Raw genomic sequence first — 144,179 nt, forward strand, 5'->3', positions numbered from 1 at the left:
CTGGAGGGTGAACAAAAAGGGAATCGGAAACTGCTGAAGGGTTGCAAAGATGGAAAGAGTCAGTGTGCCACTTCTTCCCCCACCTGGAGACCAGTGTGTCTGAGTCAGTCTCAGACTGGGAAATTTCCCTGGTGGGGAAATGGCAAATTTATCACCAAGCTGTGAACAACTGCTGTGCACAGCACAAGGAAGAAAGCCATTTCAGCTGCTTGATGGTGTTTTGGTTTGTTGGTGGTTTTTTTTTTTACTATGACTTCAAGTAGAATAGGTCTTGGATGCCAGTGATGGATTGTGACCTTTTGGAACTTCAAGACATAAGATGTAAGGCAGTGGATCCCTGACCCAACTAGAACAAGAAAAGTGGAGTCTGTAAAGCCCAGGAGCCAGCTGTCTGCATTTACCAGCTTAGATCTCTCATTTTGGCTTTTTGTTGTTGTTGCCATCAGATCACAAAACCATGAACAGAAAGTTTAGAAGGATGCTGCACGGGGAGGTGGTGGAGTCCCCGTCCCTGAAGCTGTTCAAGAGGGGATTGGATGTGGCACTTGGAGCCATGGTTTAGTTGTCAGGAGGTGTTCGGTATTAGGTAGTATGTTGGACTTGATGGTCTCTGAGGTCTTGTCCAACCTGGTTGATTCTATGATTCTTCAGGATTTTCTTAGTGCCTACATTCATACATGTTCCTCAACCTCTCAAAAACCAGATACTGTTGGAGGGAGCCTCCATAACCTTCTCTATGAACATATTTAATGCTTATAAAGGACTTATCATAAATAAAACATTTACAAAGGACATTGCAGCCATTATCACCATTTCACAAATGGAGAACATGAGGTAAAATGACTTCCTCTAGCAGGGGCAAACTGGAGCCAGATATTCCATGTTCCTGCCAGATCACATTGCTGAATACATCCTGGAAGAGATAACTTTCTGGTAATCTTTAGGGCAAGCTAAGGATATTCTGTTAGGAAAAAGGCTGGATAAATAGGACAAGTGAAAAGGATTAAGATTTTAAATCCTCTAATTCTAATGCCTGAGAACTGGGGTTTTTTTCTGTTATATTCTCAAACTGGTTTAAGTCAATTTGTTATGTTTTTTTGAGCCTGCTTATTAATGAAATAGAATTTGTGTGATTGTGCTGACATTCCTGCCAACAGCCTTTGAATCTGCTAGTTAATTTAAACCAAATACAGAAAAGGAGTAGAAGTTTCAAAGGTAATTACATTCCCATAGATCTTAAGACTGGTCCCAGATAGGGCAGAGCTGGAACCAGATTAGTTCTGTCACTCAAACAAAGACCCTGTCAGATATGGCAGCACAACAGAACTTTACAGAAGAAAAGATGAGAAGAACATTTTTTTAAAACTGTATTTTGTGTTCATTAATCTTGAATTTCCTGTTGTTCACTGGATGCATGAGTTTGTATTTCAGTGTACTGGGCAAGGAGAATGGTGACAGCCTGTCTCAAGGTGTTGCAGGCTCTCAGTTCAAAACTCATGTTTCAAAGCATGTTGAAATCCATGTAGGTGAGCAGCAGTAAAAATAATGGCTGTTAGCTGGGCTTCTGGCTGATTATTATCACAAAACCACTAATTAATAAAATGAAAATAATTCATTAATCATATTATAAAATACCAAATAAATAATGTTTTAAAGCTTCTGCTTTTTGGTAGTTACAAGACAGCTGTCTTGGTTTGAGCTAGGAAAAAATGTAATTCTCTGTCGTGAGTTTGCTTTTTGGCTCAGTCTCTCATGTAGTGTCTGTCACTCTTCTAGTGGCTGGTCTAGCCCTAACCCTTGACAAGAACTTACTACCAACATTTCACAAGTTTTACCCCATTACCCTCAAAACTGCTGTGACATATCAGGAATGTCCTTCAATACCTCATCAATGTTTTGTCTAATGTGACCAAGAGTTCCCCAAATGACATCTTTCAGAAATGACCGATATTGCTATGCCAGATCTCTCTTGCTATTTCCGTAAACTAGATTCAACCAAGAAAGTCCAATGTTACACTTGTGGAACAAAAGCCGAACTTCCTTGGATATTAAGGAGTAGATCTGTTGAAGCTGAAATATTTGTAGGCCTATAGACAAAAATAAACCACCTCTGAATGTCAGTAGAATCCAACACATAGTCTCACATAATGGTGCATTTTGTAACAAATGCTCCATACAGTTTCTCCTATAGCTCCCGTCAATTATCATACAGCAAAATCATTCCCACCACAGCTATTTTTAGTGCTCCAGACTGTTTTCTATTACCTCTGTTATAAATTGCCCATTGCCCTTGAAGCTACATATTTAAATAAATGGAATAAGTTGGTGAAACATGCCTAGTCCTAAATGTTGATATACATCATTCTGACATTTGCATTTATCCAGGAACAATAACAACACAAACATCCCTGAAAACACTGCAAAAAGAGGATGACAGTTCAGTTATCATATAATTATTCACAAATTAAAGCAAGGGCTTGTTAAGCACAATTTTCTGTTAGAAATTAGGGAGACCTTATTGTGGGCTTTCAGTACTCAAAGGGGCCTATAAGAAAGATGGGGACAGACTTTTTAGCAGAGCCTGTTGTGATAGAACAAGGGGTGGTGGTTTGAAACTGAAAGAGGGAATATTTAGAATAGAGAGAAGGAAGACATTTTTACACTGAAGGTGGTGAAACATTGGCCCAGGTTTCCAAGTGAGGTGGTAGATGTCCCATCCCTGGAAACATTCCAAGTCATGTTTAACAGGGCTCTGAGCAACCTGATCTAGTTGAAGATGTCCCTGCTGACTGCAGAGGGGTTGGACTAGATGACCTTTAAAGGTCCCTTTCAACCCAAAACATTCCATAATTCTATGAAATGGTATAGCAGAGTTTCCTGACACAGATGAAGTTACCAGAACTGGTTTCAGATCCACATACACAAGAGAAATATAAACAACTAGTGATCTTTTTGTATAAATGATTACTCATACAGGGTTAATATTCAGAACTCAGATTCTGAATTCCACTTAACCATTTGACTATAAATAAACATGAAGTATATATAGATAAACTCTCAAGCTGTGACACACTTTTCTTAGGCCATTAATGCTGTGGCTTAAGTACAATCTTGGTATCTGAAATTCAAATGGCATGTGTAAAGTTTTCTCTTCAGAAATGCTCCAGGTTTTGTTTTCTACTTCAGCTCCTCTATGAGTCTATTCCTTGTGTTGGCAACAAATTTTGTACTTGCTTGCTTTGGAGGAGAGCAAGTATACTAAAATCCCACCACCCGGTTAGCACAACCAACACAATAGACTACTAGGAAGATTACAAATCCCTTGCCACCTGAATAACAAGCTACCAGGCTAAACTCAGGGCTGGATTGCCATTTCTTCATCAAATTCTCTCAAATGCCTAACCAACTTTTTTTTTTTCCACTCACAGAGCTGGAACATTCAGAGGAATTTGTAACTTTTACAGGGTTTTCTACATGCAGTGGATAGCCAGATAAAAAACTGCAGCTACTGCCACCTAGAAGTGTTGAGGTCTTTCTGGGCATGACAATTCTCTTGACCACCCTTGAGGGGTTGTGCGGTGTGTCACAGGTGGTTTGTCTTTACTCCAGGATGTCACTCAGCTCCACTCATTCACATTTTTTTCAAGTGATAAAAACCCTCAAGTTTACCAACATTGAAGTTTAATAAGCAGAATTAAGTTTTCAGAGCTTATAACCTGCACTAGACTTCCTCTAACAGACTAACAACTTTCAAAGATATTAAGAACATTCAAGCAGAAGCTGAATTACTGACTGTGATTGCTTGCCACTGCCAATTTGAGGACATTCACAAATTAGTAGAATGTAAAAGGCAATTTCAGCCAGTGGAAGAATGAAGCAACATTTGTCAGCCCTTGGTACAATGCTGATAGCTCAGTCCTTCAGGAATTCAAACCAAACAGGTTGAACTACAAGAACAGTTACAAGCCAGTTTGGAGGAAAATGTCTGTAATAATATTTACTTCAATAGTTGTTTTAAAATCACCTCATTCTTTTAGAATATAGAACCATTTTCTTTCACTGCTTGTTTTCTACCTGTGGTCTACACCTTAGTCTACATCTTAGTCTATGTACAGCCCAGAAGAACTGAGTATATTATGAAAAATAGCAATTTATATGCAAATCGCCTGCTTTTTCCATGTAAGTCAATGGCAATATTAATGTATGCAGGCAAGGAAGATTTTCACAAACAGGACAGTATTCTATAGCTGTATGTACATAAAGCCCACTGGCAAATTGCAATTTCTATTTTCCTCTCTTCCCATATTGTTTATCTGTAAAAATAAATAGATCTAAACTATAAATGTCCCACATCCAGATTGAATAGAAGCATTCAGAAATAGGGTGAAACTTAACAATACAGGCAAAGAATGGTGTTACCTGGATTTCCTTTCATTTTTGCAGGAATGAAAACTCAAATCTCCTGTGCAGCTTCACAAATTCCACCTTATACACACACACATTGTTCAAAGCCAGGATGGACGGGGCCTTGAGCAATTTGGAATTTGTTTGATTGGTTGATGGGTTGGACGCGGTGATCTTGAAGGTCTCTTCCAACCTGGTTTATTCTATGTATTCTATGAATTGTCCCTACCCATGGCAAAGAGCCTGGAACTAGTTTCTTTCAACCCAAACCATTGTATAATTCTATATTCCAGAAACACAAAAGCTACCAAATTGAGGTTATTGGCCCAACAGCTTCACAGTATATAAAAGCAGATTGACAGGCATAACTTCAAATCCTGCTCATTGTTTAACTGGTACCTTTTCTATCTCAGTTGTATTACTTTAAGACGTTTTAGAAGTCTTTTTTCTACCTACTTTTGTGGTCTGGAATCAGACTGGATGGCAGCGGATCACAGGTTTGTCGGAATCCAAAATAAATTTAGAATTTCTGTGGAAATCTTGTGAAACCATGACTTTTTCAAAGCCAAGGACGCTCACAGTCCAATATTGTCCTCCGAGCCTGGGGTTATGTGCTTCAGTATGTTTTGCTATACAGACACAGACAAGCTATTTGCTGTTTAGACAGTTGTCGTACCAAGGCAAACAGTGGGATACAGATGCAATGGGATGTTCATAGACTGAAGGAAAAAAACAACCACATGCTTTGCAGAAAGCACATTTTAATAGTACTTGGTCCTGAAGTGAAGTCATAGAGATTTTCTTTGTCTATAGACTAGTCTTCCAGAGGAAGTGCCAGAAAATTAGTTGCCTAGTGGCATTTAAAGCTCTGCTAGACAAATGGCTAGGAAATTCTCTACAGGAAATTATCCTGTATTGACAAGGGAATGAACTGTATTACATTACAGGGTAGACGCTGCTCACACTTACTCTGGATTAACACTAGTGTTGCCGAGATAAAAATATGACCCCAAGGGCCATTTCCATCTCACTGTCTCATGATCCGTTTTCTTGGAGCAGAGCTTTAAGGTTAGGAATATAGTGAGTTATCTGAAAGAGAAGCTGCTAGAGACAATGAAGAAAGTTCTTATTCAAACACATGAATCTTTACTAAAAACAGACAAGGAGAAATTACTGTCAAGCTAGTTGCTTTATAATATGCTCCATTGTCTCTCAGAAATAAAGACTCTACTTTTCTACACTCCAGCATCTGCAATTTAGCCATTACTGTATTGTACTTGTTGGAATGGCAGTTTAAGGTTCTAAATTTGTTAATTTTTTTATTTTTTTTCTTTATCAAGGGGAAACAAACTTTCTCTTTCTCACGTCCTTATTCCTTTTATCATAAATTGTTCCATTTCACTGTAACTCCAGCGGTTTTCCTTTCACTCCCTAGAAATTACCCTATTGCTGTGCTGCCGGGCTGGCAAGGTTATCTCGTTCTGCCATCTAGTGAACCATGCGCAGAATGACATGTTCCTTACTAAATGGCCAGGCATCGGTAGAGCGAGTAACCAGTGTGATGATGTCTTTAAAATCTTCATCTCCTATACATTTGGTCTTTTATAAAGCCTACAAATAAAAGGTTCCATCATGCTGTAGATTAATGTATGTTTTCCCTAAACAGCTAAACCTATTATTGTAATTTACCATTTGATTTACAAGAGGGTTTACAGCCTTCATCTTGTGACAGGTAGTAATTTAAGCATTACCCACCAACGTATTACAGCAAATGGTTTGATGCAGGCACAAGTGCCTCCTTTCAATAGGTATACTCCTGTGATGGGTACTTGTGGATAAACGTTCTGTTGTGGCAAGGTAATTAAATTGTCAATATGATGCTTCGATATTTACCAGGCTACGCTGATGTTAACAAGAAATGCTTTCTCTCTTTGAGGGTAGCACCCCAAAGTAAAAAATATGTGCTGCACCCAACCTAGCCTCCCTTTTGGTTAGCAATGCAGATTTTGGACCGGATGGCCACTGGTTTTATTGTGTTAAATGACTGTGCTATACACACAACCAACTAATAAATATTTCTTGATACACTCACGGTCTGATCCAAAGCCCACTGCAGTCAATGAAAAAAAGATTTAATGGCCTTAAACTGGCTTTGGTCCAGGTCTTTATTCTCTAAAATAATTCTTAATTGAAAATTAAAAGCTGCAAGCAAAAAAACAATCAGGTGGGAGAGGGGGAGAGCAAATATTACCCATCAGAGTGTTACTCAGGCACATGTTAGGATTAGGTTGGAATTAAAACCCTGTGAAAAAGATCATCACTCAAAGAAAGCAAATACTAACACAGTGAAATATGCAGTTTGTGCTTCTACTGAAAAAAGAAACAGTCCTTGAAACAACACAAAGAATCTAAGAAATCACCACAAATAAAGCAAAAATAGTTGCAAAAGGACGTCAGGCTGTATAGCTTCTAGAACGGAATTAACTTGCATAGAAGGGACGTGGGTTTGGCTAATATCAGCAATTTCATTGTGATGTTTGTGTGGGAATTCCAGAAACACAGCAGGCAATGTCTGAGTGCACACACAGACACACACCAGGAAAAAACCCTCCAACTGATCACTTCAGTCTTTCATTATTACTGTTTGTTTGGACGATGGAGGGGAAATAAACAATAGTCCCAAATCAAAAGATGTGATCATTTTAAGAGCTGCATTGCCATGTTAGCATAATGCCTCTGGGGTCTGCCATGAGCTTTTGTTCACTGATAGAATTAGTTCACTTGAAGGTGTTTGTTGCCATGAAAGAGATTTTATTAGCAAAATTTGATTTTCTCTGCTGAATGGCATAAAAGAGGCTTTATTTACATGTATATACATAAATATATATCTCCCCAAGTCAAAAGAGACAGAATGAACACAGAAGTAAAAAAAAAAGTGTGCTTGAAAATATACATCTAAACTACTTCCAGAAATATAATATCCTTAAACTGACTGCCACAGTTCAGTACCCTGCAAAAACAAACCAAACCCAGAAGCAGGCATCCATTTACCCTGCAGGAAAGTGCCCTGCATTATGCCTTACTTGCAGGCAATTCAGAAAAGCAAGTTTAACCTCAAATCATCTTCCACGTAGCTCTGCTCCTTGTAATCATGTAATATACAGCCATGAGTAAAAATCACTGACACTGTGGAACAGGCAGCTGCAGCCACTAATGTGTTGGGCTCCTTTCCTTCTCCATTTTGAGTGTTTTTACTTCTATTTCTTCCTCACATATTCATTTAAAATGACACCCAAGGCAGATCCCATTGCAGATTTTCCTGCATCAAACAGTGCTAGCTGACTCAAATAAAAAATTATTTTACCCTTCTTAAAAAAAAAAAAAAAAAAAAAAGGACAAAAGAACCCTCAACAAACAAACAGTTTCTATAATCATATCCCAGATACACTTCTCTATCTGTTTTTCCACTAATAAGTGCTGAACTTATTGGCCAGTTTACAATTTGACAAAAAGTAGAAATCCAAATAATGTTAATTTATTAAAATTACATCAAAAATAGGTAAAATTAGGACAGATGCATTTAGTGTTATGCAGCAAAAAAAGACTACAAAGGGGATTGTCACTTGCCATTAGATACCAGGTACTCTACCTCAATGCTCTCATACAGCACATAAATCTAGACAAAATCAAGTTTCATCAATGCTACAGTTCACAGGGACTGTTTGGCCTGCACTCTTACTTGTGTTAACAACTCTTTCACGCTTTGGGAATACCATTTTATTCCATGGCAACACTTGGGATCCAGCTGGCTGAGCCACACACGGGCAGGCACAATGGCACGGAAGCACGCCTGCAGGCTTAGGCACAAGAACTAGAAAACCAACAAAAAACATCAGTAACCAACAGCTGTGACTTAAGACACTCCAGTTGACTCTAGGAGCCTGGTAAAAGGAACACAGCAGTATTAGATGCAGACAGGCTTTTTCCAGGAATGAATATCTGCTTGCTTGAAAGACAAGACGCCGAACACAGAACTTTGCAACAAAACTAGAAGACACTCCTGAAGTTCCAAATCACTGGGATTTTTCCTCAAAGTTTAATTAATGGATAGAGAGGCTGGCCATCAGTATCAGAACAAGACAAACATAGATTCAGACATTTTCCAACACCTTATATGATACAACTAGCATCATAATCATGGAATAGCTTAAGTTGAAAGAGACCTTAAAATTCATCAAATCCAGCAATTAACCCAACCCTGCCAAGTCATCACTCAACCATATCATTAACAATGCTTTCAAATCCCTACAGGGATGGCAACTACATCACTTCCCTGGGCAGTCTGTTCCATGGCTTGACAACACTTCTGGGGAAGAAGCTGCTCCTAATGTCCTACCTAAACCTCCCCAGGCACAACTTGAGGCTGTCTCCCCTTGTTCTGCCACTTGTTACTTTGGAAAAGAGCAACCCCCACCTTGCTACAACCTCCTTTCAGGGAGCTGCAGAAGGTCTCCCCTGAGCCTCCTCTTCTCCAGGCTAAACAACCTCAGTCCCCTTAGCCACTCCTCAGATGACTTGTGTTCTAGACCATTCTCCAAGCTTTGTTGCCTTTCTTTGGATATCCTCCAGCAACATCTATGCTAGTTTTCATTATCTGAAGAAAGAGTTTGCTAATGAGTCTCCCACTTAGCCGGCTTCTTGCCTGATCCTGCTTTCAGTGAAACCAACAGCCTCATGCTTTTACATCAGGGGAGCAATGAGTTTCAGCTCTAAGACAGTGAAAGTAACACAGCATGAATGCAGTCCTTGCACCATCAGTGAGATGATGGCTGGTTTGCAGAGGCAGTGTGGGCATGAACAGAGGAGATTTTCTGCAGGGAGAAAGAGATGAGAAACTTCATGCCTTGTCTCACACAAGCCATGAAATTAAAAGCCAATCTGACAAAATCAACTGGATAAAGCTTTGTCTATCAGCAGGTATTTAAAATATGAAATGATATCATTCAGGTATTTATTAATGCACTGAGGATTTGCTTTGTTTCCACACAATTTGCTGATGAGTCTCTGGTCTATTCAGATCAAGGCATTTAATTTTCTGGAATTTAGCCATTTGTTTCAAGTTTATGGAACTCAAGGGAAATTCTGGGTGTACTGAATTCACTGATAAAACTCTCTCATACCTCGAACTATCAAACAAAGAAAGAAGAAAAGCAGCTTGATAGGACAAATAAATCTAACAAAAAAAAATATTTTTGCATATATGCAAATGTTCAAACACATTCGTGGAAAAATCTATCCTCTTCCAGAACTCTCTCATCAGGTAGAAATTAAAATGTATTCATTTTACCACTCACCCTTCACTTTCAGCAGATGCAGTTGTGCCAAAAAAACATGTTCTCACCTTTCAAGAATCTAAGTTGTCTGATAATACTAGAGCAGAAACTGGAATTTAAATTTAAGCATTACAATTCCTTCCCAAATTCTGGCCAGAATCCAACCTACCAATTTCTCAATATGAAACTGGAGGATCAAAAAACAGAAGAGGGACAGAAGGAAACATGAACAAAGGGCAAGAGAGAAACGTCTGTCTTCTCTGTTCTCCAAAGTTTAACATCATGTAATGTCACCACCATGCTGAGATGAAATTTGGCATAAATAGTGCAACTTTATCAACCACTTCCTAAAAATCACAATGTATTTTCTCTATCTCAGTATTCATATGTCTTTCTTTGAGTTAAACCAACACTAATTCTGTTCAGTGGTTTGACTTTTCAGCTCAGTCTCAGTGACAGCGCTTTCTGAAGTTCACAGCATGTTCTCATACACAGGAGCTGCTTTGAGCAGTGATAATGCTGATGGTTAGAGTTCCTACCAAGGACTGGGGTGCAGAAAGGCTTTTGCTTAGACTTGTTCCTGTGCAGAACAAAAACCTGTGTATCAGTTCGGGATGCAGTAAGTAACAGGTGCACCTTCCCTGAGCAAAGGAGTGGAACAGGACAAGTGACCCTAACCTGACCAACAAGGGATTCCATTCCATGGATGTCAAGTTCAGTATAAAGCAATCACTATGGTCAAGCCTCTTCCCCAATGGCTAGTGTCTGAGGAGGACTCTCCATTCTGCCTTTGATCCTGATCTATGAGGTCCTGAATCCAGTTCCAGAATATAGCTCCTGAATCTGGTTCCTGTTGGCCACTGAGTCCAGTATGGGACTTCCCCAGCGCCTGCCCACAGTGACAGAATTGCCATCAGAAGTTGAATTCACTATGGGTTTGTATCTATTGTAGCTATTCAATTTTGTTTTTATTTTCACTAAACATGGGTTTAGCTATCTTTTCAAACCCATCAGTCTCTCTCCCTAATTGCCTTTCTCCTCCCTTTAGGAATAAGGAGGGAGGTTCATAAAGAACATCTGTCGCTCATTTAGTGGCTAGTTCATCCCTAACCCTTGACCACATCAAAAAGTGAAAATACATGGAGGTTATGCTTAGGGACCCCATCACACATCACGTAAGTTCTGTTGCATACATTGTATTAGTATTGCTTTTTACTTCCTTATATTGCATTTCTTACAAATAAGTTAGAAAATATTCAATTATTTTATAGTTGGGACCAGGATACTATGATTAGACAGGCTTACAAATTCAACTGCACCTTCTGAGCTGTTGGTTTTTTCCTACCACTGTCATCATTATCAGCAACAGCAAAATACCTTCCCAAAATCCCTGGATCACATATCCTCGAGAAACATCCCAGGCTAATTTCAGGGCAACATGACACAAATCAATGCATGTATAGAGATAGAAGAAATTAATATGTCTGGCATACCTGGTGATTAAAGTAAAATCAGTGTTAATCACAATCTATTTAAGGAGGGGGGAACAGGGAGAAAAACATCTCAATTTTAGCTGAGCACAAATGCTGGGATCTATTTCTTCTCATGCTCTCAGAACACAAGATTAGTCAGAGTTGATACCAGTGAGCGAAGAAGGAATTTTATTTCTTACAGACCCTGTAGCAAGAGGGCACACCTGCAGTCCTGGGACGTCTGTAAAAGAGGCTGCTATAGGGTATGTTAGAGGCTTCTGGATACAGTGCTGTATCTATCCCAACTTGCTGGGACCAAAAGCCTGTGTCTTGAACGAAACCATGTTCATATGTCAATGAATTTTGGAAAATGGAAACGGAAACTGGAAAAAGCTTGCAATTACTACTTCAGGACAACACCTCCTGAAGTGACAGTCAAAGTTCAGAATTCAAGAAGCAATTTGATCAGCAGCTTGCAAGGACAACAGAGAGAACCCTGCACAGACAAGGCTCCCAATATAGGGAAACTGATGGGGTTTAGCCTAAACCAAACAGCTGGCAACTTCTCCACTGAATATTTTTGCTTCGGGAAAAACAATCAAAACCAAGGAATCAAAAGAAAACACAACGGTGCAAGTTCTCCTTTAGTTATTATTTCAGGAGCCAATATAAACAATTTTAATAGGGCTTCTGAAGAAAGAAGGAGTAGTCTTGAAGTTATAAAATCCATGACATTTCTCACCTGCTTGAAGGGTATGTTTTTTGCTACAGAGTTTTTTAAAAGACAGGGACATGAGGCCCTTCTGATCTCATCAGTCACAAGCTGCTATCCACTGTACATTCTCCACTGATTGTATCTTCAATTTTGTTTTTGTTTAAACCCTTCTGTTACCACATTAACTACAGCTTCAGACAGCTTCTTGGCCCAGGCTCTAAGGCTTTTGCAGGGTCAGGGCAAAGCAGTAGAGCTCTTTATGATTTCATGACAGACCACAAAGAACACTGCACAGCTACCCGCTGGTTCTGTTTACACATTCCTTTAAAAACGCAGAACAGCTCCAGTCTTCTCTGCTGGCTGTGCTGCTGAAGGTGTGGCTGGATCAGCCCACAGAGGCCATGAAACCAAACCCAGACCCCTGAAGTGCTCTTTCTCATGCCAGCAGAAAGGACTGTCAAAACCAATACAAAACAGAATTACAAATCCTGTACACCAGCAGTACAATACAGGGTTGCAGAATACACGTGTTCTGAATGCTTATGCTAATATTCTATAACTCCAAATAAAAAAATAAGGTGATGGTTGGATCCACTGACACCAGTACAGGCTTTTGCACGGACTTCAAGGACAGGCTTTCACAAAATCAGTCACAGAATCAGAGAATGGTTTGGGTTGGAAGGGACTTTTAAAGGTCATCTAGCCCAACATCCCCCCACCTACAGTCAACAAGGACATCTTCAACTAAAGCAGATCACTCAGAGCCCTATCCAACCTGTCCTGGAATGGTTCCAGGGATCAGGCTTTTACCACCTCTTTGAGCAACCTGTGTCAGTGTTTTACTATCCTCTGTGTAAAATATCTTTTCCTTATTTCTACTCTGAATTTCCTCTCGTTCAGTTTAAAACCATTGCCCCTTGTCCTGTCACAACAGGCCCTGCTAAAATGATTGACCCCATCTTTCTTAGAAATCATCTTCAAGTACTGAAAGACTTCAATAAGGCCTCCCTGCAGCCTTCTCCTCCCCAGGCTGAACACCACCAACTTTCTCATGCTCTCCTTACAATGGAGCAGTTCCAGCCCCCACATCATTTTTGTGGCCTACTCTGGACTGGCTCCAATTGTTCCATGTGTTCCCTGTGCTGAGGACTCCAGAGCTGGGCACAGCACTGCAGGTGAGGTTTCATCAGAGTGGAACAGAGGGGCAGAATCACCTCTCTTGACCTGCTACCCACACTTGGGCAGTATTACTTTAGTTTATCAATGTAAAAAGATATACTATAGGGAATCAATACCACAGAAGATTTAAAGCAGCAGTAAATTTAGAAAGTATAGTAGAGCGATGTATCATGTCCTTCCTGATCTGTCAACATGTTGCTGGGTTTGCTTATTGGAGTGGCCAATAGGTCTTTCAGGTTAGGACTGAGCTCCTCACAGCCTGTTGCACAGCTCAAGAACAGCTAATGGCAGCAGAAATGGCCTCCTCACTCTTAATGAGAACAACAAAATGTCACTGAAACACCGTGACAGAAAACTGCCACTGCAACATGGAAGAGAAACAGCAGTAAATGTCACTCAGAAGAGCAACCAGAATGAAAAATGAGTCATATCTGAGGATGCTCATGAGGTCTGGCTGCTACAGTAACTGCTGTGAGGAACTTAAATGGAAGAACCTTGTTCTCTGCTCTTTTATTCTACTGATGGGTTGCCTTTTCTAAATGGATGGTAGATTTCCGTTGTTCCCCATCCTACACAGCCCTGAGGGCTTTCTGCTAAGCTGATTCTAGCAGTGCTTTTTTCTGATCTAGCCATTTGTCCAAGAGGGAGCAGAGTGAAGAGGATGAATCACACCCTCAATATGTAGAAAGGAAGAACTGGGAGAAACATGGTTATAAATCAGCTGCTGGAAGAGAGGGCTGAGGCAGGACAAAACACAAGATCAAAGGTACATACTGCTTAAGCAGCACTGGAAGGCTTGTCTGCTCAAAAGGTCTCTGTACCTGGATAGCCTGCAAGTCAACACTGTAGAGGAACTAGGAAACCACCAAGAAATAATCTACTAATAGAAGATTAAACAGCCTTTCACATACTGCAAAGACTTTCATTGTTGCAACATGTTCTAATACTTTAAAGGGCCACGAGGATGATCAGAGGCCTGGAGCACCTCTCCTGTGAGGACAGGCTAAGAGAGTTGGGGATTGTTAAGTTTGGAGAGGAGAAGAGAAGGCTCCTAGGAGACCTTATTGTGGACTTTCAATATCTGAAGGGGGCCTACAAGAAAGCTGGTGAAGGACTTTTTAGGGTGTCAGGTAGTGCTAGGACTGGGGGGAATGGATGCAGTCTAGAGAAGGGTAGTGAGACACTGGAACAGGTTGCCAAGGGAGGAAGCCCCATCCCTGGATCTTTTCAAGGCACCGCTGGATGTGGCTCTGGGCAACCTGATCTAGTGTGAGGTGTCCCTGCCCATGGCAGGGGGATTGGCAATAGATGATCCTTGAGGTCACTTCCAACCCTGCCCATTCTGTGATTCTGTGAAATTCAGTTGTAATAAAATACCCACTTAGTGAAACTTGGCTGAGTGATTGGGGGGGGGGGGAAGAAACAAACAAAAACCACCAAGAAAACAAACAATCAAGCAAACAAAAAAACCAGAAGTATTTTATACATGTCTTTTGAAGGTACAGTCTGAGAAACAACACAATTCAACCATGCCTAGGCTGACAAGAATCTGTTATGGAAGATTATCCCTTAAGAATCTGATCTTAAGAAGTAGGGGTAGTGTGTACATAAATTAAAAACATAGAAGTAGAATAGAATAGAATAGAATAAACCAGGTTGGAAGAGACCTTCAAGATCATCGTGTCCAACCTATCATCCAACACCACCTAATCAACTAAAGTATGTTATTATTGGAATAAAAGGCCATCCAGAGATCCAAAAAGTTATGTAGAACCCATTTTATGAAGTCAGTGTACTAACAAATACAAACATCAGCAGAAAGAGTCACTGGGCAATTTATGGAGGGAGAAAGAAACATCAAAACCTAGAGAGAAGGAAATGGGATTTGCCTGATGTGGAACTAAGCAAAATAATGTTGTCCTTCTACTCCCATACCTTATTCTCTGTGTTTCACAGATATGCCTGTGGCTGAAAATACCTTGAATTGACTTCTAATAATAACAAAAAATATAATTGGTGTTTTTTCACCTTAGAATTTGAGAATGTTTGCAGCTGGAAGGGACCTTCAAAGGTCATCTAGTACAACTCCCCTGCAGTCAGGGGGGACATCTTCAACTAAATAAGGTTGCTCACAGGCCCATACAATCTGACCTGGAATGTTTCCAGGGATGGGGCTTTTACCACCTCTCTGGGCAACCTGTGCCAGTGTCTCAGCACACTCAGTGCAAAACATGTCTTCCTTCTATTTAGCTTGAATCTCCCCTCTTCTAGTTTAAAACCTTCACCTCTTGCCCTGTCACAACAGGCCCTACTAAAATAGATTGTCTCCACTTTTGAACCTTCAAAGGCAAAGAACAGGCAAAATGTTATTCTTGTATTTAAACTCTCCACCACTTGAAACAATATTCTGCAACATTTCACAACTGTTAATACCACTTTGGTTGTTTGCGTTCTAAGAATTTTCTGTGAGAGGTCACATTAATGACTGCAGAGCATTGATTTATTTTGTGTTCCAGGAATGAATTGGGTGGGGGGTGTCTTGCCAGTATTTAAATGTTCCTTTTGTGTTTTGTGGGTTTTGCCTCCTTCATTTCAGGGGATCATTTGAATCTGGAATGTCATCAGCTTTGTGTGTTTAAAGATGTAATTCAAATTAAACTTTTGCAAAAGTAAATGTTAACTTTCACAATAGCTATGAACTAGAATATGAGACACAAGGGGAAAAAAGAATGTAAACAGATAAAACTAAAAGATCACCTCACCTCAAGCATTTTTGGAAAATGTGGCCATCTGTACACTTTGCTTCTCTTCACTTCATACCTTTCCCCACATGGTCAGCTCATTGCAGTCAGCTTTTGCTTTCTGTGGTTTTGTCCAAGTGGTTCCAAGGTGACAGTTACCCAGCATTGGGCATCACCTTAATTTGATCCAGCTCTTTTCCTACACTCTTGGAGATGATTTCTCTTCTTTTGACTATTTCATGGCTGACAGTTCAGAATACAGAGGCAGGATGATAAAGTGGCTAGGAGCTCAAACTTGCAGAGAAAGAATCATCAGAAGATCACAACACGCTCAAGCAACGGAGCTATGAGTAATCATCTGTACAACATCAAAAGATGCTTAGAGGCCACACACAGTTTTGACAAAAACCAACCAACCAGCTTTTTCTTCAATGACTCTCTGAGTTGTTCTCCCTTGAAAGAATTTTTTGAGGGAAAATTTGTCAGTGTACTAATACTCAAAAGAGGAAAAGCTACAGCATCTGGCTGTACCTCATAGTTAAGACTGTTTCACTAGAACCCTTCCATTGAAAATCAATAGAAATTAATACACAATTTTTTCATTTGCCTTGTTCTGTGTGACTGCTATTTGTTAAGCTGCAGTAAAATACAGTGAATAAACACCCACAGGACACAAGCTGCCTATGAATAATTTCCATTTTTTTCATTCACTTGATGCCTCTGCCACCTATTGTGTTAGTGTCAACTTTGAGTTTAAAGGGACCTTACAGATCATCTGGTTCCAACCCCCTGCCATGAACAGGGACACTTGCTAGACCAGGTTGTTCAAAGCCCCATCCAATCTGGCTTTGAACACTCCAAAGCTTGGAGGTTCCACAGTTTCTCTGAGCAACCTGTTCCAGCACCTCACCATCCTCATGGGGAAGAATTTCTTGAAAGGCAATAATGAAACATCAGAATTCTTCATTTCTTTGTTTTATTTCACTTGAAAGAATATCTGTATGGAGTCCATCTCCCCAATGCACAAGCATCAACAGGCCTCAAGATAAGGGGAAAAAATAATTCTGTTTGCATACTGAGATAGTGCTTCCCCTTCTGACAACAGCAAGTCACCTGCTGTCTAGGCGATTGTGCATATCCTCTTGTACTGATAAATCAGAATGGTGTCATTTTAAATAATGTTCACATTTATTTTTAGCAATAATTCATCTTCTTTCATGTAATTCTCTAGGCTCTAATGGAAGGTATTACCAGCCATGTTGTACTCTTGAGATATGACCAGCCACCTTCTTCCTTATGGCCAAAACAAGCTGAATATATCTGTAGGAGAATCCTGCTCTCCTCTGGAATCTGCAGATGTCTCTGCAGAAAGCTTACTGGGAACTAGGATGCATCACACAGACTTGCAATATCCCACTCATGAACATTTTTGTCTCCAGAAACAAAGTGTCAGGCCGGTAAAGAGTAGAGCAAGAATGACTGACCCATACTCCTGGCATAAATCTTCCGGCATCTCTAATGCCTGTGGTTCTACACCCAGCTTTTCAAGCTCTTTACCCCAACAGAAGGATAGGAAAGAAGTAAAATACTTCTGTCCACCTACCTACCCATTCATAGTGGCAGGAGAGGTGAATATGGCCCAACTTTACTGGCCTATATTTAGGTGCAGTCAAGCACTGTGTAGGAACTGGCTATGGAATACTGAAACACTCTACCAAATGAGAATGCCACAGAGAGAAGCAAGCAAAAAACCCTAGCTTTTAAATATATTACCTTTTCCCAAGAACCATCGAGATTCTTCATAGAGAATCTCTCCACAGAGAAACCACAAGGCAGTTCACTTCAACCATGCTACCCCACAGTCAGGCTACAACTGAAAACCAGTATCAAGCCTGACCAAAATGCAGCTGTGTTTAGGGGGGAGTTTGGCAAGGGGCTGGGGGGAGAATCCTTCCCAGAAATGGATATAATTAATATTGATGCAACACCTCCATTATTAAAGGATCCAGCAGTTGACCTGTGCTGTGTAGTCACAGTTATTTCTTGACAAGTATGGATTAACTGCAGCACACAGCATTTTGCCCCTAATGTCATGCTGGCATTTTAGACCCCCACAAGGTATGGCTGAAGCTCTGGAATAATCCATCAAGTAACACATCCATCAGATACATATTGTTGCTCATCTCCAATAAAATGAATCCACCTTCAAACAAGCATTTTCTTTACTGCACTCATCAGTCTTTGTGCAGTTATACACACAAAAGAAAATATGAGAGTAATAGCAAGCCCTAGAAGATCAAACAGATATATTTTACAGTAACCTCCAGAAGAGATGAGCTTTTGATGGAACAAAGAATCAGCCTAGGGCCTGTGTAAAAGATACAAGTCAAGTCATGACTGTCCCTTCACTGTACTCATGAAGTCAAATTTATGAGCTGAAGGTTAGAACTTTAATGGGTGTGAAAGAAGTACCTTATCATGACCCTCAAGGCAACCAGAGGTCAGATGCATGGAAGCCTTTGAAAATTTTACTGATAGTTTTGTGCCAAATGAGTTTCCAGCTTCCTCTTTTGACAGCACAAGCCGGTCAGCATAAAACATCTTTGTCCACCAGTGGAAAACAGCCTGTTTGAAATTTATTTCAGTAGTCTTAGGAACCTCAGATTGTTGGGTTTTTTCCTTCTTTTTAAATATCCACACAAAGAACTAGAAGTTGTTTCAACCTTTATTGGACAGTGAGTATAAACTAAAGAGACCAGTTGACCCAGCCCTTTCAGTAGCCCTTAAGAAAATCAACTCAGTAGCTTTAAGGAACAGTTTTCTTTTCATCAGGAGAGCAAAAAAAAAAAAAAAAAAAAAAGTATTTTAAAAAAACCCACACACCTAAAATTTTTCCACACAGTAGAAAATACTCTGTAAAAAAAAAATATTTTCCTTCCTTCTGCAATTTTCCCAGTAGACATCCCAATCTCTTTTAGAAATTACTCTGCTCTGGGGGATCAGCAGGTACACCTTCCCAGTGGGGTCCATTCCTTCCCTTCTTTAATGACTCATTAGTAACATGCATTCCTACACATCAGCCTGTCCCTATGGCAAATAAGCCAAAATGTAAATGTTAAGGTCGGTCATATTTACATGTCACCACTTATGCTAATAGCAATCCCAGTACCTTGCTCTTTAAGCAATGTCATCAATCATCTTGAACGTGATTAAGCAGGAAAGTGAGCAAACGGCTCACAAGGTGATCTCCCCTACTTCTCAGCCAATTAGTGCTGCATTGTACTCCATCTGCTTGGAGAAATGCTTCCTATTGAGTATTCCTCACCTCCCCTCTACACACCAAGAAGTAAACATGAAGAGCACCATTTTGTCATTATTCTTGATAGCACAGACACACACCTCCAGCAAGCTGCAGTTCCCCGAGCGTGTGCTTTCCCAGATGTAGTCCAGATGCCTCCTAAATGCATATGGCAGGAAATTCTTTGCAATCTTTTCTGTTTCCCGTATATTATTGGTTTATAATTGCTGCTATCCATCATAATTTTTTTAGCTACTGACTACTGCCCTGCTTTGCAGGTGTGTAGAAGAAACACAGGCCTACCACATGAGCTAGTTTAACATCTATCTTGGTGGGAAGCAGTGTAACTAGTCTTCAGTGTTAGCTTAAAGCCTTACTGGCAGAATCTAACCTAACCAGGATGAAGATAGTATTGCACAGAGTCCAGGACAGAGATACATTGTTCCTGACAATTAGGTTGTTTTCATGATAACTGAATTCGACTGTTGCCTGGCTGGAGTTGTGTTAACCCAAAGCTCAAGTACACTGTGTGACAGGGAATAAATGCACAACAAAATATTACTCCACTGATACACACTCTAGCTCTATGAAACCTCATGTGTTTGCAGTGCAACACAGAGATTTAATTCTTGTCCCCAGCAGCAGTCTGTGTCCTAATTTATCTCAAGCCCATTTGCTTCTCAAGGACTAATCTGATCCTTCTAACATTTCACAGAATCACAGAATGGTAGGAGTTGGAAAGAACTTCTGGAGATTGTTAGAAGAATGTCTCACCAGGTCATCCTAAAGTTCTCAGTAACCGACACTGATAAGCATAAAAGGGCAGCCCCAGTAAAAGCATCACAGAGAAATATTCAGAAAAGAATTAACAGGAATAAAGAATAAGGCATCAATCTATCTCTGCTGTTTTATTTTGTATAAAATCCTAAATGAGGTCCAACACATAGCACTAGCTTCCTCTCTTTGAAAACACAAATAGATGATAAGGACTTGGAGTGTTTGAGTCCTAGCTCCTTTTCCCCCCCACCACTGAACTGAGGCTCAGCACTGTATTGACTTGTAATTGTGTCAGTGTTCCCCTTTCATATCCTTCTCAGTCAAGAAGATCAGATAAAAACTGGGACTACCATTAACCTTGCCAGGACCTTTAATCTTTCATGACCACAAAAGTTTGCATGACTAGTGAAAGATGTATAGATTATTAATCAGAACGTCTGGGACATCTCCTCCCATCAGGTCAGCAAGGACAACTGCTCAGCACTGATCTTCTCATCTATTTCAGTAATTTTACAGGCAGTTTTCTGAAGTCACAGAAGATGTGACAATGCCAGACTTTTTTCATTTGGAAAGAAGATTTAGAATGTATTAAAGTAAAACTTCTATACTTTCTAATTAAAGCATAATATTAAGAACTGTACCAAAACCAGATCACCTTCACTGACATATCTCACAGTACTTCCATAATTCACATCATGCATCTCCCTGGAGCACAATTTTTTTTGCCATGCTTATTCTGGACCAACATCCTGCATTTGTTGATCACCAGCTTCAGTTTCCAGGTAAAATGATCAAAGTCTATTTGAGTCAGCAATGTTTAATAAAGTAGCATGGAGTTACATTTGTGCCTTTTTTACATGGATTCCTTTAACGACCATTAATCTAGGAAAATGAAAATAGATTAAAATACCATCTTACTCTATAGAAAATCAAGCCCAGAAAGCCTCAGAGAGTCTTCAGTAGAGACAGTCAACACCTTAGGCTTCCTGCTAGTAATCCACATGGTGTGTGTGTGCTTATGCAGAGGTGAAGAGGAAGCAGCTCTGAACCACACAGCTCTTAGCAGACCAGAGTAAATACATGTCATAGATATGAACAGAATTTTTAGGAATATACTTTAAAAAACCCACATTTTCTTGGAAGAGAACTCTGACAGTAGGTTTGACTTTTTTGGTGTTTTATTATTCACACCCTAAATTTTGCTTTTAAAATGCAATACCTCTACAGCTCTGCTGTCTGCCAGAGCAAAACCTGTAGGAAACAGACATTTATAAATGATCAATGTCACATGCTCCTGTTTTTATTGGTATTGATTAGTTTCAGCAACCACATAGGATGGCTTCAGAACTCAAAAAAGATCAGTTACTCTGGCAAAACAATGCTCATGAATTATAAAGAGAAATAAATGTGCATTGATTGCAAATCTTGATGTATTGTGTATGCATTGTGGTACAATGAATTTGCTCTGTGTTGAGTTAATACAGTAAGATTTTTCCCTTTGGGGATCAAATGGCAAGAGTGAGCAACATCCTGCACCTACCATGCAGTAAACAATAATGAAGTCAGCCAGTAGTCATTCACTTACCAGTACATATCCCTTATGCTTGCTGTTTTACACTGTAAAACAGGACATGCTGCACGGCAGTCATCCAACAAGAGTATACCCTCCTTCTTCCTCCAGTAGAAAATGTTGCAAAATAGGCCAAAGCTCAAATACTGGGTCAGGTTTTGGGGCCATCACTATAAGAAGAGAATTGAAGTGCTGGAGCAGGTCTATAGAAGATGGTGAAGGGTGTGGAGAACAAGTCCTGTGAGGACCAGTTGAGGGAATTGGGGTTATTTAGTCTGGAAAAAAGGGAGGCTTAGGGAAGACCTTCTCACTCTCTATAACTACCTGAAAAAAGCTTGTAATGAGGTAGGGGTCAGTCTGTTCTCCCAATTAAACAAGTGACATGATGAGAGGAAAGGGCCTGAAGGAGTGGTTCTGACCAGTCAGAAAGAGCACTTAATTTTAACCTTGACTAGCTTCCACTATTAAATCCTAGCCAGGGGCACATACAAAATCACAGCCTTAAACTTCTCCAAGCCAAAACAAGTAAAGAGACTGGCAGTTGTCACAAGCATTTCTCACAGGCTAAGGCTTTCTAAGGGGAGGACATAACCAAGGAATAGAGAAAAGGCTATGATGATTATCACTGTCCCTTAGCATAGTCCCAGTCCCTTGTGCTGAATCTAACTAATCTCCTTAAAGCTGTACAGAAGAGATCACTATTGGCTTCATCTTCTGAGGATGCTATATCTCATGACCTGGGAAGTTCACATTATCTAATCTAAGTTAACTGATTTTAGTGCTAGAATTAAGAGCTTAACTCTTCCCAAGCTGTTCATTAAGCCTACAGAGCTGTTTCAGGGTGCCTGAACACAGAAGTACACAAAATTCTACACCTATACAGAACAGAACCACAGAATGGTTTGGGTCAAAAGGACATTTAAGTGTCTAGCCCCTGCAGTCAGCAGGGACATCTTCAACTAGATCAAGTTGCTCAGAACCCCATCAAATCTCACCTGGAAAGTTTCCAAGAATGGGGCACTGACCACCTCTCTGGGCAACCTATTAATAGGTAGGCTCCCGATTCAGGCCCTGAAGTGAGACAGAAATACGCACATTCATCCAAGGTAATATGCACAAAATGGCCTGCAAAATCACCCTGGACAATCTCAGAAGAAAAGCCAGCTTCTCAAAAGGGTGAATCACAGCTTTGTTAGGAGATTTGTCCTGCCATACTGGTGTCACTTAGTTTCCTTCAAGCCACACTGTAATGTTTACCAGCCTAGTTGTGAATGCCTTTGTTTTTTGATGATCTCTTTGGAACTTTTACTAATGCTCCAAGTGCTCTTAGTTCTGTTATTTGCTTGGCAAATCTCCCATCTATCAGCTGACACATTCTTTAATTCAGCTGCACATTCTCTCATCATTCATCAGTCCATTCACACACTCTTCTATCTGTCCTCACATTCTCTCACTCTCTTCTTCTCACTTGCTGTTGTGTCACTTCCCTCAGTTTTAGAAAGCTCTGCCGCCTGTCTCCTGTGGGCTCTCCCAGAGTATCCAACAGTGTGTCATTGTACTCCACTTTGCAGTCAAAATTACCATGACACAATTCACAGATAATCATACCTGCAAATCCAAGTATGTTTTACACATTCAGTGGTCCTGATCCTGATTTCATTCACTTCACAGTAAATTAAAGCAATCCTACTGGGAATACACAGGTGTAAAATTAGTTCAAGTAAGATGAAAAAGAACTCCTGTTTTCTACCAATAACATGAGTATTAAAGGGCTAAAGAGGAAGTTGGATAAGTCAAAATCCAGCAACTGATCTGAGAATGAAAGACTGTGGAAAATTGGAGAATCATTGTTTTCTTAGCTGACGTGTCATAAAAACCCCACTCCCTGAGCTCATGTTATTTAGTCCCAGAGACTGTAATACAACGGAATATGTTTGCTGAGTAAAAAAGACATGAGAAAAACACATTTAAAACTTGTACAAAATCCAGTACAAATACAACCAACTCCCTCTCAAGGTTCACACACAAGCACCCATACTAATGGAAATAACAGGCAGCAGCAGTACTCACAACAATCAGGAGAATCCACAGAAACAAGGCAAAACCAGAAGCAATATGAACAACTTCAGTTACCTACATAGGCTTTGCTCTGTCAGCAGTGAGGGAGGGCATGAAAAGTGGGGCAGATTCTCCCCACACATAAACACAGATAAGAGTTCTTGAAGGTGAGTTAATGAGCTTGGCATTCACAAGATCCAAGAGACTAGGTGAAGATATAATTTGGACTGAGGAGTAAGCTCTAAAATGGGCCAATCTAATAGTCTTCAGCAGAGAGAGTCACTGAATTCTGTTTGTACTGATAATATCAACCGGGGACAAGATTATTCACTGAGAAAGCACAAAGAAAGGAGAGGTTCTGTGTGCCACCCTTGGAAAGAAAGGAGGAAGAAAGATTTTTTTAAGGGGCAGTTAGAGATATAGATGGGAGTGCAAGCAAACATGGAACAAATGGGACTGGTGGGAAGAGAAAATCCAAGGGGAAAGAGAACGTAATGCCTACACCCAGAAAGCAACAACATATAGGAGAAGGACCGAGAGGTGAAAAACACTACACAGTCTTAGTCTAAGAAGAAGGAAAAATAAGACAGAAAGACACTGAGAAGCTCTTCAGTTCCAGTTCTGCAATACAAGAAAACAAAGATTTCTCATTAAAAAGCCACGGAAAATACCACAAAGTCTTGGGGAAGGGGGAAAAAAAAAAAAAAAAAGGAGATGTATCTAGAGGTTAAGGAAAGAAAATTATTAATGGACATTGCAGATCAAACACTGAGCATAACGTCATCCAGAAGGTCTTTCTTCTCTTTCTTCTTCTGTTTTACTTAGGTCAATAGAGTCACTGAATTGCATAGAATTTGGTGACACAGAAGAACGAAAGTAAAGTGTTTCTTTCATATAAAGAATAGGAAAAACAGAAACCCACTAACACCAGAAGAAGTAAATGACAAAAATCCAGACCACAGACTATGAGACTTGACAAAAACCATTCAAGCAGCCAGCCATTATCACAAAAGAAGAAATAGCATGGATTTGTTTCCACAAATAGCTACCACATCTTGGAGAGCTTGAAGTGCATTGAAGTGGAACCCAGTGGAGGCCACAGAGAGGAAAAGAGGGCAGCAGAGGTTATTTGAACCCAGGAATACATGTATTAACTGAGATACAGTCATGTTGAGCAAATGTTTTGGAGGTAATGGAGTACAGATTTAGAGATCAAGGAAGAAGAAAGGGGCAAATGAGTTCAAAGAGACCTCATTGACTCTGCCATTCATTCTTGACCTCTAAAATACTTGCTGTTTATGATGAAAGCAGTGGCACAGGCTTTGCCATAGCCTTGTTAATTAACTAATTATCTAAGGCCACAATCATAATGAGAGCTACACAAACAGCATTCAGAACATACTGTCATTCCCTAGATCAAGTTACAGCCAAGGAAAACTACATTCCTGGTTTATTTTCTCCCTTTCAGCCTTCTACAGAATTATGATGATGTGTTAATGGCTTAAAAGTACCTTTAGCGAGTTGGTACAACGCTCAGCTTTCACTGATAATCAGCAATTTGAAGGAGCCCGTAATAATGCTTTAGTTTCAGTTCCAAGTGGCTGAAGGCCTTTCTCCTCTCCAGAGCATTCATATGGTTTTGATTCGGTTGCATTCTCCAGAGGAGACTACCAGTAGTTTGCAGGGATGGGGGTGATGGGGTTTAAAAGTGTCATTTACATTTCTGAGGGGGAGTTTTTTAGACTGGCCTAATGCAGATCAACATTTGAACAACAGAAATGACCAGGTTTGAAAGTAACTGTAACTACTCAGGAAGGAAAAAACAAACCCCTCTGTTATCAATGGATATCTCTGTGTCAAACGGCCACAATTGTGCAGGAATGTCTAAAGAAAGCAAACTTGAGGCTGAATAAGGGATATGAATATTAAAAGTATTGCAAATTGCATCATTTATCATTAACTTTCAGTGTAGAAGGACATTGAGACACTTGAACGTGTCCAGAGAAGGGCAACGAGGCTGGTGAGTGGCCTCGAGCACAAGCCCCACGAGGAGAGGCTGAGCAAGCTGGGATTGTTTAGCCTGGAGAAGAGGAGGCTCAGGGGAGACCTTATTGCTGTCTACAACTACCTGAAGGGAGGTTGTAGACAGGTAGGGGTCAGCCTCTTCTCCCAGGCAACCAGCACCAGAACAAGAGGACACAGTCTCAAGCTGCACCAGGGGAAGTTTTGGCTCAAGGTGAGGAGAAAGTTCTTCACTGAGAGAGCTGTTAGCCACTGGAATGTGCTGCCCAGGAAGGTGGTGGAGTCACCATCCCTGGAGATGTTCAAGAGGAGATTGGACATGGCACTTGGTGCCATGGTTTAGTCATGAGGTCTGTGGTGACAGGTTGGACTTGATCTTTGAGGTCTCTTCCAATCTTGGTGATTCTGTGTTATATCCCGATTATGGAATAAGTAGAAATAAAAGTATTGCCAATACAGTGATGGGCATAACCACAGATACCAAGAGGTTTCTAAAGGATGAAACAACTGGAGCTACCCACATCACTTGCTCCAGGACTGCTCTTCCACACTGCCAGGTAAAAGCTGTAGGAGGGCCCATGGGGCTCTCATTTCACCATGAGCTTCCTACCATCTCAGTCACCATAGAAGCAGTACAACAGACACTTAGCCATGTCATCATTGGCTTCTGCATAACAGCAGCAAGGTGGAAACTTAAACTGGGAACAAACAAATGCACACTGAAAGCATGGAGAAATAGCTTTAAAACCTATTGAGAGTTGATTGAAGTTTTTTGCACTCCATAAAACAATTAAATGAGTTAAACTAGGCATAGAAGCATGGATCAATCTTCTACCAGCAGGGCAAAGGTGGGAAGGGGTAGGCAGTGAAGAACATGCCTGTTTAAACTCCTCTATTGACATCCTAGTTGACTTGCCCTCCAGCCAGTTCCTAACCCAATGCAGTGTGCTCCCGTCCAAGCCACGGGCTGACAGCTTGGCCAGGAGTTTGCTGCGGGGGACGGTGTCAAAGGCCTTGCTGAGGTCCAGGTAGATTACATCCACAGCCTGCCCCACATCCACCAGGCAGTCACCTGATCATAGAAGGAGATCAGGTTGGTCAGGCAGGACCTGCCCTTCCTGAATCCATGCTGGCTGGGCCTGATCCCTTGGCCATCCTGTAAGTGCTGTGTGATTGCACTCAGGATGACCTGTTACATGATCTTGTCTGGCACTGAGGTCAGGCTGACAGGCCTGGAATTCCCTGGCTCATCCAACCGGCCCTTCCTGTGGATGGGCACCACGTTGGCCAGCTTCCAGTCATCTGGGACCTCTCCAGTGAGCCAGGACTGATGAAAAATGATGGAGAGTGGCTTAGCCAGCTCATCTGCCAGCTCCCTCAGCACCGTAGGATGGATCCCATCTGGTCCCATGGACCTGTGGGGATCCAAGCGGCTGAGGATAGCTCCAATCAATCATGGAACATAGGGAAACTGTGCAGCTCCCTGGCTCTTTCTGCCAGCTCTGCAGGCCAGCTGTCTGGTAGACGTTCTTTCCTGCTAGTAAAAATTGAGGTAAAGAAGGTGTTAAGTACCTCTGCCTTTTCCTCATCCTTTGATACAACGTTTCCCTCCATGTCAACCAAGGAGTGGAGGTTGTCCGTGCCCTTCCTCTTGCTATTAATGTATTTATAGAAGGACTTTTTGTTGTCCTTCACAGCAGAGGCCAGTTTAAGCTCCAAATGTGCTTTTGCCTCCCTAATTTTCTTCCTACATGATCTAGCAATGTCCTTAAACATTCTGGGGGTTGCCTCACCTTTCTTCCAAAGGTGATACACCCTCTTTTTATCCCTTAGCTCTATTAAATGTTCATTACCCATCCAGGCTGGCCGTCTGCCCCGGCGGCTCATCTTCCGGCACATTGGCACAGCCCGTTCCTGTGTCTTCAACAGTTCTTCCTTGAAGCAGGTCCAGCTCTCCTGGACCCCTTTATTATTAAGGGCTTTATCCCAAGGATAAAGTTCCTTGAGTAACCTGAAGTCTGCCCTCCGGCAGTCCAGAGTGGAGGTCTTCTTGCTACCCCTCTTAGCTTGACCAAATACTGAAAATTCAATTATCTCATGGTCGCTGGCCCCTAAACAGCCTCCGACCACCACATCACCCACCAGCCCTTCCCTGTTGGTGAAGAGGAGGTCAAGCACAGCCTTACCCCTGGTCGGCTCATGCAGCACCTGGGATAAGAAACTGTCCTCCATACACTCTAAGAACCTCCTAGACTGCCTCCTCTCTGCTGTGTTGAGATCCTAGCAGATATCAGGTAGGTTGAAGTTGCCCATGAGAACAAGGTCAGGCAATGATGCAGGAAACAGTTACAACACATCCCTTATGATGAGAATGAAAACATAAATAAGGAAACGAAAAAGCCCATGTCTAAAATAAAACTAGCAGTTGCTGCCACAGAGACTATATGAGGCAGAATGAGAACTGCATTTCAGCAAAACTGCAAATGCTCCTACAGCCAGACAAGGAAAGCCACCTCCTTTGCTCAGTGGGATATTAAAATTTATAGCTGTACTTCTTATTTTTAGATAGTTCTTTGAATGCATAGCTTCTGGCTTCCTTAATTTCTTTTGTATGTAATATGTTTGGATTTCTCCCCCCTTTTTTTTTTTTTTTTTCAAAAGAGCTGAACAGTCATAAATCAGTCCAGGCTGTGGAGGTCTTAAAAAAATGCAACAGTTAAAACTGTAACATTCATAAATACTTTTATTACCCTTTCCAGGCTTGTGGAATGGTTTGACATTCATGTCTCTAACTTGGCACAGTAACCAGCATAATTCTGGACGTGAGCAAGCACACTAACACCATCTCATTTCAGGCTGTGTAAGCAAGCAGAAGAGCTTATGCACGCTCCTTCTGTGCAGCAAGTGTTGTTAGTGCTATAAAGTGTGTATGACATAAAGCAGGGAAGGAATCCCATACTCATTTTTCATAGAGAAGAATCACAATTGTTAAAGACTGATTTGTATTGCTGACAGACACGTATTACACACCTACGGGCAATCTGGTTGTTGCTTCCAAAGGGTACAGGCATGCTGGGGAACCTTGCTGAGTGAGTGCTAATAAACCTCTGGAAGAGACATCATCACGGTTCTCCTAATGAGCTGGCAGATGATCTTTCAGTTCCACCAAGCAAAGAAATTAAAATGAGTCCAAGTACAGAAGTTGGGATCCATATCCAAAGAGCCAAGCAGGGGGCAGAAGGAATAACTAGTTGTCTCAAGTTGTAGCATCATAACTGATGGGTCTGGTTTAGCTGTGAATGATGATCTGAATCACTGTAATACACAGGATTTGCAAGTCATCATGGAATCATAGAAGGGTTTGGGTTGGAATAGACCTTAAAGACGATCATCTAATTCCAATTGCCATGGGTAGGTACACCCCCCAGGGTTTCTCAAAGCCCATCCAACCCATCTCTGAACATTTCCAGGGTTAGAGCCTCTATAACTTTCCAGGGCACCCTCAGAGAACTGGTACTAACCTCTCGTAGGAAATGTCAAGCATTGGTTTTATCCACATCTTCTTTACTACTAAAAAGACATCAGTGTGCTGGAGTGGGTCCAGAGAAGGGCAACAAAGCCAGTGAATAGTCCAGAGCATGAGTCCTGTGAGAAGTGGATGAAGGAACTAGGAGTGTTTAGTCTGGAAAAGAGGAGGCTCAAGGGAGACCCTCTCACTCTCAACTATCTGAAAGCAGACTGGACGTGGGGATTGATCTCTTCTCCCAAGTAACAAGAAACAGAGGAAACAGCCTCAAGTTGTACCAGGGGAAATTTAGGTTGGACATTGGGGAAAATTTCTTCACTGAAAGAATGGTCAAGCCCTGGAACTGACTTCTGGTTGAATCATCATCATCTGTAAGGGATGTAAGAGGCACAGTTGTGGTGCTGAGGGATGTGGTTTAGCAGCAGACTTACTAGTATTAGGTTCGTTATTGGACTTGATATCTTAAAGGTCTTGTCCAGACTAAACAAATGTAAGATCCTAATAAATGTTAGGGTTTAGACATAAAGCAGGCTCATGTCACAAAACCACATCTAGTTCTAATCCTTATTTTAGGCTATACAACTCCCATTTTATTGCTTCTAAGCCAACCATCTCTCACATTTTCAGTCAAGTTTGTTTGGTTCAAAACAATGCTTTGCAGTTCTGAGAAATATCTGAAAGGAGCTACATTCACACATATGATGCAAGATGGGTTGGATATTTGAAGACAGAGGGAGTGCAAGGATGAGATCTAGGAAACAAAGCTAAAATTAGCTGAGAACCCCAAACACTGCACACAACATTTAGTGAAACAACTGCCAAGTGCAAAATATAGGAATTAAACGTAACACATACATTGCCATCAGTTACCCCTTTAAATCAAAAGGTTTGAAGATCTGAGTCTGAATATGATTGCAGCTGCAATTCATGAGTCAAGTCAGTGCTAGTGTTTTGAATCAGTCCTAATAACACCAATTTAAGTTACTTCCATGACACTCAGGCACCAAAGAAGTCTTGAGATTTTGTTATGAGGTGGCTCAATCAAGTACAGAAGACTTCCTTGATTTAGAACTTACGCAGATTTCCCCCAAATTAAGATTTACTACTGCAAATGTTAATTGCAAATACCACTGAGGAGGGATAATAGAATTCTAAGTACCTTGAGAACGCTTTTGCAATATATCATATTAAGGCTCCTATGACACAAATGGATTTAGTACATATAAGACATTCTATAAAAGAATGATACAGAATCAGAAGAAAAGAAAAAAAGTCAGATTACAGTTCCCAGTCTTCGCTGCATTTGCAATTCATGACAAATATGTTCACTGCCAAGCTGTCATTTTATATTAGAACTTAATTTTCCTGCTATCGATCCTCTCTCTGTTTATTCTTTTTCTCATTCTTCAGCTGCCAGGATTTTGGAGGATCAACAACAACCAAAACTACAATAAAGAACCTGAAGTCCCAAATAAATTTTGTACACATCCATTCCACACCCATCAGCCAGAATGATTTCTACAGTCTCAGGCAAACTTTCATTAAAGCTGCCTTGCATTTGAATAACAAGTCACTGTTTAAAGAGGAAAGAGTAAAAGAGGCATCTTGCTTTCATGGTGAAGAGGAAGCTAAAATCAAACAAAGGTACTTCACAGCGTAGGTGTATGTAATGTAGCAGTTTCTATACAGATTATGCCCTGTTTCTGAAAACAAAACCAGACAGGGAGAGAAATATAGCCCACAAACCAGGTGTTAGATTTCAGTAAAGACTTAATGCAATACATAAACAGTAAAGGAAAATGAATTGCAAGAGGCACAATTTCCCCCAGCACATTCAAGTACATTCCATGCTCATTAAGGGGTCTGGTCACTATGGGCATGCTAAGTAAAAGAGCCATACATAGACTCTTACATCAGCCTTTTCAAGCACATTGTTCTTTCACTAAGATTTACTGCATTTGCACTTCTCCAAGCTGTTTTTGGCTGAGAGATAGCATGGGAAAAGGTAGACCAAAGAAAGTGTAAGCCCAGAGTGTACAGTATCTTTGTGGCCCACAGTGATGGGACCCCCTCTCCTGGAGAAATAGACACATGTTCCCAGCTATGTAAATTCAAGAACAGGAAACCAGTGATATTCCTGGGGTCTGAAGCCAAATGACCACAGCAAATCTTCATGTAATGACAGCAACTAGGAATGTTTTCCCTTGATATACACAAGATTGTTGCCAGGACTGGTAAAGACAATGTTAGACGCAGTAATATTCAGAACAATCATTCATATTTAGATGATTAACACTGTCAGGCTCTATTAAAATCACACTGGAGAAGAAGAATCTCTAGATTAAATCAGTCATTAAATGAATTTACCCTGATTCAGATATTCCACAGGAAGGATACCACTCAGGATTAACTCCCTCCATTTTAAACTACATTACTTTGAATCTGACAGACATCACCCTTCAGATGGCTAGCTCCTAAAGTTAAAAAATAAAAAAGCTTAGACTAAAACACAAAGTCATTTTGTTTAGCTAGAAGTCCAGGTCCTAGACATTTCTTCTTCCCACCTCTGACATGGTTTCACATCTTTATGGTTTATCATAATTCTCACTGATCCATTCTTGTTTGTTTGGAACATCATCTGCTAAATGTATACAAGTTAAGGCTGTGAAACTTCCTAATGGGATGTCCGCAACAAGCAACATGAAATTAATAATCAAGAAGTTACTGGCCGTGGATGGATCACCTTTTAAAAGCAGGCAAATAGAGCAGGAATTTGTGGTACCAGTGACTAAGTGTGGCAGAACATAAGTTTCTGGCGGATTAACAGCTTTCAAAAATGAAAGAGCTCTGCGAGTACAGGGCTCCCAGATGAGCAGCTTGACCTCCAATACAGTGCATTTCTATTGGCAATAATCTCTTACATGATACCAGAGAACATACATCCAGGAGACTAATTTTTACACGCTGAGGCAATCAGCTGCTATGCAAAAAAGTGGGCCAGCTCCCAGTGAAGTTTCTGATCTGGACACTGCTGATTTGTATCTTAATTAGATGCAAAAAGGACCAGGAGGAAGAAGAGTCACAGCTTAGTTTTGTCGCTGATGTGACTTTTGAATTTCATTTGACATTGGTAACTTATTTCTCTTGTTTGGAGAGCTTCTAAGCACAGCCTCACAGTGCTGACAAGTTTTTTATAAAATTGAAATGATCAAACTCCAGGTACCTCTCTTGGTCTGCAGCCCAATTTAGAAGCAGTCAGCAAAGGAACAGAACAGTAGCACGCTGCTCAGGCTGTATCTGATCAAAGGCGAACTATTCCTCAAGCTTAAGGAGCATTCAGCCAGTTTACCTCAAGGCAGGACTGAATAGCAAGGGAAAGGCACTGCAGCCCCTGGGAAGTCCTTGCAGCCCACGGAAAGTCTGCAGAGACAATTTCTAAGATGTATCAAGCACAAAGGCTCTCAGTGCCCAAGGCAAACTGGAAAATATTCCCTCCCTCCAGTTACTTGAACACTAAATCATCACCTGTGGGCTGAAGCTGTCATTTCACACTGAGTAGCATCATACGGTGTCAGAAGTTCTACTCAGATCATTTAATCTCCCCCTTCTCACCCCAACACACACAGCAGTTTCTTACACAGGCATTAACAGAATAGTGAATTACTTTAAGGAAGGAGTAAGATTTACATTAATATATAACATATATTAAAGTCTTGATTAAACTCAGCATCTGCCTTCCAGTCACTTCAATCAATTCTACACTGAATTACAGTTTGGGGTTTACATAAAAATATGAAAAAATAAAATGCTGAGAACTTTATATTTTTTTTTTGTCTAAGTGCTAGCCTCAGAATGAAAGTCTTGGTCCAAACCCAGTAAGAATGGATCTTAATGATTACAATACTGCTCATGAAAGAACCAGAATGGCAAGATTAATACAACTACTTCAAAGCTGCTCCTGCATTGTAGACTTTAAAGCATCAAAGCGGCACTAGGGGAAATAGCTGAGGTTCTGGTGAAGATCAGACAGACAAGACTTTCTTCTTCCACTATCCAGTCAAAGCACATTGACCATTACCTTTTGGTAAAAGGCCATCTCTCAGAGCACACATACTGTCACTATGGTATCTCATGTAGCAGTCTCATGACTAAAAATACAATTACTTACATTATGCAAGTTGGATTAATGGCAAACCAATAGAGTAAACCACTATCAGTCTGGGGCTGCAGGAAATTAATTGACTTACACACAAGAATGACATAGAATGCTATAGGTTGGAAGAGATCTTTAAAGGTTGTCTAGTCCAACTCCCCTGAAGTCAGCAGGGCCACCTTCAACTACAGCAGGTTGCTCAGAGCCCCATCCAACCTGATACAGGATGTTTCCAGGGATGGGGCATCTGCCACCTCTCTGGGCATCCCAGGGCAGTGCTTCACCACCCTCACTGGAAAAAAATTCTTCCTTATCTCTAGTCTGAATCTCCCCTCTTTCAGTTTAAAACCATCATCTCATGTCCTGTGTGTAACAGGGCAACAGGCCCTGCTAAAAAGTCTGTCCCCTTTCTTATAGGCCACTTTAAATAGTGAACACCCACAACAAGGTCTTCACAAAGCCTTCTCTTCTCCAGGCTGAAAAAACCCAACTCTCTCAGTGTGTCCTCACAGCAGAGGGGTTCCAGCCCTCAGGTAATTTACATGGCCTCCTGTGGACCCACTCCAACAGACCCATCTCCCTCTTTTGCTGATGACCCCAGAACTGGACACAGCTCTGTAGAGGGGTCTCACTAGACAAGACAATTTTGCAACAAAGACATCCTTTTAGAGCTCATACACACCTGACTAGCAAATAGAAATCAGCAATCACTCCTAAATGAATAGCATGGATTCTCCATTCAATTAACAAGAGCATTTTGCAGACCTACTTTTACAAGGAGCGTTGACTTAAGCTACAGGACACTGGACTGACGTACACATACACTGATCAGATGAATAGTGTATTTATCTTTTAGCGTAACACAGTTGATGGGTTGGACGCGACGATCTTGAAGGTCTCTTCCAACCTGGTTTATTCTATGTAATTCTATGTTGATAAAAATCTATTTTCAAATAGTATTTAGTTTCTGATGTGTATTTTATCCCCAAGAATCTTAAAAAGAGGCTTTGAAAAATGCAACAAAGCACTGTATAAATTATATACATTCTATTACTTACCTCTAAGGTGAGCTCTAGCACCTGTTTGACACCAAGCAGTGCAGCTACACAGCAGGCCACAGCTTGAAGCAGAACAGCTTGCTATATTAAAACTGCAGATGCAGTTCAGAGCCAATATAATTGCAGAGTCTGGAATTCCATCAGAAGAACAAGGTTAAAATTCCTTTCACTACTTCTTGCAAAAGTTTGTAGAACTTTAATTACTAAAAAGGTTTCTCTGTAGCCACTCATTTTGAATTGACATGTCCTCACTCAACTGGCAGTTTCAGTGGTCAGTAAAATCACAAAGGAATCATATTCTCAGCCAGAGTTTCCTGACAGGCATTGCCTGTTGGAATGAGTTCAGGATTTTCCGTTGGGTGCAGGTGAGCCTTTTCAAAGCTTGGTTCACAGCTGGGAAGGGGCAACACTCATTTGCCTGTACTGTTAGCATCCATCAGGTAGATGGCATCTATCATTTTTTAATGCAAATACCTTGGTGCCACTTCCAGCAAGATTGGTTTGAAATTGCTTCTTCTCTCGACACCAAGAAAGCAGATTGACATGTCAAAAAAGTAATTTCGAAGGGGCACTTTCCACTAGGTCAGGTTGGACAAATTTAGCAACAGCTTTCACACTCTTCATGCCTTTGCCTTTTGAGTGACCACTATCTTATCATTATTTGTCCTTAACCAAACCACAGTAGGAGAAAGGACACCATTTTGTTGTCAAATGTACTTTCTTCACACATTCCCCACACAAAGATGCCTGCTTCCCGGCAGGGCCAAATGCCCGACGTGGTGCTGACGGCAATAGGCCACCAGAGGGCGGTGTGGGCCTGCCTCACCTGGCTGAGGAGGGAGTTGTCATTTCTTCCTCCCTCCCTCTTCTCGTTTCACCTCAGGACTTCTAAGATTGCACTTGCAGGGTCAGAGTACAAGCCAGGAGCAGTGGTGACAGCAGAGGTGACAACAGAGGTGGCAGAGGCAGCAGTGTTCTTTTCCCACCCCTGCCTTGCCCCAGTGGTGCCTGCCATCTTCTCTCAGCTCTGCCAGAGAGCTATCTCATGAGGCAAGAACCTCACACCCGTGCCTCAGGGACCCACACAATTATCAGAGAATGACAGAAACTAAAAGGACAGTGGGAAATAAAATGGATTTCAACTGTGTCCAGCAGAAGCATAGCAATAGAACTGCATCCTCACTGCTGGCGAGCATGGAGGGTTAGCTCCCCAGCAGCTGCTACAGACTGTAACTTTAATGGCTACAGCAGAGGGTCACACCTGTGGCATGGAAAACCGCCCTGCCAAGGAGCTGTCAAGGACAGAGAAATGAGGTTCTCTCTCATGCCACGTGCTTCCAGGATTTGAAACATTTTTATCTCCTAGCAGGATATTGGCCCAACAGACAGAAGTTAAGATCCACATCCCAACAGAGCACTTTACAAAAAATAAGGATGGCAAGCAGTCAGTCCTTCACAAAAAGGCAAGATTCAGTCAAAGCCTGTGGCTTCACACAGGTAACAGGACACACGGATACTGCTGTGACAATTAGCTCCCCTTCTGTGCCAGTCAGAATAAGCACTGGCAGAAGCTGCACAGATGCATGACAAGCCCTTACAGTTAATGAGACCCTGTCTATCTCCACGTGTTTAAGCTGGCTGCCTTTCTCCTTATAACCACCACAGGCATACCTGCCTGATCCCAGTCCTCTGTTAAAAGCAGAGGTATTTTTATCACTCTTCAGCAAGATGATGCATTTCAGCATTCTTTCTTACCAAAACCATAATTACCTTATTGCAGAGTGAAGGAGAGGTTAATAATTAACAATTTAAACTTTCCATAAACCTACTGAACTGTGAGGTCACATCTAAAGGCTTAGGAACACAGCTGAGTACACAGACATTGCTGACAAATGTCATCTTTTACATAGTAATGGACATCATCTAAGCCCTATGGAAGAGGTTTTAAGCAAAAAAGATACCTTTCTGGCACCTGAGATAGGAATAAGAACATACTCAAGTGGACATTATTTTTGCCCACTTGACAGCAAGTAACACCAGTATCCACTAATTATCCTTCTGTTCCCTGAACTACGCATATGTGGATGTAGCAGAAAAGCACTTCAGCCTGTTAATTACAAAGGTGTTTGGGTTTGCTGGTTTGGTTTCAAATTAAAGAAGCACTTAAATTGTCAAAATCCTGTTGCAACTATCACTGTCAAATGAGACCAGGTCCAAAAGGAGAAAAATTAGGAATTAGAGGGCCACTATCAGTTCATCGGAATCAGTCTCAGTTCCTTCCGCTGTTGCTCAGTGCTTTTGGAGCAGAGAGACTTTACGAAGGAAGAAACAGTTTTAGCAGTATTACAGTTAACTATCCCATCACCTAAATCTGCAGAATCCCTCTTCAGGTAACTCTGGTTTTGATGACAAAATTGTTTGGAGCTGACAAATTCAGTAGCCCTACAGAAGCAAGGCTGCTGCAGCTCTGCTTTCAAAAGTCCAGCCAGTGGCTGGAAAGCCTTCAATCTACCCAGCAGCTGGTCACAAACCCTTTAATCTTCAAGCTGCCTCTTACACTTGTTCATACATGCCAGCACTCATGCATACACACTATGGATACCTCTGAAACTGGGCTTTGACATTCATTTGGTCCTGCAGCTGGTCCTGGATCCTCAGTCTCCTGACGTAGAATGCTCAAAATAGCTGCTTGTTCATACCTGCTCCAGGATAGAAAAATGCCAGAATTTGCAAGAGACCACATTTTCTATTTCTGTTACCTGTTTTTCTTATCTCATGTGTCCTGTTTTGCAAAGACCTTCAACAGCAACAACCTCAGCTCACAAGATTTTTTTTCCTCCCCACAACTGTATTTTTTTCCCTTCTACCATAAAGGCTATTCTTAGAATGAGATCTGGACTGCTTTACATTTCAAATGCCATCACTCTTTTTTCACCATTCTTTTTTACTTTCATCAGAAGAAAACTTTTTAATGATTATTTTTGTTAGGAATCCTAAAGGAATAAGCTTAAGAGGAGTACTAAATCACTTTTGAAAATGGCTGCCCAAGACTTTTGGGAAAAAAAAAAAGGGCTTAATGGTATTTATTTTCAGTCTCAAGGAACTTGGCAAAGTTCAGAGTCTGTCACATGTCAACCACTTAAGTACCAACACAGTATGCACACGTGGCATAGGTCCCTTTATGTAGAAAAGGGAAAGCAACCAAATCACAAGGCAAACTCAAGACCAAACATCAAACCAACAGAGATTATAAAAATGCTCTGCTTCACAGTCCCATACAATATAGCCATCATGAACTTCAAAAGCTGCTCTGCTGAAAAGAGTAGAATGGAATTTGATACAGAGGACAGCAAAGCTGTAGCAACCTGGAGAATATACCTGTGTGTGGCAACACAAATGACTTTCTTCAAAAGAGCCATCACAGTTGTCATCATTATTCCTACTTCATTCCATAAGGTTTTGATCATATTCTGTAAATAAACAATCATTCTCTTAAACGATGGAGAAGGAGGTCTGTTTTTTGGACTGCAGGGTGAAATCTATCTACAACTTACCTGGCTTCAACTGTTTAACTCTAGTTTTCTACCGTGTTGCAATTTCAGCACAAAGCTGTTGACCGCTTCCCCCCCTCCCCCGGTTTAATTCACGGATTAAGATTCCTTTTCCCTTTTTTTTCTGGTACAACAGAAAACCGCCACGAGAGGGCATCCGACTTCTTTCCTCCAGTCTCTTGCTCTCAGTATTTTCAAAGAATCTTTCTGTAGTATTTTGCACTCAAACATTTTGCATTTAGATGCCTTCTCATACACTTCCAGATACAAAATTAGAACACAACAGCTGAAACCAAGGTGTTTGGCATTCATAATGTTGAAGAGAGCATTGGAAACTAAAGCCATTATACCTACCAGAACTGAAACAAAGGGGAGGCTGTACATCAGCACTGCACTGAAAAATAAGCTGATTTTGATAAGGAAAAAAAATACTATGAGACCTCAAAATGTTTACACATCACACAAACAAAATGTGCCACTCCTACCTCAATTTCAAGACAAAGCCAGTATCTCCAACAGCATTTCTTGAAGTGGAAGCTTTTAATTTCCATTCTATCATTTAGCTAAACTGTGCAGCTGCACAAGTCAGTGTTTCCCAAGTTGGTTGGTCTAACTCATCAGTCAATCTCTATAGAAAGAGTATTAATCCATTTCACAGTAACTGGATTCACACCAGTTCCTCTTCCAATTAAGTAACTGATTTATTACCTTAGTCCATATAGAAATCCACTCACAAATTAAAATTGCATCATAAATCAGGTCAAACTTCAAAGCCTAATAATTATTCACATTTGATAATGCCATTTGCTTATCTGTTTGTCACCACAGCCAAGTCAGAGGTTTGCAAGAAAGATCTCAGCTCTGCAACACTTGAAGTTCTTCCAGTAGCACCAGAAATACATCCGTTCTTTCAGTACTGCAGATTCTCTGAGTATGTGGGGGGTGAGTTACCTTATTGACTTGATAATGTCCAGGCAGTGACCCTCAGACACATAGGTAAGCAGGTGCTAGCAACTCGGTAAATCAGTTCTTGTTCACACTCACTGCTACAGAAAAAAGGAACATTCGTGGCATTAGGACAAAAATATGAAAAGTACCTTTTGCTATAACTGATCTGCATCTTCAGCCATCTAAATGATAGGAAGAGTCTGACCCTCCTGTTCCTTTGAAAATCTTGCTCCAGATTTTCCTTAAACACCCCAGTCCAGATTTCTTACCACCGCCCCGATCATAGTGGAAAGCTATTGTGGGTGAAACAGCTACTGTGCTTTTTGTTACACGCAGTACAAGAGAGATGAAGGTAGTGGAGATCCCCACCATGACAATTAAGTGACCAGAGTGTCTTTTGTATGAGGGTGGGCTGAGAGAGCTGGGGCTGTTTAGTCCAGAGAAGAGGCAGCTAAGGAGTTATCTCACGAGTGTGTACAAATATCTGAAGGGAGGTTGTAAATAACAGGGATCTTTGCAGCACTGCCCAGTAACAAGACAAGCAGCAGTGAGCACAAAATGAGACACAGGAGGTTCCACTTGAATATAAAGGAATGTTGCTGGCTTTTTACTGCAAGGGTGACTGAGGTGACAGGTTGTGAAGAGAGGAAATACTGCTCTTGAAGATATTCAAAAGCTGTCTGGACAGCAGAGACACTGAAGTATCATAAAAGTATTATTCTTGTTGGAGCTCTGGAGCAGTTTCATTAACAATGAAGTATACATCTGCTTAGATTAGAATAAACCAGGTTGGAAGAGACCTTCAAGATCATCGTGTCCAACCTATCATCCAACACCACCTAATCAACTAAACCATGCAAAAGTAAGCAAACCGTAAGGATACACTGTAAGATCTGTATTTCCCCTAGAAAGAGGAAAAGTTACTTGCCTGTTAGTTTTCATATTGACTTCTTTTATTCTTCAGAGGAAAGACAAAAGTCTGCAGGAAGAGCAACAACTGGAAACAGTCAAAATACTGTAGGTGCCTTTTCATTCTACTACACGCCCTGGCCCCGGCTGTACTGACTCTTACAAACTGGATGCCACAAGAAGAACTAATACAGACAAGACTTCAACAATACTAAGTGCACTCCTCCTTTCATCTTGTTCCATTCCCATATGGCTGCACCTCTTTCTTACACATTTATCCACCCAAGTGTTACATTCAGCATGTGGTCCTCTATTTACACACTGTATGTTTGTTCTTTTTAAGTTGCCCGGCACCACAGTAACTTTCTTGAAAAACATTATGTTGATGATCATCCCTTTATTCAGAGACCATGTGGTAAGCAGTGACAGCTGTGGGGGAGTGCTTGGTATGAACAAGGCTGGCAAGAGCATGAAGTATTCCTCCATACACTCTTCTACTCTTCTTAAACACAATGTAAGTTTACAGGTAACAATGAAGGAAAGGCAGAGAGAAGATAAATAAGGAAGGAAATACCAGTTCTTGTACTTCTCTAAGCATAAAGAGAACTCTGGTTAAAGGGTAGTAATACTTCATGTTTACTATCACCATTATCAAGAACATTCTTCAACACAACAGTTACCAAGATTAGACATTCAGAAAGAACAAACCTGGGACAGTTCTAGGATTTTATGACATCCTGGGCAACATGAGGAACAGCAGCTACTAACGGAATTTGTTATTTTTGCATCTGTGTCCTGGCATGACTTAGAACAGAACTAATTCTGTTCAGTGATGTGACTTTTCAGCTCAGTATTACTCACAGTCTGAAGTTCACAGCATGTTCTCAGACACAGGCTGCTTCTAGCAGTGATAATGCTGATGACTGGGGTTACTACTGAGGGTCAGGTTGCAGAAAGGCTCCTGTTTGACTTTGCTTCTGTGCAGAACAAGGTCACTGCTAAATCCTGTGTACCAAGTTGTGGTGCAGCAAGCAAGAGGCAGTACTTGCTGGGGAGGAGCAGACAGGACAGCTAACCCTAAATGGACCAACAAGGGATTCCATTCCGTGGGTGTCACAGTCAGTATAAAGCTGAGGAATAACCAGGGTCAAGCCTCTTCTTCAGTGGCTGGTGTCAGAGGAGGACATTGACCCTTCTGCCTTCAATCCAAGGCTCTCATGCTAACTTGTTATACATGACACAGACAGTAAAGCTGGTTTAGTTTCTTTCCCAACACATCAGCCATTGGGAAGGAAGAGGGGTTCATAGAGACCATGTTCCACTTGTTTAGTGGCTGGCTCAGCCCTAACCCTTGACACTCTGTCTCACTCTTTCTCTTGATGTATGACTGTACAGACAAACACATTTCTGGGCATTAGACTTAACTGATTTACCCCAAGTCAGCTTGATACTTCAAGCACAGCAGAGTCCATAAAATCTGTGCACTCTGGCTTTTCTACAAATATGTTAAGCTACTTCTATTAATGTCTGGGGTCTCAATGCTTTTCGAAGCCAAACAAATGAGAAATCTGTCCAAATCCACATCTCCAACTCAAAGCTGCATCTCCAAACTTTTAAAACAAAGGGCATCTTTTTGAAGAAGAAAATCAAAACAAACTAGTTCTGTGGTCTATCTTCAAAAGATACAAGGTAAGATGGTATTCCTAGTACAGGCTTTTGGAGACACCAGAAGTGGCATTTGCAGGTGCTATGAAGGGTTCACATTTTCTAACTTGAAACACCAGGGATATGCCCTTGATAATATTTTCAGCAACATTCCTGCAAATGGTCACCAAACAGTAAAGCTCCAACAGATTTTGTTATTGCAAACAGCAAAAGAAGTCAGAAAAAATGTAACACAGGATTATACAAAGAGTCCCCAAATTTTATTTGAACAAACGTTTTCAAATGCACCATTGAAAACAGTGTGGAATGCCAATAGTCAGAGAACTTAGGCTGAGTTATGTTTTCTTTGATGAACTAGCACCATTGAATCACAAGTCACAGACTAAATAATTCCTAGAGGTGTAAAAAACCTTCATCATTACAAAATTCCTAGTTCTATTAAAAAATTAGTTTTCAATTTACTCCTTCTAAAGAGATGAAAGCAGTTTGAAGTTCTCATATCTACACGTCAAGTCACCATAAAAGACAGTTTACTCTTAAGACTAAACATCCTGATCAAGGGGAAAAAATGTCTAAAAATGAGCTTCACAAGTCTTGACTAACTAAAGAAGTAAGAAAGATCTACTGTGTTATAAATACACACAGTACAGTATGTACAGGTCTGATCTTACAAAAGAAGAGCTCCCTAGGCCATAAAAATACTAACTCAGCTACAAAATTCTCTTAGTGTTTAGTCAAGCTGTCTCAAGCAATCACTATATCAAACTCCTAAAACACTGATTTGTTCACAGCACAGCAGCCTGAACATGTTCACAAAGGGAAAGAGCCAACACTTCACCATAAAACTGATTTCTAATCCTAACTTCTCACTCAGGTTTAGTAGCAACATTAGTGTTTGCTACCTACTGTCATGTCACAAGATTTTATGTATTTCTGGACTGTGTCTGAACTATTCAAAGTGCTGAAAGTGCAATTAAAGAAGAGGGGTTTGTATCCATTTTCCAGTACACCCTTCTCTGGCACTGGCAACAATAGCCAGGCATTTATAGGTCTGTGAGGTTAAAAAGGCACAGGATCATTTGGACATGCTCAGGAAGTAAGCATACATGCACTTTGCTTCAAAGACCTGCCCCTAAACCCTAAAATGCTTCTGAGTAGGGAGCTTCTAGAATTCCTCACAAACAGTTTAATGCAGATACCTGGAATTCATAAAGACCTTGATACAAACTGCTTACAATGAGTGTGAGACAGTGGTGGGGAGGGAAAGAATGGGTTTGGTTTCAAACTTCCGGCATCCAAGTATTGCTCTGAAATACAGAGAAACAAAAGTCTCTGCTCTCTCAATTTTCATCAAGCAACACCCAGATTACAGTAGCCCATGGATTTATCATTACAGGTAACACAGCATCTGTGAGCACACACACAGAGATACTCCCTCAGTTCTTCTATTGGAGATCAGCAGCAGCCTGAATGAAAATAAAACTATTTGAAGACTGTTGCAAGCAATATCCTTTTGTACTTAAAATTCCCAGTACTGTGCCTCAACCAGAATACAGACTTCAACTGATAACACAAGTTAACACCACTTCCTTTTCACCTTTCTTCTCTACAGTGGTCTTCTGTGACACGCATCATAGTAACTAGTGCTGTTAAAAATTAAGAACATATCCCTCTTGACAAAGCTGACAAATTTTTCTAGTGGGCACATTGGCTTGCTGGAACGTTTATAATAGTCCTTGCAAAAGGAGGTCTGGAATGTGACATCGGCGCCATTATACAGGATGCGGATGAAGTGTTCTTTGGGTCTCTTCCCATCCTGCCACAGCTCAAAAACTAACCTGGCAGCAAATCTAGGAAATCTGGCCTCTGTGATGCCCAAGGCACTAAGAACAGGTGACAATGTGACGTCATGTGCAGAGTAAAGGACAAATATTTCCTCTTTTTTGCCTTCTGCAATGCGTTGCAGCCGATTGACAGTCTGGTTGAGGAGAGGATGAGTAGCCAACAGTGCATACAAGAAATAAAGTTTCTTTTCTTGTCTTTCTCTCTCATCCTCCAACTGATGTCTTTTGATGACTTGGAAGTGTTCCATAGCAATGCAGCCAGTTTTGGTACACGGAAAACTGACGTTGTGGCAAAAATAGCACAAGAGAGAATCTATTGGGTTCGAAGCTCTCAACTGCCTGGTGGGAATGCCCACAATCTTGGCCATATCCACGTAGATTTTCTCCAAATCACTGTTTTTCACCCGTAAACTGTACTGTCTGCGCTGCTCCTCTTCTAGGTAGTGGTTTCGCATAGGACAGTCACAGCTTCCAGAGCAGAAAATGGTGCTCCACTGATGCCTCATATTAATTTTCTTCCAGTCAAAATCTGGCAAAAAACTGTAGAGCAGCGCCAACGCGCTCTGCAGGGTTCGGCTTTTCCCCGTTGTCTCCAAGTAGAGCTGCTTTGCTGTCCAGTCACTCAGCAGCAGTTTATGCTTATTTATATAAATTTCCCTCAATAGTTGTCCATTTCTCAAGTGCTGCACTACCCCTGAAAGAGAATTTTTAAAGAAATTACCACACATGACTATACTCTTCTTAGGTCTGGAGAAATAAAAAAGCCACAGCTAACAGTCTTACTGATAAATTAACAGTTGGTTGAAAAGTTATCAACTTCAAAACTGAACTTCACCTGTGCTTGCCTATTAGGAAACTGAAAGAAATACATGATACCTGCTATTCTTCAGTATCTCTTCAATTCTGGGAGCTAATTTGAGATACAAGAAGCATCTGAGGGAACTGAGGTTGCTCAGCCTGGAGAAACACAGGCTGAAGGGAGACCTTCTCACTCTCTGCAACTATCTGAAAGGATGCTGTAGCAAGGTGGGGGTCAATGTGTTCTGCCAAGTAACAGGCAACAGCACAAAGGAAACAGCCTCAAGTTGTGTCAGAGGAAGTTTAGGTTGAATATTAGGAAAAAATTCTTCCTTACAGTGTTTGTCAAGCCCTGGCACAGGCTGCCAAAGGAAGTGGTAGAATCACCAGTCCTGGAGAGAGTTAAGAGATGTGGAAATGTGATGTTGAGGGACACTGAGTTAACAGCTGGACTTGATGATGTTAAAGATCTCTTCCAACCAAAATAACTCTATGATACAGAAAGCAAAAGCTGGTTCAATAAAACCTCTTAAAAACCTTGGTCGTTTAATAGTTGTTCTTTGTACTACAGACACAGACTGATTGGATCTAACATGACTATAAAAGTAAGACAGGAATTAAAATGGATCCAGAGTGCACACCAGGCAGGTTTTCAGGCAAGCAGTGAATGCCATGGTCCCTGTACATTTATGGCAGCCAGTAAAACTGCCAGCAGTCAGAAAATGAATACACAGAATGTAAATTAGTGTGTGAACTCACAAAACAGCATGGTGAGGTGTAGTAATTACACAGAACTTCTTCTCTATCTTCCTTCAGGAAGTATTCAAAGTGCATGGTAACTTTTACATTAAGATTCTGCTTTTATCCAGCTGAAAAGGTAGAAGATGTATGTTCTTCTGTGCATGCCAAAACCTCCACCCCCAAATCCACCTTGCTTGTGCTATCTTCTTGTAGCAGCAAAACAACATGCATGAATCCTTTATGCACTAGAACATCTACAGAAGTTGCCACAGGCAACAGGAATCACAAATACCCGCTCAGTTACAAGCTGTGTGCAGTGATGGAGTCAGTTTCACACACAATGTGCTGTTAGGAGTTTCTTGGTAGCCTAACAAGATTTCTCCTGATGTTACTTAGCAAGATTTTATGATGGCCTAACACAAATATTTCTTCTGACGGGATCCCAAAACATACAAGGATTTGACAAGCAAGAGTTAAGACTAAACAATAGAGGAGTTTCCTGGAAAGGCTGTTGGCAAGACGAAAATGACACTGACTTCCCAAATCTTCAATACTGCTTTCATTTTTTCTTAGCCAGTCTCCAAAGCCACTGAATACCCAGAGCCACCATGACATGTTCTTTCAGTAATTAGTATTTAAGATTAGAAGAACAGCACAGGTAAAAGCAAGAACTGGGAATAAAATGGAACAGATTAGTGTTAGAATTTGAACAGAAAAGGATTATTCATGGGAATTTTCCAATTAATGAATGTTGAAAGAAAGTAAAAATCCATATGACTAACTCTTTCACAACCACATTTCTAACCTGTTGTGCAACAGTACATTTCCACATTTCAGGGAAAGCACTGGTGTATTTTCCTTTTTGATGCACTGGCATAAATGCATAGAGAAAAGTAAGTGCAAACACCCACACAGATTTCAGTTCATAGCAGTTCAGGTGGTGGTTATGCATGGAGAACACAAACAATGCCAAGCACTCTGGAATCTCTGAAAATCTGTTTCTTACAAATTGGCAACTTGTTTCTATGCATCTGTCTTCCTTATCTTTCACTCCGCTACTTCTGTTGTCTTACATTTGGTTCCCCTCGTGTTCTCTACTGCCTGCTTACAGCAGTCTCGGATCTTTTCCAAAATGGCCTTTTATCACCGCTCTGGGTCCAGCACTACTTCCAGTTTCCCTCTCCAATCCCAAACTCTTTGTCTCTAATATTTCCAATACCCCAGCACCACAATAGTCCCTGCCTCTCTGCACACTTCCTTTTACACAGTCAAATCCCTGATGACATTTCCCAGTTATGTCCCATCTCCCCCATCCTTTGGGTGCAGATAAACTGAACAATACATTCGCTAGCAGAGGTCACAACCCTTCTCTCAGTGCTCTGGACCTGTTCCAGCAGCTCAGTGTCTTTTATAATGACCAACATTATAAATGCTTTTTTTATAGGAAGCTTTTATTTAAATATAAATAAAAACAGAAGATCCCTTCTTGTAGACTGTATTCAATGCAGCAAAAGCAAACAAAGAGCTGCCATGGAAACTCACCTGTCTGTGTAAGCTCTCCCATTTCACACAAGGAATGACTAGGGTAACGTGGCAGGCTGCTCAGGGAACCATCCAGTTGGGCTGCAGAGCCTTTGGACATATGTTTAATGAAAGCTTCAAGCTGAGGATGAGAAGGTTTCCTAGAGAGACAAAGCAAAATGTGAAAACTTCCAAAGGCATATGGGAAAACGGCTCAAGACAGTCAAATATTCCAAGTAAGTCAGCTCAGAAATTTCATGGTGTGACATTATTTGCCATTCAGACAACATCTGCTCTTACTCAGGACTTTTAAAAACATGCAACGAAATCGAACTACTTCCTAACTATCAAAGAGCCATAGGGAAATCAATGTCTTGTCATCTTGAAATTATGCTGCTTCTCAGTAGGTCACTTTGTAAGATACTTCTGGGTTTTAATACAATCACTAATAGGGTAGTGAATTTGACAACACCGGCAAAAGCACTAACAATCTAAAGGGGTTAAATTAACCAAGATTTTAAGTAGATCTTGAAGGACACCCTCAAGTTTTATCATGTACAATGCTGACTAGACTCTCAGCCTTTACTTCTAATTACTTTGGGCCTCAGATGAAATAGTATATGTAGCCTCAGTTAAACAGTGCCTGGAAAGTAGTATCCAGTGGCCCCATTAAAACTGAAAGTCATTGTTTTGAGTATTGTATTATTACCCAGGAAAAAACAGTCCACCACTGGACACCAAACAGAAGAAATACCCTAATGATGCAAGCCATGGTTACAACTGGCAAAGAGACACAACATGTGTCAGAAACATGCATCACTGTTATAGGGATTTTTTGTTAAATGCCAGCATTCAACAAGCGTCACACAATCACCTCTCTACTTCTGTACAGAAGCTTTGATAACTCAGCTCTGCCCCAGATGGGTCTTGTTGTAATAGGGCTTGCAGGCTGAATACAGTGAATAGTTTGTTGCTCAAAACCAACCAAAAAAGATTGTATATCTTAAAAAAAAGATAAATTTGCTCATATAACTTCTGTAGAAGTCTGAGCTTTGTGTTTATTCTATATTTCCACTTCCCTAGAGCCACAAAGCTCAGGATACAAAAAACCTTCCGCAGCAGCAATGACCACAAGAGGGAGCGATAACACCGAGGTACGAAGGAGTGCCTGGACTCCCAAGTTGAGTAGGACAAACACACAAAACAGCCGACTGAGGAACTCTCTTAAATGTCAGAAAACACCGCCTGCAGAGCTGTGTTCACAGCGTGCCCGTACAGGAGGTCACTGTACAGGCGTGCCTCAGTCAATAGAGGGGGAGTTCATTGTCATAGAATTTCATAAAGCTTGAACTGAATGTGGCCTAGTATAGGCGAACCTGCTCTGGCAGGGGGGTTGGACTAGATGTTTTGAGGTCCCTTCCAACCCCTAACATTCTGTAATTAAAACAAAAAATCTCGGGATGAAAATGTTGTGATAAACTATAGTACAACTGCCAGTTAAAAAAAAATGCAAAACCAAAATGGTATTTTCATTTTTACAAATTGAAAGTACAACCAGTTAATTTATGACATGAAATTCCTAACTTCTGTACATTGCAATTTTAACAACGTAAATGAAGATCAACATTTAACCAGTAGAGGTACACAGAAAAGGCTTTGTTCCTTCCTAAAGCAATGGAGGCTTCCTGTAACCAAACTCTGTACAGTTCACTGTTTTCACAGCTCAGCAGTGCAATCTGAAAATGGAAGAATTAAGTGAAGAAAATTATATTAAATCCACTAGCAAATAGCTTTTTAAGCTTATTACAGGACATAGCAGGGTGAGCGACCAATTTTCTAAACTCTGCACTTTAAAAAAACCTCTAAACACAAATCAACTGTCAATCACAATCTTCTTTAAACCCTCTTGTCCTGGTCTCAGCTAGAACAGCACTAATTCTGTTCAGTTATTTTACTCTTCAGCTCAGTCTCTTCACAGTGATGACACTTTCTGAAGTTCATAGCGTGTCGTCACAGACAGATGCTGCCTCTAGCAGTGACAACACAGACGGCTGGTGTTTGCTAGCAAGGATTGGGGTGCACACCAAGGTCACTACTAAATCTATTGTACTATGTTGGGGAGCTCTAAGTAAAAGGTGGCACCTGAGGGAAGGAGCAGACAGGACAGGTGACCCAGAACTGACCATCAAGGTACTCCATTCCATACACATCATATTCAATATAAAAAGCTGAGGTATCAGAAGGGTCAAGCTCCTCTTTCTCCTTCTTTTCCCCTTCTTCAGTGCCTGGTATATGAGAACTCTGTCCATTCTGCCTTTGATCCTGATCCATGAGCTCCTGAATCCAGTTTCCATCTACCACAGAGTCCAGTCTGTGACTTCCCCAGTTCATGTCCATGACACCAGTGGCGACGGTGATGTCATCAGGGGTCAAGTTCAACATTAGTTGGCATATATTAATATCTATTTTGTTTTATTGTTGTTACTTTCATTAAAGCTGATTTAGCTTTGTTTCCCAACCCATCAGTCTCTCTACCTAATTCCCTTCTCTTCCCGTTGGGAAGTTTCCTACAGAGTGTGCGTCACTGGTTTCTTAGCCAGCCGAGCCCTAACTCTTAACACCTGTTTATTTCATTAGCAAGTTCTGCAGACAGCTGTGCAAAAAGAACTACAAGAACTGCAGTGCCTTTTCTGTTGCTTTTGCTGCCTTGCTTACAAAACCATGAATTCTAACAGGATCAAACCTGTACCAATAAAACCATCAAGCAATCACTTGGGGGAAGGAAGAAAGGAAAGTATTTATCAGTGCTTTGCAAAAGATTTACCTAAAAAATGATGGACAAGGTAAAGATCCAAGAAAAAAATAACAAAATGCATGATAAATGATCAAGTTATGTAACAGTGTATGAAAAAAAAGCTTTTTGCATACATATACAGATGCAAGCTACTCAGCTTTGAGCCATATTATTTTTAAAGCTAGCACAAGTCAAGCACATGCTTACAGAAGTGAATGATGAAATATGACTGCTAGACATATTTCTGAACATAAATTCAAAGATTATTGCTTGTTAAATATGTTCCAGGGGAAGATAAAACTAAAAATCAAACAACAGCAACAAGAGCCTCTCTGCCTGAAGGAGACAGACATTAAGATACTTCCCTCCTGAATGAATCCTCCTGTAACCAAATTCTGAACATTCCAGCAATTGTCCTGTTTAACCCCATAAAGCTGAGGCAATAAAAACTGATTTTTCTCAACAACAAAACTGACAGCACCACACAGGCTACCAGCTAACAAATTATTCTCCCTCCCCACCCCACCGTTCCTCTTTTCTTCAGAATATGAATCCTCCTGTTGAATTGGCCAATTTACAGATGCCGCAGGAGATGGAGTATCTAGGCAACACCGCTCAGACTGCTGGGGCTGGTTGAGCAGGAAGCAAAGAAAATTACTCAGTTGTGTAGTTGAAAAGACTGAAATAGCCTTAAAATTTTACTTCCATAAAAGTTAACAGGCAATAAAAATGAGATAAAAAGATATTCTTCTGTAATTTGCCGCTAAGCTGCAAAACTCAGGAAATGTATTAATAACATAAATATTTCAAATTCTGTCTGCATGGCTTCTCACCTAACACCATCAGCAGGAGCCATACTTCCTCTTCAAGATTAAAAATGGGAAATCAGTATCTTAATTTTTAATGCTTGATAATTTGCTAATTTTCTTTTTGTAAAATAGGTTTTATCAGTAACAAAACCGAGGGTGCTTTTCCCTCAGACAATTAATTCAGCTTATTGTTTTTGCTATTTACAAACTAAACACTGGGATAACAGATTCTAGATTTAATAGCGTGGTTTTCACACACTAGCATTAATGTGGATCAATGCTTAAATCCTTAGTCAACATTTAAATGTCTTATTTATAAAGGTCTTAAAACGCTTTAATACTGAAATGTCATCTCCTATGCCTACACCCTAAGCAGCGTAAAGGGGAAGAAACCACACAGTGCTACTCTATAAGCTATTTGTGTATTGCTGCAAGCAACTGAGCTGACAACCTTCAGTAACAATTTCCTTCTTCCTTGAGGAGTTTAGATACAAAATCTGCAGAGGTATTTGAATATATATATATATATATATATATATTTTTTTTTTTTACAAGAAACAAAGACTAACTTGCTGGTTGCTCCAAATTAGCTCAGCAAAGTGAGAAATACAGTACCAGAGTGGGCACGTGCACATGATACCTCAGAAAATCTCCTGAGAGATTTTGGATGGCTTGACTGTAAGGGCACAAAATATTGTGTCAGAAACATGCAAGCAAATACATTTATTGTATCTATTACCTACACACACAGATATGAAATAAAACTCATGCAGCTTAGCACTAAATTCAAACATGTTATATAGAAAAGCCTCAAGTTCTGCACAGCAACACAGAAACTTCAATATAGGACATTTTTGCACCTCACCCCCATGTCACTAAGTGAATCTAAGACTTCAAGGTTGGAGTTTCAGAGGTGCTATGGGAGGCCTTGGGGCTTTCTGCCCCTGAAAAAAGTGATGCTCAGGCTCTTTGAGTGCATGAAAGCCTCTTTTGGTAAGAGGTTGGAGCATTGAGCTAATTGCCTTTGTAATAACAACATCAACAATAACAATAGAAAGAATCACAGCATGAAGACCTAATAGTTAATTCAGAGAGCAAAAAGAAAACTATCCTTGCTTCTCAGGACTACTTGTTTTGGGACCATACAGGAACATAATGCTATTGATTCATTCTACTTTTGAAAGAATTTCTTAAGAGCCAAAACTGTTTTTATTAAAGAATTAAAACATAAATAGAAATCAGATCTACAGAGTTTTGTTCCTTCTCTAGACCTAAGATGCAAATCAGCCCAAACAAAGCTAATTTTGGTTAAAATTCCCCACCCCTCCATCCTTTTGTTTAGTCATATAAGGACTGCTTTTTACCAGAATTCATTGCTCAATTGGAACAGGCTGTGATTCCTTTAACAGTCTTTCCTATCTAAGCTATTGGACCACTGAACTATTGTCTTATTTCTCCTCCTCGTGCTGTAAAACGAAGTACAGTGTAAGCCACATTTCTTCCACCAACCTGACAGTGAACAAACCGCAGCGCTGAACCTGTCCTCTGACTCATTAAACCAAATATTCTTTTGAACCACCTACAAATTTGGGACTGGGACAGTCTATAAAGTTGATCTAATTAAGATGCAGTACAGAATTTATGAAACAATTTACACTTTCATAAAAATTCAAGGGTGGCATCAATAATGTACTTTCACCATAACATGCAAAGCTATAGACACAAAAAATATGTTGGTCAAGGTTATGATTGAAAGAGAAATTGCAACAGAAGAACTACTTTAATTATTGAGATCAATTACTAAGAGTCATTTATTTAACAGTTCAAACTGAATAATTAATCAAGCAGAAAACTATGGCAGATCATGGATGCTTCACAGAATTCAGAAGGATTAGAATTTTTATTTATCTGTTACTGCACAGTGATGTCCTCGCACAGCTCTCAAGTTTTGCAGGAGATCTATATCCCTCAGGAATGAACTTTTGGAGGTTGATATAGACACAAATGAGATACTGACTTTTTTTAATTATTTTTTTTTTCCACTTCCCAAACAGCTTTATCTATGCACATGTCACTTTCATTAGAAAATGCAGAATTTGCAAAAGCCAAGAGGACCAGCCTTCTCACAAGGAGCTGCAGAACCCTCAAAGTGACACTCAGTGAGTAAATGTGACCATGCCAGGCAGACATCAAGCATTTCACAAATTAACTGTGCCTTTCAGTAACCATATCAAACCAGATGCTGTCTGCTAACTACACCAAAAGCAAGTCCCTTTTCTCTTGAAAAAGTAAAACAATTATTCTATAACTTCAACTAAAAACAAAATGTGTTTTCCATGAAGTCCAAGTAGATAAAAAAGTGTTAGATCAAAGGACTACACTGTTTCCTCTTTAGAAGGAGCCACTAAAATCAACAACAGATTACAAGAGTCTAAACACCCTTGTTTAGACCCTTAAGACAGCATCAGTACTGTTGGGACTTGCTCATAAAGCTCTTCCAGCTTTTACATTTCTATAGCAAACTCTATGGTGATTCAGTCTACTTCAATGCTCTGAGTCATTAAAGTCAGAGACGACCTCAGCCGAGGATCGTGTTTTGACCTCACTCCAAGTCAAAGCTACACCTCCTTTAGTGCACAGGACAATAATTGGCCCCTCTCACACTTTTCCTTCTTATTTCTTGGTCAGTTTCCATTCATGCATACAGAACTTAAAAATTCAAATATTTGTCACTAAGCTTCTTATGATTAACATCAACACCTCTCAAAATGCCTCAGAGCATATGCCAATTAACCCAGCATATTAGCAAATTATAGCAGCCTTCTGAAATTATTTTAGCATCTTGCAAAATGCATTTCTTCTGTCTCACATACCAACTGAGTGAAGAAACACTGCATATGATTTTGCTTTTGACACTATAGATGCACAACACAAAGGGAAAAAGAAATGGGAGATTAATTAATTTCTCACACACACACACATAAGCAAACACTAAAATGAAAGGATTTTCATAACATCATTCAATTAATTTTTTTGGAGGGGGAAAAAAAAACCCAAACAAGCCATTGTTGAGTTCCCTTTGGAAATTTGCATCCAGAACAATGAAAATAATAATATTAATTGAAGCTTTAGATGGAAGAAATCTCAAATGCATTTAATCCATTTGCTTATATTCACTCCAAATGTCTATGTCACAATCCATAATTCACAATACTGAATCGTGACCTCAAGGCTGTTTTGCATACCCATTAGAGGTCCATGGGGCTGTAGCATAATCTGCTTAATTAATGAATTCCATCAGCTGAGTGCCAAGTCAAATAAAGAACAGACTGAGTATGAGCAGCATACTGATCTGAAACAGAAGTCCAGAAAGCTTAAACAAGCCAGACTTTCGATCAGATATCTCAGCTTAATTACACAGCAGCAAGAAACCCTCTATTCAAAGGCAGCAATTATACACCTTGTAATATTCTCAACGTAAATACATTTACAATCAAGCACCACATTTACATCACAAAAAGCCAGAAGCAGCAAATAGCTTCCTGATGTTAAAGTAATAAACGTTCCACCCAAATAATGGCAGAAACAGTAACAATTCCAGCTTTATTCAGAAAGGTCAGCTTCAACACATCTGGACAGCATGGCACAGAGCCAACTCCTTTAACCTTCCTGCTGCCCTTTCCAAGCTGGCCAGAAGCTTCTATTTTACATGAACTTTTGTTCTCTAGGAGACAAGGTCTTTTTGGTTCTCCACTCATTTTTAGTGGCTGTGAATAGTAGTTAGTGGATATATCATCTATACATTATGTTCTAACGCTTCATACATCAGTAACAGTCAAGGGTATCTACAAATCCCGACACTATGCCCTCTTAACTGCTTGTCATGGTCAGTCTGTAGCACTGTCAAAAGCTGCACTACTTTGTTGCCTTTTATGGACAGTTTTCTCTGCCTACAGGGCCCCTACATTGTATTCCTTATCTAAAACTGAAGTGAAAATAGCTGTAAAAACTCTGACAAATCCAAAACTAAGGTCTTGTGTGGCACTATAATATTTAGAAATACAGCTATTCACAACTTGCAGTTGACATCTTTGCAATAAAGTTTCCTCACACACATTCCAAGGTGACTGATACTGAGCAAGATCAGGAGAACAGAGCCTTTAAGAACTCCAGAAGGAATCGGCATCTATTTCTTTACACAGTATTTCATGCAGGTCATTAAAAGTGTTATCATCCCTATTAGCAAATGATTCATTTTTCATCTTGTTAAAGAAATTCATTGCCTACGCAACTCCATGGCAGAGATAGCTGGGGTTTGGTCTCCTGTCTGCAGTCTCAGGGGCGTGCATCTAATTTTAGAAAGGCAGCTGGTGTGCAGCAGGCACAGAACACTGCTGGGGATGGGCATCTCTCAAAGAAGTCAAACTTCTCTTGGAGGATGTTAGGTAAGACCATTGAATGCCACTGCTTGACAAACCAAGCTGATCATAGATTTTACAGGTATTGGATGAAGCCATACTTAGTTTCAACTATTCTTTCATACTACTTCAGCATAACTTAGTAACATTACAGCTGTGCAATATTACTGCTGCCAGAAACTGACAAGCAGATATGAAAATGGGTCCATTTTCTCAAACAGAATTGCAATAGGCCAGCTAATCACAAACCTGTAAAGGTACCATAATCCATCTATCTTCTTCAGAGAGAATCTTTTGTTAAAAGCCGACTGAGGAAAAACTGAAAGGACAGGTAATTTCAAACAAAGGTAAAATCATAAATGCTACTGATGACTAGAAGCTACTAAAATGTTAAAGGAATACAGCTCAATAATCTACCAAAACAAGAAATGTATATTTGATTTAGAGGACACAGTCTCAAGCTGTGCCAGGGGAGGTTTAGGCTGAAGGTGAGGAGAAAGTTCTTCCCAGAAAGAGTAATCGGCCATTGGAATGTGCTGCCCAGGGAGGTGGTGGAGTCCCCGACCCTGGTGGTGTTCAAGAGGATTGGATGTGGCATTTGGAGTCATGGTTCAGTTGTCATGAGGTATTGTGTGATAGGTTGGACTTGATGATCTTTGAGGTCTTTTCCAACCTTATTGATTCTATGTATATAAGTGAGAAATGCACTTTCAGTATGATGTTAACACTTGCAGCATGGCAGAGTAAAGTCAATTCTGAGTAATTCTACACCACAAAAGAAATGTCATTTCCTTAAAGACAGAAGAGATTACATGCTATATTTATGGTATATCTACACTGCTTTGTATGCCTCCTGCCCCGAGTAATGTATGCAAGTATACAGAGAAGACGCGTACCCCAGTCCCTGAAATCACCACTGACACTGCTGAGTGGGCAGCAGCATGAAGGTGTAAATTTGCCCAGAGGTTTTCATAACACACCTGATAGAAAAATATCAATAAAAACTTTTACCTGTAAGAATTCAGCATGTTCACTGGGAAGTCCTCAATTTGAAAAATAATACAAAATAAACAAAAAAGAGAAATAAAAAGACAAAAAAAAAAATCCCACAAAAAGAAACCACAAACCCAACACCACAGATCCTACTTCAAAGGAGCAAAATAAATGTATACAAGCAGAGACGAAGTATGGTGATATGGTGGTTTACATTATCAGTTTATTTCTACTGCCCGACATCACAACTAATCTTTATCAATGAGCAAAGTGCAAGCAAGAAAGGTTCTTCCATGAGGAAAAGAAGAAATTCAAACCCTATCTACAGTTCAGACTGTTTCAGGTGTGAAGGCAAGTATGGCCAAACTACAACGACATGATGTTAGGCAGAAGCACACCACACTGAAACAGAAACGGAAATAATGCTCTAATAGCAGTCAGACACAAATATCTCACAGACAATTTTAAACAGCGAGTAGGAACTACTCAATGGCGGTTTTCAAGTAACAAATTTTTGTTCAACTTCTAAGACTTAAATGGACACCCCCCATTTTTTCCCCTGAACTTTGATACTCTGGTAACCTGTATTTCTGAAGAGTAAAAAAAAATTAAAATCTAAACCACCAATCTTAGTTTTCTTAGTGATGAGCTCAGACCTTTTTGTTTTCACACAACAGGAAGGATGCTCAGCTGAAATGGAAGAGACGTACTCAAAAACTGTACTTACATTCTGAAAAATGTGTAAAAGAAGAATGTTACCCTAAAGGTTCAATTTAGTAGATTTTGCTTTTTTAATATACCAAGAATTTCTTCTGGCCTGCACGGGCAAAGGACCCTGTTTCAAAGGAACTCCCTTACGCCACTGATACAGGAGTTGCTTTTCAAATCCTTGACAACACACACAAAGATTAGAAGTCACAATGTAGTTCAAGCTGTGCAAATTGTTTTCTGAAGAGGAACAAAATACTTATCAGGCAAAACACTCACTCAGGAATGATAAGAGCCAAGAATTTTACCTGCTAGGCACCAACATACAGTCGATGTCAGGTCTCTTTGTCTTGGGAATGGCATATAGCGGATACCTATCACCATGTCGAATCAACACTTGAACTGACACAAGCTTAAAATAATGAGGTGCATGACCTAAAGTGGAGAAAGAAGAAAAAAAAAGAGTGGGGGAAAAAAAAAAAACAACAACATTTTAAAAGTTAAGTAAATGTCATCTAAATGCTTCTTCTTGCACATGTAATTAGCTTGATAGCTTTGGCATTGCAATGAAAGAAAACCCCAATTAGAAATGATACTTATTGTCCCCAAAACATTTCACCTTTATTTTGCAATATAACTTATGCAAGACTCAATTTCTTAGCACATGCTTCATAGTACATCTAAATCCAACAGCTGTACAAGTATTGAATTCTGCCAACACAATAAGATTATCCCACTTCAATGACACGTCTTCCAGACCTCTGTCATAATGAGGAATTTTGCAGCATGTCCAATTTGGAGCTTTTTGATAGACCAGTCTGTAATTTATTTTACACGCATTAGTGGGATGTTCTAAGAAGGGAGATCGTTCAGACTAACTTGCTGCTGCAGTCACTATAGGGAAAAGAAAGCAAATGTGCCTTCCAGCTGACTATTCCTAATGGTTTGGGACATGGTTTAGTGGTGACCTGCAACGCTAGGTTAACAGTTGGACTCAATGATCTTAAGTCTTTACAACCTAATTGATTCTATAATTCAGCAGCCAGATGGTGTTTGCTGTGCCTTCTCCAAGCACCAAAGAACTGACAGTGCAGTTACTGTTTTCAGTGACAGCACACAGAAACAAGCATGTGAAGTGTTGTTGACATTGACCAAGCTTACCTTCCATGCTGCGTTCAGCAATGCTGGGAATATTGCAGTAAACACGAGCTTCATAAATGGGATCTATTGCAGGAGGCTCAGTCAGGAAATCAGGCATTATTCTCTTTCGGCTCTTAGGATTCAACCCATCTTCCCTGATGGGGTTTACCGGAATTAAATGCACTGAAAGGCAGAAAATACACATCGAATTCCTTTAGGAGGGTTTAAGGACATACAGGATTATAACTCTTTTCTTTTAAAATAATCGTGCACAAAGGCTATGGTTTCTATGAAAGGATGCCACTCTACATGATAGATCTTTGCTGTGAATTTTTCATGATTCACATAGTTCAGAAGGCAACCCCATATAGCTCTTTTGCATAGTCAGTGCTAAGAGTCCAGGAATGCATCTGGACGTAGAACTCTGATAGCCTTTTGCTATCTTCTTGAGGCTGCTTTTTCTGTCAGTCTCTCATGAAACTCTAAGAACATGAGTAGGAAGGAAAGGGCTATAAGAAGCCCAGTTGTCCCTCATCACTTTAGCTTGAAAACTGGTGTTGAAGGACTTCAGCAAAAGAAACAAGACAGCTGTGATGATGGGACTGCAAACCACTGGGAAAACAAAATAGTCAAGATTGAAGGGGCTGAATGGCCCATCATTTCCCTTATGAATCCTCACTCCTACACAACTACCTCAGCAGCAAGAAATACACTGACTTATCTAAAGTAAATAAACGCAAAATATTTGTTGAAATGAAACCAAGAGTACCATGAAAACTGTCAAACACAAAGAAATGGAACTAAAGCTTACACAAAAGCAGGGAAATTAAAAGAAATACCAGTACAAAATCTTCTGACATGTAAAACCATGCTGAATCCCTGAAGGTTTTCAAGGCCAGGCTGGATGTGGCTCTGAGCAACCTGATCTAGTATGTGGTCCCTTCCAACCCTAACAGTTCTATGATTCTATGAAGACCAGAGTTGTACTGACAATGTCTCTTTACCTTGACTTGATGTGAAAGCACTATTTATTACAAGTATAGTCTTGTCATAAATTAACAAATACCCATGTTGTTTTTCCTATTGGTATTTTCTAGTATTCGAACAAGAAGATTTAAAGGTGAAATGAGAAAAAGTGTTCATATTTTTACCCCTCTGAGACTTCTCCAGTGAGAAGGGGGGAAAAAAGGATGGGGACAAATTAAATAAATAAAAATAAGGCAAGAGAACAAATTTCAAATTACAATTTTACTAATTCTTCTGGGCCAGCTGCACCTTGACTACCACTCCTATCTTTAGAGGCGATTTTTTCCACAATTCAGCTGTAAAAGGAAAACCAACTAAGGCAGCAAACTGAAGCGATGCACACAAAGATTGTAAGAGCACGTAGCCATTAATCTAATGCAGACTCTTCATTCTTACAGTACAATACACTACAGTCCAAATATTTTTGCCTTTGCCTGCCAAAACCAGAACTCAGGCATTTTCCATGCTCTTGCTAGTGCTGTTGGCATGGTTAATACCCACAAAGTGCAGTGACTTTAACTTCTCCTTCAGCCCTTTCAGTTTTTGCACTCAACTGCCCACAGGACCGTGCTTGGCAAGAACATCAAACTGTCACTTTGCCTGTGGCCACTCAAATTGCAGAGCTCAGCTGCCATTCCAGCATTTATCCATCAGATTCATTTCTTCACTCCTTCCATGCTAAGGCTCATCTTATTGCGGGACATTGCAAACCACTGACCAAGAAAATGGCGGTAACACAGAGCCTTGGCTGATAACTTGAAGGGGGCTTGCAGTAAATTAGTGTTTGGGGTATAATCCAAAGCCTAATGATGTTATAACAGGTGCTGGACTCTGCAAATCAAACAGCATTACAAGACACTAGTTGCCTAATGAATATATATGGAAAATTAAAGGTCTCTTGGTCAAGTTTCCTAGCCAGAAAGCATTAAAGAGCAACTCTCAGCTTTTCGTTAACAGTTTTCATTAGCGCAACCCCTGCTGCTGCCATCACTGTCATAACAGTTAGTATGGTTCATACCTAACCAGCACACCTACAAACAGTATTGGGCTGACACAGATCATCATATGGAGCCGAAATCAATCTTTTTTCCAAACTCTCTTCCGCTCTTTCAGTTGTAAATCATTATGGGATCAAAATTCGTTCAGATACTTTTTACACATTTTGGAGTTTTACATTATTTCATATGACTTGCTATATTAGTTTGCAGATACACTTGCCCAAAACAGAAGCCTGCCATCAGGTATCTAGTCATACTTAAATCTTTGATTAGGGCAGTTTCAGCATAGGATTTTTACATCAGTGTGCCTTTCAAAGTCCCTGTTTCACTATAACAGGAATGCAACAATGTAAACCAGAAATGAGACAGATGTTTATGTGCATCTCCCACAGCCAAGGCAGCTAACAAAATATATCTGAAACCCATTTGGTGATCTAACTGGAAACTCTGCCAACACTGAGACTATTAAGGATGCATCTATAATATCACAGAGGTACTTTGACAACAGAAAGGAAAGAAGTATTTTTATTCCCTAATATTAATAATCTGATTTTTTTAAAGTGAAGAAGCTGCATGGAAGCTATCTAGGAAAAAAAGCTGAAGCCTTAGTGCAAGAATAAAACAAAGCAGACTTCAATTTAACTCTCCTCAATGAGCCATCAAGTTAAAATTGTTTGAAACATGAAGTAAAACCAAACACCTGAGCTGGTAGCAGACAAAAGTAAGACCTCACTCAACAGTCAAACAGCAAATGATGTCCTATGAGAGACAGCAGGGGACAAGGCACATGGAGTAATAGCTAAAAGCTACTGTGCAATCCCTCCTGCAAGAATTTTCACAGTTAACTTTTTAACAAAGAAACGTCTTTATGAACAAACCCAACTGCTTCCAAAATATTGTGACATATGGTTTTACTTTCAGTGTACATTAAGCATGACCTATTTAAAGAGCAAGAAACTAATTCACCCAGCTTCCATACCTCACCAACAGTCCCTGAATGCTACAAGAGACACCAAAAAAGACAAATAAAAGACAAAGACAGAAAATTTTCTAAGGCAGAAACACAATAATTCAGAAGTGCTTTCAGTGTAGTAACTGTAATAATTACTGCGTAGCAACTAATGCCCTCTGAAGAATGTCAAGTTTATAAAATCTGCTATTGTATGCAGAAGCCCAAGCAGGGAGCCAGTCTAATATGAATTAAGGCTACAAAACAGACCTGGATTTGGCAGAATTCACTACAGCAGAAAAACAAAGTAAAGCCCAGCTCATGTAGAAGAAACACCAAATTAAATGCTAAATCACTCCATCACCAGTTTCTCTCTCTTCTGCAAGTCCATCTTCAGCTTGAAAAACAAAAGTTACCACCACTCTTTACCAAGAAGAAATAGACTAATCTGTGAAAAAAAAATTTACCTAGAAGCAGAAACATAGGCAATAAAATCATTTTCCACTTCTGTTTTCCCGTATAGGTCCAATCAGCCCAAGAAGCAGCAGCAGCAGCACACGTAGCCACGTTAGTCTCCATTTTCTGACTAAACAGAGACCTGAAGTTTTCATCGTTTATATAAACAGAAAGTTCTTTCAGCCCCATGCAAACATACTCTTTAAAACAGTCACATGGTCATGAAGCCACAGCACAGAAATGGAAAAACCCAAATCACCCCACTGTAGGTGACCTTATGCTGGTGGGTAAAAAAAATCAAGTGCGCATGTCAGCAAAAATAGTTATTTATCCATCTTCCATCTTTTTTTTTTAATCCCTTCTCCTTTCTGCTCCTAGCAGGAGACTACCAAGGCTGCCTCATACAAAGAACACTCAGACCTCTGCAATTCTGATGCTGAGCATAGATGTCTCCTCTAGTTGCTCTCCCCTCTTAAAAAAATGGAAGCTTGAAGAGGAGTGTAGGGAAAAACAACCATGAATGCATCAAAACAGCTGAGATGGGGGAGAAAAGTGAAGATGTGTGCAGCAAGACAAACTCAGGAAGAAGCAGAAAGGGCACACATGGGCTGAAGAGCATGTAGCAACACATCAGGGAAGGTGCAGGCTGCCGGCGTGGCCGTGAGGCAGCTCGTACTCAGCTGTTGCAGATGGCTCCACGCTTTAAAAATTTCTTACCCCAGTGCTGCTACCTGCTCTAAGCACCACTCCAAAGAAAAGAAAAGAAAAAATAAAGGGGGGGGGGGGGGGGGGGGGGGGGGGAAGGGGGAAAGAGTGAAGGGAGCTCTGGAGGTGGCAGGTACAGAAAGAATCAGAAATTGGTGGGGGTTGGAAGAGACCTCCAGAAATTATCTAGTGCAACCTGCCTGATAAAGCAGGGTCACCCAGGTCAGGTTGCCCAAGATCATTATCCAGGCAGGCTGGGAATCTCTCCAGAGAAGACTCCACAGCCTCTCTGTGCAGCCTGTTCCAGTGTTCCAAAGAAGAATGTTGCAGGGCTAGGGATAAACACTTAAATTTAACCTAGAATAGCAACAATAAAAAGCTCTAGCTTGTCAGGGGGTTGACAAGGCAAAGAAGGTTCCTTAGAGTGTGATTTCTCTACAATGCTTCAACCTAACAATAGCATGGGTTTCCAGGTGACATGGGTACAGCTTGCAGTTAGGCAGTAGAGGTAGCCACTTCCCTTCTTCTACTGTATACTTTAAAATGTCATCAAACCAAAGGCCTGAAAATGGATGACCCAAAGCACAAGTTCATAGACTTCATTACAGAAGACGTGAGCAGGAATTTCCAACCTCACAGTATTCACTGTCAAATGGAAGCAAACAGTCAATGGAGATTAGAGGTCCCTTCCTCTGAGTTTCCCAGAGTTTGCAAACATCCAGCACTAGTGGTGAGACGTGCCCAGACACACAAATCTATTTGATATACATCCCGTTTCTGGGTTGCTGCTGCTGTTCTTCCTTCTGTAAGACAGATCACAGCAACTGAGAATTTTTATGAAGTCTGTTGACTTACAGCACAACCCTATTGCCAGCACCTCATGCTTCAAGTTCTAAGACTTTAAAAATATTCATGGAAAGTATTTAAAAGTGTAGTAATCACATAGCAGACACCATTGAATAAAAGCTGTTTTCAAGAAGCACTTCCAAACAAAAGCTCTGCCAAGCACTTGCTATAGCAGCCTTGAATACATGTACCTCAGACTGCAGAAGCACAGATTACAGCACTAGCCTTCACTATGGCATATTCTGACACCAGAAGTAACAGCCCACTAGAATAGTTCTATTGATCCTATCAAGTAAACACAGACATCTCCCTCCCTACAGCAAAAATATCAATTACTCTGGGAGATGAGGAATGCAGCAGCAGACATGTGGAACAGAACATCATATTTTCAATTCTTACATATAAACCTGTCAACAGAAATTGATTGAATTCACAGAGTTGTTGTTTGGGTTTTTTTCCACTTTGATGCACTGATCCTGGTAGGGTGAATTTCTGCATTACCTGGTTCAACGTTGGAAAAGCACTGCTTTTACAATTCTCCTCTTCAGTGCTACATCTTCCGTTCCAAAGTGACAACACAGAGTTCCAGCTCCTTCCCAAATAACTCTTTGTGATTTCATGCAGACAAGAGGTGAATTTCCCTTTTTTTTTTTTTTTTTTAATTTTTTACTCTTTTAGATCTCACTATTACTCATCTTAGAGTGAAGATAAAATGAACACTCTTACTGGTTTGCCTGCTACATTTTCATTTGTAACCTGAGGAAAATGATTGGTCTAGGGCTGAGATGGACCTGTCTACTGGATATAAGAAATTTAAATAAAGGATGCCTAAATTTTTCTATTTTTCATTATTTTTTTCTCATTCTGTAAGTTTTGATAAATTTTTGTTGTTTTTGTTTGCTAAGTTTTGTTTGCAATAGTTTCTTGGTATGACAGGGCAAATCTTCCCCGAGAAGTCCGAGTTGCTTTTAATTATTTAAATAAACATTCTGTCTCACTGTTTAAAGTCTAGGAAAAATAGTAGCAGGCAGAAAACAAATGCAGGAAAGCAAGGTGGTTGCAGATGTACCTCAGCTAATCTAATGGAAGTCAGATATGACTGAGGGGGAACGCGTGTGAGCACTGAAGTGTTTTTAACACGTGTGGGTTTAGGAAACCCACATTTATACTGGGCTATGAAGGGGAAAAGAACAAATCAAAGATTTCACAACGTTCTCCTGCCATGCACGAGCTCAAATACCAGACAAACTAAATTTTAGTTGGGGGAGAAAAAAAAGTTAAAATCACACAATCATAGAACTGTTTGGGTTGGAAAGGACTTTTAAAAGTCATATAGACCCTTGCAGTTAGCAGGGACATCTTCAAATAGAGCAGATTGCTCAGAGCCTCATCCAATCTCACCTTGAATGTTTCCAGGGATGGGGCATCCATCACCTCTCTGGGCAACCTCTGACAGTGTTTCACCACCCTCAGCATACAAAATTTCTTCCTTATCACTAATCTGAACATCCCACTTGAATTTAAAACCATGACTCCCTTTTACATCACAACAGGCCCTGCAAAAAGTCTAACACCATCTTATACCACCCGCCCCAAAAGGCTGCAATAAGGTCTCCCCAGAGCCTTCTCTTCTCCAGGATGAACAACTCCAACTTCCTCAGCCTGTCCTCACAGAAAAGGTGTTCCGTCCCTATGATCATTTCTGTGGCCTCCTCTGGATGTGCTCTAACAGGTTCATCACCTTCCATAGCTGCACAACGTACTCCTCATGAGGGCTCACCAAAGCAGAGGGGCAAAATCCTCTTCTTCAAAAGGCTGGCCACAAAATTGAAGTCTATTCATATGCCTTAGTATGAGCTTTCACAATACAGTTTCTTCTTTCTCCCCACAACAGTCATAATATGATTGTAGCTGCAAATTTCAAGTACATCTTAACTGAACTAATCAATATTGATGTAAATTTACTGCCTGAAATCCAACCAAAACTTGTATTTCAGTCTGACGCTGAGTTTTCAGCCTTCTGCTTTACAGATTCCCCAAGTTTTCTACCCAAATTTCTCTCTCAACACTTTAGAACTACTATAAACTTGCTGCTCTTTCTTACAGACTTGAACAGAACTTGCCTAATCCCCTACCCCTTCCCACAAGTGGGTCAAGGCCTATTTGTCTGCCTGTTTTCTAGATGACAAGTTGAGAGCTTTAAAGTCCTGGGGCCACTGCAAATGTAGCCTTTCGCTATAGCTTGCAGGTGTGACCCAGAGCCTTGTTCCTTACCAGACTCAAGGGGAAAGGCCAGCTTGCCTTGTCCCAGCTTGCCTTGTCTGTGTGTTTATGTTCAAAACCAAATAGAACTACACACAACCACCATGCATGGTAGCTCTGCCAGGTTTGAACAACTCAGACCAGGATTTCTGAGCACAAGTTTCTCATTTCCAGTTGCATTTGCTGCACCTTGCTCTTTTTCTGGGTTTTGGTGTTTTTTTTACCGTGTCCCAATCTGACTTACACAAGGAAAATCAGTATTAAGAAAAATCTTTTGTGCATCAAAGCACAACATGGCAGACCTTGTAGTGTTATGGTTTTGAAGCCAAATTTAAATCAAACACATGAAAATATACAATGGGTGCTTTTATTTATTGAGTCCAGATGTAGCTCTGAAAAGAGCTTTATAGTTTTAGATGTCCCCCCCATCGAGTGTTTTTCAGTTGACAGTTCAGAAGGGCATATGGCACTGCTTAAATAGCTTCCAGGATTTTCAGCTTGACAGCAACAACACAGCAATGCTGAGTACAAATCTGAGCTTTTCCCAGTTTGAGAGAAGACAGCCATTGCCCACTTCTCCCAGAGGCAAAATTACTCTCTGCACTTAGTTTTATTTTCCTCTGTGCCGAAACTCTACATTATTTAACATGGAAAAAAAATATTTTTCCATCAATTAAATGCACTCCTTTTCTTAAATAAAATGTGTATGCACAACAAAGCTTTTCCTTACCAGCTTCTCCCTAAATGCCTCACTGTTTGGCTCTCCAGTAGATTTGAAAGGGATGGAGGAGGCGCCTGCTAGACATCCAGACAAGCAAACAGATTTCCTGCTCTATAAACAAGTGACAAGATGCAAAAAAAGCCTCACCACTGCTTACGATGAAGCAGTTATGTTGGTCCCTTGCCTACCACAGGCTTGCTAGGATTCACAAATAAGAAGTGTTACATAAACTGCACCATGATGCTATAAATGAAGTCCTTCCTATTGGTGTATCTGCCTGACAGCCACATCTCATCAGGCTGTGAGATGACTTCAGTTATGTGAGTGTGACTGAGTACTGGACCAGGCTAACCAGAGAGGTTGTGAGGTCTCTTTCTCCCTAGGGATTCCAAACTCGCCAGTTCTGGGTGACCCTGCTTTAGCACAGGGGGTTGGACTAGGCGATCTCCAGAGGCTTCCTCCACCCCCCATCACTCTGATATCAAATCAGTGTCCTAAGGGCCACCAGGAGGAGGACTGGTAGTGGCTGAGGACCAGACATACAAAGCTTTAAGCATACAAAGTAGTGGGTTTTATGGCCTGAAACCATGGATTTTATAAATACAGTGGATCCAGCCATTGTTACTTATCTGGCATGATTTGTGAGCACTACAATAAGATTTTAAAGCTATGTCCTGCTTCTGTCTACACAACTCAGCAACTGGTAAATGAACTAATCCATCCAAACTGGCCTGGAAGAGATTTTCTAAACAGCTTTTATCAGCTGTGTCCAGAAACTGTTGGCAAATCGTCCCATTTCCATAGTATTGTCTCCAAATGAAGGTCAGCATGAAAAGGTAGCTGCAGGACACAATAAAGCAAATGCCACTGCCATAATTTGCAATGCGGTGACCTTTGTTTTTAGCTTTTGTCCTGTATATTTTTTGTATCTCACAAATACTGGAGTGGGAAGCTCTGCAGCAGTGACTACATCATGACTGAAAAGAGACACTTGGCAAATTTCACATGTGATTTGAACACAAACATAGAGGCCAACTACACTAAGTGTTCAACACAGTAGAAGAAACATGGCAAGAAGTATTTTCTCAGGAACATGGACTGCAAATCCTCTGGCTTCAGTGATCTATTCATCCACAGCAGCTGAGAATGATACCAAAACATGCCTCATACAGCAGAGTTCAAGACAATCCAACAGTTGCTCCTGTTCGGTTATCTAGCAGTCTACAGCAAACACTTCACATTTTGGATGAGGACTCTCTGCTGCTGGAACATGCACACCCTCCTCTGCTTACTTCAAGGAATTCACTAACACTTGCTTCTCAAATGGATATGAAAAGGAAATGTGTAAAATTGTTTTCCATCACTCCAGATTTCTTTTTTTTTTTTTTTCCCCTTTAACAGACTAAATAATAGAAACAATCATCTAGAGCCTCAGGTGCATGTCATTGCCTCTTTTCCTTAGGACTGTCCTTAGCATCCCAAAATACTCAGAATGGCTTCTGAAATTCAAGTCAAAATAGAAATCAGACAATACATAGGTAAACCCAAAGAAATTAAAGGACTTAAAAGCAGACTTTTTGCTGTGCTCACTGTTGTCCCTCTGGTTTCCAAACACCAAGCCAGCAGCTTTTTGAGCTGTAACAAGTTCTGTACATCTGCTCACTGATAAAAGCATATTTCTGTCACCTCTTCACAGACCTACTTTCTGCACTGCTCAGCACTATCTGTGTGCCTGGGTCAGGCACAATAATCTTTCTCCTCTCAAAGGACCACTACCCAGAAGGCAGGAAACCCCACCCTGTCGACGGCTCAGCCATAGCCTGAGCGAAGGCCCAGGACACAAACTGTTTAATATGTTAATGTCATCAGTCAGACACAATCCACAGACATCTGGCACTTCTCTACATCAGTGTCCTTCCAAGATAAAAAGCCTTACAAATTCAAATCAATATTTTAACTACTGCATTAAATTAGCACCTTTCTGTTTCACATCTAATCCCAACTGTTTTCTGTCCTCAAACTGACCTGCCTGGGGAAGTGATCTCAACACCATATGCCACTGCTTACCCAAGCCAAGCCAGCTCACTTGTTTGTCCTTGTCAATACCAGGGCACAGAAATCTGCTAGGCATTTGCTAGCAGCAACCTCCTAACCAACGTATTTAATACAGTACAGCCAGGCAGATTTTTGTGCTGGGAACGGCAGACATAGTCATTGATCTCCAAAATTCAGAACAGCGTTCTCTGAATCAGAGACATACTGGTACCTTCAGGACACCTGCCACAAGCCAGCTTGGAGGAAGATGGTCAATTTTATTTCTCGTCTTCATCCAGTATTAATGAACACAGTTGGCAAACCCAAAAATCACAGCATGTACCCAGCGTTTCCTTCTCTTTTAAGCCAAGAATCTCATAAAAATCATAAAGGAAGATCACTTCCACTTTCAAAGACTCCATAATTCACTGCAGCAAGTCCACAAAAGCCTCAGTCTCTTAAAAACAAACTACTTAGACCCCATCTCATTAACAAATAAACCACAATGCCATTTAGTGTGTGCAAGCATTGCTTTTCTCTCAGTGAATGAGCTTTGAAAATTCAAAAGGGAAGCAACTTCAGGAGCAGAGATTACTCTTACTCATTAAAAAAAAAAAAAAAGCAGTAATACACTGCCTGCAGGCATTAGTATCTTCAAAATCAGTACAGCTTAAGAAACATTATTAATCACAGAAGATGCACAAGCTCGAGAACACACAATAAATTTGTCAAAAATCTTCACAGTCAAATGATGAGGCACTTTGGATCGAGCACATCACTACATCGTTTCAGCAATGAAAGCCCAGCATGAGCACAGACAAAAGAACAGAACTGCCTGGAAGATAAATTGCAAGAGGAATTAAGAGGACTAAGAAGAAACATGAACAATAACTATCTGGAGAATGTTAAGTATATCTGAAAGGGATACATATGGGAGAGGTAGCACATCCATAAAAACAATGGTTTTCAACTCAATTTGCAGAACACAGCAGAGATTAAGGAAGGTGCAATGCACGGGTCAGAAAAACAAACCGAGCATCAAACCTCAAGTTGAAGTAGTCATCCACGCTTCCCTGAAGACTGCACAATAGGAACTCCAGTGCATTATCAGAGAATTACAGAACAGTCTGGGTTGAAAGGGACTTTGAATACCATCTACTTCCAATCCCCCTGCCATGGGCAGCGACACCTTCCACTAGACCAGGCTGCTCAAAGCCCCGTCCAACCTGACCTCAAACAATTCCAGGGATGGGCCAGGTTGGATGGCCTTTGAGCAATCTGATTCTACCCACTGATTTTAAGATAGTTCTCACAGTACTTTCCAGCTTATACTCTGTGTCTGCACTCTGAACAAGGAAGGAAGAGAGATTTGGGTCAGGACATTCTTCTGATGAAGATGCAGAACACAAACCTCAAACAAAGGACAGCAAAGCATTAAGGTATGATGAATCCATTTGCAAATAATAGCTCAACTGGTTTTTTTTCTTCTCCTACTGAGAATATTTATTTTTCTCTTGTTATTTACTATCCATTCAATATTCAAACAATTAAGGACAGACACATGTCCATGAGACAGTCCCTACAAGAGGTCATTGACCCTTTCACATGTTTAAAATCACTACAATTATTAAAAGACCAAAGGACACATTTCAACCCTTTCAAAGTTCCTTGCAGGTATTAGGACCAAAAATTGAGTCCAATTTTGAAAGAAATGATGTTAAAATGCTTATTTTTCAGCCTTGTTTCCCTCCCTCTATAATTTAACCCAACACTGCATTAATGATTTGCAGTACACTAGTAACTTGCTATTGGGTTTTGTGAAGCATTAGGCTTTATTTACAGGAGACTTCAAACATATGTTTTAACAACACTTATTCATCTCTGCTTAAATGCAGTTCAAGCATGATGTGTGAAGCCAAAACATGTATTTAAAGAAGACTCATGAAGCTGAGTAGCCTGCCAATCATCTTCATCCTGTCAGAAGCAGCTTACCCTGACCTATATTGGAAGCACGTATTTTTAAAATGATTGCTCTGTTTTTTGTGGGAGAAACTAAGACTATCCTCTAGTAGCATTCTCAAGCATTCAATGTGTTTCCTCCCTCCTCGGGGATTAGTTTCTGGACTGGCACATCATAACACCTCTCTGAGAGTCAAAGAGAAGTCATTTAAATCTCCAGTTACAACATCAAAAAGAAAATCTTCAACCAAAATCTGTGTATTTACAGCTAATTTTCTTCATTCACTAGCAAAATGTACACAGCCTTGGATATATTATTTGTGGATTGTTTCTCCCTTTAATCTTAAATTCAGATTAAATTAGTACTTTCAAGAAACCCAGAGAGACTTCTCGTTAAAGGAAAATCTGCCATGGCTATGAGCTTGAAGGCAAAACTCAGGGAGAGAAATATCTGGTCTCCTTTTAATTTTGTATGCTGGTAGCACATGTCAAAAACAAGTTCCCTGAATTAAGAACATTGAAGTTGTGGCTTTTAAAATATAGGCAGTTGTATAAATCAGCAAAATGCAACACTATTTTTTCTTCCACTGAAGAGATACTATTAGAATATGAAACACAAGTAGTTACTGTGTGTTGGTAAGGAGCAGCAAGAGATGGTAAGGCATTCATCTTGGAAAGATGTCAGGGATACGTATCCTGTCCAGAAACAACCAGATTTTATTATATTTTCCTGAATACTTTGGGGTTTTTCCCTCCTTCTCCTTCAGAAATTAAGTTCTGGAAAAATCCAGCTCCTCCATGTTTCTCCACATACTTCACATATCCCAGCTCCTCTCAGCACCTACCAGGCAGTCTTTGGGTGAGAGACTGTGGGTGCAGCTCACAACCTCATTCTGCTTTGGGTGGAGATGGGGGACAGTGGCAGCTCTGCAGTGCCACCGCTACAAGTTAAGGAAGCACACAGAGTGCTTTGGGTTGGAAGGGCCCTTTATAGGTTATCCAAGCCCCCTGCATTAGGCAAGGCCATCTTCAACTAGAGAAGGTTGCTCAGAGCCCCCTGCAACCTCACAAGGACTGGTTTCAGGGATGAGCATCTACCAACTCTCTGGGCAACCTGGGCCAGTATTTCTTCCTTATATCTAGTCTGAATCTCCCCTCTTTTTTACATCCTGCTTTGCAAATGGAAGGGCTGAACAGGGATGCTGCACCTCCTTGGCCTTCACCTCTGTTCCCACCTGTGACTCCCTATTCAACATCTCTCACTGGCTCACACTCCCCCAGACCATTCCAACAGCTGCTGGGCTTTGGAGTGAGGAAATGAAGCGAGCAGCAGCAAGGACACCAAGCTCAGCCCCAAATGTTTCAAGTGCTGTTCTGGTACAGCTGTATTGGGTCACCAAGCGGGCATGTGAGCAGCATAATCACAGAAGAGGGGAGAGGGTTATTAAAGCAAAGAGGGTTGTAATAGAGGGGCTGGGCTGCAACATAGCAGTCACCTCCTACAGGCAACACCCTGGCAGGGCTGCACACAGTTCTTGCCATCCATGTGAAACAGGAACTGCCTGCAGCACTGAAGCCAATAAAATAAAACTCAAATGCTTTTCCTTGTGGAGAATCCCGATTTCTGTTTCCTATGACTCATCTGCAAAAATCAAAACCTCCAGTGCTAAACAAGATGACAGAAGTAGAGGGAAATTATTACTGAAAAGGCAAAATGTCATCTCTAGACATGTTGAAATGCCAACACCTAAGCCTAAAACATCAAGGCAGAGAAAGTAATTAAAAGGAAAAAAAAAACCAACCACCCTCCCTGCACTTTATATGAGAATCACAGAATGGTGAGGGTTGGAAGGGACCTCAGGAGATCATCTAGTCCAACACCCCTGCCAAAGCAGGGTCATCCAAAGCAGCTTGCCCAGGATCAGTGTCCAGTCAAATTTGGTATCTCTCCGGAGAGGGAGCCTCCACAACCTCTCTGGGCAGGCTGGTCCAGTATTCTAGCACCCTCACAAGAAGGAACATTTTTCCTTCTGTTTAGGTGGGAGTTTCATGTGTTCCAGTTTGTGCTCACTGTCCCTTGTCTTGTCATTGGACACCACTGAAAAGTTTCTGGCCCCACCCTCTCACTTCTGGTCCTTTAGGTATTTATCAGGATTGGTAAGATCCCCTCTCAATCTTCTCTTCTCCAAGCTGAACAACCCCAGGTCTTTCAGCCTCTCCTCATCAGAGAGCTGCTCCAACAAGCACCCAGCCAGGGTAGCACAGGTGTCACCCTAAAAAGCACTGGCAGATATCAAAATTCAGACAAAGGGTGAGACACTGACCAAACACTCAAGGCTTTTAGAGGTAACAACTTCAAACCATTTGCTTCATATGCAGGATCTGCCCGAGAGCCAGGACTTCTCAGTTCTGCAAGTGCCTGAGACAAGCAGGCTCTAAAGGAAAGGTTCTTATCTGTACGAGAGCTAAATATTGAGGTGAAAGAGCTGCTTTCCCGCTATAGTTTTAATCCTCTTCCGTTGTTTCTTCCAGTAAACAGAAATAAAATAAAAAATAAAACTAAAATAAACAAAAGGTTTGTTGGTTGAAAAAATATTTACATGAATTCAATTACAAAATAAACATCCACTGCCAAGTAAAGCTTAGGGATTATACATGGTATCTTAACCACTAACTTCGACATTTCCTTTCCGTTTGGTTTGTTCAAGGTAGCTTCAAAGATAAATAGTTGAGGCATCCTGAGGAAACCCATTTCCAGGCTTCCACAGGCAGTCACAGCTGTTCTAACGTATCAGAATCTCTGTGCTTGGCCAGTAATTGGGTTCTCCTACACGACACCAATTTTAAGGGGAGAAAAGCAAGCAGCTCTTCAGGCATACTTGCAACCTCCTGTTCCCAAGCTGATCTACCTGGGCTAACAAACCTAATTAACATTGACAGGGACCTAAATTATACCTTTTCTCCTCAGCATGAAGCTACAGGACCATAGCCAGATTGTGACACAACCCTTATAACACACTTGGATCTAGCTGCGTTGCCATCCACCATCCCTGTGCTACGGAACTCCCTCAACCACTGCATTTGCAATCCCTTTGGCACTTTATATAGCACAGAGCAGGAAGGAATACCCCAACCGATGCAGCCTTTTTCTCTGACAAAAAAAGTATCCCAGCCTGCATTTGCACAGAAGTAAACTGCCAAGCTTTACCCATCGCAGATATTTAGTGACAAAAATACAGTCTAGCACAGGTCATTCTTCCATACTGATATTTTTTTCTGACAAAGCAAAATCCTGAAGTATTTTAAAGCCAAAACCAAAATAATTTCATTTTCAAACAGTCTGACTGAAAAGTCCATCAAAACCAGCTCTCCTTTTCTTTTTAATACTGAAGTTTTAAATCATTTTAGAACCATGACCATTTACAAAAACAATGAGGGCAGGAAAGTAAAACCATGTGTGGAGTGAGAAAAATATTTCTCTACTCTTTTCCACAGATCTGGCCCCAGACATGAAACAAGGGTAACAAAGACAAATCTCAATAGAACTTTAATCTGCCAGTCATATTTGGTTTGGAAGTCAAGCAGTCACCCCGCCCAAAGGGTTTCCCTGAATAAAAATTCTCATCACTATGATTATCCACCACAGTCATCACAGTCTGCTTTCAGTCAGCAGTAGAACATATTGGGTGTTTCAGCTTTTAGAACTGCCATTTTTCTATACTATTTAAAAATCAAAACACGTACGAAACCAGGAGGCATTTGCCACTGAAGAGTTTCCCTCTTTTGCTGATCTGTTCCAGGTTTCACACTGTATGGTTTATATACAGCCAAACTGAACTTGAGAACACATGTTAAAACCAATTGGGAACTATAATTTGGAGAAGACTGAAAATTTACAGCTATCTTTTATTTGAAAACAGCTCATCAAGCATTTGTAGACTCTCTAACTCAATTTTGCAGGTAGCACATTGTCTTGTGGTTGGAGGAGAAAAACTGGTTTGGGCTTAAAAATTTGGGTTTGGTTTTTAAATTCTCAAAACTTCAGCTGGTTTCTATAATAGTTTTAACTGGTGATAGGAGATCTTTGCTTTGGAAATGGTCTTTGGTCTGAGTTTGAAACAGTCTCTACAAGCTGAAGCAGGGAGAAGTTTAAATATCAGGCTACGTCTATAGCAAACTATTTGTTTCCTGCCACCCTGTATTGCAGTTCTTGCCAGGTAAAGCTTGCTGTACATATTTTGGTATTGGCACTAAGCTTCATGATGGCTGCTTGCTGGAGCCTAAGTGCTTTTTAAAGCACCCCTCAAATATCTATCTCCTGGAATCCCTCCTGCAAAAATGTTATCTTCTAATTAAGTGGAAAGCAACTTCCTCTAGCAATGAAATGTGATTCATTTTCCTATATGCCCACCTCTTCATCTCTAAATAAAGCTTTCCGCCTGTACACAATTCATGACCAAACATATAATGCCAAGGCTAGAGTCATAAAGAGCCTAATGAGCAAAACAAGCTGCAATCAGACCCACTGGCATGTACCCACAGGAGGCTGAAAAAGCAGTTGCTGTTTATTTTATACTATGCAAAAAAAGGCACAGACCAGAAGGATCAAGCTCTTACATTAAACCACGATGCAAGACAACAACAAAGAATCATAGAATGGTTTAGGGTGAAGGGACCTTAAAGATAATCTAGTTCCATGCTCCCTGACATGAGCAGGGACACATCCCACATCCACAGCCTCTCTGGGCAATCTGTTCCAGTGCCTCACCACTGATGTCTAATCTAAATCTGACTTCCAGTTTGAAGCCATTACCACTCACCCCATTACTTTGTAAAACAGAGACCATCAGGAGCTACCCTGGAAGCCCCATTCAAATACTGAAGGCCACAATGAGGTTTTCTGGGAGCCTTCTCCAGTCTGAACAATCCCAACTCTCTTATCCTGTCTTCATAGGAGATGTGCTCCAGCCCTCTGATCATCTTCGTGGCCTCCTCTGGTCCCACTCGAACAGTTCCACGTCTCTCATATGTTGAGGGCTCCAGAACTGAACTGCTGTCACACACTGTGTTTTTCCTGACATTCTAACAGCAATTAATAGCATCAGCACGTATTAGCTTTACAAACAACTCACTTTATCGCACAAATATTATCATCCATGAGCCAGGCGATGAGCTATCATATAGCACAATGCTAATTTGCCAACAGACAATAACCTGAATCCAGCACCACTTTCCTGTGCAGTTATCAGTAAATGACAGCCGTCTGGACTGACTCATGATACAGTGATCTGAAGAACAACATAACTTATCTTTTCTTAAAGAAACCAGCCACTTATGATGAGCCAATTCAACTATTTAAAGTTTCCTAACATGAGGGTACAAACAGGGAGAAGTTCCAACACTCAACCCTCTCACAGCAGTTCTCTCAATCCCAGGCAGTCTGATGCAATGTGAAATAGGAATTGCAGCAGTTTTGACTCAGATGTGTTTTGTCTGCTTTCATGGAAGAATTTAACCACATTCAGTTACTTAATTGCAGTATAAAATGAAGTGTGGTGGGTTTTTTTTCTGAGACAGCCTGAATTCAAATGTCTCTGGAGTGTGGGGTTCCTGTATGGCACACAAAATTGTTTTTAGTCCTACATTTATTTTCCTATTTTTGAAAACAAAACCAAACCCCCCAAATATTTAACTACAGAAAGAACGTCTGAGCAACGCGTTAGGCACAGCTAATTCTAAATACACCTACAGACCGCTACATGTAGAAAAGCAAAGGGGAGGACACTTACAGAATTGCAGACTGAGGCTCAGAAAGGCTAATAAGGCTGCCAAAGCCAGCAAGATCAGAAAGCGGTTTCGGAAAAGCATTATTATTTGTTCTGCTTCCTCTTCATGGTTTCATCTTCATATATCAACAGTGCCTGCAAACAACAAAACCTTGGTGAATATACTTCAGATGTGGCAGCTCTAGCACAGAAAACTTGACAAGTTATTTTTTAAAGGCAAAAATGTGAAACAATTCAATTTGGCAGCAACACTATCAATAAATTGCCCTCACTCTACTGATGAGAGAAACTCTATTTCCACAAGTAAATTTTAAAAAAATAAATAAATGGCCATTTCCCTTAAAATTAAGCTTTTTTCCTTCTGCTAATACGGGGTTAATGCTCATGTCATAACATGGTCAACAGTTCATTAACAAAAGCCTCTTGTTCCTGTGCAGAGCAAACCGTAACAAAAACATTACTTAAGGGCTCTCAAGAGCAATTTGGTAAATCATCCCTAGAAACAAAATAATCCCATGACACATTTAATCAGTTCACACACACACACTTTTAAATGCAGGTTAAAAGTTGGTTTCTCTACCTAGTGGCCCTTTTACTGATGAAGGGTAAGAAAAATTTACCAATGTCATTATGCAGAGAATGGAAAAGTATACTGTTTTAAGATTAACACATGGAATAGTTCTGTGTAACAATATTTTTAGGCAACTGTTTTGATGAGGATGAGGATCAGAACAGTATTTTTAAATCAACAATATTTAAATTTTAAAAAAGACAGACAAAAATACCCCAGCCCTCTCCTGAAAATACCCAGACAAGCAGCACAATCAGTCAAAACCACACTTTTCCTTGTAGAATCACTTCCCGAGGTGTGTGAAATTGCCAAAGCGCCCTGTTTTCACAGATGTCCATTTTCCACTGGAAAACAGCTCTATGCAGAGGGTGGGTGGCAGGGGGGTGAGGGGGTTGCTTTCACACACATTCTTTTTGTCAAAAAAAACAGCTGCTGTTAGATGCCAAGAGATGCCTTTTCCCAGTGCTGACAGCATGTTGCAGGAAATTGGTAAATCTTGAAAAGAATCTTCTGAGATTCCCAGATCCTTTGAACTTCGCTCTATGATGCACATCTAAAACACATCCACAGAAAATAACCTTTTCCCCGCCACCCCCACCATTTCGTTTTGCCCCAGCACTTATTTGCTCACCAGAAGTGAGCTCTCTTGCTTCCTTCCTGCTTGTGAGAATGAAAAGGCTTACGTAGGCATGTAATTAACATGCATTTATCATAACTCTTCTGTACTGCAGAAAATATCCATCTTTTTCTAGATTTTAATCTCTGCCCCTGAGAACTGATAAGCCATGTAAAAATCTCAGTCCCAAAATTCTGATTTTTCTCTTCCCCAATTAATTTTCTCATTAGTATTTGAAAATGGCTCATGAATCACTTAACATATTTTATCTATTGTGGTCAGTCATCAGAAGAGTTGTGGGATCTACAAGTTGGCCCAAGCAAAGACCCAGAGTGTAAGTGTTGATATTCCAGAAACTAAGGCAGTGGGACCTACAGTAAGTGAAAGGAATTATGCATGTGTTTTGCAAGACTGAGGTCTTTCCATCTGATTTTACTTGGAGACTTACCTTTACAGCTGCTGGAGACAGTGGAAAAATGGAAAGAACTAGCAATGCTGAGAAGCAAGAAACCAGAGCTATTACAGCGTTTTTCCAAAATGCCAATAGCACCATAAATGGCATGTGCAGGAAGTAATAAAATTAAGATAAAAGAAGAGAAACAGAAGGGATGATTTGAACAGTCTCAGTGCCACAAAATCATAGCTCAGCCTGGAACATCTTAGGGAAGAAGTACGCTGAAACTAAACTGAACAAAACCACTGAAACCAAACAAAGCTGAAGGGCAGAAAGTAGAAAGATTAGTGTATACAAAACATTATAGAGAGAGAATAAGGCAGTTTAACCAGACAGATGGAAGAACAGAAGGGAAACCACAGGAAAAAGCAAAATTAGACTTAGCAGGCAGGAGAAGGTAAAAATCTATTCAAAAACTCCTGGGAACAAGAGGTCTTGAGCATAATCTACACTCATTAATACTACTGCTGCATTAAAAAGTTGCCACAATAAAGGAAAAAGGGCAAGACTGGAAAAAAAGGAGCTTATACACACCTCAGATCAGCAAAATGTTTCAGAAAAAAAGCTTCATTCATCTTAAAGCTTAATTGCAAGCTCTGAAGTTGAAAAACATTCAGTTTAAAATGCAACATTCAAGAAATTATAAAGAAGGTGGGATGATTTTTCTTTTAAATATACTTTGGCCTGTTAATAAAAAAGTTGCACATTATGACAAATAGAACCAGCTCCTGTTGAGTAGCTGTAAAATAAAAGCCTGTCAATACAATCTGTCACCAGCTCCTACTTCATATCAAGCTACTGGGAATCAGGTGATGGTATGCAAGATGGAGTGCTGCAGCTTCTGCTCCTGTATTGACACATCAGAGACTCCCAGGGACAAGGGCAGGTAGCCAGCACTTATTCAGGGCAGGCAATACAAAAACCATTGTGAGCACTCATCGACGTGAGCACTTGTACACTAAAGAAGATAGAATTAAGCCAGGGCAGGGCTGGAAATAAAAAGCTAACCAACCTCATCTCCCCACAACATTATTCTTACATGGATCACAAAAAATCACAGCAAAACACGTTTTGGATCTTCAGAATATGCTACCACATTGCAAGAGGTTGCAGCGCACCTGCTGCTAACCTGACATTTACAGAACACTGATCTTTATCTATGTACGCTGCCCAGAGGCCAGAGTGCAGCTCACGTCCCAGCCTCACCATCTCCACGTTGTAAACTCTCGATACTCAAAGGTCAGCTCTATCACAACCGACACCACCACCTCACTGGTCTCCAGGTACAGGCCTTGGCTCTTTGCCTCAGAGGAAAGCAAGTAGCTACTGCATTTAAAAGCAAGTAAGCACCAAAACGCTGCAGAAGAAACAGAACTCAGCATTACAAGCAGCAAGTTTCTGGCAATGCCCTCTAACATGTCCTAGAAAAGCTGTGAATTTTGTTCATCCCCAAGAACAGGTCTTTTGCTCGTGACCAGAACAGCCTGAAGTTGCCCCAGGGGAAGTTTAGATTGGATTATCTGAAAAAATTTCTTCACTGAAAGCACTTGCACAGGCTGCCCAGGGAAGTGGTGGAGTCACCATCCCTGGAGGTATATAAAAGATGAGTAGGTGTGATGTTGATGGGCATAGTTTAGTGGTGGAGTTGGCAGTGTTGGGTTAATGGTTAGACCTGATGATCTTAAAAAAGGTCTTTTCCAAACAGATTCTGTGATTCTATAAATGCAGGAATTGATAGACCTACCAAACCACAAACTTACTGTAACTGACTGTCACTGCCTACATTTAGTCTGTGTCTGGGGCTAAACTACAGCAGTTGCCCTATGGCCCAGTGACCCCTCTGCAGTAGATACTGGAAAAGGAGAGGACCCTTATAGGTTGAAATGGAATAAAACTCAATGGAACAGTCAAGCTGATACCAATGTCAATAGAGAGTATACAATGTTATACTCAGTCCATCGAAGAAAGCAGCCCACAGAAGAAAGAGGCTCGGGGTCAGGAGGAGCCTGAGCAAGAGCAGAGGCCCAAGCAGGAAGCCCTCTTGTCCTCAGCAAGCTTCCCCTTTATGCTGAGCATGATGTTTATGGTCTGGGATACACCTGTAGCCAGCTCAGGTCAGCTGCTCTCGGTGACTCAGAACTGCTAACAGCCTGCAGACCACGCCTGGCCTGATTCTGTTGCAGCAAAACCAAGACAGAGACACACACAGCCGAGCCACTCTGAAGGACAGTCGTTACTAAAGCATCCTGTATCAAAATGCAGATAATGAAAGGCTGCTCCTGAGCCACCTTTTGCAGCATACTCGCCTACCCACAGACTTTTTCTTTTAAACAGGATCCAAAAGTTTCAGCTCATCAAAACACATCAGAATGACTCACAGCATTTAGAGCCCCCTCAGATCTCACCTCATCTCACAAGACGGTGCCAACACGTGCCAGTGTAAGGTGCCAGGCTATTGCACACTGACAAAAGGCCTGTGATTGCAGGCCAGGCCAGGGAGTCAGGACACTATAGCAAAGCCTCTGCTAGGCTCTTGGAAAAATCTGATCAAGCCATATTCTCCACTCCCGGCCGTTTCAGTGGAAAATTTTGTAACTCCCTAGCAATACCAGGAGAGTAGAACGGCTGCACAGAGCATGGGCTCAGCACGCAGCTCCCAGCAGACCAGCTGGCATGACTAACCTACTTTTTGTTGAGCAGTGGCTGAGTACTGCTCACATGGAACCTCCCCTCCGCGTCTCCTCCTCCTCTGCAAAATATAAAGATGACATTTTGTGCAGGGTTAACTAAACTCTTTGATTATTTTAACTCACACCCCAAAAATAACTTGATGTCAGTGCTTTTCAAAGTGCTTGTGTAGTTAGACAAGACACAAAACCATCCCTGCCAAACTTCTGGGCATTTGACTGATATTGCTACATCCTTTAAATCAGCCCTATCCATCTAGAATACAAACCTACTATCCAGCATGAAGCATAAGCACATTATTACACTGACTCACTATGACAGCCTAAATGAACTTACTTGATTAAAATAGCATGTCTACATAAATAATCAATAGTACTTTTCAAAGTCTGCCTCAATAAAAATCACTCTTTGTATCCTATACGGTACATCGAAATGACACTGCCTACTGAAACACTAACAAGCAAAAGTGGTCACCATGAAACAAGCGAACAGTAACAGTAAGTTTGCCTAAAAAGGAAGGTAGAATTAAGCCTGTACCTTGTTGTAATGTAACAACCCTTCTCCTACAGTAACTAACTATGTAACAAAGGCAGATAGAAATATATTTTGTAGCAAGAGCCTGAGAATGGGAAGAAGCACCCTGCAAACAACCTAAGCTGATTTGGAGTAGCATTCAGAGACAGTTTTAGAGTCACAGCAGAACACAAGGACTCACTTCCTAGTCTGACATCTGTACAATGCAGAGGAGAGTTTTTAATCGTAATTGCTTTTTGATGCATCTTTTAGCTTTTATCTACATCTGCAGGCTTATTTTCTGATAAAATCTATTTTGAAGACATTTGAAATAGTGACAGCTCCTGATACAATTATAATGAGGATTTCTGCCTTAAGTTTCATTTTAACTCATGATGCTGCATCAATTATTACCCAGCCATTTGGCAGCACACGACCAGGCAGGACATTTTTCATCTACTAAACCCTGCAAGTCCAGCATCCAGACATTCTCAGACAGCTAAAGAACTTCATACTCTTGTAATGAAAACTGTAGGAAACAAGTGTGTCAGCAAGTGGTGAAAGCCAAACCTTTTCTTTGGTGGTTCAAAGGATTTGCTTTTTTTGCTGCAGGAATGTGAAATAGCGGCTGGGATCTTGCGGTTATGACCGAATTGACCAGTGCTACAGAAACCTATGGCAAGCACCAGAAGAGAGAGTAAATGGGAACATTCAGCAGAACTAATTCCCTGGTCAGCACGACCTGCTTAGTTACTCATGCTTGTAATCATCACATTGAGAAAACCCTCACAAAAGCCCTGCAGCTAATGTCAGCAGTTTAAACTGGACACTTGATTCCTGTAGCACTGAAGTTGCATTTTGCATAACATCACGAAGTAACAAACATCTATGATGCTGTTAATCATAATTTTTCATCTTCCCCATCAGAAAGAAACAAGCATTCCTTTTTTTTTTTTTTTATTAAAGCATTTCTGAGAAATAGGTCACATCACTTGGTAAAAAAAAAAAAAAGGCAAAACACACACACACACCAGATCATCATTGAAAAAAAATTAATTTAAACCTGTTCAGTAATGGTACTCATGTTAGTCCACAGGAAACACAGACCCTGACTGTAAGTTCAAACAGGTCAGCAACCTCATTAAAAAAGTATGACGGTCAGGAAAGCAGTGGTAAATAAGGGCAGCATGTAAGTCATGAAGGGAAACAATAGGAAGCAGTACCTATTCAAGAAAGCATACCTCCAAGCTGATATGACTGAGAGGAGCCCTGCAGAGAAGGACTTGGGGTACTGGGTGGATGAAAAGCTGTAGAAGAGTTGGCAATGTGCACTTGCAACCCAGAAGCCAGCTGTACCCTGGGCTGCATCCCCAGAAGCATGGGTAGCAGATCATGGGAGAAGATTCTGGCTCCACTCTGGTTGAGACCCCACATGCAGTGCTGTACCCAGCTCTGAAGCCCCCAGCACAGGAAGTATGAGGACTTGTGGGGGCAGGTCCACAGGAGGCCACAGAAATGATTAAAGGGCTGGAACACCTCTCATATGAAGAAAGGCTGAGAGCTGGGATTGTTCTCCCTGAAGAGAAGGCTCCAAGGAGACCTTAACTGCAGCCTTTCAGTACTTAAAGACAGACTTTTTTATCAGGGCTTGTTGTGACAGAACAAGGGGTGATGGGTTTGAACTGAAAGAGGGGATATTTAGACTAGATACAAGGATGAATTTTTTTAATTTTTTTTTTTTTTTTTTTTAACACGGAGGGTGTGGACACACTGACAAAGGCTGCCCAGAGAGGTAGTAGGTGCCCCATCCCTGGAAACATTCCAGGTCAGGTTGGAGGGGGCTCTGATAAACCTGCTCTAATGGAAGATGCCGCTGCTGACAGCAGGGGGGGGACAGACCTTTAAGTGTCTCTTCCAACTCAAATGCTGATTCTGTTCTATGATTCTAAAAGGCTTTTCATGCCCCACATGGGCATGCTTATTGTCTAATGTAACTACAAAAAGAATCTGAATGCTAGGAAGCAGACAGAGAAGATGCTCCTTTGGTTGAGATACAACAGGTCTAAGAGTGGGCAGAACAAATAGTATGAGTCTTCATACAATATCTACTTACTAAGAGCATGAACGATTGATGACTGTGGTGAAGCCTTAAGTTTCTTAACAAATAAAACAAACACCTCTCAGAGTAGCCCTACATGTGATGACCATACAGATGTCCACACTTCTTTGCTTACTTTTTTTTTGCTGTTCTGGTCAAAAGTAAAGCTTAGCACCAGAACAAAAGACTTCTGACTTCATAACAAAGTGAGAAACTGAGCAGCAGAACTCAAAGTGTGAGCAGCAGACTACTGTACACAACAGTTGAACCACAGAGCATATTTTCAAATTACTTAACATTTTAGCATCCTAAAAAGTAACAACAAAGTTGGTAAAGGTTAATATATTTTAGTATTTAGACCATTAACATATCTGTATCTAGGTTTCTCTTTTCTCCCATTTCAAGTTTCTTCCTTATCAAGTCAGTTCTAAAATCCTCGTACCAGCCTGGCTGGTCTTGAGATGTGCAAAAGCTATTGAAAACAGCACAGCAGTATTGCCCAGCCCGCCAATGCAACCAAGAAAAGCTCTCACTTCATTAAAGCAAAGGGATCAAGCAGAGCTCAAACTCAAACAATTTTGTCCCTCCCTACAGCACTCATTACATTAACTGTGCAGCAAATTTACTGCTGGATTTAATAACTAAAGGTGAACAGTTGCTTGGCATTCTGAAGCGATGAAGAGAGCATTAGCCATACAGAAATGTGACAACACCTTGAAGATAATTCACTGTTCTTGAACTAAAAGGTTCACTTAACTCTGAGATTTCAAATCTCAAGGTATAAAAACAGTTAACACAGTGAACATTTTAATCTCCTCTTTCTCCTAGTCATCTTCCAGCACAACTGTCATGCAGTTTTAGGGTGCAAATTCTGGGAAAGCAAGCTTCAGAGGTTATAACCTCCGATTCAAAGGGCAGTTTCCAGCATTTCAGTTCTGTCCTACTCAAATCACCATTACAAGTTGTTTTCTTTCTGAGATGATCAGCTATGAGATGCAAGTAGAACAAGCTTTTACATAGTTTAACTTCATGTTTGATTTTTGTCAGTCCAAATCTGGAACAGGCTCCCCACGGAGATGGCTGAATCACCACCCCAGGACGTGTTTAAAAGATGCAGAGATGTGGTGCTGAAGGACATGGTTTAGCACCAGCTAGAGTAAAATAAAGGTTGGACTCTGTGATCTCAAAGGTCTTTTGCAACCCAAATGCAAAAATGATTCTGAGATTCTATAAATCTTTTAGAATATTACTTTTATTTAAACTAGAACCTACAAGTCTATGGATGGCTTAAAAATGGGCAACAAACAGTAATGCAAAGACATCTGGATTGCTATTTAGGGCATTAATATTGCAGTTAATGTTAATGCATCACAACTGCAGTTAATGTTAAAGCATTACAACTGCACTATGCATTTCCCAGCACAGGAGTTGGCTTATTTTACAGGCAGAAATCTCCTCTTTTCTGGAATTTCCTTAGACTTGCACCATGAGTTTTCTGATAAAATTATAAGGCTGTATTTTCTTGAACAAGGATAACATGGGTGGGGAGTAGCAAAAGAAATGTGGGAACTGTTAAAAAGCACCAAAAAAAAAATCATTAAGTGTGTGATTCTTTTATGTTTTCCAGATGTCCACAGAATACCATGTAGGTGTACCAGCTTACCTCCTCTGGGCTTTGACCACTGATCACCTTGTAAGGAAACACTTCTAAAACCTGACAATTCAAACAAGAAATACCATAATTGTGACCTGTACATTCCCCTTTTATTCAGCAACACTTCAAAATCACTCTTTATAAAACCTGAACACCATAAATTTTCACCATGCAGTCATTAAAAGGTATCAGTACTGCTGTGATTTCTGCACAATCAATAGTTCCTAAAGCATTAATAATAACAATAATTAAAGGGAAAAAAAAATTTAAATGTCATCAGCTAACTTAGAGAAGAAGGAAGCTATTTGGCCAAAATATAATTTACTGCAAACATCTAATTCCTTTGGGATGCGATTGTCCCAGACCACTCTTTTCCTTCTACAATCTCTTTGATACACCTAAAATTAACATTACATGTCAGAGAAGTTCTGAACAGCTGCAATTCAAATATAATTTCTATGTCCTGCACATTCTTCCCTTAAAAATAAATACAGACATTTTACATTTACTCTCCTTTCTCCCTCTTCCCAGAACACTTACCCTTTTAGAGACTAATCTTGGAGACAGTGCCCAGGATCCGGCAGCACCCCAATGGCAGAGGCTTCTTTTTTTCCTCCTACTAGCTTCACTAGTCTGTTTATAAAGAACATGAAGTGTTCCCACCAGCCAGCACATGGAGATGACGCGCCCCTGCCTGGAGAAGTTTGCAGGAGTCTAAATTAGCTCTGACTCTAAACAAAGAGGAAAAAGTAGGATCACACAAAGAAACAATTATGGAACATTTACTACAAACTGTCTGAAGTTTACTTCATGTTCCACTTTGTGCCAGACTCAGACATCTGTTTAGAGCAGAGGACAAAGTGATGGTGAGCACCGAAATTCACGTGTGCCAGTTCATACATCCTCTGCTTTTTGGTTAGTACTTTTAGTCAAGCTTGTTAGTCACCGATGCTCTGCCGTATCACTTCCCTCTGTGAGACTCGGAGCCAGGACAAGAACACTTTTGCTGAATTCTGCTCCACATGCAGGGAAGTATACAGATGAAGCCCACTGCAGATACAAGAATCTGTGAACTACAGGCCTTCAGAGAGATGTCTGTTGACAACACCTAAGTACTAACTTCTCCAGTTAGGCTTGTTTTCCCTCCTATAAGGCTCTTAGGTTCTGAATTACAAGCATCATGATCTGATTTTCCATCAGCTGTAGAGAAGTAGTCCCCTACTTTCCATAGGTGCCACACAATTCTTCCCTCTGTTGCTGTTTTCCAGAGAAAAACAGGATTACACATTCTTTCATCTATCACTGCAAACCATTCCATCCTTTAATATAGTCCCTTTTAACAGAGTCTGTATATCTACATATTTTGAAGTCCCACTTACTCAACTGATTATTTACACCTCTCCTAGGAGGTTTTGGATTATCTTAATTATGCATATTTTTAAAATCTGCATATTAATTCTATACACTAAAATGCTGCATACACACACACACACAAAAAACACAAAACAGCAAACTACATAATCGTATATACATGTCCCTATCCAAAGGAGTGTGTGTGTATACATATTATATCCCTATATAACACACAGATTATTTCTCTTTCCTTGGTTACTCACCAAGTGTGATATAGGCGAATTGGAAACAAGCCTTGAGCTCTTTTGGTCAGCAAAATGCTTTGCTTGAAGTCTGTATTTATGTGACTGCTTGCAAGCACTAAATACAACACAAGTTTTAAGTTTGCTGCTTGGAGGATGCATCCAGGGAAGGAATGATGATGGGCGCTGTGATGATGCAGGATATATCTGGGTTATCCTGCTGAGCTTGTTTCTGAACCAGCATGCTTCCAAGCAAGCTACCAAAGATAGGAATGAAAAAAAACACTAGAGCAGATTTCAGCCAGGCTTTCCTGCTCCAGTTTACATAGATCAGGTGGTAAACCCAAATATGCCCTCAACGCAGCTCTTGTTACAATCGGTTTACACCACTGGATGTCAGTTTTCACGTTGTAATGGATGTACAATCAATTTCTACAAACATGAGAGCAAAACGTGAGTTTTCATATACCCTGGGGGTTTCACACTTACGCCCCTTAGCAGAAACAAAAATCTAGGTTCAATAGGCAGTACCTTTCAGTATTTCTCATTATGAATGTGATAAAGATTTGTTATACTCCTATTACATTAAAGAAAGAGCATAAAGCTTACTGAATAACATTTAGTATATTTGAAAGCTGATTAACAGTGTCCCCTTCAGTAGCAAACAAAAAAAATTGGAAAAACACTGGAGTATTCGAACAAATATTTTTGTTTTCTGTCTGAAAATACAACTGAATATAAAACGTCACAGTTTTCAGGTCACACATGCCAGTTTGGCCACTGCTCTGAGGACAGGGTTTATACAGAAATGTATCTGTTGCAGACTGATGCTCTCCTGTAGATAAAAAGATTTTAGAATGTGCCCTTGCACCTCATTAAGAAAAAAAGGCACCATTAAAGTTCTACTACCAAAAGCATTAAAATGAAGCACATACTCCTGCCACCTGCATTTTTGTAGCATTTCAAAGAATCAGTGTTCCCTTCCCAGACCCTCTCCTTCCCCTCACTGCAGCCTATCAGGACTATTCATTTCACACTACAGACCTGACACAGACTTGCCCAAATGAATCAAAAAACTAAAAACGTCCCTACCTCTAAGGAACCTACACATTTCAGATTACCTAAATGAAGGCTGAGAAAGACCACTTCACTCAACAGAAACAAACCCACAGGTCATCTACTACCACAGGGTCTCTCAGAGTGCAGCAGATACTCCAAAGATGGATGTGGGTTTGGATTTGAAGCTGCGTTTCAAACAGAACATGACATAGCAGGGAGCGCTTCCTTACAAACCACAGAGAAGCCTCACTGTTAAGACTACAAATTAAATCCAGTCTGTAAGAAAAAATGTCAAATTACAAGGCTTTAAACAGCCTTCAAGTAACTTTGGATCACAAAACATTCTCCTTTTTAGAGAAGTCAGACTTCATGGCATACCCAAATCATAAGCACTGAGATTACCACAATTCCTTTACTAATTTCATTCCTTTTCTCTCCTTTTCATATTCATTTTAGGAATTGTTGAATGTTTCCTGGCCTTGGTTTTCCAACTGTCATGAACTTATAGGTCTCATTTGGATTATTTGAACAGTAAATATATAAAACCATAAAACATTTCAAGGAGTAGGTGTCCTTAACTTTGGTTTCTTTTAGTCAATTTAAACCCTTTGTTCAAAAGTTCCTTCCATTCAGGCAAATTTCTCAACAAATGCTTTGATCTGGTCTTGATTAACTCTTGTGTTTGGAAACAAGATCAGTGTCCTACAGCTGCGTAAGTTACTTTGTAGAAACACAAAAAAAGCCAAAGTCACTAACAGCCCCCCAGCACTAACAACCCAGTCCTGCACAACATTTGGGAGGCCCTGTAGAAACAACACTTTAGTATCTATAAAAATCTGTCACAAGCACCACTTTTTGTCATCCACTTCAGCAATGTCACTGTACTTCTACTTCTTTTTGTATGCAATGATAGATCATAAGCCTCTCTGAACTGCAGGGAAAGTGAAAACAAAAACATAGGAAGTGCTCTTACTTCCTTAAAGGAAACTGAGCAACTCTCTTTAACATTATTATGAAGCTTGACAGAAACCTTATGATTTTGGTGGCTCCAGGCCAGAACTAAATCTTAACTGGCAGCAAAAACATTCCAGAACATACAGATTAATTAAATAATTCTTTTCAAAAGCACCAGAATGTAATTATTTTAAACTTACACTTTTAAAATGAGAATACCATATGCTCGTAATTGCACAAGCATAGATCCTAATCACAGACAGATCACAGCCAGTGGCTGATCAGATAACATCACAGCTCCAGAGAGCACACAAAGGCAAAGCAGTTAATGTGCCTGAATTGTTACGCTTTTTAGTTAAGCTTCTAGTTTTGACAGTTTTAATTGTCTGAACAATTTGCTCTCCTGCTATAACTTTCCCCTCTGCAACCACTGCCGTTGCAGACCTTTGGACATACCCCTGAACATGAACACGCCTGCCTCTGCTCCAGAGTCAGGGGTTGTATCCAGCTGCAAATACCTTCTTCCAGCACTAATTTTGAAAGCAAACATTGCAGGGATGTGCTCAAAGCTAGTCCTGATCAACCAGTGAGGTCAAGTTGTATAGACAGGTCAGTGAAGAAAGCTCAGAAATGTAGGAAAATGTTTACTGTCCCACACCAGGTCTGATTTATCTTGCACAACCTTTGCGATAATGTCAGTGTGAAAGGCAGTATTTCCTCTGGCTGTCTGCTCAGCCACTCAGGTTAGATGGATTTGAGAATAGGATCTGAGATACCAAATCTCTCCTTATGCTTTTAATTCCAGATGATCTTATACTGGATCAGTTTATAACCTGCCTGCACACACATCTGTTCTAATGCTGAAAAGTCACACACCCACAACTCTCAGTTAATTCACACAGTTAAGGTTGATTTGCTTGCAGCATTCGTATGGAATGGATTTACGGAGATTCTAGTTAAGTCATAAGAGCTCACTGACTTAATTACTCCAAGCTCCTTAGCCTACTCGCCATCCTATCTTGTATCCCCTCTTTAGTTTGTGTTTTATCCTTCACCCTCTGGAAAACTGCTAGAATCTGAATTCAGTAAGGATCTACCCACAACTCTGCCAGGAATCATTAGCCGTGCCTTCAGCTTATCTTAAAACACAACATTTTGTATCTGGTAGCATTTTACACCTGGTGATTTGGCCCCGAGAGCTTTCCATGAAGCACAGCAAATTTTACTATATTATCTAAATTATACATGTGAAAATCATCGGTGCAACAACCTGACATTCGATGTGAAAGGACGGGCATTTATTTCATTACCAATTACATTTTCACCCTGTCCTTGAGCTCAAACTGTGTTTTGCCCCCATCCCAAAATATTTTTTTCTTCTGACTATGTCCCTGCTATGAGATCTGTCTCTTCCTATCCTGGTAGTCCACCATGGTGGACAACAAGTTCACCATGAGCCAGCAATGTGCCCTTGTGGCCAAGAAGGCAAACGGTATCCCTTGGGTGCATTAAGAAGAGTGTGGCCAGCAGGTTGAGGGAGGTTCTTCTCCCCCTCTAACTCTGCTCTAGTGAGGTGACATCTGGAATATTGTGTCCAGTTCTGGGCTCCCCAGTTCAAGAGAGACAGGGGCCTACTGGAAAGAGTCCACCAGGCTATAAAGATAATGAGGGGACTGGAGAATTTCTCTGATGAGGAAAGGCTGAGGGACCTGGGACTGTTTAGCCTGGAGAAGACCAAGAGGGGATCTTGTCAATAGTTATCAATATCTAAAGGGCAGGAAGCAAGAAGACGGGGCCAGACTCTTTTCAGTGGTGCCCAGTTTCAGGATAAGGGACCACAGGCACAACTGAAACAGGAAGTTCCATCTCAACATGAGGAAAAACTTCCTTTTTGTGAGGACACTGGAGTCCAGTGTCCTCAGGCCCAGAGAAGTTGTGCAGTCTCCTCTGCAGAGATTCCAAACCCACCTGGACATTGTGATCCAGTGCAACCTGCCCTTGGTGACCCTGCCTGAGGATATCCATAGATGCAAGGAGTATGAACAAAGCATAAAACCCATGGGAAATTGCAAAATGCAGCGTCAGCATTGCTCTGTCCTTTTAAAGTAATCATTAATAACAGAGTATTCATAGAGCCTCCCTATCACCAGAGACTTACTAGCATCAGGAAAACATAGCACTGTATCTTCCACTACTTAAGTAACCGTAGAATTTATCATAGCATAGACTGAGACCAAGTTATGGTGTTTATTTTTCCATTTTCACAAGAGAAGCCATGAATCCTGTGACAGCCTTCTGATGGAAAACAGCTTCATTCTTGGTACACCAAAAAGTTTAAGGTGGCTCTAGAAATTCCAGATGAAACAGGTGGAAAACAGCCACTGAGTAATATTGCCAACCAGCATTTCTGAACAATGCCTTTACCATGTGGCATAAACAAATAAGCCAAACTATTTCAGCGTCTAAAAATCAGTTCAGAAATAGGCCAGCTATAGAGCTTTTCAATGCCCAGTTTACCTCTATAATCAATACAAAATAGCCTGTCAATCTTGCTCTGAATCCTTTGCCTGTAGTCAGAACCACTTAGTGCAGAGTCACCTTTGCTGCCTTCTTAGCAAATGCTCCTATTATCGTCTTGCACAATGAAAAAACTGCTCTTTTTTGTTGCTTAGGATGAGCCATTACATTGATGATTCAGGGATTATGTGAACGCAGTAGAAAGGGCATTATCTGATATTTTTTAAAAGAATCATAAACACCGATTCTCACAGTACACCCTCCCACTCTTTATTTCTTCACCCAGCAATAAAATGTCTCAGCCAATTGTAGTCAGACACCGCCTAATACTTTGAAACAAACCAGAAGATTAATTTTCAATTCTAACCTAAACCTGATGCCAGAGCTCATGGTCACAGCTCACGTGCTCCTGCACAGAGATGATTCAAGACCTGTGTATGCTCCCCTGCAATCATTAGACAATAAAATATCAAAACCTTTCTGCTTTAAGTAGTTTGCAAAACTTTGCTTAATGTTCTGTTTGGGTTTCCCCGAGCCTGATTTTAGCAGAACATGAAGCACTCATGGTCTGTATAATGTAGATTACCAGAGAGAGTCCAAAGGAGAGCTACAAGTATGACTGGGGGACTTAAACATCTTTCCTACGAAGAAAGGCTGAGAACTGTACTGTTCAGTCTTGAGAAAAGAAAACTGAAGGGAATCTTATTAATGTCTATAATATCTGAGGGGTGGGCATCAAGATGAAGACACCAGTCTCTTTTCAGTGGTGCCCAGCAATAAGACAAGGAACAACAGACACAATCTGGAACACAAGACGTGCCACCTCAAGATGAGGAGAAACTTCTTTACAGTGAAGGTGACAGAGCACTGGAAGTGAATGCCTAGAGAGGTTGTGGATTATCCTTCCGTGGTGGTGAGAGAAAGTTCAGCTCTCACACACACACAAAGAAACCATGGCTAACTCAGTCAGAGAAGCAGAAATGAGGTAAGTTATATTTACAAGCAGGATGAAATGCAGATGGATATATACACAATATACAGTATTTACAATATGTACAGAAATATACAGCAAAGAACGTAATACAGAAGAAAATTTTCCCTCTTCCAGCCAGGAGGGTCCCCCCCTGTACTCCCTCTCTCCCCCTACCTCCCTTTTTTCCCAAAAAGGGTTAGAGAGAAAAAAAGGTAATTATTAAGGAGGAAATTCTGTTAGCTCAAAGCGTATGCAAGAATTAGTTTCTTATCTGTTAGTTCAGTCAATTCAAGGTCAACTCCGACCGGCACAGCTGCTGCTCAGAGAGAGACTGAAACAGACAGGCTGAAAAAGACAGACAGACGGACTGAGATTCAAACTGAACTAAAACTTAACAGTTGCATTCTACCAATCTACCAATGAAATTCGTTTAGAATATCTTGTTTTCATTATTTCACCAAAACATTCAGCCAGAGTGTTCCAGCAACTGTCCCTTTCTTGAAGGCACAGCCTAAAATGGTCACACCTTCTCTGGAGACTTTCAAAACCTTCCTGGATGCATTCCGGTGTGGCCTGCCCTAGGTGATTCCACTTTGGCAAAGGGGGGTGGACTGGATGATCCTTAGAGATTCCTTCCAACCCCCCCCTGCAAATCATAGAATCATTTAGGCTGGAAAAGACCTTTAAGATCATTGAGTTGAACCATTAATATAACACCACCAAGTCTGCTGCTAAATTATGTCCATCAACACCACATCTACACATATTTGAAATTCTCCACGAATGATGATTCGACTGCTTCCTTGAAGAGGCTGTTCCAGGGCTTGAAAACCCTTTCAGTGAGGAAATTTTTCCTTATGTCCAACCTAAGCCTCTGTTGGTTCAACTTGAGGCCATTCCCTCTCATCCTGTCACTTGTTACTTGGGAGAACAGACCAAGACCCACCTCACTACAACCTTTATAAAAGAACACCTATATCTCATAAATAATACTGCAACACAATATTTATACTATCTCTCTGGAAAACTGCTATATGAGACCTAAGTAATCATCATCCTACATATAGCTTTATGATCAACTGTTTCCATTTCTGTGTAAATTATTCCATACATTGGCCTGCATTCATTATGGAAGCATTCTAGAAGGCATTCGAAAGCGGGGGGGGGGGGGGAGAGGGGGAAGTACTTTAAAGCAGAATCTTTTTTTATCAGCACTGCAACATCTTAGTACAACTCTAGTAGAATTACCACAACAGTGCAACCCAACTGGGCGCGAAATCTACATTTGGAGTCTCCTCCCAGGCAGTGGGAATTTGAGATTTCATCATTACATGTTGTTTATCACCCAAGTTACAGTATTTTTAAATACAACCTTCTACATGTGAGCCAATGCAGAGCTCGTTTACTGCCTCCCTCTCCCACTGAGTCCAGATTCACAGCTATGTTCAAAGGTGTCCCAAATGCAAGATAATGCTTGAATAGTTTGGACCCAAACCACACTCTTTGTCCAACAAATGGACCATGAGGTTTTTTAAAAGATCTTTCTCACCTTTAACGCTGCTGTCTTGCAGCACTTGCGTGTGCTAGTCTAGTGTGTGCCGGGACAGCTGAGCTGCCATACTGTCTTTCAGACATCTTACCAGTGACTGTCCTCTGTATCTACCAGCCAACTCTCCAAAAATTCCTGTGTTACCTAAAAAAAACTCCATTGTCTTTAACCCTCTCACACTTCCTTCACCAAATGATTCCTTTAACACTTAAAGCAATCACTTTATATGTGTGTGCTTCCAATAATCCTTGAGAGATCACCTTTGTCATTTCAGTAGAGACATACTTGAGACTCCACCCACGTGAACAATTAAGGTTCCACCACCTCCTGTAGCATCCGTCATAAGCCACAAATCTAATCACATCTGAATCTTAAACCATATGTTAGTAGGTGGCTTAACATTTAATTCCTACACTCATTTGATATATGTTTGTGAGCAAAAAACATCTCATGACGAATTTTTTGCATATTAATTGCCTCCTTTTTTATTTATTAGTTAAAAAAGACTGAAAAAGCCTTGGAAAGAGGTCTTTACCATGTGACCTACGCAACTAGAACTGACCATTAACCCAGATAAAAGCCAGACTAAGGACCAGATCATTCATCTTTTGGCCAATAATATGGAGATACAATGATATATGCCTTTATTTATATTATTAAAAAAAAACATAATATGCAGCTTCAGCAGAAAAAGAATCCATAAAAAATTCAACCAAAATCTAATTTCAAAGGCCTCCTATGAGGTTAGGAAAATGAACAAAGACCTACATACGAAACCTCCCAGGCCACTTGAGGTTTCTTTCAGGTGAGACAGGAAGATAAGTCTCTAAAGGTATACACCCCATTGTAAAACCACTGGAGGAAGCAAACGTCAGGGCTTGCACACCCCTGAAGCACTGCTTTTTGCATGTGCCCATTCTGAGACACACACTTTTTGAACTAAAAAAAAAAAAAAGCCCATGAAACAAATGAAAGCTGTTAGAAAAAAAGCAAGTTCACAACTAGCAAACTGAAACAACACAATTAAATGCCTGAAGCCTTACCAGAGATCTACCTCTGTTCAGGTGCACTCATATGCAGGTTTAGTTACACCACCATGGGTTTATAGCCCTGTTGTTGTCAGCCCTTTGCACCAGACTCTGCTATTCCTCAATAGTTCCTTTCTCTGCAGAACAGGGAGCTCATTTAGTGTGTGTTGAATCTTACACAAATTAACTTTTCAGCACTACTACAGGAAATATTTAAGCAACTACAATGAAAAGCCATTAGAGAGAGGAGCATATGTGTTTTAACCAAGTGCGCTACTTTTAGTTACCTTTTTGAGAAGATTAAAATTAAGCAGCTTTTGCTTTTCATCCCACTCACATCCTCCCACTATAAATTCTGTCTGAGCTAATCCTCCTTCTACAGACGTCAAAACAGGGCATAAGTATTACAGCTACTTACTGCCAAAATGTGTTGGTTTAATATCCCATTACTATTGTAATACTGGCACAATAACTTATTATATGTGACAGCTTTTGCAGTTAGTCAAGGATAGAGCCACTTATTCTGTAGTGTTTTCATCCACATGAAACTGTATTTGTAAAAGTGAACATGTAAGGTCTGAACTAAATGCTCAGCTCACACTATAATGCCAGACAAAATAGAAGTCTTATAAGGTCATCACACACTGTTCCCATCCTGTCATTTCCATTGTCCTGGCCTTTATGTGAACTGATCTGCTCACAAATTCAGGTTACAGTATTTATCAACACATTGTTTAACCTCTTGCTTCCAAACATTTCGAAACAGACTTTCACTGGTATTTCCATTTACTTCTGTGCAAACATTCTGCAAGAAGGCCAGGAGGGTCTGTTGGTCAGAACACACGTCTGATGAAAAGTCCACGCTTCTCAAAAGCTTCACAATTATTCTTCAGACAGCTGCAGCACAGAAATACACTAAGAAGTCTGTTCAAGGCCCTAAAAATATTTAAGCACAGACAATGAAAGGGACGTCCCTCAGATACACTACAGACAACAAGCCAAAAAAAAAAAAGATGAGTTCAAGTAAGTTGCTCCACTCCAGCCACACTGTACCGGCCAACAACAGAAGTCCAAGCGTCAGTCACCGGAGAAGCGCAGCAGCTCCGCCACAGCACCGTGTGATCCGCCAGCCAAGGCTGGTCAACACGAAGTCGCCCACCGCAAGGCGAGGGGCCGAGAAGCCCGCTCTGAGCTCTGCCCTGGCAGGGAGGGTTGCACGCACGGTCTGAACCCGCCGAACCAGCCGGACCGCTCGCACACACCGGCTCATGCCCCAACATCCAGACCCGGGTGTCTGCCTGCGCGGACGGTCCCGGAGGCAAAGTTAGACCCGCCGCGGCTCCACGGAGGCGGCCGGCCTGGCTGCGGAGGCGACCCGCGGCCGGGCCGGTTCAGTCCCTCCCGCCCCAGCACTCCCCGGTGCACGGGACAGGCGGGAACACAGCGGACCCTACCCGGCCCTAAGAGCCAGGCGCGCCGCCGCACGGATAATACCCGGTCCGCACACCCGTTCTCTCCCCAGGCGTCGGCTGTTATCGCCCGCCGGAGACGCGGGGGAGGGAAGGACCACGGACACAGCCGGGTCGTAGCGGGGCAGCAGCCCGAGCGCTCACCGGCAGAGCACCGTCCCATCTGCCCAACCTGGAACACACTCACTCCTGTCCGCCTCGCCTCCCTTTACCTGCCCTGCCGCGCTCAGCGCGTCCTCCAGTGCCGAAACCGGAGCTTGAACCGGGGTTGAAGCCGCTGCCCGCCGCCACGCCACGGCTGGGGCTCGGCAGCCCGCCCAGCGCCGGCTCCTGCCAGCACCGCCCCCGCCCGCCGCGCCGCCCCCGAGCGCCCCCTGCCGCTGCCTCCGCCCCGGAGCAGGGGGGCCCGGCCCGCGTCTCCGTGACGCTCAGCGAGACGGGGCGGGGTTGCCCCGGCCACGACGGCTGCTGTCCGGCCGCGAGTCTGGAAAAGAGGCGCCCTCGTAGCCAGGTGTGGAGTTTCCGCTGCCGCCCGTCGAGGGCCTGGGCCGTTCCAGCCCTCTGGAGACGGCTTCTTGAGTGACCACAGTTGCGGGAGCGCAGCGAGAGGCTCCGGGGCAGCAGACGGGCATCCAGTGCGAGCTCCCGCCGTCCGAGCCTTGCTCTTAACGTCCTGCAACCGTCAGTGGGACCAGTGCTAACATGTTCATCACCTATGACAGTGGGATCGAGTGCACCCTCGGCAAGTTTGCAGAGGACACTGAGCGGTGCAGTCAGCATACATGTTGTGGCAAGACAAGGTATGATGGTTTTCAACTGAAAGAGGGGAGATTCAGACTAGAAAGAAGGAAGACATTTTTTACACTGAGCATAGTGAAACACTGCCCCGGGTTGCCCAGAAAAGTGGTAGATGCCCCATCCCTGGAAACATTCCAGGTCAGGCTGGCCAGGGCTCTGAGCAACCTACTGTAGTTGCAGATGTCGCTGTTGACTGCAGGGACGCTGGGCTAGAAGATTTGTAAAGGTCCCTTCCAACCTAAAACTCTCTGTGATTCCAGAGTTTAAGTAGCTGCATGTCAGTACCCTGTAGATAAAGCACAAACATCTACTGTAGCTAAGCAAAATGGTCACTGCTAGTGACTCTGCTCACAAATTCTCCTCAGTTTACCAGGAACTACAGCTGGAAGTTGTCATGCTCCAAATTCCAGTTTCAAGACCTTGTCAATGGAGAATTTCATTAATTTCAATAAAAAGATAAACCCATTTCATTATCTATCTGATGCAAATTAGGCCATTTCATGACTTGTGATGCCTTTGCCAGGATTTGTTGCCAACAAAGCAGCTCCCAGCTACCAGCTGTTCCCCTCATTGGGGCTCATCCTGCTCTACCAGCAGGAGAACTTGTTTAATCCTACAAGCTGATCATCTTTCAAATACACCAAATTTTCATGTATCCCTAAAATGGGTTCTAAAATGAATTCTGCAGGTTGTGGAATGTCATAATTCCCCTTAGACACCTCCTTTGACATGTCCATACAGAACCTATGTAAATACTGGGTGATCAAAGCAGACAGTAAAATTTGGCACCAGGGTTTGTGGTTTTGGCAGGGGTTTTGTGTTGCAGTCTGGAGTGAACTCAAAGAGCATGTGTGGTTTAGATACTCCCGTGGTTCCACTTGCAACCCTGGGTAATTTTGCCAGCTTCCAGCTGCATTGTCACACTGCCTTGCCAGCAAAGTTACCTATGTGGTCTCTACTCTGGGGTCAGGGTGACCAATGATCACTGCCTAGTAAATAGCAGCATGGAGCCAGATTTGCTCCCTTCAATACTGCACACCCGGAGAGTCAACATAGCCAAAAATATGGGGTGAGTTTTTCCTGCTAGACTAGACCTTGGCCTGACTGGTATGATTTCACCTGGAAGTGTGCTGAGATTCTCCAAATTCTTTTCTTTTGGTATAAAAAGTAGGAACTAACCTAGTTTTAACTGAGAGATGGCACAGTAGTGTAGGAAGCAGTTGCCCAGCTGCAGATCAGACTGGAGCCTTTACCAACTGCTGCTCTTTAAAAAACATATTCAGACACCACAGAATCTCAGTATGATGGGGAGTGATGTGACCTCTGGAAATCACGTAGTCCAACCCACCCTGCTAAAGTAGGGTCACCCGGAGCAGGCTGCCCAGGGGCGCAAAGTCCATATAGGTTTAGAATCTTTCCAGAGGAAACTCCACAACCTCTCTAAATAGCTTGTTCCAGGGCTCCAGCATCCTCACAGGAAAGTTTTTTTCTCACGTTTGGATGGAACTTCTGGGGTTTCAGTTCATGCCTGTTGCCGTTTGTCCCATTGCTGAGCACCACTGAAAAGAGTCTGGCACCATGCTCTTGTCCCTCCCTTCCCTTTAGATATTGATAAGTAGGTCCCCTCTTAGTCTTCTCTTCTCCAGGCTAAACAGCCCCAGATGCCCAGCAGCAGAGCAGTTGGTCTGTCAGCTGATAGCTACACATCAAATAGAGTCTTCTTTTCTTCCCTGATATCTAATCACACCAGATTAGAGCTAATCCACCATCATGATCTTCCTATTTTTTCAGAAAAGCAGTGCCAACCATCTGAAAAATAATGGTTGGCAGAAGAATAGATGACAAATTATAGGGCCTTAGGTGTGGAAGAGTGAGACTTTGGACTGCTATTTACTAGATGACTTCAGGGCATGTTAGGATTGTGTAATACCAATGGTAGCGTAAAGAAATTTGGCCTTTCCCTGCCTGGAAAAACTGAATACATACATTACAGAAAAATCGTCTCGATATAGCAACAATGATTTAACAAATAGCAGGGCAGAGCAACTGCAGCTACAGTCTCTGGAGAAGACCTGGAGTTATGCACAGTCCTACTATATCAACTCACTTGATATTCTTGTCAATTGGATCTACTTTCTCCTATACATACCATTATGCAGCGAATGGGCTTCTCACGGTGCTCTTTCAATGAGTATTGTAAGGATGTCTTTACACCAGAGTGAGTTAGTCATGAACTAACAAACATTCTGCTGCATTAGCCAAACAGTAGGCTTGTGTATGGGCACTAAAACTAAGAACTCACATGCTAACATCGATCAGCTGGTACTGAAACCATCCAGAATCATGTGTGGTAAAAACACTCTTGCGTTCCTCTGCCTGATTTCAATCCCAAGAGGTAAATTGACATGTGAACTATAGAGGGTAGGTCATAACAAAATGCAGCCCCACTGGCTGGGGCTAATTCTGTATTTACGTAGTTATCTAAGCTCCTGATCCTAGTCCTGGCTGTTTTTCCTTTTTTTTTTTTTTTTTTAAGGGGAAAACCCAAACCATTTCCAACTGCATGGTAGGGTTTTCTCTTCCTCCTCCTTCATTTCTAGTCACACATTCGTCTATATGCCAGAGGGACTGGAGATTCTCAAGAGAAGGGTTGGATCAGAGCTCTCCTGCAGACAAATTCTAGCTCACATAACACACAAACAGTTGTTTTACAGTATAAATTAATTCCATTTTCTGTTCCATTCAACAGCTAATACTTTTGCATAACATGAGATTAAGGAAGGAAGCCCGGAGACTTTATGCAAAATGCCAGCTAGACCCCAGCTACCGCTCCTAAAAGCTGTGACAGTAATGGAATATAGTACTTAAGGTCAAGTGAGCAGGGAGAAGCCTGTCACTACTCTGCAGACAAGCTTGTCATCAGCTTTGCTTAAGCAAAAAGGAGGGTTTCAGGCACTTCTAAGCAATTTTACATCTTAACTATGTGAGTATTACATGAAGTAATTTCTGAGCAAGGTATTTCAATTCCAGGGTTACTTCTGCACTCAAACAGTTTCAGGACCTATGTTTGTAGGGGTTCAGTGGACTGAATCATTCTTTCAGTTCTGTTATTTGATTTTGGCTGCATTTCTCAGCTAAACACCTGAATGCTTCAAGGCCGTCTTACTCTGTCTAGCAAATGGTTGCTTCCGACAGTACCCTGTTCTTAGCTAGTGCTGGTTGCAGTTTGCTAATTACAGACTGAAAGGCTTTGTGTCTCAGTCCTACTGCCTTTAAGTATTTAAAGAAACTGTTTGACAGTTCTGTATGGAAGCCCCTTTGAAAACAGTTATTTATACCCACTTTTTGCCCCCAAATACCTAAAGTGTGCTGTCACCTCTTTCAGTTGCTTTGTGCATATTCCTGTGTCATCCAAGTGTCATGTGGCATCTATCCGATGCCTGACAAAGTTAGCTCTGGTTTTATAGTTTTGAGTGCCTTGATAGCTTGTGTGTATTTCAAGACAACGGGGCCAGACTCTTTTCAGTTGTCCCTAGTGACGGAACAAGATGAAATGGGCACAAACCGGACAACAGCATGTTTGCCTAAACATAAGGTAAAACTACTTTCCTGTGAGGGTGCTGAAGAACTTGACCAGGCTGTCCAGAAAGGCTGTGGAGTCTCCTCTGCAGAGATTCCAAACCTGCCTGGACATGATCCTGGGCAACCTGCTCTGGGTAACCTCATTTTAGGAGGGAGGTAGAAAGGTTAGACTATATGATCTCCAGAGGTCACTTCACCCCCCATCACGCTGGGATTCTGTGATCATATTTCCATAATGATGTTCACATCCTGGCATGCCAATATTGCTAGCCGTTCAGTTACTGCACTCCATGTCTCACTGGGTCTTTTGGAATCTAATTAAAATGTCATGACCATTGGTCTGGATATGGTGCCTCAGCCACTCATCCAAATTTCTGTGACTCTCCTGTTGCATTACAGCAACTTCTGTTTTCTCTTTAGGCTGCCTATTATCTTGTTCATCCACATATCTACATGTGTGGCTTTATAGGATTTAAGTTGGCTGGCAGGGAGTCACTCAATTCAACTCTCAAACATGCTATTTTGCAGTGTATCGTGTTCATGTTAACTGTTATGTTTTCATTTTTTGCTCCCAGGCTTAACTCCCTGATAATATCATCACCCTCAGTCTCATCAGTTTCAGCAGTAATCAAGCAATCAGCAATTAAAGTATATACTAGGAATATTACCACATATTTCATTATTTTTCCTGTTTCACTGGTTGATTAAACCCCAAATAGTAATTACAAATTCTAGGTGGTATTAAACAGACACAGCAGAGGATGACTTTTCTGACTGTGTTTGCCAGTAGTTCTCTTTCTTCTGGATAGCATCATAAAATCATCTGATTTTGTGGCAGGGTTTTCAGACAGAATTTAGGATCCCTGAACAAATACAACTTGAATGGTAAGTTTGGTCTATTACTTCCTGTTCCTTTCTTTTCCACATCATGCAGCTGGATGCGTACCAAGCATGGGATTAAAATCCAGGCATCTCATCCTAGCAGCCTCACATCTTATCCCAGCAGGGCCCTACATGTGGGCAAGAGGACTGCCAGTGCATGTCAGAATAACAAAGACCAGTGAATCAAGTCATTCAACAATACAGTCAGCTACCTGCAAAGGTAGTTTCAGAATTCATGGGATGGGTATCACCAAATGGCAATGTTGCATATCACATTCCAACTGTGCTCTTTCTAAGTGTGTAAACACGGTGTCATATTATGAAGAAAAGAGCTTGTTGTCACTTCTATATGGAGCAATTACTGCAAGCAGCAGAAACCACAAACTAAATTTGGGACTGAAGGTTTCAAAAGAGGAAGTCTGTGTGGGACCACACTCATGGAGGAATGTATGTAGAAGAAAAAGACATTATGAGTATGCTAATGAAATTCCCAGAACATGCATTGCTGGTTTCTCTCCAACAGAAAACCCAACACCTGTTTCCACATCACAGAGGTTGAGCAGCCATTTTGGTAGCCAAATTTCTCCAGAGTGGACATGCTACCTTTAGACGTAGTATGAGAACCATAGCTCTCTTTTAAACTGGGGCCATTGAAAAGGAAGTTACTTTTTTTTTGGCATAATGCCTTATGACACATCAGTTCTGATCAAAGAGCTCCTGTTCATAATTCACACTTCAAAGCAATTTTAAATAAGATCCTACACTCATTTGAGAACATAAACAAGTGACTCATACTCTAGCTTTTGTTGCCATCTAAGAGCTCTTTTAATGAGTATTGTTTACATTGATAATCAGCTAGAACATAGGAGGTTCTGCCTCAACATGAGGAGACACTTTACGGTGATGGTAATGAAGCACAGCACTTACAGGATGGCCAAGGGATCAGGCCCAGCCAGCATGGATTCAGGAAGGGCAGGTCCTGCCTGACCAACCTGATCTCCTTCTATGATCAGGTGACTGCCTGGTGGATGTGGGGAGGCCTGTGGATGTGGTCTACCTGGACCTCAGCAAGGCCTTTGACACTGTCCCCCACAGCAAACTACTGGCCAAGCTCTCAGCCCATGGCTTGGATGGGAGCACACTGCATTGGGTTAGGAACTGGCTGGAGGCTGAGCCCAGAGAGTGGTAGTGAATGGTGCCACATCCAGCTGGCAGCCAGTCACCAGTGGTGTGCCCCAAGGATCGGTGCTGGGCCCCATGCTTTTTAATATCTTTATTGATGATGTGGATGAGGGCATCGAGACCATCATCAGTAAATTTGCTGATGACACCAAGCTGGGGGCAGGAGTTGATCTGCTGGAGGGTAGAGAGGCTCTGCAGAGGGACCTCGACAGGCTGGGCAGATGGGCATAGTCCAAGGGCAGGAGATTGAACACATCCAAGTGCCGGGTTCTGCACATTGGCCACAACAACCCCATGCAGAGCTACAGGCTGGGGTCAGAGTGGCTGGAGAGCAGCCAGGTAGAGAGGGACCTGGGGGTGCTGGTCGATGGTAGGCTGAACATGAGCCTGCAGTGTGCCCAGGCAGCTAAGAGGGCCAATGGCATCCTGGCCTGCATCAGGAACAGTGTGGCCAGCAGGAGCAGGGAGGTCATTCTGCCCCTGTACACTGCACTGGTTAGGCCGCACCTCGAGTCCTGTGTCCAGTTCTGGGCCCCTCAGTTTAGGAAGGAGGTTGACTTGCTGGAACGAGTCCAGAGAAGAGCAACGAAGTTGGTGAGGGGCTTGGAACACAAGCCCTACGAGGAGAGGCTGAGGGAGCTGGGGTTGCTTAGCCTGGAGAAGAGACTCAGGGGGGACCTTATTGCTCTCTACAACTACCTGAAGGGAGGTTGTAGCCAGGCGGGGGTTGGTCTCTTCTCCCAGGCAACCAGCATCAGAACAAGAGGACAGTCTCAGGCTGCACCAGGGGAGGTTTAGGCTGGAGGTTAGGAGGAAGTTCTACCCAGAGAGAGTGATTGCACATTGGAATGGGCTGCCTGGGGAGGTGGTGGAGTCGCCATCACTGGAGGTGTTCAGGAGGAGACTTGATGGGGTGCTTGGTGCCATGGGTTAGTTGATTAGGTGGTGTTGGATGATAGGTTGGACACGATGATCTTGAAGGTCTATTCTATTCTATTCTATTCTAAAGAACAGGCTGCCTGGAGAGATTATCGAGTCTGCTTCTCTGGAGACTTTCAAAACCCTGCTGGATACATTCCTGGGTGGCCTGCCCTACTTGATTGTGCTTTGGCAGGGAGGTTGGACTAGATGATCTCTGGAGGTCCTTTCCAACCCCTACCATTCTGTGATTCTAGTAATAGATTTATATCTAGGTATTTATCTGAACACCCACCTAAATTTGAATGGCATGTATAAGGAGATGTGACAACTTCTTAAAACAAAATTAAATTGTAAGAAACTTTGCTCTTAAGTCATCCCATTTCACCCTTCCAAATTGTCAGCAACTATGAGATGGAAGCACGCTTGGAAAAAGCACCCACCTTTGCCACTCTAGTAGGTGCATTATTTGGCTAGCACATTTTTTCACCTATTTAAAGCTCTATTTGGTAATTTTCCACTAGGCTTAACTTCAGAAAAGAAACTCCGTGAAGTGTTTAGTGCAGTCCTCTGAAATCCAGGTCTCAGATTGTCTGAATATGTATCATTGATTTTATTTGCATTTCAGACAACTCAGATGAAAGCACAAATGCCCAAAAAGGCAGCAGGTGCTTAGAAAGCACCTCAAAATCAACCCTTAAAATAACTGCATACATACACAACTACTCTCCAGTGTCATTTATGATCCCAAACAACTCCTTCTGTCTCCCTGGAATAAGGCAAGCAATCTTACAGCACTTAATTGGTTCTAGGGTTAGCCAAGTCCAGCTGCTTTGTCTAGCAAAACAGCACAACTGCCTTCCCAGTCCAGAGGAGCTGAGGAGAGGGCAAAAAATGAAAAGTACCCACCACTTCAAGAGCTCCATTCCCAGGGTCTCACAAACCTGACTAGAATCTGGATTGGAATTTTAAACAGATCCCTCAGGAGCAGCAATTGGCTTCCTAGGCAACCAGGGTGGCCGCATTGCTGCGCTGCTTACATGGAGATAGGAGGAAGGAGGGAGTGGAAATACATACATACATACATACATATATATGTGTATATGTGTGTGTGTGTGTGTATATATATATATGTGTGTGTATATAATTTCCCTTATATGCTCACAGGAGGGTTTCCTAGATCATAAATATTCTTGCTGCAAGCTGTGATTTTAGTTAAATTCAGACTCAACTTGCTGAAGTGGTAGGCAGTAAAGTTATGCAGAGTGACAGCTTTTAGCCCTTCTGTTGCTGGGTGAGTTGGGACCAGATGGTTAGATGTCAGAAAAATTGGCTTTAGAATATCAGAATGCTTCCTGGTGCCTGAGGAATGCCCAGGTACCTTGCTGGGAAAGATTACTGACCTTTCTGGTGGGCAGGACTGAAGACTTGTACATGAAGCTAGGTGAATTTTAACCACAGTATAATATTTCCCTGTTGCATTTAGTTCTCAGGGAAACTGTCAACTTTAAAAGCCTAATTAGGAAAACCTGCCTAGAAAAAAAAGCCCTCAGCAGTGACATTATCATTGACAGATTCCTTATTACCCCAGTCTCTGATATGCCTCACACCTGCTCATGAGAGATCCAGACAGACATGAAAAGGGATGGCTGTTCCTCCTTAGTCATAGTTGCATAATCACAGAATAGACCTCTGAGATCATGACGTCTGGCCTATGACCTAACACCATCACATTAACTAGACCATGTCACTAAGCACCACATCCAGTCTCTCCTTAAACACCTCCAGGGACAGCAACTCCACCAATTCCCTGAGCAGTCCATTCCAGTGTCTAATTACCCTTTCCATGAGGAAGTGCTTCCTAACATCCAACCTAAACCTCCCCTGGGGCAGCTTCAGGCCATGCTCTCTGATCTTGTCACAAGTTGCCTGGGAGAAGAGCCTGACCCCCACCTTACTACAACTTCCCTTCAGGTAGTTGTAGAGTGTGATAAGGTCCCCCCTGAGTCTCCTCTTCTCCAAGCTAAACAACCCCAGCTCCCTCAGCCTCTCCTCATTAGACTTTCCCTCTAGTCCCTTCACCAGTCTCGTTGCTTTCCTCTGGACCTGCTCTTACACTTCAATATCTTTCTGAAGTGAGGGGCCCAGAACTACCCACAATACTTGAGGTGAGGCCTCACCAGTGTCACATCCCTAGTCCTGCTGGCCACATTATTCCTGATACAAGCCAAGATGCCATTGGCCTTCTGTGCCACCTGGGCACACTGCTGGCTCATGTTCAGCTGTTGTCACCCAGCACTCCCAGGTCCCTCTCCACTCCAGCCACTCATCCCCCAGTCTGTAGCACTGGGGTTATTGTGGCCAAAGTGTAGGCCCATGCACTTGGCCTTGTTAAACCTTATACCCATCGACCAGCCTGTCCAGGTCTCTCTTAAGTGTCTTCCTACCTTCCAGCAGAAGGTAGTCCTTCTATTAAAACCATTATCAAGGGTACCCATATAGCAAATATATCTCACACTACTGTACTAACTCTGAGGATGGGAAAAGCCTTGGAATAATGGAGACACAAACAGAAGGTCATGATGATGTACAAATATTATTGATACTGTATCTTTTGTCACCAGAGAGGCAAAAAATTTATGTGGAACGGGCCATGTCAGTCTCCTTAGCCTGTAGTCAATAACACTGCTTTGCACTAAATCCAGCTGGTACAGCTGCATTTGGCATACTAACCTGATATTGCATCAGGAAAGAATGGATACAAGGATACAGATAATATAGGTGAGTGTAGCAGAAACAACATTCAAATAAGAGTATTAAGTGATTGCTACTTGAAAGATGAATAACACCAAATGATATAAGTACACGATTATCTTAGCTTCCTGTTTTCATGAACAAACCCTCCGGCTGAGAATGCAAGGTGCGTACAGTCTGGGGCCACAGCCTAGCTTAAGTAAAGATAAATAGTACTGCAAGACTCACCTTACCAAACTTTTAATCCTTGCTGCTTAAAATGAACAGTGACTGATACACTGTGAATCAGCAGCAGACTGCTGCTGCACACGTACATGCACATGCTGCTGTATCAGATGAACTTCCTGTATAAATACATACAATTGCTCCAAGGCTGGAATAGTAACATACTAAGCAGATACAAAGCCAGACACATCAATATAATTTATTTCTATCTGTCTTTAATATTCCTGTCAGGGATGTACCTCATTTTTAGGGCTCAATGCTTCTGCATTAACATACAGATGGCACTTCCCCTGTGCTGTAGGAGTAAATAAGTGGGTAGAATGAAAAGTGAATGAGTTGTGTAGTGTTTTCTCAGTGTGACAGAGGAAAAGCAGTCAGGATGGCTAAGCCAAGCTTCTTTGTTTTTACACCCACATAGGGTGAGTATTTCAAGTATTCATTCCCTCCTCACTACATTAACATTTGTCAAATGAACAAATCCAATAGTTCCAACTCTAGGAGAACTTGCTTTTGGACAAGGAGGAGAAAAAGCCTGTTTAGTATTTGGTTCAGCCTGAATGAGTTCATTGTGCACCCCAATGATGAGCCCGCAAGGTATAGATTCTGAGAAGATCTGCAATTTGTAGCACTGCCTGATTCCTTTCAGGTCACTTAAGTTTCTCCTATTCTTATAGATCTTCATCTAGTACATTTTGGGGAGAAAAAAAAAAAAAAGTCCCTCTTTTAAGTGACTCTTTAGCCAGTTAATTCTTAATCCTTCCCTTGCCATTTTTTTAGGAACTAGAACACTTCGCTTTTCCTCTTACAGTTTCAGATACTACATGGCTGAAGTTTCAAGGATTAAAGCCAGAGCTTCATGAGAAATAGGTTTTCACAATATAACTGAAACAGAACAGAAACTGTGAAAACTGTCCAAGAATAATGATTTGGAAAGGCATTTACACTTTCTTGCCATTCAAGTTTTGTTAATGAATTAGCAATACATTACTACAGTCATGTAGGACATGAGTGTCCTCACTTCCCTGAACTTTAGGACTATTTCTTAGAGTTGTCTCCATACTCCTTTTTTAAGACTCTCTTCCTTTCCCTTGAAAATACCTTTTTGAGGGGAGCAGAGCAGCCCCAAAAGGCAAGAGATCAGATCTTCAGGTGAGTTTGTGGTAAAGAAGTAGGTCCCAGGTCAAGCCAGGAGGTAAAACAACAGGTGAGAATCAAGCCAAGTGATTGATTGTCAATTCTACAGTGACAATGCAAGCCTGAAGTCAAGCCAGGTCCAGATCATGGAATCAAAGAATTGTATTGGTTGGAAGAGATGGAGTGTTCAAAAAAGGATTGGACATGACGCTTGAAGTTAGTCATGAGGTGTTGGGTGATAGGTTGGATTTGATGATCTCTGAGGTCTTTTCCAATTTTATTGAGTCTATGATTCCAAGTCAAATCATTAACCCAGCACTGCGAGGTTTCCACTAAACTATGCCGCTCAGAACATGTCTTTTAAATCCCTTCATGGAAGGGGACTCCCTGGGCAACATGTTCTAGGGTTTGACAACCCTTTCAGGGAAGAAATTTTTCCTAATGTCCAGTTTAAACCTCCCCTGGTGCAACTTGAGGCTGTTTCCCCTTTCCTATCACAGAACAATATGGCTCATGACAAGACAGAGCTACAGCTTAACTAGAGCCCAGCACTACACCACCACGGTCCACACCAGGACTGAAGGCCTCAGACTGAGCTGAAATGGTCTCCTGTCCCCATGCTTGAGGCTAGTCAGGACAATTACAGCCTCTTAGTGCCCTCAGGGCCATAAGTCATTCTTCTATCCCATGTGAGCAACATTTCTTGTTTACAGCTACGCTCAGTGACACCTCCCTCAGTGAAGTGTGCTGTGTACTAGTCAGTACTTTTAATATTGTACAAATAGCACCACTGCTCTCAACAATCTGCTTTTAGTGGAGCATTACCAATTAAGATACACATGAATTGTGGCAAACTCAAGCAAAAGAGGCAAAGGGCCAGGATACTGAGTTGAAATGTGGTTGTAGAACAGAATAACACCTTCCCACAGCTGAAGATCCGGTACATGCAATGGGGTGCCACCAAAATCTATTTCAATGGGTCTGATGTTTTCTTGGAAAGAACTACAACTTCCAAGACTTTTGAAGTGCTCTGTAAAAAGAGAGAGGCTAGAAAGGCTACTTGGACATTACTCTCTATTGCACATTGTAAGGGGAAATGTAATATTTTTATTTTTAGTAAGTGAAAAATAGCATGATTTTTAACATTAAAAGAACAAATATCAGGCCCAATGGTGGCCCCAGAGGTCACCCCCATCTAGCATGAATACCAACTGTCAGCATTCATCAGTCATGAAGAGTGCCTGCCACTATAAATCATTTGTCATTGTCACTCTGAGAACTCATGGGTCTAGGCTGTTTTTTCAGAAAATCTGATTCCTTTGTCTTGTTAGTTTTTGCATACAGATAACTAGCATGTTTCAAGGGCAGGACAAGATCAAGAAAAGATGGGAGGGTATTGAGACAGGAATGCGAGAGAGACAAATGAGTGATGATAAAAAAAAGACCATTTGATGATAGTCACTGCAGAGAATAGCTAAATAGCACAGATTGTATGCATGAGCATCATTTTGCCCATAATGAAAAGAATCAACCAAGCAACGGCCCAAATGCATATTAGCTCAAGGACGTGCCTGAAAACAAACCTATTCATATCAATGGAGCTGTCAGTAAGAAGCTGATTAATCCCACAATCCCAAATGAAGAGTGACCCAGCTGCTGCAGTGTTAAGAGCTTCATTTTCAGATACGAGAGAGAGGAAGAATTTTACTACTGCTACGCAGAAAAAGCTGCAGCACCCCTTAAATATGAATTAGGGATCATACTTGAGGGATCACAGGTCCTACCTAGGGATCAAGGCCTGAGAGATTCATCAAACTACTTATTTATGTATAACACGGTAAGGAATGCATTCCATGAACCTTGCTAGACAGACAGGCAGCTGTGAATACTGTCTCTGTCACTTGTTCTAAGGTCTACAAACATCTCCCAGTTTGGAATCTTCTCTCCGACGGAAGAACTGGGGTTCCAATCTGACCTATATCCCAGCACCAAACATTTATGCACATAGTGAGCTTTAGACCAAGATAGGAGGAAATAGAGCAACTTGCCTCTCTCTCACTGACTGTCATTAATGGGAGCTCTTGCTGCTTTCACAGCTGCAGGAAACCAGGGGGCTATTTTCTTAACAGCCTTCAAGTGAAAAGAGTTTTCTGTTTCGAGACTTTCATTACCCATCCTTACCTCCAATAATTTGATATTCCATTCAGGAAACTGGAAAAATAATATTAGCCACTGAAAGGTGTCTTTTTTTTTTCCCCCTCAAAAAATTATTTCTAAATTTTAATTTGAAATTGAAACAGCATTTAAGGCATTTAAGTGATTCCCTGAATGTACTGACAGTTTTAGTAGGCTCTTAAGAGATTTTAAAGTAGCCTATATTGGTTGTGCTTATTTTTGTAGACTGATTTCAGACACACAAAGAGGATTCTGCCATTTCCCTAGTGAGCTCAGTGGGGTTATTTCAGGTTTACATCAGCATGACTAAGAGGAGGAGAATTAGCCCTTTTTATAAGTCAGATAGCAATGAATGCCTGTTGCCCGCAGTCAAGTGCAAGTTCTGAAGGAGGAAAGCATTCTTACATTTAATACACTTTTGAGTTCCACTGAACTGCTGCTAATATTAGATACATATTTAAAGACTGTTTAAAATAAAATAAAATAAAATAAAATAGAATAAAATAAAATTGCTCTCATTTGGCACAGATACAAAGCAAGCTGCCTCTTACATTCTGCTCTCAACTACACTGGTGTCAGATTTACTCACCTCCCTGCCTGAGAAGTAAAGCCAAGCAAGATGGGAATTGTGAGAATGAGCTGAGGTGTCTCACAGGAACAATCAAAAGCAGACAGGCCACCTATGTCAGGTAACTCAGGTAAATCCCTTTAAGGCTTTACAGCCCCTTAGGGATAAGCACGTGCAACTGGGAAAAAGGGCAACTAAAATCGTATCCACCCAAGGTATGCTGTGAAACTTAAGCATCCCTTTTTTGTGCCTGTCTGTACTTTACAAAGTAAAACTACTGTATAAGCCTGAGTCAGGCTTATGGGTTAAAACTTCTGTGAGTAAAGTGAGATTGCACTATTTGCAGGTGTTTGTTTATTTGATGTGTTGCACAGGAGGGGCAAATGCTCGTTTCTTAACAGACTACACCTGTGTTTCTCTCAGGGTACTGTTCAACTTTCAGAGGCCCCTATTTATAATGCATTGAAAATACGTTTTCTTTTGGATTTTTGTACTCCAGCAAATTAGAAATCCCCTGCAGATAGGAAAATACCTAAATGTAGATTTTCAGTAAGCCTTCAACCTCTTATACTGAGTAATTTGTTGAGCACATGTAGTAGCCTTCAGCTTCCTAACAGCTTTCTTAATGAACATGGTAAATTGGCATCAGCATGGATGAAAGATAACTCTTCCCAAAAATTTTAGCACCAGAACACTTGGGCATATATTTCTCCCTCTCTCATGTACATGGTTATTTACTCTTACAACAAATGTGCAGTTTGTAGTCCAGGCAGTACAGGGTTAGACTTCAGAGCTTTGTGATACTGGCTCTCATAATACAATCTCTTTAAGATCTAATTAATCACAGCACTTGTCACAGGAGGCATTACTATGTTAAGTCTGTTTTGTTCTCAGCCAATATATGGGTGGAGCATTGAACCACACAGCGATGAGAAAGCTAATTTAACACTCTGGGTGCTTAAACAAATAAGCTTATTGAAAGAGACAGTGATTTTGTGTGGCTTTCCTACTGCTGATAAATAAAAAATGACAGGTTTTCTCTCTGGTTTTAAAGGTAAACATTTCAGTTCTCAAAAAAAGGAGGTGGGTAAACAAGTGGTTTTGAGGACAAGAGGGAAACGTTACTATTCTTGGCCACAGTGCCCTAAAGCCTGAAAGCAGAATACACTGCATTGTGTCTGTGATACTGCTGTCTCCCTAATTCATAAAGGGATGGCACATAGGCTCAGACAACTCTGACTGCAGCAAAGTAGCAGGGATCCCAGCGGTGTTCCCATGGAGCTCTCATTAGAGATGGAGACTCATGGTGTGTTTAATCTCATCTCCCGAAAGACTTTGCTATGTGTCATTTGGCAGCAGCACATAAAGATTAGAATAGCAGTCTGGCAAAGTGGGTTTAAAGCCACACAACGTAGTGTAAGCCAGCAACCCCCAATTTGATCATACCTCCTCCACCTCCCCACCTCCCAACCCCCTCTCCTCCCAAAAAAAAATTATCCTAGTAGAAATAGAAGGAGGATCAGACCTGCATCCATTAAATATAACAAATGTGAATGATGATGTCTCTGCCTTTCCTCAGCATAACATTGTTATCGCAGGACCAACTCCTGTCGGAGTTGCAGCCCTTATGTCACATGTGATTATGTGCTGCTCTCACCCTCAAAGTCAACAGAATGCGGCCACAAAGGCATTCATTAATAAGCATCCTGATAGAACACAGATGGAACTTCAGACCCCAACGACCTGAAACAATAGTTGTGTATTGAGGAAATTCTTGCCTGAAGAGGAAGAGACAACTTTATTGTCTGTCTACTCTTAAGAATCAGATCTGCCCACAAGGGTGTTGTTCTATCTTACATGATCCCAGGTAGTGCCTCTGAAACAGCTGGTTTACAGATTTTCTCTCCAAAAGGCTGTGTAATAAAATGGTTACATTTAGTATATTGCAGTCTTGCCTCTAATTATTTCAGCTTCTCTTTGTATGTGTCTGTCTTTTGATACAGGTCACAGCTATATCAAAAAAATTAGTTTGTTAACCTAGAATCCTACAGCAAACTCCCCATATCTATGTTATCCTACCGAACTGTGTCTTCAGATAATTTGTGAATAGGTGAAGAGCAGTGATATTACTTCATATCAAATACAGATTAGTTTGACTCTTCTTGAAGTTAAAGAGTATTATAAGAAAAGAAATTGAACTTGGGTTTTATTCCTGTACATTATAACCATCTTTCAGCACTTTACCCCCACTTTTCCCACCCTGGTGCCACACAAACAATATTATCTTGAATATTTTCAAAGACAACTGATCACAAACATGTTTCTGCTCTGTAAGTGTTTTCTCTTTGTCAAAAATAGCGACAGAACACATGTCCCATATTCAATAATTAAAATGTGCTGTAAAAAAAATAATAAATTAGGCTAGGGATTCTTGTGACTCTAGCAAGCATATGTTTCAGCATAAGCCAGTTATTTTGGCAGTGAATAACTCTCACAGGCTCCCTAAGTGTCTGCAATGGACACAATATTTTCTGCTTTCAGTTTTCCTCCTTGCTTTTTATCTTGTGGCTTCCTTCATGAAACAATTTAGCATTACCAATTACCAAAAAAAAAATAAAATATATCTTTAGTCCATTGTTTTGGTGGCCTTTTCCATAATCTCCAGATGGGTTCTGTTAAAATTATTTTAATTGCACATATTTTGTTTGAAAAAAAATATTATATGGACTATGAGATATCATTATTGGAAAGAGCTCTTCAGTCTTAAATCATTCAGTTTTAACCAATATATTGAATTTCCAACATACTTCAATTATACAGCCACAATGGTGTTCCCAGAGCTTTGTGCTCTAACTAAAGTGGACTGGGAAATTGCTAGCAATCAGTACCTTTTGTAGACTGTATCTGTCCTGCCCGCTGGTGATCCCCTTACAAGTCCTAATAAGATACACAAACCTCTCTCAGATCTGCTGGCTTCTGGGATGTTGAGAGACATATCCTAAGAGCTGAGTAATACCTGAGGTAATAAAATGGACTGCTCTGTGATGGAAAGAAGGGAGGTATATGACAGAAGTTCTCCTCACAACACAATGCAAGCAGATCAAAAACGCAATCATGCCAAAGATCTTTTCCACTGCATCCATAAACTGGTTTTTTGCTGATTGATTTAAGTATCTTGTACTATCAGTCTTTAGCCAGTATGGTTAAAATATTAAAGGAAATTGGTAACCTGATGAGCAGCTGTGAGGTCTTAGCAGCCACTGTGTTTACTGTTTTTTACTTCTGTACACTGTGTTTTACTCCTGGATAAAAATAGAGGAACTGCCATGTCCTACTTACCAAAAGTGGCAAACTACAACTACCACATGAAACTTCTTAACAGCAGGCATGTGTAGGCTGGCTGCAGGTGAACAGTTTAATGACAACAGACATAAGCAGCCAAAGAGTGTCTATACAGCAAAACAGGGAAATCATTATGTTGGCATTTACCTTGCTGGCTCTGCTAATGCTCACCATGAAGACATGGCAGCCAGCTCTGACAATTGCAAGCTCTAACATGGCTGCTCTTGTGTGCTGAAGCGCATGCCACCAAATCTCTGCTGCACTCTAACTGCTGCTAGCTAAATTAAACTTATCATGGATAGAGCAATCATGCTATGATCATTCTAATATGTTTTATTACACCCTCAGAGTAAGTGCTGAGAGAAATAACTCAGTACAAACAAACGGTCCCTATACACAGAATACCACCCTAGATTTGATTTGCCAAAAAACAGAGTGCTTTGAATATTGTATGAATATAACACATGAATATTGCCTCAGCTTTCAGTAATGTCTATAATAAAGGTCACAGAGGAAAAGACAGGATCAATTAAGTCCTCTCTGGTAACAGCCAGTTTACACATTTACAGGGGAATCAGAACTTAAATTGCTCAAAGCATATTCAGAGCTTCAATAATACCTCTTTACGTGAAGTCTACCTGGCAGTCAGCAACTACTAGTGTCCCTCAGAGATCACAGTTGGAATCAGCATGGTCTAATGCCTTCATTAATGATTTGGATGATGGGACAGAGTGCACTCTCAGCAAGTTTGCAGAGAACACAGTGCTGGGAGGAGCCATCAACATTCTGGCTACTAGGACTGCTTGTCAGAGGGACCTGAACAGGCTATGGAAATGGGCTAACAGGAACTTTGTGGGGTTCCATGAAAGCAAATTCTTCTAGGATGGAATGACCTCTTGCAACCCACAAGCTCAGGCCATTAGGGACCAAGGAAGAGACTTTTTACAAGGGGTTGCAGTGATAAGATGAGAGGAGATGGTTTTAAGCTTGAGGAGGGTAGATTTACTCTGGGTATCAAGAAGAAATACAGTGAGGTTAGTGAGACACTGGAACAGGTTGCCCAGGGAGGTCATGGTGTCCCCTCCCTGGAGGTGTTCAAGACTGGGTTGGATGAGGCCTTGAGTGACCTGGTCTAGCAGAAGGTGTCCGTGCCCAGGGCAGAGAAGTTGATGATCTAGATGAATTTTAAGATTCCTTCCAACCTAAATCATTCTATGAATCTATTCATATTTCTACCATGAAAGTGGTCAAACTATGATGAAGGCTGGCCAGGAGGTTGTGGAATCTCTTTCCCTCATTGGAGGAGATTGAGACTCAGCTGAACACTTGCTGGCACAATCTGATATCAATAGACCTGCTTTGAGCAGGGAGTTGGACTAGGTGATCTCTAGGTCCCATCCAACTCAGATTATTCTACAATGTTAAGATTCCTAGACAAAGAAAGAAATGCTGCAGGAAGCTGCTCTCAGCTAACCTGCAATCTAAGCAATCAAGAGCCTGTTGATGTATCTTCTACAGGTTCTAAGACTAGGATACAGACCAAGTGATGAATGGACAATAAGATACTATGCTGTATCAAATTACCAGCAGCATGTCCTTCAGATCATCCTACTATCTTCTGTGATAAGAAATTCTGGGTAGTTTAGACCTACTGTGTTTAAACAGCACTTTAAGTTTTTCAGTCTGAAGAAAACATTTAGTGCAATAAGTACAAAGCAGCAAGGGACATGATTAAACCAAGGAACTGATAATTTGTGCCAAAAAGAAAAGGCTGAAAATTGGTTTCTTGCTGGGCTTTTCAAGGTCTGAAATTGGGACTACCTCTTTAATATTTCATTTTGCCATTGCCATTAAAAGGAAGTGGGAGGTAATATTTGTCAATGTCTAAAATGGGCTGTGTTATCAACATCAGAGAAGCCTGAAATAAGCTACAGAATTAAATGAAAGATCTTGGGGATGACAGCACAGAAACTGGATGATATTTAATTGCACAGCATGCAATGCCATGTATTTAAGAAATTGCAGCCAGCTGGAAATGACTAAGGAAAAAGATCTGGACATGCTGGCAAATCACTCGCACTCTGTGTGGTGAGTCAAAGGGGTATGATGCAGCTGCACAAGAAACACAACTCAACAAAAGGCTGTAATTTTCACTAACTCTTTTGATACTTCTAGATTTCCTGCCACAGAGAGGCTCTGAATATTGTACACTTTTTCAGAACTAGCTTTTAAATTCTTAAAAACCTTTTGGTTTCCCATAGAGAGAAAGCAAGTGAAAAGTATGTGTGTGTGCACAGAGGGAGAGCAATGGGAAAAGGTGAAACATGGGGGAAACACTGAAGAAAAGACACAGTTTTTAGGGGTAGTGATTTTCAGTTTGAATTGACAGCCATTAATTCCAGAAATATGTCTTAAGAGTGCTTTTGAAAGCTTTTGGCAACATCAATTCCACTAAGTGAAGTACTATTACAGTAAGTAATTTTAGAAGGACAGCAGGTGATGTCTTTCCAGCTACTCTTTCACAGACTCATAGAATGGTTTGGGTTGGAAGGGACCATTAAAGGTCATTTAGTCCAATCCCCCTGCAGTGAGCAGGTGCATCTGCAACAGAGCTCAGAGCCCTGTCCAACATGACCTGGAATGTTTCCAGGAATAGGGCTTCTACCACCTCTCTGGAAAACCTGTGCCAGTCTCTCACTACCCTCACTGTATAAGATTTCTTCATTCCCTCTAGATTAAACCTCCTCTCTTTCAGTTTTAAACCATCACACCTGTCCTGTGACAACAGGCCCTGCTAAACAGACTATCCCTATCTTTCACATAGCCTCGCAAGGAACATTTCAGCAATGTTATTTCTATGCTAAACCTATAGCAAAGATTATGCATGCTCGAAGTATTCAGACAATGTTGGTCATAAACTGTGAAAGCCAGAAGTAACAATTTTCTTAAATTGAATCATATTAATGAGTTCTCTTATTCTGCTCTGATAGTTTCTTATTTTATTATTATATACATTATTAGCTATGCTAACAGCAGGACATAACAAATGCAAAATACTTGTTCAAGAACACTACTGTTTTCAGCAGGGAATAATTAAGAACACATTTCAATAACATTTAGCCCTCTAATGAATAAAAGATAACTCATGTAGGCAACTCAGAGGCCTGCATAATTTTCTCGGAGGAGGTTAAAATGCACGATGAGTGCCTACTGCACAAGGAAGCACTTTTGGGCCATATATATCAAGAGCAGACAAGATGTGATCAAGGTTCGCGTAACATACAGGTTTAAATGTCATCTTTCCTGCAGGAGGCCTTCAAGAGGATGTCAGAATTCAGTGTAATTCACCTGAAAAGCAGAAAATACATCTGAGAGGTGGAATTTTAGAGCTTCAGCACTTTTCAAACAAGATGTGTATCAAACCCAGAAACTTCACCCCCTGTTCGTGGGAGCACTGATTGCATTTTCCCAGCTGGATCTGCATTGGTAAACGAGCGCTAAGCACAACTGTGCCTCCGTCTCTGTAACAGCTACTTCATGAAAGCAGTAAAGAATATGGCCATCAAACAAGCTTTCTTTCAGATCCTCCACCATTCTTCCAATTCTCCTAATTGCCAGATGCAGCTATTTACTCTTATATCCAAAATTGCCTTGAATTTACTTCTGCCAGAAAAGTAACAAAGGACAGAATGTGTTTCCGGGGCTCAGTCCCATCAGACAGCCTGCCTAATTTGTTTTAAAGTTTGCTGTCTACAGCAAGCATAGGCTGTCACAGCAGCATCTATAATCCTCCTGGATTCCACACCACAATACCGTAACAGCCTGAGTAGAAATGACTGCTACCTTTGTATTACTCTTCATCTGTCATTCTGCATCCATTTGGAGGGACTGCTGGGAAAGATAGCAACGAAAGCGTTAAGGCAGTGATAGTACAGAATAGAAAACCAGGCTTTAGAAAACTGGGATTGAAAAGACAGGTATTTGTACATGGATTCACACACAGTGCTGCCCTTAAACCAGCAGATCTGAAAATGATCAGCAATTTCTAACAAACAAAGCATAAACAGGAACAGTTTCTTGGGATTTTCAAATGCCTGTCTCAGTCACTTAGTCTGATAAAAGCAAATACTGAAGTTAGGTTGCTGTCTTTGTACTCCCCTGGCAAAGCCTCCCCTTACACAACTCCAGCTCAATCGTTTTTCCAAATTTTCCTCTTAAAGCTTGACTTAAACCCAGAGAATATAATCATTTTTGGACATATTACAACTGCCCCTCCCTATCACATGAGCAGACAGTAGCTAGGATTCCCTGTGAGTCACTCTGTGGTTTTTCAGATCGACATTAGCATCTGGGAGGTGACCAGGCACAACCAGGACTCTAGTGCATATTGACACTGTTCAAGGGCCAGTCCAAAGCACAGAGAGGAGATCCAAGGCTTTGTGCAGCCTGTTTTGCTCCCTGTGGAATGAGAACAATGATTTTTCTGCCACTTTTTGTCAGTGTTGTTCAAAATGCTTTTCAACTCATAAACTTGCTAACCTGGCAGCCTATTTTGTCTGCATACATGCAGAGATTGCCACCAACTAGTTTTCTTCCTATTCCAAGTTAGAATGAGCTGCAACAGAGGTAGATTTAAGGCAGTTTTGTCCTTCTACACCTGTGCTGTTGCCAGAACTGCAGCACACAAGCTGATTTTAAGCTAGATTGGTTCCTAATGCTAGGTGATGCATTTCTAAACTTTTCAAGCTTTCATAGATTTCAAGCAAAACATAAAATATAAGAGCAAATCCTCAACTGAAAAACAAGCCCAAATACCTACAAGCATTAGTTTTAAAGCCCCAGACAGCATATTTGTTTAAAATCAGTATTCCAGGTGCTGCTTGGCAACAGGAGAGGTAATTAAAATGGTGTTTGTGACAAGGAAAACAAAACTCTAGAGTACTCAAGGTGCGGCCTAACCAGTGCAGTGTACAGGGGCAGAATGACCTCCCTGCTCCTGTTGGCCACACTGTTCCTGATGCAGGCCAGGATGCCATTGGCCCTCTTAGCTGCCTGGGCACACTGCAGGCTCATGTTCAGTCTACCGTCGACTAGCACCCCCAGGTCCCTCTCAGCCTGACTGCTCTCCAGCCACTCTGACCCCAGCCTGTAGCTCTGCATGGGGTTGCTGTGGCCAATGTGCTGAACCCGGCACTTGGATGTGTTAAATCTCATGCCGTTGGACTCTGCCCATCTGCCCAGCCTGCCGAGGTCCCTCTGCAGAGCCTCTCTACCCTCCAGCAGATCAACTCCTGCCCCCAGCTTGGTGTTGTCAGCAAATTTACTCTTCCAATAATATATTAATAGATACATTTGTGACCACTTAGCAACCTTCACAACTAATTGAGAGGGAAAAGCTCAAACTGCGCCAGGTGAAGTTTAGGCTGGAGGTGAGGAGAAAGTTCTTCACAGAGAGAGTTGTTAGCCATTGGCACAGGCTGCCCAGGGAGGTGGTGGAGTCACCATCCCTGGATGTGTTCAAGAGGAGATTGGACATGGCACTTGGTGCCATGGTTTAGTAGTCATGAGGTCTTGGGTGACAGGTTGGACTTGATGATCTTTGAGGTCTTTTCCAACCTTATTGATTCTATGATTCTATGGTGTTTTGATTTCTTGCCATTTTGGTGCTATGTATTGTGTTTCTGCACACATACATTCCATCTCTGCTCTTGGAATCGTGATTCTCTGAGAAATTAATCTTTCACTTTCAGCATATAAAGATGGCTGGGAAAAGCTGGAATATATAACCCCTAGTTTTTTTCTGTTTGTTAAAGGAGAAAGAAATAGAAAAGCTTATAGCATTCAATGGTTAGGATTGTTGTATCTCGGTGTTGGTCTTGCTACTTTTTAAGATACTTCACCTCATCTTACTGTGTAAAGCATGTTCCTGGCTGTGAACACCCAGAGCAGCTCCTATTTCTTTTTAAAATGTAGCCATTTTTATATTGGGTTTATGTGGGAATGCCAGTGACGAGCAGTGTGAGCAATCTGGCAGTGCAGGCCTGAGAGCCTGACAAGGTGGTAGGCCATGCTCAGTATAAGTGCAGAGCCAGTTACCAGTATGCCAAAACAGTGCTGTGCCTGCAGCACTGTAACTAAAACAAGACGCTGGTAGCTAGAAACATAGTGAGTTATCTCGGGACAACAGGACATGCACCTGCATCAACAAACCTCACGTGTCATCCATAGGTGGACCAATAATCTACAATAGCGTGATGTGTGGTCACTCATAGGGGACCAATGAGTCCATGCCAACAAGGCATACCAAGGTTATATAAATTGTAGCAGTTTTCTTGCTACGCACTTCTTTTTCTGCCTGTCCTGTCTCCTCTCCTTCCATGCTTTACTGTGCCATGCTTTCACCATAGGCCTGAGCCATAGGCCTGCAATACTGGAACGATAAAGGATCAGTACCCGATCACATTGGTCAGCCGTATTGATTCCAAGAACCTCCGTCGTCGCCGTAGCTGGCTAAATCTGGCGCCCAAACAGGTTTATTTCTGCATGGTAGAATGATTCCAAGAATGGGTAGCAAGCTGACCTTTCAAATTCAATTTACCTCTTTCACACAATAGACATAAGCATTGTCTATGCAAATTCATGTATGCCTACAAGTGGTACTATAGTCAAAGATCTGTGGCAACATGAGCACACCTGTTCTGAAATCAGGGAGCCTTATAAAACAACCAACTAATCAATCAATCGATCATGTTTGCATGTCATGATAACACAATTAAAACTTTCCTCCATAGCCTTTCAGCAGGACACAAGGACTATCCAGACCTGATGTTTCCCAGAAAAGATAGTGTCAGGAAAATACCATGTCTGAGTTGTCCTTGGGGAAAAAAAAGAAAAAAAGAAAAAAAAGAAAAGTCATAACACTTGCAGGTTCATTTGTGTTTTCAGTTCATCTGAGTCTCACCTCTCCTTCCTGCATAAGAGAGTCAGACATGCCAGGACCGCAAGACCAACTATTCCAAATACACAGCCAAGGAGGATTATTTGTCTGATATCTGAAAAACCAAACGCAAACACAATGAAACAAGAAGGTGCTGGTACATTTATTCACATTTGTTTGAATGCAGTCACATGTGCCAGTTGTTTGAAATGTCCATATAGTGTAAATGCTACTGTTCTTTGTGGAATAAACTGGTGAAGAGTAAGAACTCAGGTCATGCATGTGATAGGTACAGCAGGTGGCTGCCAAAGCTGTTCTAACACAAAGAAAGGATGCTGGTTAAGCATCCTGAAGGTACAGTATTTGTGTACAACTGCCAATCCCTGTAACTAAAAAGAAGCTTCAATCCTTTTCCCAGCCTGTTCGATTGGTTTAAAATTTGCCCCTATTTTGGCATTAAAATTTTTGAAACTGCCTCTGCTGCGTAATGAGAGCAAAAGTGACTGTTGTGAGTGTGGTGAGCTGCATCAAACAGTATGAGCATGCTAAAGTGCCAATTTCATTCTGCAGATGCATAATAAGGACACACAAAAGAGAGAAAGAAACCAGCTATGAAACAAATTTTGAATAATAAATCTCCTCTTCTTTTAAAGAGTTGCAGGTTGCCAATTTTGTCACTTTCCCACTGATACAGGACAGAGCTAGCGGGATGCTTTGTGGCTGAGAAAAGGAACAGATGCTAAAGATGTCACAGAGGTAAATCCTTCATAACACATAATACAAGTTTAGGCGGTGCAGCATCTGGATTGAACTGTCTGGGAAAAACAATGATTACTGAAATTTGTATCCCTTAAGAAAAGTACCATCACTGAAAACCCACAGCTCCCAGTGTTACCAATCTTTGCCTCAGACTCGGTGTCAGTGAAAAAGAAGTGGCTCTGAGACACTACGGAGTCCTAAGGTCAATGAAGATTCAATGATCTGCTCCTGGTGATGGCACCATATGCATGCATTAGGGAGCATATAGCTTATTTAGGAACAGGTGAGCAGTGGTTCATCTGAACTGTCATGCTTCTGGGATGCATTTTTGACAGCCCTTCATTCCATTGCTTTGTAATGCCTGCAGGAAGAGCTGCCTAGCACACAGTGACAGCAGATTGCTATAACAGACCCTTTCATGGGCTTAGAATAGATAAGTTGGTTTCTAAATTGGTTTAAGCAAAAAAGAAGTGGGATACATAAACTGTTTTACAGGTGTTAGTCCTTCATGATGTAACTTCTGTACAAGGCTCAAACCCTTCTGTTTGGCTTACACGCAGCTTACAGGCAGGTGCCAAGTGATGAGTACCCTCCACTGGCCTCCGTAGTTTGCTCTGGTGGTGATTTGCCTCCATTGTGGAATCTTTGTATTTAGTTTATAATCTCTGATTATATTTCTTGATTTTATATGTTTTGCTTTCAGTTTCCTGGAAATGAATGCTGTGGTGCTGGCAAGACTTGCAGTGGGATTGTAATTAGAAGCCTAGTAAAATAATTATTAGCAGAGGATTTCCATGTGAACTTTAATTTGAGGAAGAAAAACTCAAAAGTAACAGCGTGCAGGCCCAACAACATAATCTGTATTTGAAATGTCAAATAAAGAAATGGGTTGTGCAAAATAACTGGCATTCAGTTTTCTTGTTTTCCTTCAGCCTTTCACATTCAGTATTCACAGTCCTCGTGCCTTTATTTCAATGGTTCTAGCTTTTGGAAGTCAGAAACATATAGCAACTCAAAGAATGCAATGGGTTGCAATACAGACCTTCAATGCAATGTGGCACAAAACTGCAGCAAGAAAAATGGGCGCAGCACTGTCAAGAAGTACCCCCTGGAAGCTGAGAATAATAGAGGCCTGGGCCCTGTGTACTTGACAGGCATGAAAGAAGGAGTTTGAAAAGGAGTGTTTTAAAAGTTCATGCTGGAAGTAAAAATGTGACCACTAATCACAGTGGCTAGGTCGGTGGTCAGGTGCCCAGAGATTTGGAAGTGCTGCCCATTAATTTTGTCAGCATTTTCCAGGCATCAAGACAGCCTTCTGCGAGAAGGCTTCGTAACCAGATGCTGGTGAGACAGCAGCACGTGAAAGAGGAAGACAGTGAAGAAAACTGACCTCAGTAAGAACAGATTTTTGACAACATGAAGGCCTTTCCTGTGCTTCTGCTGAATTCAGAATCAATGTAAGGAAAGCTGGCATTGGATTTCAACTGTATCTTAGACAGGATCCAAAAATGTTTTCAGTGGAACACAGGTACTAGCTGTCCACGTTACAAAAATACTACAGGGCTAGACATCTTTGAGATGAACTTTGGACTGGTTTGCTTATCTTCTCTGGAGAGACCTAGACCTGTCTCAGCCAGAGACTGATGTGCACCAGCATATCTTATGATGCAAAAAGGAAAAGGCAGCTAGATGCGAATGTCATTATTAAGGCACAGAGTTTAAAAAATCAGGAATTGTGTGTGCAATTTGTATTTTATATTGTCTCTGTCAATTGTCAGTACTGTCAGTATCCTGCTGCTGTGGGCAGCATTGCCATATCCAGCTTTCTGAGGATGATAAAAGCATCATTTCTGGCTCAGTTTACAAATGAACTACAACCCCAAATATCAAATGGTAAGGATTCTTTCACATCCTGTTGTGCTTTGTCATATGTCAGGAAAACATGTGCTGCAAAATATTGCAGTTTTTGCTTGCTTGTTGATAAAGCTGTGGCATGTGTCCATCATTTGGAATGCAGTTTATCTCTGCATATTTCCCAGCTCCTTCCCCCCCTTTTCAGGGCTGCCTTTTTGCTCCTCTTTCTCTAGTGCAAATGTCAGCATCCGGTTTGTTTATTGAGACTGCCTGGCTCCTATCCAGTATGCGTGCGGTTGATGGCAGCAGTGGAAAAGTGTTAGCTTTCAGCTTGGCAAAATGCTTTGCCACTGGCTTTTTAAGGTCTGGCCTTAGTTTGTAAAGATTTTGTTCTCCTCAGGCTTTTGACAGATCATCTACTATGACTGTGAACTATGAAGCATGCTAAATTATCTGCTAAACTTCTGACTCACTCATATTTTCGACGGTTAACTGAAGCGCTCCGTATGCTCTGGCCTATCATATTAAATAGAAACATTTTGAAACACTTCTAGTTTCCCTCTTTCCAAACCAGCATCACTACTGAAAGAAGCCCCTGTGAACAAAATCAGCTGCATATTGATTGCTAACAGTGGCTGGTCCAAGAAAATATTCAGTGTATAGAATAGAATAGAAGAGAATAAACCAGGTTGGAAGAGACCCTCAAGATCATCGTGTCCAACCTATCATCCAACACCACCTAATCAACTAAACCACGCAACCAAGCACCCCATCAAGTCTCCTCCTGAACACCTCCAGTGATGGCGACTCCACCACCTCCTCAGGCAGTCCATTCCAATGGGCAATCACTCTCTCTGTGTAGAACTTCCTCCTGACCTCCAGCCTAAACCTCCCCTGGTGCAGCCTGAGACTGTGTCCTCTTGTTTTGGTGCTGGTTGCCTGGGAGAAGAGACCAATCGCTGCTCCTGTTCACTCATCTATCTGAAATCAAGCAGGATTCCCTGGTTTGTGTGCGCAAATGTGCAATTACTTTTCAAGCTAAGGTCCCCAGCTTGCTGCCTGAACCCTCTGCACTTCTTCTCACAAACATCATGAAATGTGCCAAACTGCATGGGAAATCAGAAGAGTTGGTGCAGGCCTGCAGAGGCTGATCAGCTGTGTCAGCTGGCCAAAAATTCATGGCTGATGTGTTGTGCACTTTCTACGTTTCTTTGGAATGTGCTCAGAATGGAGAATCTGTTGCTATGATTTCTATGCTGGGTACTTTCAGGACCAATTAACTCAGCATTAAAAGCTCCTCAGCTTGCCCCGTGGCCTTGCATGGCCCTGGTGTTCTGAAACATTGCCGTCTGGAGGGTATCTGGAGTGTGAGTGGCCTATACGTGAAAGGGCTGAAGGGGGCAGAAAACGTTGGGCAGTTTCATGTAAATCGTAGAGACTGCTGCTAAATCCCACAGTCCCAGACTGATCGATAACCTAATACTAGTGACATAAGATGGGTAGTAAATGTATGTTATTTATACTAACTGCTATTGCATGGTTCACAATAGTTTTACTGCTATGGAATAACGCATTGTGTTTTGAGATAACATAATCCTTTGGAACCAGAGTGCAAGTCTTCAACAAGCATCGTCTGTGTCTGCTCTCAGATCACAGAATCACAGAATGTTTGAGGTGGGAAGTAACTTCTGGAGGTCATCTTCCAAATTCCCTGTTCAAGAAGGGTAACCCAGAGTCAGTTGCCCAGGACCATGTCCTCATGGCTTTTGAATGCCTCCAGGGAAGGAGACTCTACAACCTCTCTGGGGAACACAGAGCCAGAAAAAAACATTTCCTGATGTTCAGAGGGAGCCTCATGTGTGTTATTTTTTGCCCATAGGCTCTGATCACCACTGGGCACCCTGGGCACCACTGGGGAGACCCTGGCTTCATCTTCTTTGCACCCTCCCTTCAGGTATTTGTACACATTGATAAGACCCTAATACCCCGCCCCAGCCCCACCCTGCAACCCCAAGGCTTCTCTTTTCCAGGCTGAACAGCTTCCAGCTCTCTCCGTCCCTCCTCATAGCAGAGATACGCTATTCCCCTAATCACCTTCTTTGGATTCTCCAACATGTCCGCAGCCCACTGGACACGGCACTGCAGGTGTGGCCTCACTGGTGCTAAGAGGAGAAGGATCACTTGCCTCAACCTGCTGGCAATACTTTCCCATGAATAGAATAGAATAGAATAGAATAGAATAGAATAGAATAGAATAGAATAGAATAGAATAGAATTAACCAGGTTGGAAGAGACCTTCGAGATCATCATGTCCAACCTATCATCCGACACCACCTAATCAACTAAACCATACAACCAAGCATCCTGTCAAGCCTCGCCCTGAACACCCCCAGCATCGGTGACCCCACCACCTCCTCAGGCAGCCCATTCCAGTGGGCAATCACTCTCTCTGTGTAAAACTTCCTCCTAACCTCCAGCCTAAACCTCCCCTGATGCAGCCTGAGACTGTGTCCTCTTGTTCTGGTACTGGTTGCCTGGGAGAAGAGACCGACCTCTGCCTGTCTACAACCCCCCTTCAGGTAGTTGTAGAGAGCAATAAGGTCACCCCTGAGTCTCCTCTTCTCCAGACTAAGCAACCCCAGCTCCCTCAATCTCTCCTCATAGGGCTGTGCTCCAAGCCCCAGCTGGAAGCCAGATGATTAAATACTGAGCAATGACTTCTGAATTAATCTTTGCAACAGAAATTCTAGAACAGCATGAAATTACTTTTGTTGTAGTCACAGGACTCACCAGCAAAAAAAAAAAAAAAAGCTGCACAGCACCAGAAATTTGCAATGCCTGCATATCATGGTCCCTGTCAGCCACCCTGTAATCCTATCAATCCTGCAACATCACGTGTGTCTTTGTGCTGGGCTTTTAGTTATTTGTTGCTAATTTATCACACACTCCTCCCCCAGAAACTAAATAGCAAATCTAAGGCGTGCAGATTGCTGTGTGTTTGCTCAGTGCACAGCAGAACCCGCACTGGGGTAATGAGCACAAAGTACACAGGTATGATTCCAGCTTACACTTAGCGATACAAGCTAAACAGCCACAGGACGCAGACCGATCTGCACGTGACACAAGGCTGTTTGATGAAACATAATTGAGACCTTCAGAAATTCCCTTCTCTCAGTGGTGACACTAAAAAGTGTTTTCAACATCAACAGGTTCAAGCAGGCAATCCAAACCAGTGGCTACGTCGACAAGGATGGAAAAGCCCACTGCATCTCCCCACTGCTCTATGAGACAGGTGTCATCCCTCTGGAGGTTTCTGCAGACAGCGGGCTGAACTTTCCGTACTCTGGAACTTGGCTATCAGGTTACTTACTTAAATCTACAGTATGTCTCCTCTTTCTGTATTCTTGCTCCATGGATGCAAGATTCTGTGAGTCTTTTCCTTTTGACCACTTTTCTTCTTCCTGAACAAGTCGTTGGACCTCAGAAAAGTCATCCTTGCTGCTTCATGCTAATTCATATTTTCAGAGATGAACTTTCACACCAACTGAGTTCTGCTGCTGTACAGCAGTGTGCCTCTTCCAAGAGAAGCAGCAGCACCGTTAACTCATTAAAAATGAGGCTGACCAAACCAGTAACCTCTTAGTAACCACTCTTGGAAAATAACTGCATCATGGTGTAGCAATCTAAGGACTGCACACATTGTACAGGTTGCATTCTTGCAGCTTCCGCTTACTCTTCTTACATTGTGCATCACATTAGAAAACATACACAGGGAAAATACTGATAAATCTTAACATACCAGCACTGCTTCAGATCTCTGCCAAGCAGAAACATCACTAAACCTTTTTTTCTGTTCTGTAATGCAGTACATCACAGCAAAGTTTCAGATGGAGAAAAATGCACATTGGTCAATCAGACAAAATGGCAATACTATGGCACCCACAACACGGATGGAAACTTAACTCTCACCTGGATGCAGCAGGCACTTGCAGCAAGCCACATCAACATAGAAGTCTGGGGATACCAGGAAACAGGTAAAGTGACACTCCTCCTACCTGCACACAAGCAGTCAGCAGGTGTGACTTGCATGCAGAGGTCTGCACGGAACGCAGCCGCTTTCACTGCGGTCTCAAGATCTGCAAGTATAAATCACTCACAGCAAGAACCTCAGCTTTTCCTTTTCATTAGCGCAGGCGTGGAGACAGCTCATTTCGATCTTGTGGCAACTGTTTTGTTTCCAGCATTCAAAATAATTTGCTTTCTCTGTGTGACAGGTGACAGTTACTCAGAAAATTGGTTGGCTGAATGGAAGTATCTTTATACTTTGGCAAGAGATATACCCAATAGTGGGAAATTTTCTTTCATTCCTGAACCAGCTAAAGGAGATTACAGCACGTGGGACTTTGGAATTTTGAGGATTACACCCAGAAATTATTCTGATGGGCAGAGGCAAGTTGTCACCATCTTAATTTAGCATAGGTGCCCTATTGCTTCCTGTATTAAAGCTGTTTTCTCCCTTGGGGTTTGACTCTGGGACTCATGCTCCGTTTCACATGACAACAAAATGGTGAGAGAATTGGAAGGGCAAACGTGAGAAAAACTGTCGGGTTGAGACACAAAGTCGGATTACTAAGTAAAGAGAGGTGTAGGCATAGAGGAAGCAAGGCAAAGCAATCGTTCACCGCCTGCCACAGGCAGACCTATGCCCAGTTAATCCCCAGGTGACAGCTTCTCTGGAAACACTCCCCCATGCTTTTTCTGCCAAAAAGGGCGGGTAATGGCAACCCCTATTCTACTCCCTGAGAACCAGCACGAGACGCAGAGAAGGCGCTGACACTGTGCAGGCACTGTTCGGCAACAGCTAAAACGCTGGGGAGTCAGCAGCACTGTTTGGGTCCCAGATCCAGAACATGGCACTGTACGGACTGCTGTGAAGAAAATTACTCCATCTCAGCCAAATCCCGTGCCCTCAGCAAAGTAGAACCTGCTGAATGTTTTTGTTCCAACCATGGAGAAAGCCCTGAACACAGAACTTTTGTCACTGCAGCCTCTGCATTCGACTTTTTTCTACTTTGTAAGCGTGCCGGACACTGTCCCCCACAGCAAACTCCTGGCCAAGCTCTCAGCCCATGGCTTGGATGGGAGCACACTGCATTGGGTTAGGAACTGGCTGGAGGCTGAGCCCAGAGAGTGGTAGTGAATGGTGCCACATCCAGCTGGCAGCCAGTCACCAGTGGTGTGCCCCAAGGATCGGTGCTCTTGACCAGTGCACTAAAGTGTAATCTCACCACGGTTCTTCAGGACTGATTTATGGTGGCTGCACAGCTCCTTCCAGTGCTGTTAGGAGATGGGGCCTGCCGGGAAGCAGTACCTTTGCCCAGATGCACTGAAGTTTATGTTGGCTGTGATAGTACAATGGTGCAAGTAATTAAAGATTTATGGTTGTGCTCTACAGAATGAATGCTTGGGTTTTCCTGATGAAGAACTAAACAACCTTTTCAGGTGCTTCTATCCACAGGGGAAGAGCTCCAAAACCTCACTCAGAATCTCCTGCGGATAGAATGGCAGGACACATCGTGGAGTCAGTAAAATTCAGTGTGCACAAGCATTGCATGTGTGGCACATGCACCTAAGTGTGCTACGGGGTGACGTGTAGGATCCACAGCCTTGTCTTTCGGGAGAAAAATAAGGTGTCCTACCTACATTACTCTCTCACTGCCTTCTCATTCACATTAAAAATTTAATACATCTTGTTTGATTGTTTTTTACAACAGGGAAATACTAAAAATTGTCATCAACAAAGAGCCCCAAAAGGCAACTCATTGATCAGTCACCGATTTGATGTATTAATGGAGAGACTAGCAGAGCACCCATCGCATCGCTCAGAAATTTGACCTTAATGAAACGACCCTGTGTGGAAACAGCGACGACATGTGCGCTTGCGGGTGGAGGTTAGCAGAGCCTTTGCTTATTTCAGGGTTCTGACAGCCTTGCAAAAGAAGTTTTCACTGCGGTATGGACTTAATCTTGTTCTGTGGTAATTAGCTATTGCTGGAAAGTGACATTAGAACGGTTCACCTCCCTTTGGTGGAGAAATATGAAATCGTGGCCCACCTGCACGTTAGCACAGAAGAGGCACTGAAAGCTGTATTTTCAATCAAAAAGTCTTTGCCTCCCATCAGAGATCCCGAATATGGAGAAATTTGAAGACAAAATTCTTTATAATCAGGGCAGCAAATCTGCAAGGACTGGCATGTCACCTGGCAGGAACAGGTATCAAGCAGCTCTCCACAACGATGTGAGCAAGAGTCTTGAGCTCCTTGTTAAAGGAAGAGAAAAACACAGACAGGAAGGTTATTGAACTCTTCCAGATGTTCCCCAAAACAGAAGTACATCATCTAAAAGCCTTCTGTAAACAAATGAAGTAGGCTGGTTCTGCTAGTGTAGGTGGATGATGAAGAACAAGCATTGGAAAATGGAGAGAAGGGGACATAAAAGCAGCCAGTCACACATAAGCAAGCTGCTGGCCTGTATTCTGCTCTGAGTCCTGCCCCTGAGCACCACAGCCACCACATTACATCCTGCCACCGTGTTCCGTGTCGCTTCTTTCCTGTGTGTGCGTTCACACGCACGTTCTCATCAGAAGTGAACACCAGGATGAACGAGCCAGGCAGTAGAAGGAGACCTGCACTTGGAAACACCTAAGGTCTGAGCTGTTGTGCCACATAAGGGATTTGGGCTTAGCTAACAGGTGTATTTAGCTGGACCTACAAGCAGGAACTGCAGTATCCATATCTGTGGGTCTAAGACCAGAGGAATTTCCTGAATCTGAGAGGACAGTAGATCTGACACTACTGGCCTGGGAATGAGAAATTTACTGTGTTGCAAAAGCTGCTGGATTCATCTAGTCCTTAAAGGTCATTAACAACGAATGAACAAGACTAGGAGAGGAAGAAAGAATTTCCAGTCACCCCTCATGGGGCTGAAGAGCAAGTGCTTGCATTCCAGGTATGACAGATTCTGATGAAATGAGAAAATGTTGCAGAGTGTTGGGGCAGGAAGGAGACGGGCTGGCACGGGGAGGGCTGATAGGTTGTTTGTTGTTTTGTTTGTGTGGTGTGGGGTTGTTTGTTTTGGTTTGGTTTGGGGTGTGGGGTTTGTTTTGTGGGTTGTTTTTGGTGGGGTTTTTTGGTAGGATGGAGAGATCAAGGAAATGAAAAGGTAGTAAAATCTTTGGTTTCCTCTCTTTGCTGGCATTCCTTGTTTATACTGGGACAGTATGTGAGTGATTGGCATAAAAGAACAAGAATGGTAGCGAGTCAGAAATAAAAGTCAGCCTTCATTCTGTAGTAGAAAAACTTGCCTGAGTTGGAGGCTGAAATGCTTGTTCAATATAGGAAGGGAGAAAGTTGTTCTGAGTCTTTAAAAATATTTACTGCATTCTCTGGATTGTCTGTTTATTTACAGAAAAGATCTGCTGTCCTGCTGGGAATTACAGAGGAAGGGGTTAAAAATGACAGGATTCTGGCAAAAGCCAGTTTGTCTGCCTTTTCTTTAGCTTGCACAAATGGTGTCAGTAATTTCTTGCCAAGGGTTGCATTCTGAAGTTCAGAAGTCAAAGAAGTTTGTAGTTAAAAGAAGCAACATTGTTGAAAGTCACTCACCTACATTCCAAAGAGCAGAGTGGGTGAAGAGAATGAAGAAAGAAACTTCTATTCCAACAAATTTCATATTTTGTCCAGCTGATCCGAGACGGCTGATAGCCTTTCTGCCTGCCCAGGAAAAGCCTTTTATAGAAACAGGTGTCCAGAAACGAACAAGACTCTCACTGTTCAAAGGTTTGTTGTAACTTACTGAACCAAAGCGAGCGGAAGGAGATGTACCTTTTCAGAGGTCGTCTCTGATTGCAGATAAGATGGAGGGGGTGAGGGTGGGTAGTCAGAAGGACTCCTGCACATATTTCAATAGTTATGCTTTTCTGAATTGGAATGTGGTGAGTGTTGTTTTTACGAGCACTGCTGCTCCAAAGGTCAAGACCACAGGATCGTTGGCACGAGGTGTATGTTTAAGTTTTATTGGAGGAACTAGAAAAAATTATCAGTGGGAGGAACAAAAAAGAATAGATGCTGACAGCGTACTTTTGTTCAGGAGATAATGGGACATTGAGAAAGCAAGTTTACTGCACTGTATGTGTCAGCATGGCAGTGGCAAATGAGAGAGGGGAAAAAGATTCTGAGGAGGGTAGAACTGAAAATGGTGCTTTGGTGTCAGAGCAGTGAAAAGGAGTTTAGAAGCCTTCTGACAGAAACACAGGGATATTCTGGTAAGGAAGAAGGGCAGGGCTGATGCAGCAACAGCTGCCATCGACTACCTGTTCCAATAGCAGCACGGGAGCTTACGATGGAGTGGTTGTAGGAGGGACTGAAAGAGTGCAAGGCATACTCTGCTGATCTGGAATGTGAAAAAACAGTGCCTAAGAATCTCCTTGCACTTAATGTTAGCTGGGTAGAAGATCAAGGACAGAGTAGTCTGGCAGGGGAATTTTGGGAAGCAAGGCTATTCAGACCTAGATATCAGTAGTATCATGATGTGGCAAAACTGGAATCAGTGCCCCCGCAAATAATTAGGGGCATGTTGTTAATTTGAAAGGTATTCAGGTAAAGGATGTGCAATGGCAGCAGTGGGCCCAACTTCAGAAAAATAAATGGAGTATAAGGTATAGGATCACAAAATAATTCAGGTCACAACAGACTCCAGAAGGTTGTTCTTGTCCAACTGGCTGCTCAAAGCAGGTTTAGCTATGAGGTCAGATCAGGTATGTCAAGGTTTCATCCAGCCTGGCCTTGAAAACCGAGGCTGAAGATAAAAACTGCACAATAAATGATTCCTGGTGTACCAATAAATGATTCCTGCTGCACGAGGGGGGTCCCTGCATGCATTCCCACACGGGAGCCTCCTGTTCCTAGCAAGAGAAAACTCAGCTCTCTTTCTGCTCCACGTCAGTCTAGGAGGTAGCTTTCGGGGTAGCCTGTAGGGCGCCGGAGCACCGCAGTAGGCCGCATCCCTTCAGGAGGATCCAAGGGTGGCTGTGTCTGAGGTGCAAAGGCAGCAGCGAGGAGCCTGCCTGCAACGTGCGATGGAGGCCTCGGGGGGTGGGGCATCGCTGCCGGGGGGTCTAACCAAAACTGGGTGTGAGAGACATCGACCTCAGGCACATTGGGGCAGCCACCAGACAGCAGCAGAGGGGCTGGAGTAGCTGCAGCTGTTTGTGGGAGACCCTTCCCTCCCCCCTTTTATTTCTGCAGCAGAGTTCCCCTTTGCGGGGAGGGGGATGTGTACACATCTGACTAGGAAAGGAACGAGCTGCTGGCTGGGCAGTTTGATTCTCCCCCAAAAGGCAGAAAGTAAAGCAAAGGGAGCGGGGGGATTGTGCCACGTGGGGTAGGGGGATGGTGCAGCAGAAGAGCAGGTGAGCGAGGGCTGGGGGCACCCCCCTAAAGGGCTGAAAGGTCTCGGAGTGGACCACAAAACATTTCACAATGTAGGTGCTGTGTGAGGCGATGCGGAGCAGAACCTCTCCAGCTGGAGAGGGAGGAGTTGGAGCGACTGCTGTGTCACAAAGCTTTGGAAATCACCCCCCCGTCTGCCCTCCCTGTTGTAAAGGCTGTGGGAATCGTAATAAAGTTACACAGGGGCTTGAGCTACAAGCACAGCCTGCGGCTGTACCCATCATAAACTGAGGCTTTTACCTGCGTGTGCTGTGGGTTTTAATTCAAATGCCAAAACATCCTGAGCGGGGCCGGGCCGAGCTGCTGCCCACGCCCAGGGCAGTGCTCAGGGCTCTCCCCTCCTGTGTACTGGCCGGCACCGCCGCCGTGCCGCGGCGTGTGCCGCCCCGAGGGCACTCAGTGCTGCAGCGAACTGATGCTTGAAATGCTGGAAAGTTGTTAGGGGGTGAAGGGAAGAGGGAGAGACTGCCCGGAGCGCTGACATGGGTGCAGCTGCTGCGCCGCAGCGAGGCTCGGGTCCCTCCAGGGTGATAGCGTCGCGATCGTTGCCATGGATTCAGCGCATGCGCCGCAGCGAGGGCTGTTCGTGCGCATGCTGCTGGCGGCTTTAAAACGGCGCTCGCTGGCTCGCCGTGGCTATCAGGTTCTTGGTCGCTCTGCGCCAGGTAAGTGCCAGCCTCTGCTGCTCTCTGGGGCTTTTCTCTCGCAGGTGCAGGACTGTGCTCTGGCTCTGCCGGAGGCAGGCTCCCGGAGCCGAGCCGGGACCGTTTAGGAGCCGCGACGGGGCGGGGGAGTGACGCATTACCGGTCGCCGCTGGGGCGAGCTGGGGCGAGCGGGCGGGGGCTGGGGCGAGCGGGCGGGGGCTGGGGCGAGCTGGGGCGGTCTAGCAACAGTCGGGAAGAGTCAGGAGGGCTCTCCTCCCAGTAACAGTAAGTGCTCTCCTAGCGTGGCACCTGTCGTCTTTGTGTTCCTCCCAGTAACTGCAAATTCCCTTCCTGGTGCTCCCAATGCTTTCCCAATCTCCCAGTAACCCCCAGATTTCTTCCCCAGTGTGGCCCCTGTGTCCTCTCAGTATCCCAAACTCTCTCCTCGGTGCTCCCAGTACCGTCAGATGCTGACTGTGGTTTTGAATGCCATCAACTCACAGCTCTGTGAGTTAAATGAATGCCAGAGGAAAATGAGATGCTTGTGTAAGTGTTTTAATAGGGTGCATGGAAACCTACTCACAGCTTTACAACGTGAGTAACTGAGGTCTGTGCTTTGCTTTTTGCTCTACTCCTTACAGGTTGACTCTTTGCTTTCTGCTTTGTTGACCAAGCAAGGCTGATGTCACCTCACAGCTGTCACCCTGTTGGTGCCTGCCTGAGGGTGCCAGGACCCTTCCTGGAACCACAGGACAGAAGAAAGCTTTGTCTCTCTCTATGCCCTGAGCAGGAGTTGTACCGACACAGGCTCAGAAAGCTGAAACCATGGAAAGATTTAATTAGCGAGCAACAGGCAGAAGAGCTGGGGGTTGATTGCCAGGGAGAAATGCACTGACTGCAAGGTGATCTGGGGGTAGTAAATCCTGGGGAGCATGGAACATGCTTGGAGATGCAGAGCTGCGCAGCAAAAACTCAGCTGCGTGCTGAAGGTGCAAACCCTACCGAGAGGGCAAGCTGGGATAACGAGGGACTTGCATTGAGGATTCGGTTACCACGTGTCAAGGCTGGATGAAGGGGCTGTAACAGGAGAGTGGAAGTGGAACAGAGGGGTGGAGTGTGGTGGGTTAATGCCCATGCTGAAAACAGGGTGGAGGGCTTGCAAGTGCTTTGCCCCCCCCTGCAGGGTGTCTTCCCCCTGGGAAATGGAGTCTGTTCCACTCCCCCCTCCCTGCCCAGCTGGGGTATAAAAGGAAGGACACTAGCAAGGGCAAGGAACAAGGATTTGTGACCATTTTAGGTTGTGCCTTTAAGAAAGAGACAGTTGCTGGAACACTGGCTGAATGTTCCTTGCCCTTGTGAACCTTACCTGTTGTTATATATTGTTTAAAGAAAACTCTTTACCTCTCTACTGCCAAGCTGACTCCAAATTATTTCTTGGTGGATTTGCTCCTTCCCTTTCCTTTTTTTTTTCCTCTCTGTTGGGAGGGAGGAGGGGGGGGAGAGATTCTCAGCCTTGCCCCCATCTGAGCTCTTAACTCCCAGTTAAGGCTCAAACCACTACAGCGATGATGCAGCAGAGGAGCAGGTGAGTGAGGGGAGGGGGGCAGCCTCTCCCAAATGCTGCTTGCCTGAAGGTTCCTGGAGGGGATGGAAACCCACGACAAAATGTAAGTATTAGTGTGAGGTATCCTAGCAGAGGGAAAGCTGTGCCGTTCATCCACAGGTTGCAGAGCAGTAGTAATGTGTATGCCAAAAGGTTTCAAATGACCCCCAGCTGCAAATTAAACCCCCACAACACACACAAAGGAGCCCCCACTGGTTTTATGTTTAGTAGTTTAATTCGAATGGAAAGGCCTCTGAAGAGAGGCTGGTTGGGCTGTGCCCCATGCACAGGTAGGAGATGCCCCTCCCCCCCTGACTGGTCAGTGTTGCCCCCACTCTTAGTGGGGTCTGTTGGCATCTATGGTGGGTGTGGGGGCTATCAAAGGGGAAATTAGGGGTATGTGGGAGCCAATGGAGGGTCTCCTGGGGGCACTTCAGTTGGATGGTTAGGGATAGTTGTTGTTGGGGGGAGGAGGGCTGGCTTGGCTTGGCGGCGGCCTGAGTGGTGGTGGTGGGGGTGGGCTGGCTTGGTGGTGGCGGGGGGGGTGGGGGGTGGGCTGGCTTGGCTTGTGGTCAGCCTGAGTGCTGGGGGGGGGGGGAGGGGGTGTGGCTGGCTTGGCTTGCAGTCGGCCTGAGTGGTTGGGGGGGGGGTGGGCGGCTGGCTTGGCTTGGTGTTGGCATGAGTGGTTGGGGGGTGGGAATGTGGGCTGGCTTGGCTTGTGGTTGGGGGGCGTGGCTTGGCGTTGGCCTGAGTGGTTAAGGGGGGGTGGGGGTGTTGGCTTGGCTTGGCGGCGGCAGCCTCTGTTGTTTTGGGATGGAGGGTGGTCCTGGCTTGGTGGCGGTGGCCTCTGTTGTTGGGGGGATGTCTTGGCTTGGCAGCAGCAGCCTCTGTTGGATCCAACTGAAAGGTCCTTTGGGAGACCCTCCGGTGGCTCCCCACATTCCTCTCTGTGTGCCCAAGTTCCCATTTGATACCCCCAGACCTGCCTTAGATGCCAGCAGACCCCTGCAGAGCAGGGGCAGCACTGAGCAGGTAGGGGATTCTCCCCCCTGTGTGTGGGGTGAGGCTTTGCTGGGCTCTCCTCAGAGGTTTTTTTCCATTCAAATTAAAGAAGAGAGACAAAACCCAAAGAAACCTCAGGATAAAGAATAAAGGCAAAAGAAACAAAGACACACACCCTCCCCCCCCCCCCCCCAACACACACAGAGGAGGGCTCCCTGGCTTTAATTCCTTGAGACCCACTTTATAGTTTTGTTTTCAAACTGCTTTGCTCTACCTGGAATTGGCTTCTACCTTCCAGCAGCCTTTGTGTGTAATGGAAGCGATGCAGCGGAAGTGAGGTCAATAATGCCATTCTTGACTATTTATATGAACAGGAGAGATTTGTAGTCTTAGGGTGAGTTGGCTTAGTGCTCTCAGTGAAGCCTGAGGATTTCCTTCCCCTGAAGAGAGGGTGGCTCTGTCCAGCTCCATCAAGCTGGGCTACTTTTCACTGGGCGGGCCAGGGCTCAGCTCCCCTGGGTGCCAGGCGGCTCTGCTGAGGTCTGCTCTCTGCTCAGCTTTTTCTAGCTTCTGTGGGCTCCCTTTGTCCGGCTCAGCTCCGCACCAGGTCAGTGCCAGCCTCTGTCGCTCTCTGCGGTTCCTGTGTAGGTGCTGTGAAGGTTTGACATGCCCGAATGTTCTAGGAGGGGATTAAACCCCCTAAGAGATCACATAATTGGCTGGTAAGAGAAGGAGGAAAACTATCTGCAAAAACCAGGAAAATATGCAACAGACTTCTAGGAAATAGTCCAACTTCCTCTTTTATGACAGTAAGTTGAGTCTGTGAAATTGCTTGGCACTGAGGGCTTCAGGAGAGATCCTACACCTGTGTCCAGGGCTGTAGTGAGGCCTATAGAACTCCATCAGTTATCTGAGTTGTAGCGTTTGTCTTTTTCCCCAGATCAGTTTCTGAGGACCGTGGCTGGACCCCTCTCCATTTGGCTGCAGGACCTGCTGGGGAACAGGACCTCTGGGTGCCCCCTTAGAGGCTTCTCGGGCAGAGCTCCTTTAACTCGCTCAGGTCACCACAGGAACAGACGAGCTGCCAGGCAGGAAAAGGTTTGCTGTAAAGGGAAAGGGGTAATGTGTAAGCTGTAAGGGGACATCCTACCAGGGAGAGGCAAATTGCTGCCACAGGTAAAAGAGCCCTCGGGATGCAACCAGGGGGTTCCACTAAGCTTTGTTTCTCTTATTGTTTCATTACAGGCACTGTTTAAATAGTTAATAGCATTGTTTGTATTTCATGTCTGTGGGTTTGGGGGCACCCGTGAAGAACCTAAGGTATTGTAGCATTGTCTGTGTGGAACCAGGGGCAGCTCCTGAAGGAACTGGTTTGACACCCTGTCGGTGTTTTGAGCGTGCGGGTGAGTGCGGTCACGACCGAGACGTAGAAAATATCTACGAAGTGAGCAGGAGTCCCGATCTGGGGTGCCACGTCTCCACGAACGGCAGGGCCAGAGGCGGACGGAGCTAAAGTTGTGACCAGGAGCGTGGTCAGTAATTGTGTGTTTAGGACCGGCAATTCTTACTGTAATTGTATTTGCTGTGAGTGTGGGGGGTGGGGGGGGGTGGGGGGGGGGGGAAGGGGAGAAGGGTTTTGGTTTGTATTAAAAACAAGAAACTAAAAGATCCCTGATACAGCAAATAAGCCCAAAGAAATAAAGAATGACAACCCCTGTGATGCACTCAAAGGAAGGTCCCCTGGATTTGAGGAATTGATACACATTTCATAGTGGATTTACAACTGTGTGTTGCTCTACTCAGACTTTGTTCACATTGTAGAAGCCTTTTGTGTGTAATGGCAGAGACCCAGTGGGGTGAGCTGCAAAGCTTTCTACATAGCAATGTAGCATAATATTCCTGACTAATGTAAACAGGAGAGATTTTCAGTTGGGTTTTCAGTGTCAGGGTGAGTTGGCTTAGTGCTTTCAGTGAGGGAAGAGAATTTTCCTCCCCTGAGCTGATGGTGGCCGGGCCCCCGAGGTTAAAACCCCTAAGAGGCCAGCTGATGTTGACCATCCCCTGCACCCTATCAATCCAAGTCCATAGCTCTCCTGTTTAAGTAGATGTAGAAGAATGGTATTAATTTGTATGAAAGGAGGCTTGGAAACGAGCTCCATGGGGTTCTGAACTACAGAACTGTGCAGTATATCTCTGTAACACACAGTGGTTTTCCTTTGTGTGTTGTAGGGTTTGTAATATTCATTGGTTTTAATTTTGTCTGGTTTTGGTTTGATTGGAAAAGCTGCTGAACGGAGTCGGGCTCCCCTCCAGGTAAGTGCCAGCCTGCGCCGCTCTCTGTTGTTCTTCTGCGTCAGCTTGGAACGTTTGAAACGCCTGCATGTTCTCGGAGGGGATTAAAACCCCTAAGAGGCCAGCTAGCCCTGACCCTCCTCCAACTCCATAGCTCTCCTGTTTAACTAGATGTAGAAGCATGGTATTAATTTGTCTGAAAAGAGGCTTTGAAATGAGCTACCTGTGGTTCTGAAATATGTAAACTTACAGTGTGTCTCTCTAACACTCAAAGAATGGATTTTCCTTTGTGCCTGTTGTAGGGTTTCTTAACATTCATCGGTTTGGGCGGTTGTTTATTTGAATGGAAAACCTTCTGAACAGAGGCCAGCTGGGCTGCTTCCCACGCACGGCGGCAAGAGACGTCCCCTTGACGGGTCACTGTTGCCACCCCTCCTAAGGGGCTCTGTGTGCATCTGCGATGGGTGCGGGGCTACCCAAAGGGAATTCAGGGGCATGTGGGTGGCAACGGAGGGTCTCCTGTGGGTATTTTAGTTGGACGGTTAGGGTTAGTTGTGGTTGGCTGGCAGCAGGCACCATAGTAGTTGCTGCTGTTGTTGGCTGGTGGCAGGCACAGTAGTAGGTGGTGGCGGCTGGTGGCAGGTGCCATAGCAGGTGGTGGTGGTGATAGTGGCTGGCTCCAGGTAACCCTAAATGTCCAACTAAAAGATTCTTTTAGGGCCCTCTAGAGGCTCCCCACATCCCTCCATATGCCCCCAAATTCTCCTTTGATACTCCTAGATCCCCCTCAGATGGCATCACAACCCCTTAAAAGGTGTGTCAACAGCCCAGTTAGGGGCTTCTCTTGCCCTTGTGCATGGGGAAGCAGCTTTGCTAGGCTCTGACAGGGCTTTGTGTTCAAATTAACAACAAAAACCAAGAACAAGTAATTCCACAACAAATAAAAACCAAAGGATGACAAATGCCTCCTGATACACACAAAGGGAGCTCCCCTGGTTTGAATCGATGCACCTTTTATGTAGGTATGTTTGCAAAATCTGTTTTGCTCCACTTAAAATTTGCTTTTACATTCTAGAAGCCTTTGCATCTAATGGAAGAGATCCAGCGGGGCTGATCTCAAAGCCTTTTTCCAAAGCAATTAATACCGTTCCTGACTTTCCTTATAGAGGAGACTTTTGTAATTGGAGTTTTAGTCTCGGGGGGCGGCTCGGCTCCCTGCAGCGGCTGGGCTCAGATGTTGTATTATATAAAGTGGATCCCTTAAGAACTTAATGAATTGTAGGATTGTCTGTGTTGAAGCAGGGGAGGTTTCTGCAGGAACTGAACGTTTGACGCCCTCTCGATGTTTTGGGCGAGCGTGAGCACGAGACATAGAAAATACCTACGAAGCGAGCGGGAGTCCCCATCTGTAGTTCCATGTCTGCATGAGGAGCATGGCCAGACACGGATGAAGCGAATGTTGTGCGTGGGAGCGTGGGCAGTAATTGTGTGTTTAGGACCGGTCAGTGAAGAGAGGATTTCCTTCCACTAAAAAGACAGCAGCTCTGTCCGGCTGGGCTCGGTGCCGCCCGGCTCGGCTGAGGTCGCCTCTTTGCTCCGTGGTTTCCGGCCTCCGTGGGCTCCCTTCGGCGGCTCAGCTCTCCACCAGGTTAGTGCCAGCCTCTGTCGCCCTCTGGGGTGGTTCTGTAGCAGCTCTGAATTTTTTTGGAGGGGAATAAAACACATAGGAAGCCGGTTAGCCCTGACCCTCCCCCTCCAACCATATGAATCCGACTCCATAGCCCCTGTGCTTCACTAGGTGTAGAAGCTGGGTATTAATGTGTATGAAAAGAGGCTTTCAAATGAGGTACGTGTGGCTCTCAGTTTAGTGTGCGTCTATAACATACAAAGTGGATTTTCCTTTGTGTTGGGTTTTTCAAGTTGTAGCGATTTTGTTGCTGTTTGTTTTATTTCTGAATGGAAAACCCTCTGACCCAAGGCCAGCTGAGCTGCTCCCCATGCACAGGGGCAGGAGAGGACCCCTAACTGGTCAGTGTTGCCACCCCTCTTAAGGGGGTCTGTAGGCATCTATGGTGGGTGTGGGCGTATCAAAGGGGAATTTAGGGGCATATAGAAGCATGTGGGGGCCAATGGAGTGTCTTCTGGGGTGTTTTAGTGGGATGGTTAGGCTTAGTTGTTGTGGGGGGTAGGGGGTTGTGGCGCCGCCCTTTGTGTGTTGGGGGGGGTTGTGGCGCTGCCCTTTGTGTGTGTGTGTGGGGGGGGTTGTGGCGCCGCCCTTTGTGTGTGTGTGTGGGGGGTTTGTGGCGCCGCCCTTTGTGTGTGTGTGTGGGGGGGTTGTGGCGCCGCCCTTTGTGTGTGTGTGTGGGGGGTTGTGGCGCCGCCCTTTGTGTGTGTGTGTGGGGGGTGTGGCGCCGCCCTTTGTGTGTGGGGGGGGGGGGGTGTGGCGCCGCCCTTTGTGTGTGTGTGGGGGGGGGGGGGGTGTGGCGCCGCCCTTTGTGTGTGTGGGGTGGTTGTGGTGCCCTTCAGCTTCTTGGCTCCCCACCAGGTTAGTGCCAGCCCCTGTTGCTCTTTGGGGTTCTCCTGTAGCAGCTCTGAATGTCTGAAGTACCTGAATGGTTTTGGAGGGGAATGAAAAGAGGCCAGCTAACCCTGACTCTCCCCCTCCAACCATGTGACTCCAACTCCTTAGCCCCTGTGTTTATCTAGAGGATTGGCATTAATTAGTATGAGAAGAGGCTTTCAAATGAGGTGCATGTGGGTGTGAAATTTCAGTGTGTATCTGTAACATACAAACAGATTTTCCTCTGTGTGTGGGGGGGTAGGGTTTTTAAAGGTATTGATTTTGTTTGGTTGGTTTGTTGTTATCTGAATGGAAAACCCTCTGAGCCGAGGTCGGCGGAGCTGCTCGCAACGCACAGGAGCAGGGGAGGATCCCTAACAGGTCAGTGTTGCCACCCTGCCTAAGGGGGTCTGTTGACATCTATAGTGGGTGTGGGCGTATCAAAGGGGAATTTAGGGGCACACAGAGGCATGTGGGGGCCAATGGAGTGTTTCCTGGGCTTATTTTAGTTGGATGGTTAGGGTAAGTTGCTGGGGGGTGGTGTGCAGAATGTAACTTTGGCCTTTGCTGGGGGGGGGGGTGGGGACAGAATGCAGCTTTGGCTGGGGGGGTGGGGGCAGGGGATTGCAGCTCTGGTTAAAAAAAGATGAAAAGCATATGCAGTAACCCACAGAAAATAGGAAATCATGAAACAGATTTTTAGGACTGCAACAGTCCCCACTTCCTCCTCTGTGGAAATGTGTTGAGTTGCCAAAGCTGGCACGTAGGCCTCGAGGAGAGGTCCTACCTCTGTCCAGCACTGCAATCTAGCCTGCAAAACTCCACAAATTGAGTTGTGGAGTTCATCTTTTTCCACAGATCAGTTTCTGGTGACCGTGGCAGAACCACCCCTTTGTCTGGCTGCAGGACCTGCTGAGGAACAGGATCTCTAGGGGCCCCCTCTGAGGCTTTTCAGGCAGAACTCCTTGAACTCACTCAGATCACCCCAGGAATAGAGAAGAGCCACCAGGCAGGAAAAGGTACGTTTTAAATGGAAAGAGGTAGCCCGTAAGCCGTAAGGGCATGCCCTGCGAGGGAGAAAGGAAAATTGCCACCCAAAGTAGAAGAAGTCTTGGGTTGGAACCAGGGAGTTCCAAAGGTGGTATAAGCGTTGTTTTATTGTTCTTTTATTGCAGGCCCTGTTTAACAATCACAGGCAGTGTTTGTATTTTGTGTGTGGGATCCCTTAAGGTATTGTAGGATTGTTTGTGTGGAAGCAGGGGAAATTGCTAAAAGAACTTGAAATGTTAGGATCCTTGTTGATGTTGTGAGCGCAGGCATGACCAAGACGTAGAAAGCACCTACAAAGCGAGCGGGAGTCCCGGTCTGCACTTTCATCTCTCCGAGGAGCATGGCCAGAGACAGGTGAAATGAAAGTCGTGAACGGGAGCGTGGCCAATAGTTGAGCGTTTAGGACCGGTGGTGGTGGTTGTTATGGGAGTGTGGCCAATAGTTGTGTGTGTAGGACCGGTGGTGGTGGTTGTAATCATATTTGTTGTGAGTTTTGTGTGTGTGTGGGAAAGGGTTTGTGTTTGTATGAAAAACTAAAACAAAAATATCTTGGATGAGGCAAAGAAGCCCAAAGAAATCGAGAACGCCAACCCTCGTGACACGCACCAAGGAAGGTTCCCCGCTGCTGAGCGAGCGATACACACTTCATAGTTGTTTTCAAACTGTGCATCGCTGTACTTGGAATTTGGTTTTGCATTCTAGAAGCCTTTGTGTAATGGAAGAGATCCAGTGGGGGTGATTGCAAAGCTTTTCATATAGCAATTGATGATGTTCTTGACTATCCATGTAAACAGGAGAGTTTTAGTTTTAGGGTGAGTTGGCATAATGCTTTCAGCGAAGGAAAAGTTTTTTTTTTTCCTTGCCTGACCCTGCGGCGGCTCATGTGTGGGACTCTCTGAAATGCAGTTAGAGGAACTAAACGAGCGTGGGACTCTGAAATGAAGCGAGAGGAGGTGAGGTGACCTGAACTGGCACGGCGTGGGGCTCCCTGAAATGAAGCGAGAGGAGGTGAGGGTGAGGTGAGGTGACCTGCACTGGCATGGCGTGGGCTTGGTGGGGCTCAGCTCCTCTCGGGGGTGCTGGTCTCTGCTGAGGTTGGCTTTCTGCTCAGCTTTTTCCTGGTTTCCTTGGGCTCCCTTCCAGGTAAGTGCCAGCCTCTGCTGCTCTCTGGGGTTCGGGGTTCTTCTTGGAGGGGATTAAAATCCCTAAGAGGCTAGCTAACCCTGACACCCCACCCCCCCCAGTTAGGGGCTTCTCTCGCCCTTGTGCATGGGGAAGCAGCTTTGGTAGGCTCTGTTCAGAAGGCTTTCCATTCAAATTAAAAGCAAAGAAACAAAGAATAACCCCACAACAAACAAAGAAACGAAGAATTCCAAACTCTCCCTGATGCACACAAAGGAAGGTCCGCTGTTTTTAATCGATTCACCTTTTATAGGTATGTTGTCAAAATTTGTTTTGCTCTACATGCAATTTGCTTTTCCATTCTGAAATCATTTGTATCTTACAGAGGAGATCCGGCGGGCAGTGAGTTCAGAGGCTTTTTATTGTCGCAATTAACGCCATTCCCGAATCTCTTTGTAAAGAGGAGAGTTTTTTTTTAGTTGGATTTATAGTCTTGGGGTGAGTTGGCGCGGCTCGGCTCCCCCTAACCCCTCTCCTCCAACTCCATAGCTTTCGTGTTTAAGTAGGTGTAAAAGTATGGTATTCATTTGTCTGAAAAGAAAGGCTTTGAAATGAGCTACATGGGGTTCTCAAATATGTAAACTTAATGTGTAGCTATAATACACAAAGAATGCTGCTATCTGTGAAATGCAATGATGGTGCTCTCTGCAAAGTGAAAGGAAATGAAATGCAGTGCAATGATGGTGCTCTCTGCAAAGTGAAAGGAAATGCAATGCAGTGCAATGATGGTGCTCTCTGCAAAGTGAAAGGAAATGCAATGCAGTGCAATGATGGTGCTCTCTGCAAAGTGAAAGGAAATGCAATGCAATGATGGTGCTCTCTGTGCAATGAAATGCAGTGCAATGATGGTGCTCTCTGCAAAGTGAAAGGAAATGAAATGCAGTGCAATGATGGTGCTCTCTGCAAAGTGAAAGGAAATGCAATGCAATGATGGTGCTCTCTGTGCAATGAAATGCAGTGCAATGATGGTGCTCTCTGCAAAGTGAAAGGAAATGCAATGCAATGCTATGATGGTGCTCTCTGCAAAGTGAAAGGAAATGCAATGCAATGCTATGATGGTGCTCTCTGCAAAGTGAAAGGAAATGAAATGCAATGCAATGATGGTGCTCTCTGCAAAGTGAAAGGAAACGAAATGCAATGCAATGATGGTGCTCTCTGCAAAGTGAAAGGAAATGAAATGCAATGCAATGCAATGATGGTGCTCTCTGTGCAATGAAATGAAATGCAATGCAATGATGGTGCTCTCTGTGCAATGAAATGCAGTGCAATGATGGTGCTCTCTGCAAAGTGAAAGGAAATGAAATGCAGTGCAATGATGGTGCTCTCTGCAAAGTGAAAGGAAATGCAATGCAATGCTATGATGGTGCTCTCTGCAAAGTGAAAGGAAATGCAATGCTATGATGGTGCTCTCTGTGCAATGAAATGCAATGCAATGATGGTGCTCTCTGTGCAATGAAATGCAATGCAATGATGGTGCTCTCTGCAAAGTGAAAGGAAATGAAATGCAATGCAATGATGGTGCTCTCTGTGCAATGAAATGCAATGCAATGACGGTGCTCTCTGTGCAATGAAATGAAATGCAATGCAATGACGGTGCTCTCTGTGCAATGAAATGAAATGCAATGCAATGATGGTGCTCTCTGTGCAATGAAATGAAATGCAATGCAATGATGGTGCTCTCTGTGCAATGAAATGCAATGCAATGATGGTGCTCTGTGAAATGATGGACTTAATGAATTGTAGGATGGTTTGTGTGGGAGCAGGGAAGTTCCTCACAGAACTTTAAATGTTTGACAGCCTGTTGATGTTGTGAGTGTGGGCTTGACTGAGACGTAGAAAATATCTACGAAGCGAGCGGGAGTCCCGATCTGCGGTTCCGTGTCTCCGCGAGGGGAGCGGCCAGAGACGGACGAAGCGCAAGTTGCGAATGGGTGTGTGGCCAGTCATGGAATGTTTAGGACCGGTCATTGTTATTGCAATTACATTTGGTATGTGTTCTGTACCTTGCAAAAAGATGGTACTATGTTATATTATGTGAAATGTAAAAGGGGAAAAAGTGGCAATATGTAAGGGATGAGGGGTATCACTTAGGAACTTACAGAATGTAGTATTGTCTGTGTGGAAGCAGGGGAAGCTCCTGCAAGAACTGAAAATGTTAGAAACCTTGCTGATCTTCTGAGTGTGTGGGGAGCATGGGCACGACTGAGACGTAGAAAATATCTACGAAGCGAGTGGGAGTCCCGATCTGCGGTTCCGTGTCCCCGCGAGGGGAGCGGCCAGAGACGGACGAAGCGCAAGTTGCGAACGGGAGCGTGGCTAGTAACGGTACGTTTAGAACAGGTCAGCAAAGCGAGAGAATTTCCTTTCCCGAAAAGGACGGTGGCTCCATCAAGCCCGGTTACTTCAGACTGGGCTCTGTGGGGCTCGTCTCTGCTGAGGTTGGCTCTTTGCTCAGCTTTTTCCTCATTTCCTTTGGGCTCCCCTCAAGGTAAGTCCAAGCCTGTTTTTCTCTCTGGGGTTCTTCTGTATCAACTTAGAACATTTGAAATGCCTGTATGTTCTTGGAGGGGATTAAGACCCCTAGGAGGCCAGCTAACCCTG

General features: G+C 42.5%; 2 protein-coding genes and 1 long non-coding RNA gene across 4 annotated transcripts; 1 reads left to right on the plus strand and 2 right to left on the minus strand.

The window, feature by feature from the left end:
* Window positions 1-41,253: 41,253 nt before the first annotated feature.
* On the minus strand, window positions 41,254-94,933 carry LOC104298189 (2-phosphoxylose phosphatase 1-like). 2 transcript variants are annotated; one of them, XM_054175608.1, is made up of 6 exons: window positions 94,838-94,933; window positions 74,891-75,022; window positions 57,167-57,328; window positions 56,314-56,440; window positions 46,305-46,444; window positions 41,255-43,917 (listed from the first exon to the last, which is right to left on the minus strand). In XM_054175608.1, exons 2-6 carry the CDS (start codon window positions 74,967-74,969, stop codon window positions 42,986-42,988), a joined length of 1,440 nt encoding a protein of 479 aa, XP_054031583.1. In that variant the 5' UTR covers window positions 74,970-75,022; window positions 94,838-94,933; the 3' UTR covers window positions 41,255-42,985. The 2 variants fall into 2 exon arrangements, with proteins under 2 accessions (XP_054031584.1, XP_054031583.1); XM_054175609.1 differs by lacking the exons at window positions 74,891-75,022; window positions 94,838-94,933 and adding an exon at window positions 60,586-60,695 and having other exon boundaries at window positions 41,254-43,917.
* A 29,834-nt stretch (window positions 94,934-124,767) lies between these two features.
* On the plus strand, window positions 124,768-126,209 carry LOC128898809 (sushi domain-containing protein 2-like). The gene is made up of 4 exons (XM_054175552.1): window positions 124,768-124,786; window positions 124,911-125,096; window positions 125,602-125,769; window positions 126,010-126,209. Exons 1-4 carry the CDS (start codon window positions 124,768-124,770, stop codon window positions 126,207-126,209), a joined length of 573 nt encoding a protein of 190 aa, XP_054031527.1.
* Window positions 126,210-127,861: 1,652 nt separating this feature from the next.
* LOC128898813 (uncharacterized) lies at window positions 127,862-129,660 on the minus strand. Its single transcript, XR_008462984.1, has 3 exons — window positions 129,619-129,660; window positions 129,400-129,522; window positions 127,862-128,054 (listed from the first exon to the last, which is right to left on the minus strand). It is a non-coding gene; the product is annotated as an uncharacterized LOC128898813 (long non-coding RNA).
* Window positions 129,661-144,179: the final 14,519 nt, after the last annotated feature.

The sequence above is a fragment of the Dryobates pubescens genome, chromosome 32 (genome assembly GCF_014839835.1).
Source record: "Dryobates pubescens isolate bDryPub1 chromosome 32, bDryPub1.pri, whole genome shotgun sequence".
Taxonomy (NCBI): domain Eukaryota; kingdom Metazoa; phylum Chordata; class Aves; order Piciformes; family Picidae; genus Dryobates; species Dryobates pubescens.

Coding starts and splice junctions, on each gene's coding strand:
- LOC104298189 (XM_054175608.1), bottom strand. CDS start 74,969: ATGCTTTTCCGAAACCGCTTTCTGATCTTGCTGGCTTTGGCAGCCTTA. Junction 46,445..56,313: donor TGTATGTTGGTGCCTAGCAG/GTAAAATTCTTG, acceptor TTGTCTCTCTAG/GAAACCTTCTCATCCTCAGC. Junction 43,918..46,304: donor GGGAGAGCTTACACAGACAG/GTGAGTTTCCAT, acceptor ATTCTCTTTCAG/GGGTAGTGCAGCACTTGAGA.
- LOC128898809 (XM_054175552.1), top strand. Junction 125,097..125,601: donor CTCTGGAACTTGGCTATCAG/GTTACTTACTTA, acceptor TCTGTAATGCAG/TACATCACAGCAAAGTTTCA. Junction 125,770..126,009: donor CTGGGGATACCAGGAAACAG/GTAAAGTGACAC, acceptor TCTGTGTGACAG/GTGACAGTTACTCAGAAAAT.